Source organism: Dipodomys merriami, unplaced genomic scaffold (genome assembly GCF_024711535.1).
Source record: "Dipodomys merriami isolate MVZ:Mamm:240054 unplaced genomic scaffold, mDipMer1.0.p SCAF_28, whole genome shotgun sequence".
NCBI classification, from domain to species: Eukaryota; Metazoa; Chordata; class Mammalia; order Rodentia; family Heteromyidae; genus Dipodomys; species Dipodomys merriami.
The window spans coordinates 6,153,410-6,293,902 of record NW_027204270.1 but is presented as its reverse complement, the minus strand read 5'-3'; the positions used below and the strand labels follow the sequence as shown (position 1 = coordinate 6,293,902).

Here is a 140,493-nt window from a genome sequence, read left to right as displayed (position 1 = left end):
TGTCTTCCTCAAATTCCTCTCCAACTTTGAATTGGACAAGGTAGTTCCTGAGGTTGCTGTATGTGTGAATGGTGAAGGAATCCCCATTTTGTTCAATCACCTTCTGTGGCTTCAGCAGTTTGGCTATCTTACGAGTAGCAAAGTCAATGCCTGGAATAATTGTTAAATATCCAATCACTTGACATGTGAAAGCTGAGAATTCAAGAGCTGCTCAGTTTCACATGTGATCGCTAGTGTTTCTTTTGCAGCTTCATTGGCACCATGTCCAGCAGATGTCCAGCCAGAGACTGAGGAAAAAGTCTGGTGGCTTTCATAACAGTCATTGGGCTGGCTGTGCCTTAGGCAAGGGGTTTGAAGCTGGCCATGGTGAAGCAGTTCTGGAAACCTCCATAGACGGACAAGGAGACAAGGAAGGCAAGGAGACAGGGCTGAGCCCCCTAACCAGCCACAAGCCTAACGTTGCCCTTTTCTCTCCATATATTTCCATTTTGAGTTAAGAAAGCATTGAGGGCTGGGGATGTAGCTAGTGACAGAACACCTAGCATATGCAGGGTCCTGGATTCCAACCCTAGCAGAGAAAAGAAGGGTAGAAAGAAAAAAAAAGAGGGAAGGAGGGAAAGAGCAGGATGGAAGGAAGGAAGGCTCAATCTTACATTCATGAATATACTACAGTATATTTACAAGTCTTTAATAAGCTTTTTTACAGTTATTCATAGAAACCATGCAATGCTGAGAACATCAGAGGGTTGAAATCCCAGTCCACCCTGAGCTATACCACTAACACTAACCTATTTGGTAGCTGTGTGTGTGTGTGTGTGTGTGTGTGTGTGTGTGTGTGTGTGTGTGTGTGTGTGTGTGTGTGTGTGTGTGTGTGTGTGTGTGTGTGTGTGTGTGTGTGTGTGTGTGTGTGTGTGTGTGTGTGTGTGTACTGAGGTTTGAACTCAGAGCCTGAGTGCTTTTTCATTCAAGGCTGGCACTCTACTTCTTGAGCTACACCTTTACTTCCAGCATTTTCAGACTTATGGAGTTTTCTGCCTGAGCTGGCTTCAAACTAGGATCCTCAGATCTTATCTTCCCAAGTAGCTAGGATTATAGATGTGAACCACTAATACCCAGCATTTTTTTTTTTTTTTGTCAGTTGTGGGGCTTGGACTTAAGGCTTAGGCACTGTTCCTGAGCTTTTATTCACAAAGCTAATACTCTATCACTTGGAGCTACAGCTCCACTTCTGGTTTTCTGGTAGTTAATTGAAGATAGAAGTCTCCTGGAGGGCTGGGAAGGTAGCTCAGTGGTAGAGTGCATGCCTTGCATGCATGAGGCCCTGGGTTCGATTCCTCAGCACCAAATAAACAGAAAAAGCCAGAAGTGGCACTGTGGCTCCAGTGGTAAAGCGCTAGCCTTGAGCTGAAGAGCTGAGGGACAGCGCCCAGACACAGAGTTCAGGTCCCATGACTGGCAAAAAAAAAAAAAAAGTCTCCTGGAGCCAGGCGCTGGTGGCTCACGCCTATAATCCTAGCTACTCAGGAGGCTGAGATCTGAGGATCATGGTTCAAAGCCAGCCTGGGCAGGAAGCTCTGTTAGACTCTTATCTCCAATAAACCACTAGAAAACCTGAGGTGGTGCTGTGGCTCAAGCAGTAGAGCACTTGCCTTGAGCTGAAGAGTGCACAGACAGCACCCAAGCCCAGAGTTCAAGCCCCACGACCAACAACAACAACAAAAAAGTCTCATGGACTTTCCTTCCCAAGTTAATTCAAACTGTGATCCTTAGATCTCACCCTCCTGAGTAGCTAGGATTACAGTCATGAGCCACTAGTGCCTGGCTTCACCCAGCTATTTTTAGTCTACTTTACAATAGGCCTTGTTTTCCTTAATGAATATATGAAGTAGAATAAAATAAATAGTTATTTAGATTTAGTATCTTCTGGAACCAGAACCAAATGTAAGAGCAAGAAGTGAGAGAGAAGACAATGGCTCAATCTTGCATGGCTTTACCATGCACAATGCTCATACCTATAATTCCTCATTCAAGATGCTGAGACAAGAGAATTCGAATTTTGAGGCCAGAGAAAGTATCAAACAGGGGGCTGGGAAGGTGGCTCAGTGGTAGAGCGCTTGCCTTGCAAGCATGAAGCCCTGGGTTCGATTCCTCAGCACCACATAAGCAAAAAGAAAAAAGCCGGAAGTGGCGCTGTGGCTCAGCGCTAGCCTTGAGCTGAAGGTCTGAGGGACAGCGCCCAGGCCCAGAGTTCAGGCCCCATGACCGGCCCCCCCCCCAAAAAAAAAAGAAAAAGAAAGTATCAAACAGGGGTCACAACAGAATATACAGAAAAGCTAGGCCATGTTGTTGATGGGACAAAAGGGTCTGACTTAACTAGAGAAGGTGAAATTTTCCCCACTTGGGAATTAGGGGGCAGAAGCCTTCACAGGCTCAGAGTCCTTAGAAACAACTCTGCAGCTGCAGAACTGTGCATTTCCAATGATTAAGGAGCAAACGTGAAATATCCTCTTTTGCGTTTTTTTTTTTCTCTTGTGCTGAGGCTGACCTCCAGTTCTCACCCAACCTCTACCACAGATCCCCACCTTCAGCCTCCTCCCCTACCTTTTTTTTTTTTTTTTAAATCCGTGGTGAGGCCTGAACTCTGGGCCTGGGCACTGTCCCTCAGCTCCTCAGCTCAAGGCTCTCGCTCTACCATTTGAGCTAAAGCGCCATTTCTGGCATTTTCTGTTTATGTGATGCTGAGGCATCGAACCCTGGGCCTCATGCATGCAAGGCAAGCACTTTACCACTGAGCCACCTTCTCAGCTCCCCTATTTATTTATATTTATTTATTTATTTTTTAAAGAAACATGCCAGACACCCTCACTCTCAATTTCCAGTTGGAAAGCTGAGGCCAGTGTCACTAGATCAGGAGCCTAGGTCCAACCCCTCCGGTCACTTGTCAAAGACCCCTAGGAACAGTGAGTGCCACCCAGGCAAAGTGCCACCCACAAAATAGGTGTTAAAATCCAGAGCAGAACGAGGTTCAAAGGGAAACCAACACAGCACAGGCAAGGGCAGTACATGCCTGGATGGCAGGAAACACATTCCCTCGCCCCTCTGGGAAATGAAGGCACTGATCAGGGCCTCCAGCGGCCCCCACCATGGCCCCCCACCATCCCGAGGCAGCGGCCCAGCCCCACTCCCACGGCTGCATACAAAGCTAATCTGCCTGACCCGGGTCCCCATCACAGCGGCCTGCGGGGGGAGGGGGGCAGCGTGGCTTGGGGCGGCCTGAGGGGGGCAGGGGAAAGGCCCAGGGCCCCCACTCCTGGGCGAGGGAAGCCAGGGGTATCTTAAGATTTCTGACCCCACGGACTCCTGCGGTGAGTCCTGACCTCTCTGGGACAGTCACTTCCCAGAACAAGCCAGTTTGGGGCGACCATGACCCTGGCTCCCTGCTTTTCCTGATGGATCTCTGCCCTCCACCCCCCCCAACCCCCAGTGTCCCCCTCCCCAGGTGGCCTACCCTGTCCCTGATGGCTTAGAGTGAGCCCTGGGGCCAGCTTTGGCAGGGAGAGACAGACTGGGGATGGACAAGGGGGGCAGAGGCTCCGGGATGGGGGTGGGGGTGGGGGAAGGGGGCTTGGGGGCTGAAGAGGGCAGGGAAAGGCAGGATAGACAGCTAGCAGGACAAAGGAATGGACAGGTGGAGGGAGGGAGGGGTTAAGGACTGACCGATGAGAATGGGAAGTGGGGGCTGGACAGAAGGACAGGGGACAAACAAGCCAGGCTGCCTTTCCGCACCCAAGGCCTGCAGCCAGGGCCTGGAGCCCTCTCCAACTTCCCTCTGGTGGCCCAGACCCCTCCTGTCCTACCTAGGGCCAGCATGTAGCCCTCAAAGTTGTCGCTGCTGAGCAGGTTCCAGGTGCCACTGAGGTCGGTGGGCATGGCTGGGGACACGGGCGGACACCCGTGCCTGCGCTCATCTATAAGTGAGGTGGGGGCGGGCACGGTGGGGCTGGGGGGCGGGAAGGGGGGGGAAGTCCTGGACACTGCCTGTCGGAACTTCTCCCTGCTAGTTTCCTTTCCCGTGCTCCTGACTCTGTCCCTGCCCCGCCCTCCCTCCCAGCCCTTGGCAAGCGGCTGGCTTTTCCTTGGGGCGCTCTTCTTCCTCTCCTTTTCCTTTAAACACCGCTAAACCTCAGCTCCCCTGACCCCCACTTTTCCCAGGCCACACTTTTCACACAGCCTACATATAACCACCAATGGATGGCTTTCAAGGTCATGATATTATGTCAGCTGCAAACGACAATATACCTGTATGCTTGACCTCTTAACTCAATAAATTGGCATGTAAATAAATAGATGATTATTTTTCTTGCCCAACAATATTTTGTGTGTGTGTGTGTGTGTGTTGGTCCTAGGGCTTAAACTCAAGGCCTGAGCATTTTTGCTTAAGGCTGGTGCTCTACCACTTGAGCCACAGCTCCAAGTCCCATTTTCGTTTATTAATTTATTTTATTGTTTATTTGTTAATTGGAGATATGGGTCTTACACACTTTACTGCTCAGGCTGGCTTTGAACCATGATCTTCAAATTTCAACCTCCTAAGTAGCTTAGCTTACAGGTATGAGCCACCAGCACTCTCGCTGTCCAGCAATTTTTTTTTTCTTTTGTCTGTCATGGGGCTTGAACTCTGGGCCTGGGTGCTGTCCCTCAGCTCTTCAGCTCAAGGCAAGCGCTCTACCACTTGAGCCACAGCGCCACTTGCAATTTTCTGAGTGGTTAATTGGAGACAAGAGTCTCACAGATGTCCCTGCATAGGCTGGCTTTGAACCATGATCCTCAGATCTCAGTCTCCTGAGTAGCTAAGGCATGAGTCACCAGCGCCTGGCTAATAGTATACATTTTTGTGTCAGTATTGGGGTTTGAACTCAAGGCTTTGCACTTGCTAGGCAGGCACTCAAGTGTTTGCTTTGCTAACTTCCTTCCTTCCTTCCTTCCTTCCTTCCTTCCTTCCTTCCTTCCTTCCTTCCTTCCTTCCTTCCTTCCTTCCTTCCTTCCTTCATTGTGGGGCCTGAGCTCTGGGCCTGGGTGCTGTCCCTCAGCTCTTCAGCTCAAGGAAAGCGCTCTAACACTTGAGCCACAGTGCACTTCCAGCTTTTTCTACTCATGTGGTGCTGAGGAATCAAGCCCAGGGCTTCATAGATGCAAGGCAAGCACTCTACCACTGAACCACTCTCCCAGCCCTAGCTAACCTTTTTCTGAGTGCTTACTATGTATCTTACCATTTGTCAGAAAAATCCTACTTCTCCAGTACTGACTATCTTATCTCCATTTGTCAGAGACAAAGTTGAGGTACAAAGAGGTTAAGTAATTTGTCAAAGATTGCACAACTAGTAGGAAAGTCTGGATTCAAACCCATGTGTCCTGACTCCAAGGGTCATGGGACACTTCTATCTTCCTACTTGGTGTCTTCACTTAGATGTCTTAAAGGCATCCAAAACTTGACAAATCCAAGATGGAAACTATTAGCAAATAATATTCTCCAGCCTCAGGACTGGAAATGTGGCTTAGTAATAGATTGCTTGTCTCACACGCATGAGGCCCTGGGTTCGATTCTTCAGCACCACATCAACAGAAAAAAACCAGCCAGGTGCTGGTGGTTCATGCCTATAATCCTAGCTACACAGGAGGCTGAGATTTGAGGATTGTAGTTCAAAGCCAGCCCAGGCAGGAACGTCTGTGAGACTCTTATCTCCATTAACCACCAGAAAACTGGAAGTGGCTCTGGAGCTCAAATGGTAGAGCACTAGTTTTGAGCTAAAGAGTGCAGGGACAGCACCCAGGCCCAGAGTTCAAGTCCTGTAACTGTAAAAAAAAAAAAAAAAAAAAGAAAGAAAAAAGAAAAAGCCAGAAGTGGCACTGTGGTTCAAAGAGCACTAGCCTTGAACAAAAACAGCTCAGGGATAGCACCTAGGCCCTGAGTTCAAGCCCCAGGACCAGCAAAAGAAAAAAAAATTCTCCAGCTCATTTCATCTCCATAACATCTACATTAATCAGCTGGCTGCTCAAGCCAAGAAACAGGATTTTGCCTTCCAGGTGTGTCCAAATTCAATCCACCAGGAAGTCTGTTGCTTTCATATCTTTTTGTTGTTGTTGGTCATGGGGCTTGAACTCAGGGTCTGGGTGCTGTCCCTGAACTCTACTGCTCAAGGCTAGTACTATCACTTTGAGCCACAACACCACTTCTAGTTTTCTGGTGGTTAATTGGAGACAAGAGTTTCACAGGCTTTCTTGCCCCAGCTGGCTTTGAATCTTGATCCTCAGATCTCAGCCTTCTGAGAAGCTAGGATTATAAGTGTGAGCCACCAGCTAGTTTAGAAGTTTGACAGAAGAATGCTTGGATCACTTAAAAAATCTCGACAAGTGACCTTCTCTCAAGTCTTCCAGTTATATTTCTATTCTCTTTTCTCCAATCACAGCTCTGCTTATATCCTTCAGAGTGGTCACAATCCGGAGCTCTCTCTTTTCCTGGTTTACTGACTGCCTTTTCACACATGGTAGAAAGTTGTTCATGCCACCTAGCATTACAACATCCCTAGGTCTACCTCTGTGCTCTACAGAACACAGCATTTCTCCATCCTAACAGTGCCAGGCCCAGTACTGTGCTGAGCCAGTATTTCTCTACTCCTTTTCCAAAGGAGAAAGGCCTTTTCTTATTGAGAAGCCAGAATGGTAGCACCTTGCCATGATAAGCTGTCATTTAAAATTTTTCTTTTAGTCATGGGGCTTGAACTTGGGACCTGGGTGCTGTGGGTGAGCTCTTTTTGCTCAATATTAGCGCTCTATCACTTGAACTACAGTGCCACTTCTGGTTTTCTGGTGGTTCATCAGAGGTAAGAGTCTCAGAGGCTGGCTTTGAACTGTGATTCTCAGATCTCAGCCTCCTGGAGTAGCTAGGATTAGCCACCAGTGAGCTGTCATTTTTCTTAAGATTTTGATTCCTTTGGTAGAATATGTCTGGTTTAGACACAGCTTGCCAACCTTCCCTTTTTGTTTTTTGTGGTTCTGGTGTTTGAACACAGAGTCTCCTACTTGTTAGGTAGGTTCTTTTTTTTTTTTTTTGGGTCCGGTCGTGGGGCCTGAACTCTGGGCCTGGGCGCTGTCCCTCAGATCTTCAGCTCAAGGCTAGCACTCTACCACTTGAGCTACAGCACAACTTCAGGCTTTTTTCTTTTTGCTTATGTGGTGCTGAGGAATCGAACCCAGGGCCTCATGCATGCAAGGCAAGTGCTCTACCACTGAGCCACCTTCCCAGCCGCTGGGCAGGTTCTTTACTGAATAACACCCCTATTTCATACCTTTTTTTTTTTTTTTTTGGTCGTGGGGCTTGAACTCTGAGCCTGGGCCCTGTCCTTTAGCTCTTCAGCTCAAGGCGAGCACTCTACCACTTGAGCCACAGCACCACTTGCAGTTTTCTAGTGGTTTATTAGAGATAGGAGTCTCACGGTCTTTCCTGCCTGGGCTGGTTTTGAACCAATATCCTCAGATCTCAGCCTCCTGAGTAGCTAGGATTACAGGCGTGAGCCACCAGCGCCCGGCTCATACCTTGTTTTTTTTTTGTTTTTGTCTTTGTGCTGGCACTGGAGCTCAAACTCAGAGCCTTAGTTTTTGTTACTGAAGGCTGGTGCTCCATCTCTTGAGCCACAGCTCCAATTCCAGCTTTTTGGTGGTTAATTAGAGATAAGAGTCTCATGGACTTTCCTTTCCAGGCTGGCTTCCAATTGTAATCCTCAGATCTCAGCCTCCTGAGGAGCTAGGATCATAGGATTGAGCCACTGGTGCCTGGCTCCATAGCTTATTATTTAAAGAACACAGAAGTATGAACTCTGGCCAGATTTCTGGAACATGGGAACAGGACATAGAAAAAAATCAGATTTCCTATCCTTAAAACCTTATTGTTCTAAAACTTGAACTCAAAATGGAAGTCACTAAAGTAGCTAACAATAATTGTAGCCTTTGTGCTGGTTAGTATGGCTTTGGGCCAGTTTGAGCAAAGGCTACCTATTGTGGACAGAAATCAGACTTGACTAGTGGATAGGGAGTTATTTTCTTCTCTACAAGTCAAGTTCTTCTTTATAGACAAGACCAAAAACTAGCTCTCAAGACTTAAGAAGAGGGCTGGGAAGGTGGCTCAGTGGTAGAGTACTTGCCTTGCATGCACGAGACCCTGGGTTTGATTGCACCACATAAGCAGAAAAAGCTGGAGTGGCGCTTTGGCTCAAGTGGTAGAGCACTCTCCTTAAGCTGAAGAGCTGAGAAACAGCGCCCAGGTGCAGAGCTCAGGCCCACGACCACCACCACCTACAACAAAAACCCCAAAAGATATAAGACACCTGTTGGGGCTGGGAAGGCAGCTCAGCAGTAGAGTGCTTACCTGGCATGCATGTGGCTCAAGTGGTAGAGCGCTTGCCTTGAGCTGAAGAGCTGAGGGACAGCACCCAGGCCCAGAGTTCAGGCCCCACAACCAAAAAAACAAAAACAAAAAAACAAAAAAAATTTTTTTTTGTCAGTCGTGGGGCCTGAACTCTGGGCCTGGGTACAGCACCCTCAGCTCTTCAGCTCAAGGCTAGCACTCTTACCACTTGAGCCACAGCACCACTTCTGGCTTTTTCTATGTATGTGGTGCTGAGGAATCGAACCCAGGGCCTCATACGTGCAAGGCAAGCACTCTACCACTGAATCACCTTCCCAGTCCCAGGAATACAGTTTTTAATGATTGGAATCAGCCAGTTGGAGATATGATGGAAGTATTCACAGGGCTACAGGGAAGATACTTGATTTTTTAACAAAGAGCCACCCAGACCCAGTATTTCTTCACTTCTATACACAAACAAGCATTCAACTTGCTCTGTTTCTTCAAGACACTGGTGACAACCCTGTACCTGAAAGGGCACTGGATGTAGGACATGGCAACTAGCAGAGCAGAGGATGGGAAAGAACCTGGGACCTTGATGAACCTGTTGATTCACCCACCCACCAACCCCAATCCTGCCCTACATCTGTGCTTCTGTGAACAAATGTCCTTATTGTTGGAGTTTTCTTTTCTTTGTGGTAGAAAAACATCCTGACCCAGCAAACCTATAAAATCCACATACTCTTTCTTCTTAGGCATCTGACCTGCATTTTATCTATTTGAGGTCAAAATGATAGTTCAGTTCTTAACTTAGCTGTGGATTCAAAGCAAGCTGTATTCTAAGTGACATAAAATACTACTTTGTGACTGTAGTATGGCTGCAAACAGGCCTTTTGCTTTGGTGTAAATTATATTAATTGTGAGGAACCCTGGACTTTAAATATTCTATTTTCAGAGGGGCATGATGGTACATACCTGCAATCCCTGCACTTAGAAGGTTGAGGCCAGCTGGCCTAGGCTACATAACAAGATACTTTCACAAAACAAAAGTCTACCTTGAAGAACCAAAGACAAGACTGTTTCCCATCAGAGCTAAGCACAAACAAAAAGTAAACACTGGGGCCATCAAGATCTCTGTGCCAAACTGTTGAATGTGACCTCCACATTCAGATTTCCCATGATATGCATTTCTTCAGACCCTGAGGCTGACTGAATAATTTTTTTCCTTTTCCTTGCGTGTGTGTGTGTGTGTGTGTGTGTGTGTGTGTGTGTGTGTATAGGGGGAAGGAAGCAGGGGAGGCTGTTTCGCTCACAGCTGATGTTCTGCTATTTGACACACACCTCCACTTCCAGCTTTTGGTTGGTTAATTGGAGATGGACTCTCCCAGACTTTTCTGCCTAGACTATCTTTACACTGCTATTCTCAAACCTCAGTGGTCTGAGGAGCTATTATAGGCATGAGCAACTAGTGCCTGGCTCTGTACTATTTTTGTTGTTGTTGGCTGTGGGGCTTGAACTCAGGGCCTGGGTGCTGTCTCTGAGCTTCTTCCTCAAGGTTAGCACTCTACCACTTTGAGCCATAGGTCCACTTCTGGTTTTCTGGTGGTTAATTGGAAATAAGGAGTCTCACAGGTTTTCCTGCCCAGGCTGGCTTTGAACCGTGATTCTCAATCTTCCTGAGTAGCTAGGATTATAGGCGTGTACTATTGCTTTAATGAACAGACAAGTCTCAAGCATTCCCCACTCTTAAGTATTTATTCATTTTATTTATTAATTTTCTTTTTTTGTCGGTCATGGGACTAAACTCTGGGCCTGGGCGCTGTCCCTCAGCTCTTCAGCTCAAGGCAAGCGCTCTACCATTTGAGCTACAGCGCCACTTCCTAAAAATATTTTTTGTCAGTTGTGGGGCCTGAACTCTGGGCCTGGGCACTGTCCCTCAGCTCTTCAGCTCAAGGCTAGCACTCTACCATTTGAGCCACAGAACAACTACTGGCTTTTTCTGTTTATGTGGTACTGAGGCATGGAACCCAGGGCTTCATGCATGCTAGACAAACACTCCACTACTGAGCCACCTTCCCAGACCAAAATGTTTCCTTCTAGGGCTGGGAAGGTGGCTCAGTGGTAGAGTGCTTGCCTTGCATGCATGAGGCCTTGAGTTCGATTCCTCAGCACCACATAAGCAAAAAACAAAACAAAACAAACAAACAAACAAACAAAAAAACAAAATGTTTCCTTCTTTCTTTCTTTCTTTTTTTTTGGTTAGTTGTGGGGCTTGAACTCTGGGCTTGTGAGCTGTCCCTGAGCTCTGCAGCTGAAGGTGAGCACTCTACCACTTGAGCCACAGTGCCACTTCCTCCGCACTTAAGTATTTATAAATGAAATCACACATACAGGATTTTCTTTAGATGATACCAGCACAAAACCTGACATGGTTATGTATATCTATAGACCTAGCTACTTGAGAGGCAAAGCTCTGAGCCCAGGAGTTCAGGACCAGCCTGGGAAAAATAACAAGACCTTGTCATAAAACAAGACAAGACAAAAAAACCACCTTCAAAACAGCAATGCAGTAAAAGAACACACCTTGATGTGTGTAGTGGGGCAGGGATGAAGGAATGGATACAAGATTAATAAGATGCTGACTGGTGTTGGTGGTTACATAGGGGTTTGTTAATTTTGTGTATGTTTGACATTTCTCATAGTGTTTAGTTTTGATTGTTTGTTTTTTTGCTGGTCATGGGGCCTGAACTCTGGGCCTGGGTGCTGTCCCTCAGCTCTTCAGCTCAAGGTTAGTGCTCTACCACTTTGAGCCACAGTGCCACTTCCAGCTTTTTCTGCTTATGTACTGCTGAGGAATCGAACCCAGGGCCTCATGCTTGCAAGGCAAGCACTCTACCACTGAGCCAGTTTCCCAGCCTTCAGTGTTTAGTTTTGAAAGCCTCATTGGGTGTCTTACCTCTAGCTGGGAAATAGGTCCATGTTAAGTGACTTAGTCATGGCGAGACCCACAAGACTGAGAAGGAGCTGAAAGCCAGATCTGAACCTGAAGTGGGAGGTTCACTGAAAGGCAACATGAAGAGCAGGGCTTGTCTCTGAAGACTTGTCAAATTGGAATATGGGGTCTTTCCCAACACATGCCAGGCCAAAAGCTTATCCGGCCCCACCAAGCCTCCCTGTGCTGTACACGTCACGAATAGCCTCTGCCTTAGTCAGATGCTTCCCCTGATGATGCTTTCCTCACAGAGCACAATGCTGTCATTCCCACCTCCTCATCTAAGGTTGTGAGAGTTAGCAGCAAAACAAACAAAACCAGGCCTCCTTGAATTGCAGATAAAATATTTTTAGTATAAGATCTTTCTGCTGCTTTCCTGGAAGGAAGTCCTTCCTGTTTTCCTGTTTCCTATCCTCTAGGGCTCAGGAAGGGTAAGAGAGAGAAAGAGAGAGCGAGAGAGTGAGAGAGGGCGCATGTGCCAGCCTCTCTCTCTCGCTCTCTCTCTCTCTCTCTCATTCTCTCTCTCTCTCTCTCTGAAGATTTTATGTGTTCTGGAAAGTTCCAGATTGATGCTCAATCGCCAGCAATTTTCTTCTCACTAGACTGTTAGCAGCTTGGTGGCAGAGGCCATGCTTTGCCACTTAGGTGGCTCTTTGCATAGTAAGGGCGCTCCAAGAAACACTTCCGGGTCAAGCAGAAGGGAAGAGGCAGGAAGGCTCAGAAGTTGAGAAGCTAGTTCCAAGTGCCAACTCTCTATCTGGGTGATAATATTTTAAATCTGAGAGGGACCTCAGAGATCATCATGATTTTACAGGATTGGCACAGCCCTAGAAATCCAAGTCTAGAAAGACGCTTCCTAGCCAGACACTGGTGGCTCACGCTTGTAATCCTAGCTACTCAGGAGGCTGAGATCTGAGGATCACGGTTCAAAGCCAGCCCAAGCAAGAAAGTCTGTGAGGTTCTCTCCAATCAACCACCAGAAAACTGGAAGTGGCGCTGTGGCTCAAGTGGTAGAGCACTGACCTTGAGCTGAAGAGCTCAGGCACAGCACCCAGGCCCAGAGTTCAAGCCCCACAACCGACGAAGAAGAAGAAGAGGAGGAGGAAGAGGAAGAAGAAGAAGCTTCCTTCACTCTGAACAAAAAAACTCAGGAAAAGTATTCAAGACCTTGAACTCAGGGCTTGGGTGTGGTCCGTGAGCTTTATCACTTAAAGCTAATGTTCTACCACAGTTCTACTTTTTGCCTTTTGGTGGTTAATTGGAGAAAGAGTCTCACAGACTTTCCTTCCCAGGCTGGCTTCAAACCACAAGCCTCAGGGGCTGGGAAGGTGGCTCAGCGGTAGAGTGAATGCCTTGCAAACCACAAGCCTCAGATCTGAGCCTCCTGAGTAGCCGGGATTACAGGCATGAGCCACCAGTGCCTGGCTTAAGATTATTTTTTCAATAATTTTTTTGTGCATCCTGGGTGAAGATGGCACAGTTTTAGGCCTGTATATAATCTCATTGTACTTCATAACAAAAGTTTGAATTCTGGGGTTTTTCTAATTATATTTTTTATTATCTTTAAGTAGCTATATAAAGGGTTATCTTTCAACAAAACAGTTATAAGTACAATGCACCTTGCTTGATGTCACCCCTTTCATCGTTCTGTTTGTTTGGTTTTGATATGGGGGTTCAGTGTGCTATGCAGGCTGGTCTCCAGTTCCTGAGCTTATGACCCTTCACTGAGCATTCAGAGTAGCTGGGATGATAGGCAGGTGTTGCTGAGCCTGGCTAAAGTTATACTTAGTTCATACCTTGCAGTCTTGTGTAGTGGAGCCATCATATTCTTTATCAAGTAAGATTAGTTTCTAGTAAGATTTATTCTTTTTAATGAGCTTCTAATCTCTTATTTAAAAAACAAAGGGATCAATAAGTCTTTTTGTTTGTGTGTGCCAGTACTAGGACTTGAACTCAGGGCCTCACATTCTTGCTTGGCTTCCTCCACTCAAAGCTGGTGCTCTACTACTTGAGCCACAGCTCCACTTCTGGCTGTTTAGTGAATAACTGAAGTTAAGAGTCTTACCAACTTTTCTTGCCCAGGCTGCCTTTGACTTCAGTCCTCAGATCTCAGCCTCCTGCACAGCTAAGATTATAGGCCATGAATGCCCGGTAATTTGTACATTCTTTGAGGGGAAAAAAAAAGACTTAATAAAACCAATCATTTTAGCAACTTGGTTCAGAAAAAAGCCAAATCTCATTTAATTGCCTACTGATGTTTATCACACTTCAAAGCTTTAGATAATGAAACAGGATCACTTTCCTTCCCTTAGTGACTCCACCAGATAGTTTCAAACTTCTGAGAGAGCAGTCCAAACCTTCCTGTCGCAGGATGGCTATGGCTTGGCTTCTGCAGTGTTTCTCTGCAAAGGGGCCAAGACAATCCCCGCATTTCTGTCCTCACTCTCAGAGCTATACAAATTATGCTTTTCAATGTACTCTTGAACAAGATCTGGGACCAAGTAGCGAATGCTCTGGCCCCTTCGGAGGGCTCTCCGGATCTTCGTGGATGAGATGTCATTGGTGATCCACTCGTTTACCAGGAAGATGTTCCTTTGGTGTTTCCACAACACATCTGACTCATAGATGAATTTCTGAGCATCACTCCCAGCCCGAGTGATACATATGAGGCCATAGTCCGCCACGATTTGTGTGATGTCTTCACTCTTCCACAAATTGGGCACACCAAAGGATTCCAGTAAATCTGCCCCACATAGCAACTTCACCTTTGGCACACCTGGGACAATCAAACAAGCTTCAAGGTTTGCTTTTCTAGTAACCATCTGTGTTTAAATGAGCATGTGAGTGTGTGTGTATGCGTGTATGTGTTGGAAAGGAGGGTTTAATTCTCCAGGATACTTCAAACTAAAGGCCACTACAGGAGAGAAGTGACTATGTTATGCCTTTCATTCTCCCTTTCTTCTTACATAAAACCAGCACAAGGCATTTTCCAGGCCCCATTCCAGGTATGCATTGTGCTCTATATAGCTTTTTTTTTTTTTTTTTTTTTTTTTGTCAGTCGTGGGGCTTGAACTCTGGGCCTGTATGCATTGTGCTCTATATAGTTTTTTTTTTTTTTTGTCAGTCGTGGGGCTTGAACTCTGGGCCTGGGCGTTGTCCCTCAGCTCTTCAACTCAAGGCGAGTGCTCTATCACTTGAGCTACAGCGCCACTTCCCAGGTATGCATTGTGAAATCAAAATAACTAAGCAGGATGCTCAGTTTTTGAATCTGGGCAATTTCTAGTCCATGAGTCCTGGTGGAACATACAAACCTTTTGGTGTAGGCTCTAGGGATTTCTTTTGATTAGAATTCTGCCTTTGTTCTGTCCACTTCCTCTTCCGCCCAGACCTTTCTAGCACAGGTGAATTCTGTTGGTGATCACAATTGCTGGTCTCCAGCTTCTCCTGATGATGTCTACAAAACCACAAAACAACAGCCAATTCCTCTTTCTCACTTGCTCTACCCAAGTACTGTACTATTCCCCCCGAACATGCCCAACAAGGGCCTGACCCAATGAAAAGGCAGGATGATACTAAAAATGTCCCACCACCAGCCAGGATGGCTACTACTAGGAAAAACCCTGCAGCACATTTGGTGGCTGTCATTAGTCTAAGGTATGTGTGCCTCAAAATAATGAGTGTTAACATGAACAGTCTATCATGCGTCATGTCCCACACTAAATCCTTGACAGGTTGTTTGATTGAATCTTCTCAACCTCTTGCATCATTTCTAGTATTAGAGCCACAAATGTGGGGGGGGATTGGGAGGGATGGTTTAGAGTTGCTCTAGCAGAGTCCCTGGAATGCAGGAGGCATTTAATAATAATTTAATTGAAGCCAGGCACTGGTGGCTCACGCCTGTAATCCTAGCTACTCAGGAAGCTACAATCTGAGGATCAGGGCTCAAAGCCAGTCTAGGCAGGAAAGTCCGTGAGACTTATCTCCAATAAACCAGAAAGCCAGAAGTGGCACTGTGGTTCAAGTGGTAAAGTGCTCACCTTGAGCTCAAGAGCTCAGGCACAGTGCCTAGACCCAGAGTTCAAACCCCACGACCTCCACCACCACCACCATCAACAAATAATAATAATAATTTAATAGAGCCCATATCTTGACTGTTGCAGTGATGTTGTTGCCACCTTTCTAGAACTGCTGATCCCCATTGAGAGGAGTTGCCCAATTTGCCCAAAGCTTTTTAGCTTTTTACAGCAGAGCCAGGTTTGAGCCTCTGCAGCTGGTCCAGAGCACACTCTGTGTGTGTGTGTGTGTGTGTGTGTGTGTGTGTGTGTGTGTGTGTGTGTGTGTGTGCATGCATGATGGATGATGGTACTAGAGCTTGAACTCAGGGCTTGAAAGAGAGATGAGACTGTGTCCTGAGAGACCTGGGGCAGAGGCCATCGTCACGCTGACAAGGAATCTCACAGAGCATGTGTACTGCCAGGTCCCACAGCCCACTGTCCAGTTCCATGCCTGGGGTCCCTGCTCCTTACCAGCACAGAGGTGCAGCAGGGGCAGAAGCACGTTCCTGAGCTTCACCACCACTGAGGATCAGGAACGTACACACATCCCACAGCTCTAACACTTATGCCTGAGCACCCAGAGCCCCCATCAAAGTACCCAGAGCGCTTGGTTTCCTCCTTGGCAGCTGAAACTGCCAAGAACTGACACTGTTTTCAGAACACCCTGGAGATCACAGAACTAATTCCATGTTGCTTACTTAACAAGATCACTTTCGAAGGTGTGACAAGGAGATCTGCGGAACCTTCTGGGCCATCCCAGAGCAGTACATCAAGTTCAGGCCTGTTCTTGCACACGCATGGCCTGACCATCTGCCCCTTTCTGCAACCCCTACAGGACAGGCTTCCCTTATTTATTTACTTACTTATTTACTTTTTGAATTGGAGCCTTGTGCTTGCTAGCTAGGCATTCTCTAGCCCATTTTGCTCTCATTCATTTTTGACTGCAGTTTTGTGTTTTGTCCTGAGTGGTGATCCTTATTTATATTTCCCAAGTAGTTGGAATCCTGAGTGTAAACTATGCCCAGCTATGAGACTCAATGACTTTTTTTTTGCCTGGGCTGGTCTTGAACTTCCAATCCTCCAGATCTGAGCCTCTCAAGTAGGTAGGATTACAGGCATGAGCCATTGTACTTGTTTCCTGTACTACAAACACATTTATGCTACACTGAAAGAAGAGAAAGCTCAGGAACATCTGTGTTCAGTTGTTGTGTCCTGCAGGCCTTGGATTCCGCCCTCAGGAAGCTGTGGTAGCTCTTATTCCCACCCTCCTCTCCCAGAAGTGACAAAGTGGATTGTACCGTACCTACCTCAGCACTTTCGCGGTCTCTACCCATTCCTTCTGAAGACTTTCCCATGTGTCTACTTCCACCCAGTTTGAATTCTTGGTGGCAAGCTCAGCCATGATGATCCGGTGGTGGGCAGGGATTAGTCCTTTCTTCTTGTATGCATCGCCAACAGGAGAAATTATTCCTTTGATAACTCTGTATTTTCCTGGATAGAGTTAAGAGTTGCTATTAATTTTATTAGATTTTTTTTTTTTTTGTCAGTTGTAGGGCTTGAACTCTGGGCCTGGGCACTGTCCCTGTGCTCTTAAGCTCAAGGTAAGCACTCTACCACTTGAACCACAGCTCCACTTCTAGTTTTCTGGTGGTTTACTGGAGATAAGAGTCTCACAGACTTTCCTGCCCGGGCTGGCTTTGAACCGTGATCCTTAGATCTTAGCCTCCTGAGTAGCTACGATTACAGGTATGAGCCACCAGCGCCCATCTAACATATTAGATTTTTATTTATTTATTTATATAGTCGGTTGTGGGGCTTGATCTCTGGGCCTGGGTGCTGTCCCTCAGCTCTTCAGCTCAAGGCCAGCACTCTACCCACTTGAGGCACAGTGCCACTTCCGTTTTTCTGGTGGTTTATTGGAGATAAGAGTCTCGCGGACTTTTCCTGCCTGGGCTGGCTTTGAACCGCAATGGTAGAGTGCTAACCTTGAGCTGAAGAGCTGAGGTACAGCGCCCTGGCCCAGAGTTTGGGCTCCACGACCGACAAACAAAAACAATAAGAAAATTCTGTACAGAGGGGTTACAATTACATGGGCAAGATAATGAGTACATTTGTTTTTTGTTTTTTTTTAATTTTTTTTTGGGTCCGGTCGTAGGGCCTGAACTCTGGGCCTGGGCGCTGTCCCTCAGCTCTTCAGCTCAAGGCTAGTGCTCTAGCACTTGAGCCACAGCGCCACTTCCGGCTTTTTCTTTTTGCTTATGTGGGTGCTGAGGAATTGAACCCAGGGCCTTGAGCATGCAAGGCAAGTGCTCTACCACTGAGCCACCTTCCCAGCCCCAAAATGAACTAGCAAGCTTATTTATTTTTTTTGGGGGGGGGCAGGTCCGGTCGTGGGGCCTGAACTCTGGGCCTCGGTGCTGTCCCTCAGCTCTTCAGCTCAAGGCTAGCACTCTACCACTTGAGTCACAACGCCACTTCCGGTTTTTTTTCCTTACGTGGTGCTGAGGAATCAAACCCAGGGCCTTGAGCATGCAAGGCAAGTGCTCTACCACTGAGCCACCTTCCCAGCCCACGAGTACATTTCTTATCAAGCATTGTTGCCTCCTCCTTTGTTTCCCCTTCCCATCCCTTCCCATACCCCTCCCGCCCCCCCCCCCAACAAATAAGTTTTTTTTTTTAAGTACAATACATTATTTTACCTCGTCTTTCTAGCCCTCTAGTTTTTCTTGTTGTGGTTTTTTTTTTCATTGTTGTTTTGTGCCAGACTTGGGACTTGAACTCAGAGCCTGGGTGCTTTCCCTGAGCTTTTGTGCTTAAGGCTAGCACTCTACAACTTGAACCACAGCTCTCCATCTGGCCTTTTGGTGGTTAATTGGAGATAAGAGTCTCATGGATTTCCTGCCTGAGCTGGATTTGAACCTCAATCCTCAGTTCTCAGTCTCCTCAGTAGGATTACAGGCATGAACCACTGACACCCAGCCAGTCCTCTAGTTTCAAGTTGCTTTGGGTTATTGTTCCTACCTGTTCCATTCATGAAGTCCCGGGCCAGTTCAAACAACCTGAGGTGCATGTTGGTGATTGGATTAAAGGAACCACAAGCAAGGAGAACCACATCTGTCTTCTCAGATTTGTCCATGGTGGGAATTTGAAGTCGCTGATCTAAATGGAAAGCTCTGACACCTCCCTTGCTGTCTATAAAGAAAAGAAGTTCAGTTATAGATATGCGGGTATCTTTCCATTGTTCTTCCAAACAGCTAGATAAAATCTTTCTGGCTTCAATGATGATGCTAGGTGAACTGCAAAAATGGCTCCATTTCTCCAGCCCTCCTTTGCAAAGTAGAATTGTACTTCCTAGCAGAAAGAGATAGAATCTCTATATTTTGTGACTTTCTTTGCACAGAAGATCTAACAGAAGTGGCAATGTTGTTATGAGCCTAGTTCTAACAGTTACAACAGTGTTTTTTGTTGCTGTAACAAAAGAGCCAAGACTGGGTTTGTTGTTGTTGCTGTTTGCTTGCTTGCTTGTTTATTATATTGATACTGGTACTGATACTCATGTTCTTTTTTTTTTTTTTTTTTTTGGTTGTGGGGCTTGAACTCAGGGCCTGGGTGCTGTCCTTGAGCCTCTTTGTGCTCAAGGCTAGAGCTCTACCACTTGAGCCACAGCGCCACTTCCAGTTTTTGAGTCGTTCATTGGAGATAAGAGTCTCATGGGGGCGGGGGTTGGGAAGGTGGCTCAGTGGTAGAGCACTTGCCTTCCATGCATGAGGCCCTGAGTTCGATTCCTCAGCACCACATAAGCAAAAAGAAAAAAGCCAGAAGTGGTGCTGTGGCTCAAGTGGTAGAGCGCTAGCCTTGAGCTGAAGAGCTGAGGGACAGCGCCCAGGCTGAGTTCAGGCCCCACGACTAGACCCTCCTCCCCCTCCAAAAAAAGAGTCTCATGGGAACTTTTTTGCCTGGACTGGCTTCAAACCACAGTCCTAAAATATTAGCCTCCTGAGTAGCTAGGATTACCAGTATCCAGCTAGCCTTATGTATTTTGTTTTTGTTTTTGTTGTTGGTCCTTGGTCTTGAACTCTGGACCTGGGCACTGTCCCTCAGATCTTCAGCTCAAGGCTGGAGCAACAGTACCACTTCCCATTTTCTGGTGGTTAACTGGAGTTAAGAGTCCCATGGACTTTCCTGTATGGGCTGGCTTTGAACTGTGATCCTTAGATCTCAGCTAGGATTACAGGCACAAGACACCAGCACCTGGTTAGCCTTATGTTTTTTCACTCAAGGCTGATACTCTGCCACTTGGGCTGTGGCACAAGTGTGTGAGCTACTGCCTCTTGGCTTGGATACTTCGTAAAGTATGGGGATTTTGGAGGTATTTATTTATTTATTTATTTATTTATTTATTTATTTATTTATTTATTTATTTATTGCTGGTCGTGGGGCTTGGACTCTGGGCCTGGGCGCTATCCCTCAGCTCTTCAGTCAAGGGGAGCGCTCTACCACTTGAGCCACAGCACCACTTCCGGTTTTCTGAGTGGTTTATTGAGATAAGAGTCTCAGGGACTTTCCTGCTCTAGCTGGCTTTGAACTGTGAGCCTCAGATCTCAGCCACCTGAGTAGTTATAGGCGTGAGCCACCGGTACCGGGCAATTTTGGAGATCTAAGAGCGTGGTTGTGCTGGCATCCTAGCGATGAGGTTGTTGGCTTCACTACAACACGGCAAAGCAGAAACAGAAGCAGCCATGTGCAGAGGGGCTTAAGCACTCCAGGTGGACTTCCTATGTAACACCTGCTCTCTTCACTAACTCATGTGCTAGGCACTGGCAGCTCACACTTCTCAAGAGGCTGAGATCTGAGGATCATACTTCAACCCCAATCTGGGCAGAAAAGTCTGTGAGATTCCTATCTCCAATGAACTATACCAGAAAACTGGAAGTAGTGCAGTGGCACAAAGTGGTAGAGTGCTAGCCTCAAGCAAAAAGAGCTCAGGGAAGTGCCCAGGCCCTGAGTTTAAGCCCCATAACAAAAAACAAACACACAGTTAACTCATGCTGGGCACCAGTGGCTCATACCTGTAATCCCAGCTCCTCAAGAAAGGCTTAGATTAGTGAATCATGGGTCAAAGCAAACCTGGGCAGGGAAAGTCCATAAAACTCTTTGTGTTTGGTCAGCTGTGGGGCTTGAACTCTGGGCCTAGGTGCTGTCCCTCAGCTCTTCAGCTCAAGGCTAGTGCTCTACCACTTAAGCCATAGCACCACTTCCAGTTTTCTAGTGGTTTATAGGAGGTAAGAGTCTCACTGACTTTCTTGTCTGGCCTGGCTTTGAACCGTGATTCTCAGATCTCAGCTTCCTGAGTAGCTAGGATTGCAGGCATGAGCCACCAGCACCTGGCTCATGAAATTCTTATCTTCATTAATCAGCAACAATCCAGAAATGGAAATGTGGTGCAAATGGCAGTGTACTAGCCTTGAGTGAAAAAGCCAGGCAAGAATGGGGCCCTGAATTCAAGCCCCAGTACCAGCATTAAGAAAAACAAACAACAAAACAAAACAAAACAAAAAAAACAAAAAACCAGAACTAACTCACTCCAAGAGCCCTCCAGACCTAGTTACGCTCCAGAAGGTCACACGTCTTAAAGGTCCCACTGCACTGTAGAAAAAACTTCCAGAACACAACCTTTGGCCACACTCAAACCACAGCCAAACCATAGCAGAGGCTTTGCTCCCATCTGCTCTCTTTGGACTCCTGCCTCTGCCGTGAAAACGTTAGCCTGCTATCAGGAACCCAAAACACAGGAAGGAGAGCATATCCTAGCTGATGCACAGCCAAACATTCCTTACAAGACTGCAGCCCTTGAGGCCAGAACACCGCCAACCTGCTCAGACACAGTAAAGCCAGGCATGACAGCCGAGCCCATCTCAGATCCCATCATCTGACCCTGACTTGCAAGCAAAAATGAATGTGGACTGATGGATGGCCATAGTTCACTCACACAACGATACTGTCATTTCCCAAAAGCAAATCTATACATGTTGACACTTTTGGCCTCGGTATGGTGGTACATGTCTGTAATTCCAGCATTCAAGAAGCTGAGACAAGAGGATCTCAATTTCAAGACTGAGGCTGGAAATATGGCTTAGTGTATGTCTAGCAGGCATGAAGCCCTGGGTTCAATTCCTCAGTACCACATAAACAGAAAACGCCAGAAATGGTGCTGTGGCTCAAGTGGTAGAGTGCTAGCCTTGAGCAAAAGAAGCTCAGGGGACAGTGCTCAGGCCCTGAGTTCAAGCCCCAGGACTTGCAAAAGATAGACAGACAGAAAGAAAGAAAGAAAGAAAGAAAGAAAGAAAGAAAGAAAGAAAGAAAGAAAGAAAGAAAGAAAGAAAGAAAGAAAGAAAGAAAGAAAGAAAGAGAGAGACAGAGAGAGGGAGACAGAGAGAGGGAGGGAGGGAGGGAGGGAGAAAGAGAGGGAGGGAAGAAGGGAGGGAGGAAAGGAGGGAGAGAGAGAAAGAGAAAGAAAGAAAGAAGGAAAGAAAGGAAGGAAGGAAAAGAAAGACTTACACAAGGAGAGTTTGTCTCAAAACAAACAGCATTTTTGCTCTAGCTGAGTAACAGCCTATAGTTTATAAGTTCTATGTTACATTAGTTATCTATTTATCCTTCTTTAATCCTAATGAAGTAACAGAAGACATTTGATTTAGAAATCTGGGGTCTGGGGTCAGGTATGGTGACATATGCTTGTAATTTCCCTTCTCAGAAGGCTGAGCCAGAAGATCTGACGTTCAATACCAGCCTGGGCTACACAGTTGCTTTTCTCAAAATAACAAAACCAGGGTTTTAGGCTATAGTTTAGTGGTAGAAGGCTTTCCTAGCATGTGCTGGGCCTTGGGTTCCAGCCTCAACATCAGAAACAAAATAATTTAAAAATTGTGAGGCTGGGGAGGATTGTTTATTATACATGAGGCTAGGTTTGATCTCAGCACTGTGAGACTTATCTCCAACTAACCACTTGAAAGTGGGAAGCAGAGCTGTGACTCAAGCATCAGAGCACTGGCCTTGAGTGAAAAAGCTAAGGGACAGTTCCGGGTTCAAGCCCTATACCAGCAGAGAAAGAAAGAGAGAGCACTAGCTTCCCTCTGTGCCTCCCCCCACCCCATCCGAGTCCCTAGCCTATTGGATGGTGCTGCTTCACTCTCAGCGTGAGTCTTCTCCAGTCTATTGGCTAAGCCGCATGTCAGTCTTCTGTGGAAATGCCCTCCCAGACACAGCCATAGGTGTACTTTCTAATTCTCTTGGCATCCCTAGATCCAGCCCAGGGCCCAGTGGAACCACCCACCACCGAGAGCGCAGGACCTGAGTCCACATACGTGAGCATGGACTTGTTAGACTTGGCTCACATGACAGTAGTGGCTGAAAAGTTCCATGACACGCTGTCTACGGGCCAAAGTGCCTGGCACACTAGTCGTAAGGCTGGGAGCCTGAAGGTCAGGAAAGCAATGGTGCAGTTAAGTTTAAGGCTCAAAGCCCAAGAACCCAGGGTGGGAGTAGGGAGTGCTGTGTAAGTTCTGAAGGGTGAATGTCAGGCAGGGGCCAGAGGCCTAGCTCAAGGTACCGGTGCTTGTCTTGCAAGTACGAGGTCCTGAGTTCAGTCCTCAGGACAGACAGAAAAAAGAATAAAGGCCAGGGAGCCTGGAATTCTGATATCCAAAGAACTAAAACAGTTGATTTTATTAGTCCTTATAGAGATGACTTTCTTTGGGGGAGGGGTAGTACTAGGGTTTTGAACCCAGGGCTTCACTTTTGCTAGGCAGGTGATCTACCACTTGAGACACTTTACCACTTGAGCTATTCTAGCAACCCCATTTCCTGTTTTGTTGTTGTTTTTCAGTCATGGGGATTGAACTCAGGGCCTGGGTGCTGTCCCTGAGCTCTTTTTACTCAAGGCTAGTGCTCTACAACTTTGAACCATACCTTCATTTATGGCTTTTTTGTAGTTAATTGGAGGAAAGAATCTCACAGACTCCTTTCTGGACTGGCTTTGAATTGCAATCCTCAGATCTCAGCCTCCCGAGTAGGTAGGATTACAGGCATGAGCTCAGTGTTGGTTCAGTGCTTTATTTTTGAGGTAGAGTCTCACTTTATACCTGGACGAGCCTAGACTGCAATCACATTTGACTGTGATCCTAACTGTACTTCCCCTTGCTGTGGGATGGCAGGCGCTTTCCATCACGCTCAGCACTGGTGAAGTCAGCTCACAACTTTCATGCTCTTGCTGGCTTCAGTCCTGAATCCTCTGATCTCACCTCCCAAGTAGCTAAAATTACAAGTTTGAGAGCCACTATGCCTGGATTTCAGTTCTAGTTCTAATTTTTTTTGGTTGGTCATGGGGCTTGAACTCTGGGCCTGGGCACTATCCCTGAGCTCTTCAGCTCCAGGCAAGTGCTCTACCACTTGAGCTACTGCGCCACTTCCAGTTTTTTGGTGGTTAACTGAAGATAAGAGTCTCACAGACTTCCCTGCCTGGGCTGGCTTTGAACCTCAATCCTCCGATCCCAGCTTCCTGAGTAGCTAGGATTACAGGCCTGAGCCACCAGCACCCTGCTTAGTTCTAATTTTTTGTTTGTTTGATAGGATCTCCTATTTTTGCTCAAAGCTGGCCATGGACTGAGACCCTCCTACCTAGTCCTTCTGCACAGCTGGGATTACAGATGCTCACTATCATGCCCAGCTTACAGTTGATATGGAGTCTCACTTTTGCCTGGCCTAGGTAACCTTAAACCACAGTCCTCCTGATCTCCTTCTCCAATTGGGGATTACAAGGCATGAGTCTTTGAATATGACTCTAAGCTTCTTACTTGGTTATATAAGCAAGTTTAGTTTCTGTAAAATGGAAGCAGGGATGTAACCAATCTCTGTCATTCAGAGGTTTTTACTTTGGTGGTGCTAGGTATCAAACCCAGAGGTCTTGTACATGCTAAACATGTACGCTACCACTCAGCTATGCCCAGTCCCCAAGAATTAATTTTGAGTATAATAAGTGGCAAAGTGCTTACTTAGCACAGTGTGAGGCTACAGAGTAGCTGCTGTGGATTGGCTGGAAGGGAAAATATAGACACGAAGCAACAAGAGCCTAGAATTAAACCGTCAGCAGGGATAGAAGCAAGATGTATTTGAAGCCATCTCCAAACAAAACATGGATATTTGTCATCCCAACTACTTGACAGCACAGGAGTTTGAGACCAGCTTGGGCAACATACTAAGAGCCCTTCTTCAGAAAGAAAGCATATACTCATAGGTGTCTATCCTAACCAACAGGATCCAGGATATAAGGACACATGCACTGCTGCTGCACTGTTCACAATAACCAAGACATAGAAACAACCCAGATGCCTCATTACAGATGAATGGATCCAAAAACATTGTGGATACCTATATACAATGGAATATTATACAGCCATTAGAAAGGACAAAATAATGGCATTTGCAGGGAAATGGATGGAAGTGGAACAAATCCTGATGAGCGAGGTAAGCCAAGATCAGAGAGGCAAATGGCACATGGTCTCCCTGATATGTGGATGTTAAATTCAAATTGTAAGGAGATATGACAAAGTAAACAGAACTCGAGAAGCAAAGGACCTCTTCTTAATTTGTCCTATCATTCTAGATGACTCTATGTTCTTGACTTCATATATGGTATATACATGTGCACATCTGAGGGAAGTTAGGAGGAAGGCACAGAATCAGAGGGAAATGGGGAAAAATACAACAGAGGAGCCCATTAGCTGCAATGGACATGGATAAAAGTGAATTTAGCAACTCTAGGGTAGCAATGGGAAGGAGGAAATGAGAGAAAACTAGGGAACAGCTAACACTAAGCAAAAAGAAATGCACACATCACCCATTTTGATTGGGTTTTTTTTTTTAACTGTATTTTTTTTGTCTTTTCTTTTTTGGTACTGGGGATCGAACCCAGGACGTTGCACTTGCTAGGCAAGCGCTTTGCCACTGAGCTACATCCCAGCCCGTTGGTTTTTTTTTTGTTTGGGTTTTTTTTTTTTAAACTGTATTTTTTTTTTTGTCTTTTCTTTTTTGGTACTGGGGATCGAACCCAGGATGTTGCACTTGCTAGGCAAGCGCTTTGCCACTGAGCTACATCCCAGCCCGACATCACCCATTTTGAAAAAATACCTATAGTGTCAAAGTTTGTCCCTGATAATGACAATGTACCTCATGTAGGTTAAAATGTGTTTGTGACTTTAACTGTCACCATCCCACAATACTCTGAAATTTGTGAAATTTATGTAATCACTTAATCTCAATGAAAAATAAAAACAAAGAAAGCACACACATGAAGGCACACACTAGAACAAGGCAGCGAAATACCCAGTGGGAGGGAGGGCCTTCACGAGGACCCATGACATTAAGCATGCTAGATACACTGTTCAGCAGTAACAGTATCTGTCGAGGACCTGAGTTCAAACCCTAGTATCAGAGAAAAAAGGGGGGAAAAAAGATTGAGAAGTTAGGTCAGGATTAAATGTCCCACTTCAGTTAGCGTCCTCAGGATTCCCCAGGTTTCACTTGGGACTTGTGCCCAACCCTCCCAGCCCTACCCCATCTCGTTCCCATAGAAACCACCGGTGGCATTATAGGGTGGTAGTGAACCTAGGAGCCCTGGCTCTGGAGCCCATGCTCCTGCCACGGAGCATGCGCTCTGCTTCTGGGACTGCTGTGGAGGAGTCGGAGTCATCTGGTACCAGGTGCCATGCTACGGGAGAGTGGGGTGGAAGAAAGCTGTGCGTGGGGCCTCATGGGAGCTACCTGTGGTCCTGGAACAAAGTGCTCTAGCCCCTCCCTGATCTCAGGTTTCCCATCATCCCTAGAAGATGGGAGAGGAGGGCACAGCTGATCTCCCAGCATAAAGGATGCTGTCTTTGTCTCTGGTCACCTTCATGACCTGTCTCAAATATCCACTTTTATTAATTCACTGAGATGAATTAGGTTACAGTGAGCTCCTGCCCCCGTGGCCTGTCCTGCCACGGTAGATGACAAGTGGATGCCGAAGTAGCTGGAATCGCTAACAGAACTGTTCTGGACCCTCCTTGCCTGATTCCAGGTATTCCGGGTCAAGGGTTGCCATGATTCACTTCTGTCTGGCTCACACAGCCTACCGATTGCACTGCCAGCTGCCAAGGTCACAGCGTCTCAGGCTGTAAGTATCCCTCCCTTGTGCTGGGTCAAAAAGGAGTCCAGTTCCCCCTGAGGCACTCTTCAAGTTTTACTAAAATGTACTTCTAGCTGGGCACCGGTAGCTCATGCCTATAATCCTAGCTACTGAGGAGGCTGAGATCTGAAGATAACGATTCAAAGCCAGCCCAAGCAGGAAGGTCGGTGAGACTCTTATCGCCAATAAACCACCAGAAAACCAGATGCGGTGCTGGGACTCTCAAGCGGTAGAGCACTAGCCTTGAGCTGAAGAGCTGAGGGACAGCACCCAGGCCCAGGGTTCAAGCCTCATGACAGACAAAAAAAAACCCCAAAATCTAAAATGTACTTCCAATTTTTTTTTTTTTTTTTTTTTTTTTTTTGTCGGTCGTGGGGCTTGAACTCTGGGCCTGGGCACTGTCCCTCAGCTCTTCAGCTCAAGGCGAGCGCTCTAGCACTTGAGCTACAGCGCCACTTCCGGTTTTCTGGTGGTTTATTGGAGATAGGAGTCTCACGATCTCTCCTGCCCGGGCTGGCTTTGAACTGCGATCCTCAGATCTCAGCCTCCTGAGTAGCTAGGATTACAGGCGTGAGCCACCAGCGCCCGGCTTGTACTTCCAATTTTTAAATCCCTGAGCTTTGCAGGTTTTAAAAACCACTGTGATGTAAATGTTAATGTAACATTTTTTAAAAAGATGAATTTACAATTACTGAACTCTATCAAGGAAAATAGTAGTTGTTTGGTTCTCCTTGCCATGATTCCAGATGCTCAGTGCAGACGTGTGTTGATCCCTTGTTAAACAAGGTTTACTGATGCTGGTGCTGGTGGCTCCTATCTGTCATCCTAGAACTCAGGAGGCTGAGATCTGAGGATCACAGTTCAAAGTCAGCCTAGGCAAAAAAGTCTCTGTGTGTGTGTGTGTGTGTGTGTGTGTGTGTGTGTGTGTGTGTGTGTGTGTGTGTGTGTGTGTGTGTGTGTGTGTGTGTGTGTGTGTGTGTGTGTGTGTTTTGTTTTTTGTTTTTTTTGCCAGTCCTGGGGCTTGAACTCAGGGCCTGGGCTAGCACTCTACCACTTGAGCCACAGCACTGCTTCCGGTTTTTTCTGTTTATGTGGTACTGAGGACTCCAACCCAGGGCTTTGTGTATGCTAGGTAAGCACTCTAACACCAAGCCACATTCCCAGCCCTGACTGTGAGATTCTTACCTCCAATTAACTATCAAAAAGCTGTGGCTCAAGTGGTAGAGTGATACCTTTGAGTGAAAAAGCTGAGGGACAGTGCCCAAGCCCCAAGTTCAAGGCCTAGTACCAGCACACATACATACACACACACACACACACACACACACACAAATAATGTGACTGAGCTGACCACTATTTCTTTCAAAATAGTTACTTTAAATGTACCTATTTCTTGTTCCAACAACGCTGGACTGCTTTAACTTCTCTTGGAAGTGTACTCTGAAGTTGAATCTTCTTTTGAGTACCTTCATTTCATTTGGAGGGTAGATTAGTTTTCTACAATCTAAAGTCATTCAGTGATAAACTCCACTAGTAATATAGACAACCAAAGTGGGTAGAGTTTGTGGTGAAGAAAAGAGAAGTGCTATTATTTAATAAAGGACAATTTATAAGTCACTTAAAATCTTCAGTCTAGGCTCCCTCACTTCTAAATGGGGATATTAGGCACAGAGTGCTGCATATAGCCTCTGTTACTTGGGAGGCTGGAGCAGCAAAATTGAGCCCAGGAGTTCAGTCAAGGCCAGCCTAGCCAAGCCTGTCTAACAATGAAAGAAAGGACTGGGAATGTAGCTAGTGATAAAGTGCATGTATAGCAAATGCAAAGTCCTGGATTCAATACTCAGTATCCCCCTAAGAGAAATGAAGGAAGGGAGGTAAGAAGGAAGAAAGGAGTGAAAGGAGGGAAGAAGGGAAGCAAGTAAGGAAGGCAGGAAGTAGGGAGGGAAGGAAGGAGGGAAGAAAGGCAGCAAGGAAGAAGGAGGGAGGGAGAGAGGGAAGAAAGGAAGGAAGGAAGGAAGGAAGGAAGGAAGGAAGGAAGGAAGGAAGGAAAGGAAAAAGGAAAGAAGGAAGGAAGATAGAAGGTAGGTAGGAAGGAAGGGAGGACGGAATGAAGGAAGGAAGGAAGGAAGGAAGGAAGGAAGGAAGGAAGGGGAAAAGAGAATTGGGGCTATTGTCCTTAACTTATAGAATCATGTGAATACTAAGTATATAATGCATATAAAATATGTGATGCTCTTATTCCAATATGAACGTTTATAACTATTGTATGTTTGTCTTTCCTATTTTCTACTTACTTTTACTTTCTCTGTTAGTAACTTCTTTTTGTCAGTCATGGGGTTTGAACTCAGGGTGTGGATGCTGTCCTTGAGCTCTTTTTGCTCAAGGCTAGAACTCTACCACTTTGAGCAATAGCTCCACTTCCAGTTTTGGGGTGGTTAATTAGAAATAAAGAGTTTCACAGATTTTTCTGCCTAGGCTGGCTTTGAACCATGATCCTCATATCCCTACTTCCTCAGTAGCTAGGATTATAGGCCTGAGCTACCAGCACCCAGCTAATAATTTTTTTTTTTTTTTTTTTTTTTTTTTTTTGTCGGTCGTTGGGCTTGAACTCTGGGCCTGGGCGCTGTCCCTCAGCTCTTCAGCTCAAGGCGAGCGCTCTACCACTTGAGCTACAGCGCCACTTCCGGTTTTCTGGTGGTTTATTGGAGATAGGAGTCTCACGGTCTCTCCTGACCGGGCTGGCTTTGAACCGCGATCCTCGGATCTCAGCCTCCTGAGTAGCTAGGATTACAGGCGTGAGCCACCAGCGCCCGGCCCAGCTAATAATTTTTAATGTATTTATCAGTTAGTTCTTTCATAACATTAACTTAGACATGGCAAAGGAACCAGAGTTCTAAAGATCCCTTAGAGACCACTATTGGCAATGCCTGCTCCACAGTAGGAGCAGGAGATGCTCATCTCCAATTAACAACTCAGAAACCAAAAGTGATGCTGTGGCTCAAGTGGTTAGAGCACTAGCCTTGAGCACAAAGAGGCTCAGGAACAGTGTTTAGGCCCTGAGTTCAAGTCCCACAACCATATCAATCAATCAATCAATGGTAAAATAAATGGTACTATTAATCTTCCTATTGAAGTATTATTAGATAATAATTTTATTCTAATGGGATGAACCTGAATTCATCTTGGCTACTTTTAGAGTTTTACCTCTGATTTAATTATCACGAAATGGAAGTGGGGACTATCAGTAGACAAGGCATGTCCACCTGTAACTCTCTGTGTCCCATGCAGCCAGGTGACAGTGATCTTCCTTGGGGTCGTGACTTTGCTTCTCCAGTTCTATATTCTGCTAAGGTAAGTTGTATTCTTTGGATGAGGGACTGAACTCAGAACCTCAGGCTTGCTAGGCGGGGCTCTCCAGCCCAGAAGTAAGGTCTTATAGGCAGCAGCCAGCATGCAGTTCTTACCTGTGGAGGTAGTATGGATGCTCTCTGTGACCTCCAGTACATCTTTCACAACAGCCTGCCCCATTGTCTCTGCTCTTACTGTCAGTGGCAGTCACCAGTTAACAATCTCAATACAGTGAGGATGACGAGGAAGTGGGCAGGTGGAATTTGTTTTGATCAACACTTTCAGTATAAGAAACCAGTAGTGGAGACAGAAAATAAGAGCACCAATGTCTCCATTTATGGATCCCCTAGGGGCCAGTCCCAAGGGTCTAGCATTAACCAACGTCTGGAAGGCAACACAGGCACACTCACCTAGATTATGATTGGATCTTCTTTCAGATTCGATGCCACAAACAGCCAGGTAGTTAATGACACTGTGAGTAAAGGAAGCAAATACAACTTGACCATTTAGAGAAAAAAACTGCAGTCCTAAACCCTTGAAATCTAAAAATGTGAGAATTAAGAATCCACTTAAAAGCCAGGCGCTGGTGTCCCATGCCTATAATCCTAGCTACTCAGGAAGCTGAGATCTGAGGATCACAGTTCAAAGCCAGCCCAGGCAGGAAAGTGTGTGAGACTCTTATCTCCAATTAATTGCCAAACTAGAAGTGGCACTGTGGCTCAAAGTGGTAGAGTACTAGCACTGAGCAAAAGAGCACAGGGACAGCACCCAAGCCCTGAGTTCAAGCCCCACAACCGACCAAAAAAATAAGGGCCAGGTGCCAGTGGCTTATTCCTGTAATCCTAGCTACTCAGGAGGCTAGGATCTGAGGATGATGGTTCAAAGCCAGCCCAGGAAGGAAAATCTGTGAAACTTTTATCTCCATTGATCACCAAAAAGCTGAAAGTAGAGCTGTGGCTCAAGTAGTAGGGAGGCAGCATTGAGTTACTCAGGCTGCGATCTCAGGACTGTGGTTTAAAGCAGGGAAGTCCAGGAGACTCATTTCCAATAACTACCAAAAAGCCAGAAGTAGAGCTGTGGCTCAAGTGGTAGAGCACCAGCCTTGAACAAAAAGCTCAGGAACAGAGTCTAGGTCCTGAGTTCAAGCTCCAGGATTGGCACATGCGAGTATACACACAGACACATACACAAGCACACGCACATACATACATGCATACATACACAAACACATCTCTTTAAGTGATAGGAAAGAAGGGATTGCTGTGGTACTGATTGTAATTAGTTTAATCCAGCCCAGCTAGGTCAGAATTTTCACAAAGTATTCTTTTTAGCCCAATTATCCATAGAATGAACTAGAAAAAGATTTTGTCTAGCAATTTTGACTATTAATACCTGTATTACTAATTTTCTAAATAGAAGTTGCAAAGAGCCAAGAAGAACTTAGCATCAAATTTAGGATTAAAGATGGTGGCTTCTGGTATAGTACTTGTTTAGTGGATTTCTTGGAACAGGTAATGAACTACAATATTAAGAATATTGATTTAGCCGGGCGCTGGTGGCTCACGCCTGTAATCCTAGCTACTCAGGAGGCTGAGATCTGAGGATCGCGGTTCAAAGCCAGCCCAGGCAGGAGAGACCGTGAGACTCCTATCTCCAATAAACCACCAGAAAACCGGAAGTGGCGCTGTAGGTAGAGCGCTCACCTTGAGCTGAAGAGCTGAGGGACAGCGCCCAGGCCCAGAGTTCAAGCCCCACGGCCGACAAAAAAAAAAAAAAAAAAAAAAGAATATTGATTTATAGGCTGAGGTCATCTCGCTACTGCGGTCAACCTCTCCTTTTCAACCTGGTTGGCTTCACACTGCTCAAACACTGTATAGAATGGTTAAGAGATGGATTTGCTCTTCTGTCAGACTGGACCCCAAGGGAAGGGGGGGGGGAGGAACTCACTTTTAAAATACAGATTAAAAATCTGGGCACTGGTGGCTCACACCTGTAATCCTAGCTACTCAAGAGGCTGAGCTCTGAGGATCATGGTTCAAAGCCAGCTCAGGCAGGAGAGTCCATGATACTCTTATCTCCAATTAACTACCAGAAAACCAGAAGTGGCACTGTGGCTCAAAGTGGTAGAGTGCTAACCTTGAGCAAAAAAAAGTTCAGGAACAGCTTCTAGACCCTGAGTTCAAGAACCACAACCGGTAAAATAAAATAAAATAAAATACAGATGAAGCTGGTACTGGTGGTATAATCTTAGCCACTGAGGAAGCTGAAATCTAAGAATCCCAGTTCAAAGCCAGACTGAGTGGAAAAGTCCATGAGACTCTTATCTCTAATTAACTACCAAAAAGCCATAAGTAGAGGTGTGGCTTAGGTGGTAGAGCACCAGCCTTGAGTAAAAATGCAAACAAGAGCTCTGAATTCTGGCCCCAGGCCAGGCAAACATACACAAAAAGTACAGATGAAGTGTGTTTTTAAAATGTTTCTTGGTACTTTCTGTAGTTGTCCTACAATTTGAATATGAAACCTGCTTAAGTTAAATAGAAATGCTTTGTGTCATAAAATTATTTATAGTGTTAAAGTTGTTATTGGTCAGGAGATGATACTCGGTACACAAACTGGGATGTCCACAATTTAGGCCAGCCAGGTCTGATGGCTTATGCCATGATTCCAGTTACTCAGAAGGCAGAGAGAGGAACCACGAGCCAGTGGCTTGCACCTGTAATCCCAGCTGCACAGGAAGCTGAGATCGGAGGATTACGGTTTGAAGCCAACCCAGGCAGAAAAGTCCCCATAAGACTCTTAGCTCCAATTAACCACTCAAAAAACTGGAAGTGGAGCTGTGGCTCAAAGTGGTAGAGCACTAGCCTTGAGCAAAAGAGCTCAGCGACAGCATGCAGGCCCTGAGTTCACGCTCTATGACTGACAAAAGAAAAAGAAGGCAGAGGTAGGGAGGATTAAAGTTCCAGGTCAGGTAAGTTAACAAGACTCCATCTCAGCAAATAAGCTGCAAAGGGTGGTTTATGCCTGTCATTTCCAGCTACGTAGGAGGCTATAAGTAGAAGGATCAGTTCAAGGCTATTTGCGCAAAACTGCAAGACCCTATCTGCAAATAACTAAAGCAAAAAGAACTGAGGGCATGGCTCAAGTGGTAGAGTACCTGTCAATCAAGCACAAGGCCCTGAGTTAAAAAAAAGAAAAGTAACAAGTGACACCTAGTTTAAACAAAAATGATGTTTAGGGGTAGGGTCCAGTTCAGTAGCATACAGAAGGCCCTGGGTTTGATATCTAGCACCAAACTAGCTCAAAAATTTACTATAAGTAAGCAGTTATTAAGTGCCTTAGCCACTCTCACAGGACAAGAGTCTTACAGCTCCACTAGAGAGAACACAGTGTAATAAGGAAGAACGTGGACTTAGAGATTGGTTCAATTATTCACTGTGCAAACAGACTTCTCTGAGCTTCTCTTTCATCATTTATGACGATAGACAGAAATGCTTGCATCATGTTTATGATTACCAGCATTGCTAATAAACACACAACCTGCATCAAAGAAAAGACAGTCTGTTTAAGTTGTGAGTACTTATGTTCCACAATACAAAGCCAAGAAACAGATTACATTTAGGATTCTACTTGAGAACATGCTTCTGAGTGTGGGCCATGGTGGTTTATGCCTGCAATCCCAGCATTTAGGAGGCTGATGTAAGGAGGATTGAAAGTTTGAGGCCAATCTAAGCTACATAGTGAGGCTTGTCTCAAAAAAAAAAAAAAAAGAGGCTGGCTCAGTGGTAGAGTGCCTGCCTTGCATTGGTTCAATTCCTCAGCACCACATAAGCAGAAAAAGCCAGAAGTGGTGCTGTGGCTCAAGTGGTAGAGTGCTAGCCTTGAACTGAAGAGCAGAGGGACAGTGCCTAGGCCTAGAATTCAGGCCCCATGACCAAAAAAGAAGAGCAAAAGCATCCATTTCTGAGCTGGTAAGTTACTACACTAATGCTATTCCAGGTCCCTTTAGGACTCACCGTGCTGCTGACTCGGTTGGAGCCAGTCCCGCGGACACTGAAGGGGATGCTTTGTGTGCTGGGCGTGGGGTCCTTCAGGGAAGGAGTGTGCACTTTGGGCTTCACGGTTTGGGCATCAGACTGTGTATGTTTCTTTTTTTGGTTGGTCATGGGGCTTGAACTCTGGGCCTGAGTGCTGTCCCTGAACTCTTCAGCCCAAGGCTAGTGCTCTACCACTTAAGCCGCAGCACCACTTCCAGTTTTTTGGTGGCTAATTAGAGATAAGAGTCTCACGAACTTTCCTGCCTATGCTGGCTTTGAACCTCGATCCTCAGATCTCAGCTTCCTGAGTAGCTAGGAGTACAGACGTAAGCCACCAGCGCCTGAAGATTTATAGGCTCAGCTTAATCTGAAAGCTTGATTGTAAACAATACACAATTAGTCATCAATATTTATTATCTACTTATCCTAAATACAGAGATACGCAGAAATGGAATTCCTAATTAGATGCATAAAACACTACTCTAGGAAAGTTAAAACATTCTACAAATAGCAAGGGCTGTTGGCTGCTGGTGGCTCACGCCTGTAATCCTAGATACTCAGAACGCTTGAGATCTGAGGATCAGGGTTTGAAGCCAGCCTGGGCAGAAAAGTCCCCGTGAGACTCTTTTTTTTTTCTTTTGTCAGTTCTGGGGCTTGAACTTAGGGCCTGGGCACTGTCCCTGGGCTTCTTTTGTACTCTACCACTTGAACCACAGCACCACTTTTACCTTTTTCGGTTTATGTGGTACTGAAGAATTGAACCCAGGGCTTCATGCATGCTAGGCATGCACTCTACCACAAAGTCACATTCTCAGATCCCCACCCCTCCAGCCCCTATGAGACTCTTATGTCCAATTAACCACCAGAAAACCGGAAGTGGGATTGTGGCTCAAAGTGATAGAATGCTAGCCTTGAGGAAAAGAGTTCAGGGATAGCATCCAGGTCCTGAGTTCAAGCCCCATGACCAACAACAAAAGCTGAGGGTTAGCAGTGGCAGAGGGTATGCTTAGCATGTTCAGGGCTCTGGGGTTGAGCCCACAAAACAATTGCACAAGCAATTTTCCTATCTGTGGGTGAGTTCCACTTCACTAGAATTTTATCTTTTCTCATTTGTTTGGTATTGAGCACCAAACCCATGGTTTTGAGTATAGTAGACAAATGCTCTACCACCGAACTACATTCCTAGGTCTACTATTTTATTTTATTTTGTTTGTATATGCCAGCATGAGGGCTTGAACTCAAGGGTGGGTACTGTCCCTTAGCTTTTTTTGTTTTTTCACTTAAGGGTAGCACTCTATCACATGAGTACAGCTCTACTTCCAGCTTTTTGGTAGCTGAGAAGAGGTAAGAGTCTCCCCAGTCTATCCAGGCTGTCTTTGAACCATTTTCCTCAGACCTAGGCTTCTTAGTAGCTAGAATTAAAGGCATTAAATGCCTGGCAACCATTTTAAAACGCAGATATTAATCAATAGTGGAGCTATTAGTTGGGTTTGTAACATTAAGCAGTATGCCTATCTGTTATACTATCTGTATACTATCTGTTATACCTTCACTTAAATCTCTTTTTTTCTTTTTCTTTTTTTTTTTTTGGTCGGCCGTGGGGCTTGAACTCTGGGCCTGGGCTCTGTCCTTCAGCTCTTCAGCTCAAGGCGAGAGCTCTACCACTTGAGCTACAGCGCCACTTCCGGTTTTCTGGTGGTTTATTGGAGATAGGAGTCTCACGGTCTCTCCTGCCTGGGCTGGCTTTGAACCGCGATCCTCAGATCTCAGCCTCCTGAGTAGCTAGGATTACAGGCGTGAGCCACCAGCGCCCGGCCTTCACTTAAATCTCTGTAGCAAAAACATCTTTCTTTTCAGTGCTGAGGATCAAACCTAAGCCTTGCATTAGTGTCAGGCAAGTATTCAATCACTGAACTACATTTTTTTAGTGCTTGAAATGCTTTCTTTTTGTTGGTTATCGGGCTTGAACTCAGGACTTGGGCGCTATCCATCAAGGCTAGCATTCTACCACTTTGATCCACAGCACTACTTCCGGTTTTCTGGTGATTAATTGGAGATGAGAGTTTCATGGACTTTTCTGCCCAGGCTGGCTTTGAACCATGATCCTCAGATCTCAGCCTCCTGAGTAGCTAGGATTACAGGTGTGAGCCACCAGTGCCCAGCTGACTTTTTTCTTTTTGATTATAGGAAAAATCTACCCCTGAACTTTACTACTTGTCTGTTCTGCTGTCAGTGGACAGCCTAGTATTCACAGGTAAACAAAGCCTAACCTGTCCTTGTCCGATCTTGCCACCCCTTCAAGGGAAGTAACCACTGGACTGTAAACAGCATGATATTGCAATGGAAGCCCTAGCTCTTACCTCAGCAGCTCTAAGAGCTACAGAGTAAGGGAAGGAGAGGGTTCAGATTGTCAGACACCTTGTATTCATATACTGTTTTGTAGAATGGGAACTTCTTTGTACACCTACTTAAAGATAATTTAAAAAAATTTAAATCCCACTTTCTCCCATCTATTTAATGAGGTTCCATTCTCTGTCCTGCAGTGCTTTTTTCAGGCATGGGGCTTATCTGGCTATCCAGGATGAGAAAGAGAGATGCTAAACCAATGATCTGAAGCTCACCCTTGGTTCCTGATGGTCTACTGCCCCAGATACACACCTGAGCAGGCTGAGAGTGTTCAAGCATCACTGCCAGTTGTGGACAAGTGAGACCATCTATTCTATCACCCACACTGCACAGAAATGTGTCAAGACAACAGCCATTTGGAAGAAAATTGTTTTAAGTCTTAATAAGCCCTGGAGAAAAAGGGATCAGCCAACCAAAATCAAGGACTGCCTTCCCAATTAAATTCATCTTTGTGTGTGATGCTGGAATTACTAGTAAATGCTTTCAAGGCTGTAATATTTCTAAATCCTTTTTTTTTTTTTTTTTGTCTGTCATGGGGCCTGAACTCAGAGACTGGGCTCTGTCCCTCAGCTCTTCAGCTCAAGGCTAGTGCCCTACCACTTGAGCCACAGCACCACTTCTGGCTTTTTCTGCTTATGTGGTGCTGAGGAATCGAACCAGGACCTTATGCATGCAAGGGAAGCACTCTGCCATTGAGCCACCTTCCCAGGCCTAATCTTATTTTTAACCCAAGGAAGTTAGTAGTATTTGGTAGAGTGCTATAAAAGTAAGTACTAGAGACTGCCACTGGTGATTCGTGCTTGTAATCCTAGCTATGAGGAGGCTGAGATCTGAGGATTGTGGTTGGAAGTTAGCCTGGGCATAAATGTGAGACTTTTTTTTTTTTTTTTGGTCTGGTCGTGGGGCCTGAACTCTGGGCCTGGGCGCTGTCCCTCAGCTCTTCAGCTCAAGGCTAGCGCTCTACCACTTGAGCCACAGCACCACTTCCGGCTTTTTTCTTTTTTGCTTATGTGGTGCTGAGGAATCGAACCCAGGGCCTCAGGCATGCAAGGCAAGCGCTCTACCACTGAGCCAACTTCCCAGCCCTCTTTTTTTTTTTTTTTTTTGGTCAGTTGTGGGGCTTGAACTCTGGGCTTGAGTGCTGTCTCTGCATTCTTCAGCTCAAGGCGAGCGTTCTACTGCTTAAGCCACAGAACCACTTCTGGTTTTTAGTGGTTTATTGGAGATAAGAGTCTCACGGACTTTTCTGCCTGGGCTGGCTTTGAACCATGATCCTCAGATCTCAGCCTCCTCAGTAGCTAGGATTACAGGCATGAGCCACCGGTGTCCAGCAAGTCTGTGAGATCTTATCTCTAAGTAATCACCAAAAACCCCCACAACAACAAACAAATCTGGAAGTAGAGCTGAGGCTCAAATGGTAGAGTACCAGCCTTGAGCAAAAAAAAAAGCTAAAGGACAGCATCCAGGCCCTGAGTTCAAGCCCCAGACCAGTACACACACACACACACACACACACACACACACACACACACACACACACACACACACACACACACACACACACACACACACACACACACACACACACACACACACACACACACACCACACACACACACACGTAGCTTTCTGAAACTGATTTAATTCCTGAGAGAAATCAAATTAAGGAAGGAAAGGGTTTTTTTTGGTTTATGGTTTCAAAGGTTTTCAGGCTATAGTCACTTTCTCTTTTGTTTCTGGACTATATTGAGATAGAACATTATAGCAGAAGCATATGGTAACGAAAGTTACTTATCTTCAACAATCTGACCACAGTAACCTAGTTCCTCCAACTAGGCCAGCCTCCAAAAGTCTCCCCTCAAAGCTTATTAATTCAGGGATGAGGTTAGAACTCTCATCATCCAAACACCTCTTCAAAGCCCCACCTCTAAGCACTGCAGCACTGGGGGCTCAACAACAACAAAAACACAAACTCATTTTATTGCATTGCTAGAGACTGGAAATTTAAGACCAAAGTTGCTGCCAGTTTCAGGAGCCTGAGGGAGGAGAATCATGACTCTGCAGCCAGCCCAGGCAACAAGTGAGAACTGGAGAAAGAAAGAAAGAAAGAAAGAAAGAAAGAAAGAAAGAAAGAAAGAAAGAAAGAAAGAAAGAAAGAAAGAAAGAAAGAAAGAAAGAAAGAAAGAAAGGAAGGAAGGAAGAAGGGAAGGAAGAAAGAAGGGAAGGAAGAAAGAAGGGAAGGAAGGAAGGAAGGAAGGAAGGAAGGAAGGAAGGAAGGAAGGAAGGAAGGAAAAGAAAAGATAAAAGCAAGACGGTTGCTGGTGGCTCATGCCTGTAATCCTAGCTACTCAGGAGGCTGAGATCTGAGAATTGCGGTTCAAAGCCAGCCTGGGCAAGAAAGTCCGTGAGACTCTTATTTCCAATTAACCACCAGAAAACTGGAAGGGCGCTGTGGCTCAAGTGGTAGAGCACTAGCCTTAAGCTGAAGAGCTGAGGGACAGCACCCAGGCCCAGAGTTCAAGCCCCATAACTGCAAAAAAAAGAAAAAAAAAGAAAAGAAAAAAACAAGTCCAAGATACAGAATGCTATCTCTCATGGGATATTACAGTTAAGGAAGAATATTTACTTGACACATCAATCTATAAACATTCATAGAAGCCTTATGATATATCCAATGATTATTACACACATACCTTCATACCGACAAGGAAACAGAAGGTTAACTTGCTCAGAGGATGTTGATCCTAGAAATGCATGCTTTCCTCTATCATACGTGATTGGTGCAACAATGGCACAAGCCATCTGCTGGCATTTAAAAGTTCAGCTGAGGGCATAGGCCAATTGTACATTAGCCTCACATGCAAGAGGCCCTGGGTTCAATCCCCAGCACTGGATAAATAAATAATGAAAGTTCCAAGTGTTCAGAGTCGTCACTCAAGTTTCATCTGCCTCAGCACTTTCCCTATCTCAGCTCCCATGCCAAGTCCAAGATGACATGTTCTAAACTCCTTCAGCTGTCCAGTAGCAGTCATCTGGTTTCCCAGTTAGGATTCTCAGTTCTGAAGTTACTTTCCTTCGTCTTGCCTCCAGTGACTACCAACTTAACATACCATTCTTCTTTCTCCAATTTCTTTTCTGCATCCCATCTGAAGGCTTGGGTTCTATTTTTGTTACATAGATGGAACTCGCACCAATCTCTTCTACTTATGTCCTACGAATATGTTATCATCACTTATTAAGAACCCAAAGGCACATAAGAACATCCTTAGCACAGAACTGCAAAAAAGATTGTTACTGAAGAAGAGCAGGCACTGACGATGCACAAATGGCAAGGCTTTTCCTTTACATTTTCTAAGATGACACACATTAAACCAGCATAAATGTCTGAAAAGACTAGTCTATCAATCATCAAACTACGGGAAGTACATCGTGAGCAAGTACTTATTTAGAAAATTCTCCTAAGTGGTTAAAAAGCATGTATATTTTCTCATTTGGGGGGGGGGGTGTTGTTTATATTAATCCTGTTTGTCACTGTTGAGGTAGAACAAGGATTCTCATGGGAAGAAGAATTGGACAGGCCAGGCACCAGTGGCTCACAGTCCGTAATCCTAGCCATTGAGGATCCCAGTTCAAAGCTAGTCCAGGCAGAAAAGTCTGTGAGACTTTTGTGTCCAACTAATCACCAAAAAGGCAGAAGTAGAACTGTGGCTGAAGCGGCAGAGCACCAGTCTTGAGTGAAAAAATGAAGGAACAGTGCCAAGGCTGTGAGTTCAAGCCTCAGTATGGCTGCATGTGCATGTGTATGTATGTGTGAGGGCACGCACATGCATATGCACATACACACAGTAGAAGGATAAGGGAGAGAGCATATTCCATATATTGTTGACCGAGAGTGAGGAGATATGCTTTACTTAGTAGTAGGTAAGAGGTTATAAATTAGAGCTCCAGAACCTGCCCATCACTTTTATTTTTGTCCTGGTACTTGGGCTTGAACTCAGATCATGGGCACTGTTCCTTAAACATTTCATTCAAAGCTGGTGGCTCTACCAGTTGAACCACCGCTCTACTTCTGGTTTTTTGCTGGTTAATTTGAGATAAGGTCTCACTGACTTTCCTGTCCTGGATGGCTTCGAACTGCGATTCTCAGATCTCAGCTTCTTGAATAGCTAGGATAACAAGTGGGGGCCACATGGACCTGGTATATCCCACTACTTACTCTAGGTAGAGGGTTGCACCATAGTTTCATCTCCAAAGACAAAGTGGCTACAGATCCATATCTTATGGGAGAAAAAAATTTCTTGAAACACAAGGAATAAACTTTACAAATGTCATTGCCAGACCACCCAGACTACTCCAGCAACCCAATAAAACGCCTGAGTACCTTTGTTTTTGTGGCACTGGAGATCAAACCCAGGGCCTCATGCATCATACGCAAGTGCTTTATCACTGAGCTATATTCCAACCCAAGGTCTGTTCTTTTTCTCTGTCAGGTGACAGAATCCATTCATCAGTCTGCCCCTAACACGCTTTCTTTTTTTTTTTTTTTTTTTTTGTCGGTCGTGGGGTTTGAACTCTGGGCCTGGGCGCTGTCCCTCAGCTCTTCAGCTCAAGGCAAGCGCTCTACCACTTGAGCCACAGCGCCACTTCCGGTTTTCTGGTGGTTTATTGGAGATAGGAGTCTCATGGTCTCTCCTGCCCGGGCTGGCTTTGAACCACGATCCTCAGATCTCAGCCTCCTGAGTAGCTAGGATTACAGGCGTGAGCCACCAGCGCCCGGCCCTAACACGCTTTCTCCTTTTCAATTTCAATTTATATTTAAATTTACATTTAAACTGAATTAAATTAAATTTATATTTAAATTTATACCTGAAAAGCTCACTCTCTCTCCCCTGTTTTATTTATTTATTTTGTTTATTTTTTTGTTGGTCGTGGGGCCTGAACTCTAGGCCTAGGTGCTGTCCCTCAGCTCTTCAGCTCTAAGCTAGTGCCCAACCACTGAGCCACAGCACCACTTCGGGCTTATGTGATGCTGAGGAATCGAACCAAGGGCCTCATCATACAAGGCAAGCACTCTACCACTGAACCATCTTCCCAGCCACCCCCCCATTTTTATTTCTATTATCACTGAGATGGAAGTTTCCTTACATGAAGTACCACTGAGTTGCATTTTACCCAAAACATTGACACACATATTCATATATGAAAATTCAAAATAACTGCATTAACATAAGAGGCACTTTCACTGAATCTGAAACATTTATCAACGTAGGGCTATCACTGGCTAAGAATGTGGTTTCCTAATCAAACTGTACCTCTGGAAAACAATTGGTGATAAGGCAAAACTCGGCAGGAACAATTCATTCTGCAGAGTTTTATAATAATCAAAGTTGGTCAATTGTCCTGAGTAGTTGAAATACAAAGTTGAATGACCAAATCTCTGCACGAATTATGTTGCAGACACCCGGGATGTCCTGTGGACCACCCTGCATTGCCTTTTCAGGAAGATGGTCTCAACTTCTGGTTAACTGTTAAAGTGATGCCAAACAACTAGTTGCCTCTTTCTTGGAGAGTGTGTTGAGAACACCCTGGGCAGGTGTGCTTGTGTTTGTGGCTCTGGAGATCAAACCCAAGGCCTCAAGCATCGTAAACAAGTGACCAACTTGTAGATGTGCCACTGAGCCATGCCCCTCAAGGCTTTTGAATGCGTGCTTCACAGATTTAGAAGTAGTCAGGACGAGAAGGGACCAACCCTTCACAATGGAGGGCTTCTCCCTCCCCACCTCCCAGCCAAGCCCAAGAGTTACTGCTCAAGACGCCTCTAGAAAGGGAAGCAACCCTCATCTCTGCCCCCCAACTCGCCCCCCCCCCCCCAGTGAATTCGAATGTAGCAAAGGTCACGGGGGAAACTGACCGAGGTTTTGGATTCCACAGAAAGACCTAAACATGATCGCCTTGCTTCGGGGACAGTGGCATTGCCTCTGAAGGTCCCAGCCGTTGTCTAGGACACAAAAGGTGGCAAAGTCCTGAAGAACCCGGGTTTCCTGGCGGGTCCGGGATCTTACCACGCTCTCACTGCCAAACGGCCCAGTCCTCCAGGAGCTAGCCGCCACCCGGACGCGGGCGAGGGGAACACCGCGCTCGCATTCTTATTGGTTACTGGAAACCGGAAGTGCCTATGTCCGGCGGAAATACTCCTCCAGCTCGGTCCGCCCGGCCGGAGATCTCAGGTAGGCGGGGTCCCTGGTTCCAATCTCTGGGCGCTACAGGCGAGTGGGAGGCGGGCCGAGAACCCTGGGGTCTAGAGAAGGTTGGTCCGGTTCTGAGGAGAGAAAACCAAAAGGAATTTAGAGGGAGTTGGGCTCCCGGCCACCGCCAGTGGCCACTGAGGCCTAGTTGAACCCGAGCTTCAAGTTCCCTGGCGGAGAATGGGCTTGGAGGCGGTGGCTGGAGCCGGGCCCTATCCCGGTGCCGATGGTCTGATACCAAACCAAACGCTGCTCACCTCCAGGCAGGGAAAGGTGTGCTTTCCGCCTTCCCTTTACGAGGCTTCTGAGTTTGACAGTTTCTTAAGGCATGTCCACTTCCTGGCTCGGTTACAGAAACAAACAAAAAAACATCAAAAAGGCTGCTGGAGAAGCCGTCCAGGGAGTAAACGTCCTTGTCCTCCTAAAGAATTGAAGGGTAACTGTAACCCCTCTTTATAGTATCTTTACAATAAAAAAATACTTAAAAAAGGAAAGAAATAAAAAAGAGTTGACGGGTGTGTTCCAGTTACAGGCTGCTCAAGTGCAAGCTAAACTGGACTGCCCGTTTATAGCAAATAAAACAGCTTGTTAATAGTTTTCACCTCCAGGCGACTTGAATTTCGAGCCTCTTGTAGTCCTGATAGACAACTTCGCTTTCCTCAAACTGATCACACTTGGAACTTCCAGGGTTGGAGTTTTATGCAATTGAGAGCTGTCGGCACTGCAGAATTCTATGTACTAGGAGACAGGTGAGCATGAATGAGGACTTTCCAGGTACATACAGGGTTTGACAGCCATTTCTGTAGTTTAGTTTAAAAAAAAAAAAGTGCACTGCCTCTATTTAATACCAGGTGGTGCCAGCGAGTTAAATCTTTCTAGGATAGCTTCAGGTGACAGCTTTTAAAGTGCCCCTATCTTCTCTATTTATTCAGAATAGCTTTGCCTCTTTTAAGATATGTTGAGGACAGGTGGTGTACTCATTGAGAGTGCTTGATTAGCATATGAGTATGAGACCCTGTGTTCAGTCTTTAACCCTTAAAAATAATTTTTTTGGGGGGGTCCGGTCGTGGGGCCTGAACTCTGGACCTGGGTGCTGTCCCTCAGCTCTTCAGCTCAAGGCTAGTGCTCTACCACTTGAGCCACAGCGCCACTTCCGGCTTTTTTCTTTTTGCTATGTGGTGCTGAGGAATCGAACCCAGGGCCTCAGGCATGCAAGACAAGCGCTCTACCACTGAGCCACCTTCCCAGCCCTTAAAAATAATTTTTTTGGCTGTACTGAACATTGAATTCAGAGCCTCTTGAGCCATGCCATTTTGTTGTTGTTGTTGTTGTTTAAATAGATTTTAAAATCATTGAGCCTTTTTGTACTTGACCCACATTCAAATATTTGTATTAAGTGTTGAGACTAACAGAAGAATTAAACTAAATTTCAGCTCTCAAGAATTTAGTCAGGAGAGAAACATAGACAAACAATGAACTGTGATAAAATCATGGACAAACCTAGCATGTGGTTCAGTAAGATGTGCAAGACTGTAGGTTCTATCCCCAGCGCTACAATAAAATATTATTTTTTGGCCAGTCTTGGGGCTTGAACTCATGGCCTGGGCACTGTCTCTGAACTTCTTTTGCTCAAGGCTAGCACTCTACCACTTGAGCCACAGAGCCACTTCCAGCTTTTTCTGTTTATGTGGTACTGAGGAATGAAACTCAGGACTTCATGCAAGCACCCTATCACTTAAGCCACATCCCCAGCCTCAATAAATTAATTTTTAAAATTGCACAACCCATGGTAAAAATAGATGATAATTGAGAATAAAATATGCAACACAGAAACAATTTTCATTACTCGTTTACCCAATACATTTTTTCTACCCAGGATTGGTAAAGTCCTTCCTCTCAAAGAATGCACCACCTTATGATTGAGAGAAAATTAAAGAAGGCCTAAATGGAGGAAGGTGACACATGAACCTAGACTTTGGATGGATTAGAATTTCTACTAGTTGGAGCTGGGCGCTGGTGGCTCACGCCTATAATCCTAGCTACTCAGGAGGCTGAGATCTGAGGATCGCGGTTCAAAGCCAGCCCGGGCAGGAAAGACCGTGAGACTCCTATCTCCAATAAACCACCAGAAAACCAGAAGTGGCGCTGTAGCTCAAGTGGTAGAGCGCTCGCCTTGAGCTGAAGAGCTGAGGGACAACACTCAGGCCCAGAGTTCAGGCCCCACGACCGACAAAAAAAAAAAAAAAAAAAAAGGAATTTCTACTAGTTGGTAGAAAATGATGGAGGCTCAAAAGAGCAGGGTATTATACATGAGTGTAATCCCAGAAAAGTGGAAATTTTGAATTTGTGGCTAGCCTAGGCTACAAAATGCACTTACAAAAAAAGTGCATGTGTGTATGTGCATGTGTGCACACACACGAGGTGGGGGGAGGAGAGGGGGGAGGGAGAGGGAGATATGAAATGCTGGGAGTAATGGTAGAGGTGTGCTGGACAAGCATGGAGGTCCTGGGGTCAGTCTCCATCAACACAAGAAGAAAAATTGTGCAATGTGTTTTGAACATTCAGTGTGGATAGACTAAGAGAGTAGGGCTGGGAAGGTTGCTCAGTGGTAGAGTGCTTGCCCCTCATGCATGAGGCTCTGGGTTCAATTCTTCAGCACCACATAAGCAGAAAAAGCCAGAAGTGGTGCTATGGCTCAACTGGTAGAGCACTCAACTGGTAGAGCACTAGCCTCGAGCTGAAGAGCTGAGGGACAGTGCCCAGGCCAGAGTTCAGGCCCCACGACAAAAAAAAAAAAAGTAGTTTCTTTTTAGTGCTGATATTTGAGTCTAGCCTTAGGCTTACTCTACTATTGAACTATGCTCCCAGCCCTAAACCTGGAAATTTTAATAATTCCTATGTACTTTTTTTTTGACATTGCTAGAGATTGAACTTAGTGTTTCACGCTTATTAGGCAGGCGCTCTACCACCGGAGCACCCTGACCATTTCTGTATAAATAAGTATATTTGGGTTGGAAGTGGTAGAGCACCAGCCAGTGAGCAAAAATCTCATATACCAAATTCAAGTCCCAGTCGTAAACAATCAATATGTTCATATTTCAAATTTAATGTGGATCAATAGCAAAGACTTGTAATGAAATTATAAGGCATTTCTGTGGAGTGTTGCTGCAATGAGTTGAAACTTTTATATCCAAACTGAGGCTTTATCTGAATAGCTCTTGTTTCTATATCTGGAATTTAGAAAGAACTTTAAGTTAAACTTAATTTTTTTTCTTTGTCAATCATGGGGCTTGAACTCATTGCCTGGGTGCTATCTCTGAGTCTTTTGCTGAAGGAATAGAGCTCTACCACTTTGAGCTACAGCTCTATTTCTGGTTTTCTGGTGGTTAATTAGAGACAAGAGTCTCATGGACTTTCCTGCTCTGGCTGGCTTTAAACCATGATCTTCATATCACAGCCTACCAAATAGCTAGGATTACAGGTATGAGCTACCAGCACCCTGCTAAACTCACTTAATTTAAAATTACATTAATTCATTGACTCTTTTCAAATAACCAAATTAATATGCTATATGTGGCTTATTATTCTATAGAGATTAAAATGGCTTCCAGAGGAAAGACAGAGACAAGCAAATTAAAGCAGAATTTAGAAGAACAGTTGGATAGACTAATGCAGCAATTACAAGATCTGGAGGAATGCAGGTAATAGTATAATTGTGTGTTATTATGATATAAAATGCTTTTTTTCTATCGCTAGATTACAAGTTCCATGGACGCAGGCCCATGTGTAATTTTGCTTTCCTCTGTAGTATTTTTCAGTGTTTTGTCTGTTAGAAGTGTAAATTTAGTGCAGGTTTTGCAGTCGTAAATCCTGGAATGTGGAAGTCTTTCAGGTAATTACTAAGTGCATGTGAACTTGGCAAAAAGCTTAACCTCCTTGAAGTAGAATTAATAACATTACATTGTCGTTATGTGTCTGTGCCAGTCCTGGGATTTGAACTCAGCACCGGGGTTCTGTCCCTGAGCTCTTTTACTCAAGGCTAGCATTCTGCCACTTGGGTCACAGCTTCTGGCTTTTTTTGTTGCTTAATTGGAAATAAGAGTCTCATGACTTTCCTGCTTGGGCTAGCTTTGAATTGTAATCCTCAGATCTCAGCCTTCTGAGTAGCTAGGGTTATAGGCATGAGACACTGATGCCCAGCTACCTATTTGGTCTTTAATATTTAAACAGCCATGCTTGGTATGAACTCTTGGTGTATATTCAAAGACAGACTGGGCTAAGAGTAGTTCAGTAGAAGAATGGGTGCTTAGCATGCTGAGGCCTGGGTTCAGTCCCTAGCACTTGAGAAAAAAAAGAAATTGCTGGTGCCAGTAGCTCACTCCTGTAACCCTGTTTACTCAAGAGGCTGAGATCGGAGGATCATGTTTCCAAGCCAGCCTGGAAAGGAAAATCCATGAGACTCTTATCTCCAATTAAGCATCAAAAAATTGTATAAGTGGAGTTGTGGACCAGTGGTAGAGGCCTAGCCTTGAACATTAAAGCTCAGAGACTCAGGGACAGCACCTGGGTCCTGAGTACAAGCCCCAAGACTGGCACCAAAAAAAAAAAAAAAAAAAAAGAACAAGATTGTTTATTGAATATTTAAGAGCTTTGCTGGAGTGTAAATATTGTAAATGAAGTGGAGGACACCATGCTTGGCCCAGCACAGGTGCTCTGTAAGTGGTCGATCACTAAGTAGCAGCTGTTGTAACTTTGTAAATATTTAATAAGTGGCCTGCTTGGTGAATAAAAATAACCTCCTACTCGGATGGCATGTACTGCATTGCTGTTGTTTTGGAGGACACACAAAATCTTCCCTGCCATTACTGATGATGTTAATAACCACAGCTATTTACCTGTTACTATATGTGCCAAGCACTTTCTTTTATCTTATTTAGTGCTCATAGCAACCCTATTAAATAGGTACCATAATTACCCAAAGCTTTTTAGATAAACTGAGGCTTAGCTGTGTTCAGTATCTTGCCCAAGGTTATTCACTGAGAGTTTAAAGAAAAGCTATTGTGTGGTTTTACTGTGCCTTATTTTGGTAGAAGAAAAATGACTAGGGACTGGTGGTTTCACTCAGTGGAACAACTCGTGTTATTGTTCCTGGTCTTGGTTCAATCATCAACAGTCATGTCTGTTAATCTTAACTACTTCAGAGGCTGAGATCTGTGAATCATAGTTGGAAGCCAGTCTGGGCAGGAAAGTTTGTAAAACTCTTACCAACAATTAACCACCAAAAAGCTGGAAGTGGAGCTGTGCCTCAAGTGATAGAGTGCTAGCCTTGAGCCAAAAGAAGCTTAGGGACAGCACCAGGCTCTACTACTGGCACAAAAGAGAGAAAAAAGTAATACTAAAGGAACCACGTCCAAGTGTTAACAACTATTTGGGCACATCTGTCTTTAGCATTGTGATGTTTTCTTAAGACATTCTCTCATGTGTAAGTACTAAAATAGCTTTTTTTCACTTGGAAATCTTTATTTTTCTGCATGATTGTATTTACTGTACTTCAGAGAAGAGCTTGATGAGGATGAATATGAAGAAACCAAAAAGGAAACTCTGGAGCAGCTAAGTGAATTTAATGATTCACTGAAGAAAATTATGTCTGGAAATATGACTTTGGTAGATGAACTAAGTGGAATGCAGCTGGTAAGCACATTTTCGTTGTTTTTTTTCTTCTGTGAAAGAAAATGTAGCTTTGACGGTATAGCTTAGCAGTAGAGGGCTTGCCTAGTATGTATAAGGCCCAGTGTTCCATTCCCAGCACTGCAAAAGAAAGAACATATATATATATACAGATATATATATATATACATACATATATATATATATATATATATATATAATTTCTTGATTATTGTCTACCTAGTGCATGAAATAGGATATATGTATCTTTCAAATCTTCATTTAGTTATGTATTTGGCTCCAGTGGCATACACAGAAGTAGAAAATGAAAACTGATATTGCAGTTGTTTGATGTCTAAAGATTTATTGGAAAAGATTCATCAGTCTGTTTTTGCAAATCTGATTCTTTGGAATGTTTTTGTTTTTGTCTTCCTGTGTGTCTAGGCTATTCAGGCAGCTATCAGCCAGGCCTTTAAAACTCCAGAGGTCATCAGATTGTTTGCAAAGAAACAACCAGGTCAGCTCCGGACCAGGTTAGCAGAGGTAAAGCTTATTTAAATTGTTCTAATTGTTGTGTGTTTTACTTCTGTAGCTCAAGAATTTGCTTATTGTGATGGTCTACAGTTTTAAAATTGGCCAGTTGATTTTAGAACTACGGCCTGCAATTTTCTGACAAAATTCAAACCATGAGCAATTATAGTTGATAGTAAATGTGGATGTTTAAAGTGTACAGCAGTTTCACTGGTCCCAGAACAATTGTGCTTGGACTCTGGCTTTAATGTTCTAACTGCATCTAGAGCCCTAATCTGAAATTCCATTGAGAATGCATGAGCACCATTCTCTTAGGCATGTTTGGCCTATTGTCTCTAAGAATTTCAAGCACCTTTATGAACCTCTACAGTTTATAGACTTGAATGTAATTAAGGACTAACAAGTTATTTGCAATATGGATAATTCAGTAGTGTAATGAGTAAGAGCATAGATTTGAGCCAAGCACTGGTTGGTTATGTTTTTTTAGTACTATCTACTTGGAAGTTGAGGTTAGGAGGATCACAGATTGACACCAGCCTGGGCACCCCTTTTAAAGCAGTAGCTGCATGCAGTATAGTATACATGCAGTAGAGGACATGCTTAACCAGTGTGAGGTCCTGAGTTCAAACCCCATTACTGCAAAAACAAAACAAGACCAAAAACATGGATTTGACTGGATTTGAATCTCTGCTCTGCATGCTGAGATATGTGACCTTTGGCAAGTTATTCAATCTCTTTGTTCCTCCTTGTTTTGTTTTTTTGTTTTGTTTTGTTTTGTTTTTTTGTCAGTCTTGGGGCTTGAACTCTGGGCCTGGGCACCGTTTGTGAGCTCTTCAGCTCTTTTTCTTTTTCTTTTTCTTTTTTTTTTGCCAGTCATGGGGCCTGAGCTCTGGGCCTGGGCGCTGCCCCTCAGCTCTTCAGCTCAAGGCTAGCACTCTACCACTTGAGCCACAGCGCCGCTTCTGGCTTTTTCTGCTTATGTGGTGCTGAGGAATTGAACCCAGGGCCTCATGCATGCAAGGCAAGCACTCTACCACTGAGCTATCTTCCCAGCCCCATAGATTCTTTTTTTGTTGTTGTTGTTCGTTTGTTTGTTTTGGCCGGTCATGGGGCCTAAACTCTGGGCGTGGGCACTGTCCCTCAGCTCTTCAACTCAATCTTCAACTCAAGGCTAGTGCTCTAGCACTTGAGCCATAGTGCCATTTCTGGATTTTTCTGCTTATGTGGTGCTGAGGAATCGAACCCAGGGCCTCATGCATTCAAGGCAAGCACTCTACCACTGAGCCACCTTCCCAGCCGTTTGTGAGCTCTTCAGCTCAAGGCTAGCGCTCTACCACTTGAGCCGCAGTGCCACTTCTGGTTTTTCTGAGTGGTTTACTGGAGATAAGAGTCTCATAGACTTTCCTGCCTAAGCTGGCTTTAAACTGCAATCCTCAGATCTTAGCCTCCTGAGTAGCTAGGATTACAAGCATGAGCCACCAGCGCCCAGCTCAATTTATCTGTCTTCATTTTTTTATTTTATTTTTTGGTCAGTCATGGGGCTTGAACTCTGGGCTCGGGTGCTGTCCCTACACTTTCAGCTCAAGGCTAGCTCTCTACCACTTGAGCTACAGCACTACTTCCGCTTTTCTGGTGGTTTATTGGAGATAAGAGTTTCATGGACTTTCCTGCCAGGGCTGGATTTAAACCGTGATCCTCAGATTTCAGCCTCCTGAGTAGCTAGGATTACAGGTGTGAGCCACCAGCACCCGGCAAAAGAGCTCTAATTTTTTTTTTTTTTTTTCATCGTGGGACCTGAACTCTGAGCCTGAGCTCTGTCCCTGAGCTCTGCAGCTCAAGGCTAGTGCTCTACCACTTGAGCCACAGCGCCACTTCTGGCTTTTTCTGCTTATGTGGTGCTGAGGAGTCAAACCCAGGGCCTCATGCATGTACTCTACCACTGAGCCACCTTCCCAGCCCCTTGTCTGTCTTTAGAAAGGTGATCATGGTAGACTCTACCTCTTGTAGTTGTTGTGAGGATTTAATGAAGTCATATATGTAAAAGCACTTAAAAGCCAGGTACAGGGCTGGGAAGGTGGCTCAGTGGTAGAGTGCTTGCCTTGCATGCCAGAGGCCCTGGGTTCGATTCCTCAGCACCACATACGCAAAAAGAAAAAAGCCGGAAGTGGCGCTGTGGCTCAAGTGGTAGAGCGCTAGCCTTGAGCTGAAGAGCTGAGGGACAGCACCCAGGCCCAGAGTTCAGGCCCCACGTCCGGACCCAAAAAAAAAAAAAAAAAAAAAAAAAGCCAGGTACAATAGTGTGCCTATAGTTACAGCTACTTGGAAGGCAGAGGCAGAAAGACCACTTGGCCCAGAAGTTTAAGGCTAGGGCTGGGAAGGTGGGTCAGTGGTAGAGCACTTGCCTTGCATGCATGAGGCCCTGGGTTCGATTCCTCAGCACCACATAAGCAAAAAGAAAAAAAGCCAGAAGTGGCACTGTGGCTCAGGTGGTAGAGCTCTCACCTTGAGCTGAAGAGCTGAGGGACAGCGCCCAGGCCCAGAGTTCAGGCCCCACGACTGGACCCAAAAAAAAAAAGAAGAAGTTTAAGGCTAGCCGAGATACCATAGGAGACCCTGTCTCAATAATTAATTAATATGAAAATAAGCTTGGCAATAGTTCAGTAATGGAGCACTTGCCCAGCATGTACAAGGTCCAGAGTTTGATCCCAGCACTGTTATTAATTAATTATTTATTTATATGTGCCAATCCTGGGGTTTGAAGTCAGGGCCTGGGTGCTGTCCCTGAGCTTTTTTGCTCAATGCTCACATTCTACCACTTGAGCCACAACTGCACTTCTGGCCTTTTTGGTACTTAATTAGAGATAAGACTCTCAGACTTTCCTGCCTGGGTTGTCTTCAAACCATGATCCTCAGATTTCAGCCTCTTAAATAGCTAGAATTACCATTGTAAGCATCTGGTACCCAGGATTAAAAAAATTTTTTTAAACATTTAGAATAGTATTAATGCATTGATTATACATTAGTGTTTCTGGTGGAGAGATGTTATTTAACACAACTTTTAGGAATCTAATGCTAATTATCTCATTCAAATGTGTAGACTGTACTGTAATTAGGAAAAAAAAAGTTATAAAGCCAGGTGCTGAGGCTTCTGCCTCTAATCCTAGCTACCCAGGAGGCTGAGTTCTGAGGATTGAGATTCAAAGCCAGCTTCAGCAGAAAAAACATTGACTCTTATCTGTAAATAACCAGCAAAAAACTAGAAGTATAATATGGTTTAACTATAGCGCCACCCTTGATCTAAAAAGCTAAGTGTGAGAGAGTGAAGTCTTGAGTTCAAGCCCTAGTATGGTACAAAAAAAAGTATTAATAATTTCTTGGATTATGGCTTCTTTTCAAAGAAAGCTATTGACCTACTTTCAGTGGAGTTTATAACCAACAGTGATTATGTCCAGCATTATATTTATTAAAATGATACATATTGTTGCTCTCAATGTTCCTTTGGGTTATTTCTATAGTTATACTATTAAATATTATTAATATTATACATGGGTTCTTTAAAAAAGTAGGTCTGAAACACTGAATTTTATGCAGTGTTTTTCCCTTACATATGCCTTGTGTTCATTTATCTATTATAGATGGATAGAGATCTGATGGTAGGAAAACTGGAAAAAGACCTATATACTCAACAGAAAGTGGAGATACTAACGGCTCTCAGGAAACTTGGAGAGAAGGTACTATATTTAATGTATCAGACAAATGAAACAGTTGGTATTTGTTATAAAACTTCTTGAGCTATGATATAGTTTGTAGCCCTCAGATCTTCTTAAGTATGATTCAAGAAGCCACTTGTGACATTTGAACCCTTTTCTAGCTGACTGCAGATGATGAGACCTTCTTGTCAGTAAATGCTAGTGCTGTCCTGAGCCAGTTTGAGAAAGTCTCAACAGACCTTGGTGAGTGCTCTCATGATTGGTTCTTCCCTTTTCCTTCTTTTATAAATTTTACTCAATGTGATATATTTATAATATGCTCATGAAGCAGTAGCTCATTCCTTTCCATTACTGTATAGTATTCCTTTATATAGTATTCTACAGTTTGGTTATATACTTAACATCGATCTATGTTCATGACATTTAAAAAGTAAAAATGGTTGTGAAAAAAATGACCTACTTCAGGCTGGGAAGGTGGCTCAGTGGTAGAGTGCTTGCCTTGCATGCCTGAGGCCCTGGGTTCGATTCCTCAGCACCACATAAGCAAAAAGAAAAAAGCCGGAAGTGGCGCTATGGCTCAAGTGGTAGAGTACTAGCCTTGAGCTGAAGAGCTGAGGGACAGTACCCAGGCCCAGAGTTCAGGCCCCACGACCGGACTCCAAAAAAAAAAAGAAAGAAATGACCTACTTCTATGCCTCCTTTTTTTAAAAAGTGTTATAAAGGTGATGTACAGAAGGGTTATCATCACTTAAGTCAGGTAATGAGTACATTTCTCTCTGGAAGGTGTCACTCCTTACTTTGTTCACTCCTAGTTTTCCCCTCCCATCTCTATCCACAAGTTGTTACAGTTCACTTTTAACATAGTTTCTACTGAGTACCACTGCTTCATTCATTCACCCTATGTCCCTCCATTTTTGGGCTCCCCAAAGGTGGAAAAATGAACCAACAAGACAGAAAAGAAAAAGAAAGCAAAATCCTTGTTTCCATTTTCTGGGTTTCATTTTGATAAATATTACACAATTAGAGACACAGAAGCATTACACCTGTGTGTTTCTCCCTAAGTGTTTCCTCCTTTAGTCTTAGTCTCATGGTGCGTGAGTTTTTTTGTTTTGTTTTGTTTTGTTTTGTTTTGTCAGTCATGGGGCTTGAACTCTAGGCCCTGCACTGTGCCTCAGCTCTTCAGCTCAAGGAAAGAGCTCTACCACTTGAGTCACAGCACCACTTCTGGTTTTCTGGTGGTTCATTGGAGATAAGAGTCTCATGGCCTTTCCTGCCTGGCTGGCTTTGAATCGTGATCCTCAGATCTCAGCCTCTTGAGTAGCTAGGATTACAGGCATGAACCACCAGTGACCCACCTAAACACAGCTTTTTTATTGGTAGTACTGGGGTTTGAATCCAGGCAAACTTGATAGGCAAATGCAGTATCATTTGAACCATACCTTTTTTTGTTTGTTTGTTTGTTTTTATGGAACTGGTGATTGAATCAGAGTCTCATGCAGGCTAAACACATATCACCACCCATCAGCCCCTTGTTCTCATAGATCTAAAAACTGGGCATGTATTGCAGCTTCATAGACAAAGAGCATGGTTGAGATAAACCTTTGAGAGACTCCACAATTACTTTCTTGTGTGTGTTTATATGTGTATGGGCATGTGCCAGTACTGGGGCTTGAACTCAGGGCCTGGCCACTGTCCCTTAAACTTTTTTTTTTTTTGGGTCCGGTCGTGGCGCCTTAAATCTGGGCCTGGGCGCTGTCCCTGAGCTCTTCAGCTCAAGGCTAGCGTTCTACCACTTGAGCCACAGTGCCACTTCGGGCTTTTTTCTTTTTGCTTATGTGGTGCTGAGGAATAGAACCCAGGGTCTCATGCATGCAAGGCAAGTGCTCTACCACTGAGCCACCTTCCTAGCCCCTAATTCTGATTTTTTTTTAATTGCGAAAATACTGTACAGAGGGGTTACAATTACATGGGCAAGATAATGAGTACATTTCTTATCAAGCATTGTAGCTTCCTCCTTTGTTTCCCCTTCCCATCCCTTCTCATCCTCCCCCTACCCCCCTACTAATTCTGATTTTTGTTTCAATATCTATACCTAGAATTAACCTACCTTTACTTAGAATTGTACATGCATTTGAAAAAAAAAACTTACTATGTTTTTTTCCTTAGGCTCTGGAGACAAAGTCCTTGCTCTGGCCAGTTTTGAGATGGAAAAAGCCCAAAAGTAACAAGTGTGGGAGCTGGTACACTGAACACATTCCTCCTGTAAATGGTGGTGTGTTCTGAGGATTCTGAGTCACTGCAAAGAAACAGATACTCTGAAAGCACATTTGCATCCTGGGACTAGGTAACATGGAGACAGACGTACTATGGCTGCTGTTTATGGTCTTCCTCACCTCTCTCTGTGCAGGGCTCCTTGCTGAGTGACTCTAGACCTAAGACTCATTGGACTTGATTCATTATGATTTGTTTGTTCAACAGAGAACATAGACTTCTGCCTCTACTAAAGCTCTTTTGCTTTGGGGAGAGGGGTATAGGTTTGGTTTTAGAGGTCTCTTCCCATTTATTTGGGGAATGATTTTTTTGGAGGGAGGTGGGCAGGAGTGTCTCACTCTGTAGCCTAAAGTGGCTTCAAACTCACTGTGTAGCCCATGCCAGCCTAAACCGGTGACAGTGAAGCCTCAGCCTCCCAAGCACTGGGTTTTGCCCAGGCTTTTTGGTTTTAAGTGCTGATGGGTAATAAAAAGATGTGAGTTATTGATTCTTTTCCATTCATAACTGATTTCTATCAGCAACTTCACTAGCCCTCCTGTTGCTCATAGTTTCAGAGCATCAGTGATGTTAGAAATCATTTTAATACAAACAAGGAACGATTTAGAAAGAGCAAGTGATTTGCTGAAGACACATCAGACAGAGCTGGGGACAAGGACAAGACTCATGGGTCCTTACAGTTTATTACCCCCTGAATTCTCTCTCTCTCTCTCTCCCGCTTGGTACCATTTTTGAAAAATTATGAACTTGTACTTGTGCAAGTTAGTGTCTATGAAAACTGAGGCCTAACCCAGCATTGACTGGGCACTAAGAGACTATTCCCTAGCCTGTGAGCCCTGCCATGAATGGGGCCCTTGTGTCTCTGAATTTCTAACTTGGAACAATGAGATCCCTGTTGAGAATCTCCTGAAGTAACTTAACCTCTTGCGCTGTTTCACTGCGGAAGCAATAGGAAGTGGCAGTTCAGGCCCTCCCAGGATGACCTCCTGCCAGACTCAGAGGGTGGCAACAGTGAGCTGCATCTGTTCTTCAGTTTGTGGAGAAGCATAAAATAAGTTATGAGGAAAAACAAGCTTCTCTCCAGAGTGTTGACATCTCTGTACATGATGTATGTTCAGACCTGTTCCTGTGTATGTACATTGGTTTTTTCCTAGGGTTTGGTCATTCTGTCTTCCAAAATGTGTTTCTCAGTACTCTTTCTTTACACTTTATACAAATTAAAAACATTTTTAATGCTTTGTATATACTTAAATTCTATTAGGTGCTTTGCCAACTGGACAGATTAGGGGACCTGAACTATATTAATGCCTTATTTGGAATAGTTACTGTTCTTGTTTTTTGTTGAGACAGGATCTCTCTATGTGACCCAGGCTGGCCTTAAACTCCTGGGCTTAAGCAATCCTCCTGCTTCAGCCTTCCAAGAGGCTGTAAGTACAGGCACACCACTGTGTCTAGCTGATGGGTTCTTTATATATTTATATATATTAGCTTGTGATAATCAAAAACAAACATAATTTGTGACAAACCAAGAAAAAGCAGCCCGGCGCCGGTGGCTCACACCTGTAATCCTAGCTACTTAGGAGGCTAAGATTTTGAGGATCACAGTTCAAAGCCAGCCAGGGAAGGAAAGTCTACGAGACGCTTTTCTCCAATAAACTACCAGAAAACCAGAAGTGGTGCTATGGCTCAAGTGGTAGAGCGCTAGTCTTGAGCTGAAGAGCTGAAGGACAGCATCAGGCCCAGATTTCAAGCCCCATGACCAACAAAAAAAAAGAACAGAAAGAAGGAAAAAAAAAGCAGATTGCCTGCTATCATCCAGGGCTTTGCAGGTATTTACCATGATTTCATTTTTCTTGATTTTTAACTGGTAATGGAATTTACATGAATGTAAAACGTACTATTAAGTATATAGTTGAATGGCAGTTGGTACATTCACCTGCTGCCTATAGTTCCAAAACATTCCTTTTACCTTCCAACTAAGCAATTATTTCCTTTTCCCAGCCCTCCAGAAATCATAAATTTACTGTTTCTGTATTTGAGCTATATGATATAAATGGAATAATATGATATGTAACCTTGCTGTGTGTCTAACTTCTTCCACTTAGCACAATATTTTCAGAGTTAATCCACATTGTAGCATGTTTCAATACTTGATACTTAGGGAGTTTGTATGTTTTGTTTCATTTTTATTTTTATTTATTTATTTATTTATTTTTTGGATCCAGTCGTGGGCCTGAATTCTGGGCCTGGGCACTGTCCCTCAGCTCTTTAGCTCAAGGCTAGCGCTCTACCACTTGAGCCACAGCGCCACTTCCGGCTTTTTTTTTCTGCTTATGTGGTGCTGAAGAATCGAATCCAGGGCCTCATGCATGCAAGGCAAGCATTCTACCACTGAGCCACCTTCCCAGCCCCCTTGTTTCATTTTTATTTGCACTGGTACTGGGGGTTGAACTCATAGCCTTATACTTGCTCAGCTTTGCTTGCTCAGCTGATGCTCTTCCACTTGAGCTATACCTCCATTCCCATATTTCACTAATTAATGGAAGGTGGAGTCTTGCAGACTATTCTGCCCAGAATGGCTTTGAATCACACTCCTCTAATTTCAGCCTCCTAAGTACTGTGATTACAGATGTGAGCCACCAGCACCCAGCTTTGGTTCCTTTTTATAGCTGGATAATATCCCATTGTATAGTTACTACATTTTATTTATCCATTTATTTGATTAACATTTGGGTTGATTCTACTTTGGGGCTTATTTGAAATTTGTTTGAAGCTGGGCACCAGTGGCTCATGCCTATAATCCTAGCTACTCAGGAGGCTGAGATCTGAGGATCCCAGTTCAAAGCCAACCCAGGCAGGAAAGTCCATGAGACTCTTCATCTCCAGTAAACCACCAGAAAACCAGAAGTGGTGCTGTGGCTCAAGTAATAGAGTGCTCACCTTGAGCTGAAGAGCTCAGGGACAGCACCCAGGCCCAGAGTTCAAGCCCCATGACCAACCAAAAAAAATTTTTTTAATACATCTTTTCAATTCGTATGGGGAATTGCTATTTGTTTTCTAAGCCATAGTAAGATTTTTCCCTATCTCCCTGCTCATGAAGTAAATTTTCCTCAGAAAAATTCAGACTGTTTTGTGTCCTTAAGGGACTTATCTGAATCTAGAGTCCTTAATTGTGGTTGTCTTTAAAATTTCCTAAGACCACTATCAATGGCCAGGTGTGGAGGTACATGCCTGTTATCCTAAGCATTTGGGAGGGGAAGCAAGAGGCTTATGACCTTGAAGCTGAGCTACTTATAACATCAGGCCAGGCACTGGTGGCTCACACTTGTAATCCTAGCTACTCAGGAGGCTGAGATCCGAAGATCACAGTTCAGAGTCAACCTGGGCAAGAAAGGCCATAAGAGTCTTATCTCCAATTACTTACACACACACACACACACACACACACACACACACACACACACACACACACACACACACACACACACACACACACACACACACACACACACACACACACACACACACACACACACACACACACACACACACACACACACACACACACACACACACACACACACACACACGGGGCTAGAAGTAGAGTTGTAGCTTTGGTAGAGCACTAGCTAGCTCAGGGACAGCACCCAGGCCCTGAGTTCAAGCCCCAATACCAGCACAAAAACCAACCAACCAGCATCACAAAACTACAGCATCAGTGAAATGTTTTGTCATCAATCATACCAATATATTCAGTTTACCTTCCTTTATAAGAGTCTAGGTTTGCTGTACCCCACAGGACACTAACAGCTATAGCTGTATGGCCTTCAGTGGTGGGTTATGTTGTCATCATCAGTTGAAGCCTCGTTTTCCTTTCTTTCTAATAGAGATAATACATTCCTCTTTCTTCCTTAATACTGAAAAAATGTTTTGCATTGGTGCTAATCTACCATTTAACAACTCTTCCTGGGGCCATTTGAAATATTTTGTTCCATAAATTTGGTATTCAATCAGAAAAATAAGTTGAAAAGTGAGAAAATTCTATGTAATTACAGTTATTAAATGGCTTTTAAACTGTGTTTCCTGTACATAGTTTGATACTTTTAAAATCTCTTTGGAAACTAGAGGTTAAAATAACACTAAGGCAGCTAACCTTTCAACATTCTTAGGTCAGGCTAATATTTTGGTGAAAATTCCTGCATTTCTCAAAATACTGGGACTGAAGCATAAATAAGCTCGAATAAGCACCCAAATGGATTATTAAATGAAATCTAATCATTTAAAACAATACCAATGTTTCAGTGTTTTGTCTCTATTCTGAGTGTGGGAAAGTAGGTATTCTATCTAGGTGGGTGGTTTTTCAAGAAACTGGGTGATCTGAACAAGTTGTTCCCGGAAAAAGTTGGACTTGTTAACTTTAATTGTTAGACCTTTTACTAGAGAAGACCTTTTACTAGAGGTACGCAGTCAAGGAAAGGTCATCTTTAGCAAAATAGAAGACTCCTGATATTGTTTCTTATTGCACTGAATGATGGATAATTGAAATCACTATAGAATAAACAAACAGACTTATTTTGCCTACAGCCTTTCAATCACCTTCCTCTCCAAGCTTTTTTTAAAAATCCATTACTAAGGGCTGGGAAGTTGGCTCAGTGGTAGAGTGCATGCCTTGCAAGCATGAGGCCCTGGGTTCGATTCCTCAGCACCACATAAACAGAAAAAGCCGGAAGTGGCGCTGTGGCTCCAGTGGTAGAGCGCTAGCCTTGAGCTGAAGAGCTGAGGGACAGCGCCCAGACCAGAGTTCAGGCCCCATGACCAGCAAAAAAAAAAAAATCCATTACTAAATTCAAAGAAGGCTTTTCCTCCCCTTGCAAAATGCTTTTCAACACTAGTATGTAAGTTAAAGCTGTCAGTATTTCCAAAAAGTTGCACCCCACAGTTGCTTCCATTCTGTCTGGTCCTGGAAGTAAAGATTTTTAGAAACTGGAGAAACATCTCATATTTCACCAAATTCTAAAAATCCAAGTTAAAAATATGGCTCTTGGCTGGGAAGGTGGCACAGTGGTAGAGTACTTGCCTTGCATACATAGGCCCTGGGTTCAATTCCTCAGCACCACATAAGCAGAAAAAGCTGGAGGTAGCGCTGTGGACCAAGTGGTGGTAGAGTGCTAGCCTTGAGCTGAAGATCTGAGGGGCAGCGCCCAGGCCCAGAGACCAGGCCCCACTACTGACAAAAGCATATATATATATGGCTCTTATAATGTAGCCCAGGCCCTGAGTTCAAACTCCAGGACTGGCTAAAAAAAATAACCAAAACAAAACAAAAATTATTCCTCTTGGCATGTATACTGCCTTTTTAAACGTTTTTTTAGTTGTGGGGTTTGAACTCTGGCCTGGGTGCTGTCCCTCAGCTCTTCAGCTCAAGGCTAGTGCTCTACCACTTGAGCCACAGCACCACTTCTGGCTTTTTCTGCTTATGTGGTAATGAGGAATCAACCCAGGGCCTCATGCATGCAAGGCAAGCACTCTATCACTGAGTCATCTTCCTAGCCCTATATTGCCTTTTGACATCCTGATTGGCTGTCCTTTTTGAAGTCCTCCTCCACACTCACACTGACTGCAGTGCAGAGAGGCTCTCTTGCTGACAAGCCTCCAACACAAGGGGTCAGCAATGTTCTCAAAGTTTACAGTGGGAAGTCCAGCTGTTCCAGATTCAGGGAAGGTTTGAGCCTGTCATTGGAAACATCCTGATGATTTGTGATTTGCGTAAGAGATTACTACTTCTGGCCCCAGTCAGTTATCTGCCAAGGTAGAGCCTTTGCTTACCATGAGAGAGGTCCTGGATTCAATCCTGAGCTTAGGAAGAAAAAAAAGGCAAAAGTATCTCCCATATTATTATTTTTTTTGGGGGGGGGGTCCGGTTGTGGGGCCTGAACTCTGGGCCTGGGCACTGTCCCTCAGCTCTTCAGCTCAAGGCTAGCACTCTACCACTTGAGCCACAGCGCCACGTCCGGCTTTTTTCTTTTTGCTTATGTGGTGCTGAGGAATCGAACCCAGGGCCTCAGGCATGCAAGGAAAGCACTCTACCACTGAGCCACCTTCCCAGCCCCTATTTTTGTTTGTTTTTCAGATAGGGTCTTGTACTTTTGCTCTGGCAATCCTCAGACCATGATCCTTCTACCTCTACCTTCCAAATAGGATTACAAGTATGAGCCACTTTAACCATGAACTTTGGATACATTCACACACACACACAAATCAGACCAGGCACTAGTGGCTCATGCCTGTAATCCTAGCTACTCAGGAGGCTGAGATCTGAGGATCCTAGTTGAGAGCCATCCTGGGCAGGAAAGTCTGTGAGACTCTTATCTCCAATTAACCACTAGAAAACTGGGAGTGGTGCTGTGGCTCAAAGTGGTAGAGCAAAACAAGCTCAGGGACAGTGTCTAGGCCCCAAGTTCAAGCCCTATGACCAACAACACACACACAAACTGAGTAGAACTTATTTACATATTCTTTCATATTTGTTCATTTGGAGCATGTACAGAAGACTTCCCTCAATCAGCCTCAGCCTTAGAGCATTTCTCTTTACATTGTCTTCCAGAGTGTGAGTAGTTTGTTCCTGGGGCAGAAAATACCAGAATCTATATGCCTTTCTCAGAAGGAAAAGGTGGGCTTTCCTTCCTTGTGGACATGTGCTCACCTGGGTAGGCCTCTGCAGGGAGTCTGACCCAGACTGTGGTGCCCTCTTTCTGCTCCTGTATGCCCTTTCTCACCTCCTTTCACATTACTTGTGCCAGAGCAAGAGATGCATTTTCTCAAGTTAATTTTGTTAAAACCAAATCACTGGACACATTGTGAACATTAGGTCCCTTAGGTGGGAATTAGGTATTGAAGAAAAGAAAACATACTTTGGGAACATATCAACAATTATATATGCCAGGCACCAGTGGCTCACATGTGTAATCCTAGCTGCTCAGGAGGCTGAGATCTGAGGATTGCAGTTTGAACCCAGCCTAGGCAAGAAAACCCATGAAACTCAGAATACCAAAAAGCCAGAAGTAGAACTGTGACTGAAGTGGTAGAGCACTAGCTTTGAGCATGAAAATCTCCAGGACAGTGCCCAGACCCAGAGATCAAGCCCCAGAACCAGCACATAAATGAACAAAAAACACCAATGTAGTTGTGAGGGAAGTTTGTATCTGCCACCTCCTCTGATTTTGATATCTTCCATCAGAAATTTGCTGAGTGCTTATAGATGCAAGAGACATTACCTGACTCTCCCCCCCCCCCCAGTTTCTAAAGTGGATGTAGGACACAGTGCTTCCTTTACTCCCAAAATGAGTCTCTTGAGTGTTTATATCTTTTTTTTCTGCTGGTCCTTGGGCTTGAATTCAGGGCATAGGCGTTGTCCCAAAGCTTTTTGCTCAAGGCTGGCACTCTTACCACTTGAGCCACAGCTCCACTTTTGGCTTTTTTTTGATAATTTATTGGAGATAAGGGTCTCATGCCCTTTTCTGGCCCTGACTGGCTTCAAATGATGATCCTCAGATCTCAGCCACCAGCCTTGGGCTCAGTGTTTATTATCATTAATGACAGCTTTAAATGTAAAAGTATATTACCATAGAGTTGTTGCTTAGCAGTTCGGTAGTTTGAACTCAGGACTTGCTGTACTACCACTGAGCCACGCCTCAATCCCTGGCTATTTTAAGATAGGGTCTGGCTTCCTCTAGGCTCGGTGTAGTTGCTGAGCTCACAGGTGTGCATCACCACCTCCAGCTTCCCTCCATGGAAATGGAATCTGATGAACTTTTATGCCTGGGCTGATTTGAAACTGCAGTCTTCCCAATCTCAGCCTTTCACCAAGTGAGATGACAGATACACAGCTATAGGTTGAGCCTCAACCCATAATCCTCCTGATTTCAGACTCCCAATCAAGCATTAAGGTAGGAGCGCACTGGCACTAGGCTTTTTTTTTTTTTTTTTTTAGCTTTTTGGGGTGTGTGTGTGTGTGTGTGTGTACATGCCAGTCCTGGGGCTTGAACTAAAGGTTTGTGCACTGCCCTGAATGTTTGTGCACAAGGCTCTACCACTTGAGCTACAGGTCCACTTACTGGCTTTTTGATGGTTGAGATGATTCTCGCAGAACTTCCTGCCTAGGCTGGCTTCAAACCATGATCCTCAGATCTTAGTCTCTGTGGATTTCAAGCATGAGCCACTGGCACTCAGATTTTGTGTGTGTGTATTGTCAGCCATGGGGCTTGAACTCTGGGCCTGGGAGCTGTCCCACAGTTCTTCAGCTCAAGGCAAGAGCTCTACCACTTGAGCCACAGCACTGAAAACTTCCGGTTTTCTGGTGGTTTATTAGAGGTAAGAGTCTCACCCATTTTCCTTCCCAGGCTGGCATTGAACCATAATCCTCAGATCTCAGCCTCCAGAGTAGCTAGGATTATAGGCGCGAGCCACGGACAGCCAGTTTATTTTTGTTTTTGAGACAGTCTTGCTACATACTACAAGCTGTCTTTGAACTCTTGACCCTCCTGTTTGAACCTCCTAGGTGCTAGTATTATAAGTGTATACCAATATGTGAGAAATAGAGTTTTGTTTTATAAAGTTGTGTTTTTGGTAGAATTACCTAAGGAAGATGTAACTCAGTGGTAGAGTGCTTGCCTAACACCCACAAGACCCTGGGTTTGATTCCCCAGCACTGTTAGATATAACAGTGAATCTGTAGCATAGTTATCCAGGTCATTAAAAACATTTCAAATGTGAATTTAAATATTATAAAAATGTATGCATAGCTCATGTAATTGTAACCCCTCTGTACAGTATTTTCACAATAAAAAATGTATGCATATTGTAAATAGTATACAATTTGTTCTAAATGACGTTCTTGTATTTTTTAAATTTCAGTTTTAGTTTATATGATGAAGTACATACTCTCATTAATATACTTGTTATTAAGCTGTTTATGAAAGGGTTCCAGCATGTTAGAGGCCCTGTGCTGGATCTCCAGTATGAAATAAATAAATAAATAAATAATAAGCTGTTTTGGAGATAAAATTAGAATATTATGTGTTTATGTATGTGGTTACTATGGTCAAACCAGTATCTCTCATGTGCCAAGCTAAATCGCCAGCCCTAGAGTACTCTATTCCTAGTCCTAATTCTACCACTCTTTGTGTGAGTGTGTGTGTGTGTGTGTGTATGTGTGTGTGTGTGTACATGTGTGTACGTGCGTACCAGCCAGTCAGTACTGGGACTTGACCTCAGGGTTGACTTACACTCTTGCTTAGCTTACACTCTTGCTGAAGGCTAGTTCTTTATCACCTGAGCCACACGTCCACTTCTAGCTTTCTGGCCAAATGGAGATGAAAATCTCATGGACTTTTCTGACTAGGCTAGTTTTGAGCTGGAATAATCAGATCTCAGATTCCTGAGGGAGTAGGGTGGTTACAGAAGTGAACCACTGGCCAATGGTCTAGCTCCACCTACTCCCAGCCCCCCCCACCCCCTCTGGTGGGCCATGGGGCTTAAACTCAGGGCCTGGGTGCTGCTTCTGAGCTCCTTTTCTCAAGGCTAGCACTGTACTACTTTAAGCCACAGCACCACTTCTGGTTTTCTGGAGGTTAATTGGAGATAAGAGTTTCATGGACAGTCTTACCTAGGCTGGTTTTCAACCATGATTCTCATATCCAGCCTTATAAATAGCTAGGATTACAGGTGGGAGCAACCAGCACTCTGCTCCACCACTCTTTTATACCTAGTTTTTGTCCCACTTTGTCATATGGACTTCCCTACATTTATGAAGATATTTTATAAAGAACGGTTGTCAAACCGGCACCAGTGGCTTACTCTTATAATCCTAGCTAGTTGGGAGGCTGAGATGCAGTTCAAAGCCAGCCCAGGCAGGAAAGTCTGTGAGACTCTAATCTCCAATTAACCACCAGAAAACTGGAAGTAGTGCTGTGGCTTAAGTGATAGAGTGCTAGTCTTAAGCTGAAGAGGGACAGCCCCCGGGCCCAGAGTTCAAGACCCACAACCAACAAAAGAAAAAAAAAAAGGTTGTTAAATGCATAAATGGCTTTGGAATATATGAGTTTGTGTAAAAGCAAAATAATTTTATTGAAATATTTAAAATCATAAAATAAGCACTTTAAGGACACTAAACAAAATGGAGACAATTACATTTGGTTTGAGTAAGGGAAGCTTGTGTGTTCATAGTTTAGATCTTTGGAAGAATGGGAAGGGATGGGGCTGGGAAGGTAGCTCAGCGGTAGAGTGCATGCCTTGCAAGTATGAGGCCCTGAGTTTGATTCCTCAGCACCACATAAACAGAAAAAGCTGGAAGTGGCGCTGTGGCTCCAGTGGTAGAGCGCTAGCCTTGAGCTGAAGAGCTGAGGGACAGTGCCCAGACCCAGAGTTCAGGCCCCATGACCAGCAAAAAAAAAAAAAAAGAATGGGAAGGGCAGATCATAAAAGTAACCAGGGGGCTGATAAGGTGGTTCATTGCCTCGCATGCATGAGGCCCTGGGTCTGATTCCTCAGCATCACATAAACAGGAAAAGCCGGAAGTGGTGCTGTGGCTCAAGTGGTAGAGTGCTAGTCTTGAGCTAAAGAGCTCAGGAACAAGCCAGGCGCCAGTGGCTCACTCCTGTAATACTAGCTACACAGGAGGCTGAGATCTGAGGATCATGGTTCAAAGCCAGCCTGGGCAGGAAAGTCCATGAGGCTCTTATCTCCAATAAACCACTAGAAGACCAGAAGTGGCGCTGTGGCTCAAGTGGTAGAGCACTGGCTTTGAGCTGAAGAGGGCAGGGACAGCGCCCAAGCCCAGAGTTCAAGCCCCATGACCGACCAAAAAAAAGAGCTCAGGAACAGCACTCAGTGTTCAGGCCTCATGACCAAAAAACCCCAAACAAAAAACAGGAGTACCTAATGTGGGGAAAAGCTTACAATTCTGTTATTCTTACCTTTTTTTCCCCCTGACAATAAATTACTTTGTTATATTTCCTCTTAGTGATATAAATTGGCCCTAAGAGTCTTATAATAGCCCATGACTTCCTGATGAAAGGATGTAATTGGGTCGGTGGGAACTTATGTGCTAATACTCACCTTGTCTCTGCAGGGTGTCACTGACAACAGAAATGAAAGGCAGCTGAAAACTGGTGCCTTTATCTTCTGCAGACCTCACAACCCCTTTAGCTACTTTTTTTTTTTTTTTTGTCATTCATGGAGCTTGAATTCTGGGCCTGGGCTCTGTCCCTGAGCCCTTCTGCTCAAGGCGAGCGCTCTACCACTTGAGCTACAGCGCCACTTCCAGTTTTCTAGTGGTTTATTGGAGATAGGTGTCTCACGCACGGTCTTTCCTGCCCGGGCTGGCTTTGAACCGGGATCCTCAGATCTCAGCCTCCTGAGTAACTAGGATTACAGGCATGAGCCACTGGTGCCCAGCCCTTTTAGCTACTTCTGTATGCCTCCTCCTCTGAAATGAAATGAAAATGGAAATGGTCAGCTCAAAGCTGTTTTAAAGAATCCTACATGTGCCAGGTGTCAGTGGCTCATACCTGTAATCCTACCTACTCAGGAGGCTGAGATCTGAGGATCACAATTCAAAGCTAGCCCAGGCTGGAAAGTGTGAGATTCTTATCTCCAATTAACTACCAAAAAGCCAGAAGTGGTACTATGGTGTGAATGGTAGAATACTAGCCTTGAGCACAAAAGTTCAAGGACAGTGCCCAGGCCCTGAGTTCAAGCCCCCTACACCAGCACAAAAAGAGTGTCCTAAATATCATCCAGGTCTGGTAATATATTCTGTAATCCTAGCACCCAGGAGGCTGAAGCAAGATAGTGAATTCCAGGTTAGCCTTGTTTACATAGTGACCCCATCTCAAAAAGCAAAAAAAAACCAAAACAAAACAGGAGTGGTAGGGCACCTCTGTGGCCCACCTGCTGACAGGTGGAGGTAGACAAAGGAAGGAAGATCACTGTTTGAGGCCAGCCACAGCAAAGTTAGCATGAGACCCTATCAAACTCAAAGCAAGAATGCTGGTGGCAGCCAGGTGCCAGTGGCTCAGGCCTGTAATCCTAGTTACTCAGGAGGCTGAGATCTCAGGATCATGGTTCAAAGCCAGCCCGGGCAGGAAAGTCTGTGAGACTCTGATCTCAGAGTCTGTGGCTGTGGCTGTGGCTCAAGTGGTAGAGCACCGCCTTGAGCTGAAGAGCTTAGGGACATACCCAGGCCCAGAGTTCAAGTCTCACGACCAACAAAAAATGCTGGTGGCATGACTCAAGTGGCAGAGGACCTGCCTAGTAAGTTGAAGGGCCTATGTTCAATCCTAGTACCACCAAAGAAAAGGGGAGGGAGTCATAGGGTAACCCATATACTTGTTGCCTCTTCCTCACTGTGAGCCTGCCTTTTCTCTCTTAAGAAAGCTTTTCTGCTTATTAGTGAAATAGTGACCCTTTCTGTTCTATTTGTACTCTGCCACCAATTAGTCAGATGAGCAGAATTGCTCCCATACTGAGCACTGAGCCCAGGGCATGAAGAAGCTGACACAACTTTGCTGGCATAAGCTACTTAAGCCCTTTTTAACTCACAGGAAAGGCTCTCCATAGGTTCCATCTATCCCTGGAGCCTGGAGCTATTTCCATCTAACTGCTCATTAAAGTAATTTAAGATATTGCTCAAACCTTTGAATTCTTTAAGTGAATTGCCTCCACTTGAATTCAGCTAAAAATAGTTTACTTTCATTGTACAGGGATGCTCCCAAGTTCCCTGAACTCCATAGCCTTACACCCCAGCAAAAACATTGATCTTCTCAGCAGGGCCCAAGACTAGCTTCTTATTAAAAACTCAGAACTAGCCTGGCACCAGTGGTTTACACCTGTAATCCTAGCTTCTCAGGAGGCTGAGATCTGAGGATTGCTTGGAGAAGAAAGTTCATGAGATTCTCATCTCCAATTAACCACCAGAAAACCCGAAGTGACACTGTGGCTCAACTGGTATAGCACTCACCTTGAGCTGAAGAGCACAGGGACAGCGCCCAGATCCAGAGTTCAAGCACCACGACCGAACAAAAAACAAAACAACAACAACAACAAAAAAAAAAAAACTCAGGACTGCCCAGCATGGTGTTATATCCCAGTAATTCCAGCACTGGGGAAGCTGAGGCAGGAGGATCTTCAGTTTAAGAGTAGCCTGAGGAAAGGAGGGAAGGAGGGAGAGAGGAAGAGAAGGGAGGAAGGAAGGAAATCCAACCTACACTGAAGGATCCTAAGATATCCTTTAAATTCTAAACTGGTAATAACCTGCGGATATGGTAGTAAATGTGTTAAGCCCTGGGACAGGGAACTAGAAAGTGGCTTAATGGTAGATTGCTTGCCTAGCATGCCTAAAGCCCTGGGTTCGATTCCTCAGTAACACAGGAAAAGCTGGAAGTGACACTGTGGCTCAAGTAGTAGAGTGCTAGCCTTGAGCAAAAGCAGCTCAGGCCCTGAGTTTAAACCCCAGGACTGGCAAAAAAAAAAAAAAAAAAAAAAAGCTTTGGGAAAGTTAAAAGTAGATGGTTTAGGAACTAAACTGAAGTGTAAGTGTCTTAGTATGAAAAAATGAATAGACTACCATTTATTTGATTTTTATCAGAATGGAAAATGATCTGCTCCTATTGCTTTGGTACATTGGACTGTAACTCAGAAAATATTTCTCCACCACCTCCCTCCTTGGGATGGGCCATGCTCCCTTGCCTTATGGTTTGGGGTTTGGCCATAAGAGAGTTTGGCCAGCGGAGGGAGTGTGGATTTAACTCCAGGAGGGCCCTTCAGTTGCTTCCAAGGTAGGGTTGGGTGCTGTTGCTCTTCTGCCATCTATTGTATCCTCAGACACTGTTCCTGGGCAAGAGAGACAGGTGGGACAGACTTAGTCCCTATCTGTAGCTACACTGTTCTGCTTCAGCCCCATCCAGCAGTAACAGACAACCCACACCCTAAAGCCAGGGAATTCTCAGCCCTTGAGCAAAAAGCAGAATTGCCAGGTTTTTAGGTATTTTTTTAATATAGTGTTATTGCTGAAATAACTTATTATTACACTATTCTTATAATTCATGTTATAGCCATTGTTGTTGTATGGAACAAAGGACATTATCACCAAGCTATACCTCTCCACCTCTCCTCCATAGTTACCTATATAAATATAATCTGATAAGGTCTCATCCTTGTTTAAACCCTTCTGTAGTTCCCATTACTCCTAGGGCAAAGACCAAAAGTATAGTATGACATATCAAGTTTCCTAGGATGTCTTCCTAGCCTCTTTTGACCAGCTTCCTTGGGGCTTCTTTATCACTCAGCATAACACCCCCTCATCCCCCAGACTTCTCACTCAGTTGTCAGATCTCATTGGGCTCTCTTTTTGTGGTGCTGGTCCCGGGACTTGAACTCAGGGCCTGGGTGCTGCCCCTGAACTGGTTTGTTCAAAGTTAGCTCTTCACCAGTTGAGCCACTGTTCCACTTCCAATTTTTTTTCTTGGTGGTTATTTGGAGATAAGAGGCTCAGAGACTTTCCTGCCTAGGCTGGCTTTGAACTGTGATCCTCAGATCTCAGCCTCCTGAGTAGCTAGGATTATAGGCATGAGCCACTAGCTCCTGGTTCCTCAGAACCTTTGTATATGTTGCTTTCATTGTCTACTTGCTTAGTTAACTCTGGTTCATACATCACGTGCAGGCTCAAATGTTACTTTCCTGGGGAAGCTCTCTAATATGAGGTTAACTTCCCAAAAATAGGGACTCCTAACCCTTGCTGCTTCAGCTTTCAGCACTTAACCATGATTGTATAAACTCATCAGCGCCCATCATATGCATAATGACAGCTGCTTTATCTCCTGCCTAGCACAGTGCCATGAGCCTGAGAAGCACTAAGGAATATGCCTTGGGTGAGTGAGGGACTAAAGAGATTGGATATGCTTGGATACATGTGATGCTGGCAAAGAACAGAAAGGCCTTGTGAGAATGGAGTATCTGGTGGGTGAGTGCTAGAAGAAGGTCAGGAAAAGGCAGCTGCAAAGGAAGCACAGTATCATTTACTCACAGCTCCAGGGTAGTTATAATTAAAAAAAAAAGTCAGATGTTTCAGTGTGACCGAATTAGAAATGAACTCCATGATAATGGGAGGAAATGTCATTAGCTGCATGGAGGTTGGTAATGTGCAAAGGCTGGACTGTGACAGAACTTACGATGTTCAGATAAATGACAACAGTCACCGCATTTGAAAATATGCTCCCTTTTGGCTCTTTAAAAATGGCAGCACAGAGCCGGGCGCTGGTGGCTCACGCCTGTAATCCTAGCTACTCAGGAGGCTGAGATCTGAGGATCACGGTTCAAAGCCAGCCCGGGCAGGAAAGACTGTGAGACTCCTATCTCCAATAATCACCAGAAAACCGGAGGTGGCGCTGTAGCTCAAGTGGTAGAGCGCTCGCCTTGAGCTGAAGAGCTGAGGGACAGCGCCCAGACCCAGAGTTCAAGCCCCATGACCGACAAAAAAAAAAAAAAAATGGCAGCACAGCTTATCTGTGATACTCTTACAGGTATCATGATATATACAGAGAAAGTAAAACCTACTAAGATTAGCATGAAGTTTGCACTCTGAATTGAAAATCTCACGATAGGGCTGGGGAGGTGACATGGTGGTAAAGTGCTTGCCTAGCATGCATGAAGCTGGAAGTGGTGCTGTGGCTCAAGTGAAAGAATGCCAGCCTTGAGCAAAAGAAGCTCGTGTTCTGAGTTCAAGCCCCAGGACTGGCTAAATAAATAAAGAAATCTCACGATAGGGGCACTGTGACACCTACCTGGAGTAGTTCCAGTTACTCAGGAAGCTGATGCAGGAATTCAAGGCCAGCCCAGGCAATATAGCAAAACCCCTTCCCTGAAAAACAAAACAAAACAAAACCTCATGAAAGTTCTACTTCTTTCTTTAATATGCTTCCACAGAAAAGAGCCTGTTAACGTAATTTTTAAATTTTTTTGAACTGGTACTGGGCTTGAACTGGGCTTCTTGCTATAACTTTGCCTTTGCTTTTTTTTTTTTTTAATGGGGTCTAGTCATGGGGCCTGAACTCTGGGCCTGGGCGCTGAACTTCAGCTCTTCAGCTCAAGGCTAGCGCTCTACCACTTGAGCCACAGCGCTACTTCCGGCTTTTTTCTTTTTGCTTATGTGGTGCTGAGGAATCGAACCCAGGGCCTCATGCATGCAAGGCAAGCACTCTACCGCTGAGCCACCTTCCCAGCCCCTAGCTTCGCTTTTTTAATACTCAAGGCTTGTACTCTACCACTTGAGCCATAACTCCATTTCCAGCTTTTCGGAAGATAAGAATATCATGGCCGGGCACGGGGTGGCTCACGCCCATAATCCTAGCTACTCAGGAGGCTGAGATCTGAGGATCGAGGTTCAAAGCCAGCCCTGGCAGGAAAGCCCATGAAACTCTTAGCTCCAATAAACCACCAGGAAACCGGAAGTGGTGCTGTAGTTCAAGTGGTAGAGCACTAGCCTTGAGTTGAAGAGCTGAAGGACAACGCTCAGGCCCAGAGTTCAAGCCCCACGACCGACAAAAAAAAAAAAAAAAAAAAAAAAAAAAAAAAAAAAAATATATATATATATATATATATATATATATATATATATATATATATATTTCCTGCCTGAGCTGACACTGAGCTGCAATCCTCAGATCTCAGTCTCTTGAGTAGCTAGGATTACAGATGTGAGCCACTGGTACCCAGTGTATTTGTTTGTTTGTTTTCTTTTCTTTTCTTTTTTGCCCATCCTTGGGCTTGAACTCAGGCTTAGGTGCTGTCCTGAGCCTCTTTGTGCTCAAGGATAGTGCTCTACCACTTAAGCCACAGTGCCACTTCCGCTTTTTCTAAGTAGTTTATTAGAGATGAGTCTTACAGACTTTTCTGCCCCAGCTGGCTTTGAACCATGACCCTCAGATCTCAGCCTCCTGAGTAGCTAGGATCACAGGCGTGAGCCACCAGCACCTGGCTGTTTATTTGTATTAAGTAGTTGTACAAAGGGAATTCAATTCCAGAAGTCAAGTTATGAGTTCAATGCATCTTGATCAATATAACCCCTTCCATCTTTCTCCTCTATCTTTCCCCCTTCCATTGCTATTCTCAAAACCTTTTTTTCTTTTAAGGGAAAAAAAGTAATAGAAAAAAATGTTAAAATTTATTTTGCTAGTAAGTATCTTGGTCTGTTTCTTTTGGCTCCCTAGCTTATGCTAATTAAAATGATTTCAACAAAGGATCTTAAGAGTGCAGCTTCCTTTTTCTTTTTTTAACTGCCTAGGTTGGCTCTCATGTTCATTGCTTAAATAATTAATAATCATTGCTATCTGTTCCACATCGTGTGGGAGAAGAGTGAGTAATCTCAGCTCCCCGGACATTTGCACCATGCCCATCCCCTTTGCATAAGCTTTCATGTGAGGCCTTCATTAGCTAGCACCAGGGTGTAGATTTGCCCTCCTCAGCCTTCAGTGTTTATTAACTATGAAAAAGAGCCCCCTCTGGTTCATCAGCTGGGGGCAAATGCTGCTGTTGGAAAGTAATTTCCTGGAAGAATAGTAATGAAGAAATGAGGTAGAGAGTGTGGAGAAGCAAAACCACAAAGTTCACTTACAATGAGCAATCTCTGCTGGATACAATGCAAAATCTCTTAGACGGCAGCCTTACAAATAGCAGAGGATGTCAGGAAAACCCTAACAGAACATAGAAATGTGAAGTGGGGGCTGTAGTCTTGAAAACTACTACCATCTTATAGCAAGCATAAGGATATTTACTAGCAACAGGCTTTGTGGCCCTTTGTGAAACAGTGAACAGCTGAGCAGTCAGTGTGCACCTAGCTAGGGTCTGAAAGGAACTGCTGGTCAACAAAGGGCTTCTCATTCTCATCTAAATGTACTGATAGTGTGTAAACATGGTAGCATCTGCAGGTATGAGAGGCAGTGATACATGCTGGGAGTCATGGCTGTTTTTACCCTCACCCCCAAAGGACATAGGCTATTTGCTTTTAGGGATGGTCCTTATTTTTTTTTTTTTAGACTTTAATTTGATAATAACCAGTAGGATAAAAGGTGAACAGACTACTGTGTCTAAAGGTTAGGTGTAAGGCTAGGTATTTGTATGTAAAATCTGAGGTCTACTAGGCAGTTAGAATGCCTGAACCTGCACTGACAATACACTTTGACATAGCCTGTGGGCCTATCAAAATATTCAGCCACAGAGAGGTATCATTATTTCTTTATGTTGTTTGCAAGCCCTTATAGTGGGGTTGTGTGATGTTGGGCAGATCTACTCATCAGATGCTGTGGAGACCAACACTCCGGGGGCAGGCTGGCAGCCAGCCAGATGTTCACAGCTGCATATACCCCACTCATGACACCAAGTATGTATATTCACTGATCTACAAAATGCTTTCATCATTGTGTTTAATAATTCCTTATTATCTCCAAAGGAAAAGTAGATGAGGAGTATTGCCAAGGCACAATTTGATGCCATGTGCCTGCAGCACTGTGTGCTATGTATCTGACCTCCAAACCACTGTCCTCGGGAAAGTTAAAGCCATACCAAATATGAACCAGAGACAAAGGGATTGAGGCAAGAGATCATTGTTTTGCTTTCAGTGTTTCTAATATTGGAAATTAGTCATGTTAAAAATTGTGTTTTTGTTGGTTGTGGTAGTGCACACACGTAATCCTAGCACTTGGGAGGCAGAGAGGATCAAGAGGATCATGATTCAAGACCAGTCTGGACAATATACCCAGCTCAACTCCCAACCCTACTTCCCGCCCCCCCGCCCCTTTTCTTCCCCTGGTCGTGGCTTGAACTCTGGGCCTTGATGCTGTCCCAAAGCTCTTCAGCTTAAGGTGAGTGCTCTACCACTTGAGCCACAGCACCCCTTATTGTTTTCTAATGGTTTATTGGAGATAAGAATCTTACAGACTTTCCTGTCCTGTCTGGCTTTGAACTGCAATCCTCAGATCTTAGCCCCTTGAGTAGCTAGGATTACAGGTGTGAGCCACCAGCACCCAGCTTATAAAGACTCTGTGTGTGTGTGTGTGTGTGTGTGTGTGTGTGTGTGTGTATGTGTGTGTGCAAGCACGCGTGCATGTTTTGTTGGTTGTGGGGCTTGAACTCTGGGCCTGGGCGCTGTCCCTCAGCTCTTCAGCACTACCACTTGAGCCACAGTGCTACTTCCAGCTTTTTCTGTTTATGTAGTGCTGAGGAATCGAACCCAGGGTCTTATGCACACGAGGCAAGCACTCTACCACTGAACCACCTTCCCAGCCCTGTTTGTTTTTTTTAAGTAAGTTTAGATGGCCTAGTGGGTCACTCCTGAAATCCTAACTACTAGGGAGGCTCTGATATGGAGAATCCCAGTTCCAGGTCACCCTGGGCAGAAAAGTTCTTATTGATTCTATCTCCCAAATAACCAACAAAATATCCAGCTAGAGGTATGGATGGGGAAAAAAAAAGTTTATTGTACTCATGCAAGTAGGAGGGCAAGAAATGATGGGGTGAGTGAAAGCAGATGGGACCGAGGTAAAAAGAAAGTTTGTTGAAACAGGTCAGGAGGGCTTCTCAACTGGGGTTTTCACTACATAGCTAGTAAGCGAAATGATGACAAGACCACACTTAAAGCTACATGTCCTTTGAAAAGAAGGCAAGTGTTAAAAAGCGTTTCTTTGCATTTTGCCTAAAATGGGCTGTTTCTCCCTGTAATCTGCAGACAGTGTCAGACTACCCTAGACTTCCTCTAATTATAGACCCCTGACCTCACCCCTAAAAACGCTCCCTCTTACCACGGGATACGAAATTCTACGCTATCAGGGTTCCACCCATGCCAGGTTAGGCCCCAAATACAAGAATGGGCCTGTTTCTGAGGTAGCCACGTTCCCAGCTTAACAGGAAGGCCCCGCCCCTCAGTGTTCGGCAACCTCTTCCATTTCAGATTTTTCCGGGGTTCTGGGTAAGCTGGCCTCACCGGATCTCGCCGCCTAGCCCGTAGTATGTAAAGGTGACCATTATTTTGCCGGATCACTGCTCCGGCTAGGGACAGACACCGCAGCTTAACCGCGGCGCCCGCTCCATCCTTGCCCCGCCTTCTCCTCCAAGCTCCGGTCAGCTTCCCCAGCCGACCCGGCCCGCCCCTCCCCTGCCCACCAGGCCCGCTCCGCTCGGACTTTGCCTCTAACCTACAGCCTGGATCTACCCGCCCACCGCTTGGCCCCGCCCTCTAACCCTTAGTCCCGCCTCCCTACCCAATAATCAAACCCGCGCTCCAGTCAGACCCAGCCTATAGCTATAAGCACCGCCCTATGTACTGAGTCAACCAATGTGAGGCCGGGCTTTCCCTCAGGCTCCGCCCACCATCCCCGCCCTCCGCTGCCTGTCTTCCTCGGGGCGTTGCCACTGCCGCGCCTCCGCTGCCCGCGCGGAGGCAGATGCCGCCCCCTCCGCCGGTCCCTCCCCCGGCGGCCTGGCGCCTCCCTCTCTCCCTCCCTGGCGCGGTGACTCACGGAGGCGGAGGCTGAGGCGGCCGCTCCCGCTGCTGCCGCTGCTGCTGCCGCTGCTGCTGCTGCTGCCCCCGTCGCCGCCGCTGTTGCGGCTGCTTCGGCTTGGCGCGTCCCGGAACAGGCCGTCGCGCGCCGCGCTCCGGACCCGCAGCCCCCGCCGGCCCGGCCGGGTCGGGCGGCCCAGGTAAGCGCGAGGCCGGTCGGCGCCCGCAGCGCAGGGCTTGCGCCGCGCCGGAGCCCGGGGAAGCCGCCGGCCCTTTGTCTCCCGGGGAGGGGCCGCGGAGGGCACCCCTGACCCCCCTCGAACCCCCCCGGCCCGGCCCCGATGGCATGGCGCCCTTGGCCTGGGCCAGGCCTCCGCGCCCCACCCGCGCCTCCGCGTCGCGCCGCAGACCCCCCTGGTGCCTCCCTCACCTCCCGCCCAGGGGTCGTCTCCACAGGTGTCCCCGCCACCCTCCCTGCTGCGGAGCCGGCGGCGCCCGCGAGGTTGTCAGCGCCTGTCCACCCGCGCGGTCCGAGGCGCCCCTGCCTTCCCTCACCTGAGCCCCGCTCCCAGCATCCCGACTCTCCATGTTTTCTCAGCGAAATGCTTCCAAGGTCTCTGCCACCCGCTGCCCTTCCAGGGTCCCAAGTTTGATTGATTCCACTTCTCCATGCTTTGGTACACCTAGGAGGCGCGTGGCTCTCCTTCCTTGAGGACTTGTCAAATTAAACATTCGGAACCCCGAACTGCACTTCTCCCCACCTTTTCATCATACCCACACAAACTCTTTCAAAACCAAGACCTGAGATCTAGACCCCCACCTTTTTGTGTGTGTGCGCGCGCGCGCGCGCGCGCCAGTACTGGCTGGGACTTGAACTCAAAGCCTGGGCACTTTTCCTTAGCTTTTCACTCAAGCCTGGCACTCAATCACTTTAGCCACAGTTCCTTGGTGGTTACTTGGAAATAAGAGTTTCATGGACTTTCCTGCCCAGGCTGGCATCTTCAATCCTCAGATCTCAGACTCCTGAGTAGCCAGGATTGCAGGCATGAGCCACAGACGCCCAGCTGACACCCAACTTCTTTAGGTCCCACAGCTCTCCCTCTCCCCTGTGTCAAACTTGTCTGTGCAGTACCTCCGTGAGGCCCAGGGGGATGGTGTTGGCCACAAATCAAGAGTTTTATGAATAATAAGACATGTGGCTTACAGCACCTCCTATCTGAGAATCTAACTATGGCCTAGCTGTTAATTATTTTGCCTTCTGTCACTCACAGATCTTAAGGAAGTGTGCCTGATCTGCCACTGGGTAAATTGAGGCACTGGCTATGTGGGTAAGGGAGCTGGAGGCAAGTCAGAGTTTCTCTTTGGGTTTTGTTCCAAGGCTCTTAACTCCCTGCTACAACCCCTGGCTCTTGTTCCTGGCTCTGGAGGCTAAGTGATAACTGATCTCTTGTGCCATTAAAGTGCCAACGCTTCCTCAGATTTAAAACAGGACTTTGAATCATAAATAAAAGTGCTGGCTGTTAAGTGCCAGTGTGTCATTCGTGGCTTCCTGGTGGAGTTAGTGGTCCTTGTAGACACAGTCACTTCTGCTGGATGGAGATTTCATTCATCTAGTACTGAGTGCTTTCCATGTACCCAGACATTCCATGCTCCAGGGCTTCAGAGGTGAAGGCACAATCTCTGCACTCCTGGAGATGGCATTCTAAGGAGGAAGGAGGATGGATGATAAAAGAACGAATGAGCTGATTAAGTAGACAAAATGATCTCATTAGTGATAGATACCTGATATGAAGGTGGTGGTTAAGGACCAGAATGTTAAGCATCTGTGTGTTAAAACAACAACAACAAAAAAAGATTTTGTAGGCTATTTAGATTTTGTCCTAAGTACAGTTAATGCACTGGAGTATTTTGAGCAGAGAGCTATAAAAGCTGTTTTGTGTGTGTGTGTGTGTGTGTGTGTGTGTGTGTGTGTGTGTGTGTGTTTGTCAGTCATAGGGCTTGAACTCTGGGCCTGAGCGCTGTTTTGTTTTGTTTTGGGTCCGGTCGTGGGGCCTGAACTCAGGGCCTGGGCGCTGTCCCTCAGCTCTCTAGCACTCTACCACTTGAGTGATACCACTTCTGGCTTTTTTTCTTTTTGCTTATGTGGTGCTGGGGAATCGAACCCAGGGCCTCAGGCATGCAAGGCAAGTGCTCTACCACTGAGCCACCTTCCCAGCCCCTGGGCCTGAGTGCTGTACCCCCACTCTTCAGCTCAAGGCTAGCTAGCGCTCTACCACTTGAGCCACAGCACTGCTTCCAGTTTTTTGGTGGTTTTTTGGAGATAAGAGTTTCACAGTTTTTCCTGCCCGAGCTGGCTTTGAACCGCAATCCTCAGATCTCAGCCTCCTGAGTAGCTAGGCTTATAGGCTTGAGCCATGGGCGCCCTGCTGCTGATCTGTTTTCTTTCTTTCTTTCTTTCTTTTTTTTTTTTTGGTCCGGTCGTGGGGCCTAAACTCTGGGCCTGGACGCTGTCCCTCAGCTCTTCAGCTCAAGGCTAGCACTCTACCACTTGAGCCACAGCGCCACTTCTGGCCTTTTTCTTTTTGCTTATGTGGGGCTGAGGAATCGAACCCAGGGCCTCGAGCATGCAAAGTAAGCCCTCTACCACTGAGCCACCTTCCCAGCCCCTCTGTTTTCTTTTATTAATTTATTTTTGTTGGTATTGAGGTTTGAATAACTCAGGATTTAACACTTTATACTCAGATGCTCTCCCGTTTGAACCAGGTCCCTAGTCCTTTCCTCTTTTCCTTTCCTTTGCTTTCTTTTTCTTTTTCTTTTTTTTTCTTTCTTTCTTTCTTTCTTTCTTTCTTTCTGTTTTTTTTTTTTCTGGTCGTGGGGCTTGAACTCTGGGCCTGAGCGCTGTCCCTCAGCTCTTCAGCTCAAGGCTAGTGCTCTACCACTTGAGTTACAAGCCACTTCCGGTTTTCTGGTGGTTTATTGGAGATAAGAGTTTCATGGACTTTCCTGCCGGGGCTGGCTTTGAACTGGGATCCTCAGATATCAGCCTGCTGAATAGCTAGGATTATAGGCGTGAGCCACGGGCGCCGGGCTTCTTTTCCTTTTTCTTTTCTCCCTTACTTTCTTCTCCTCTTCCTCCTCCTCCTCCTCTTTCTCTTCTTCCTCTTCCTCTTCCTCCTCCTCCTCTTTTCTTCCTCCTTTTCTTCCTTCTTTTGAGACAGCCTTTCTATGTACCCCAGATTGGCTTTTAACTTGTGATCCTCCTTCCTGAGCCTCTAGGAGTTTTGGCATTATACATGTACTACCACCACATCCAGCCTAACCTCATTTTTACAAAGCAGTTTTTTTTTTTTTTTTTTTTTGGTCCGGCCATGGGGCCTGAACTCTGGGCCTGGGCACTGTCCCTCAGCTCTTCAGCTCAAGGCTAGCACTCTACCACTTGAGCCACAGCGCCACTTCCGGCTTTTTTTTTTCTGCTTATGTGGTGCTGAGGAATCGAACCCAGGGCCTCATGCATGCAAGGCAAGTGCTCTACCACTGAGCCAACTTCCCAGCCTTACAAAGTAGTTTTGATTGCTGTGTGGAGGCAGGATTGTGAGGAGCAAAGGTAGAGTCAGGGATGCCAGTTGACTGACTGTTGTAGCTGCCCAGCAAGAGATGATGGTGGCCTGTGGTGGTATAAGAGAGGAAATAGAGCCAATCTGTCCTCCCTAGGAGACCTTGGGAGTTGGAAAACAAAACTTTGGGGAACACAGGCTGAGTTTGTTGTCTAATAGAAAATCTCTAGACCTGACCGTATTTTAGTTTAGTTCAGCAAACCTTGTTCTGAATCTGTTATGAATTAGGTACTATGTTAGATTCTGGAAATGGGACACAAGTAGGTGGATTTCATGGTTTCACTTGGAGTAGTCTCTATGTTAAAACAATATGCTCATAGAAACAGTCATTTTCCCTTTGATAGAAGAGACAGTGTGAGACAGATGCCGGTGGCTCCCTCCTGTAATTCTAGCTACTCAGGAGGCTGAGATCAGAGGATCACAGTTTGAAGCCAGCCGAAGCAGGAAAGTCCGTGAGAGTGTTATCTCCAATTAAACACCAGAAAAACCAGAAGTAAAGCTGTGGCTCAAAGTGGTAGAGTGTTAGCCTTGAGCAAAAGAGCTCAGGGACAGTGTCCAGGCCCTAAGTTCAGGCCCTATGACCAACAAGCTAAAAAAAAAAAAAAAAAGAGGGCATGTAGGTTTAAAACCCAATTATGGAGAACACACTGGGCTTCTCCCCTGCATCCAGCTGTATTACTTAAATGAGAGCATTATTGTTCTGCCTGTCTTCTAAGATATTTCACAAAGGAATTGGAGGGGCTGAGGGTGTAGCTCACTAGCAGAGCTTAGCAAGTGAGAGGGCCAGGGTTCAGTCTTCAGTACACCAAAAAAGGAACTGAGACTGTATTTATTATAAGTGGGAGAATTGAGTGGCCATGAGCTTGAGCTGTTAAACTTGATCTCCATGTGCTCCAAATCTATGCTGTCAGAATAATGAAAGGACCTTGCAGGTTACATAGTCCAGACTCTTGTGGTTGGGCAGTGGTGGCCCCTAGAGGCCCCTTTGGCGTAGAAGTTTCTACCTTTTCCTGTGGTGTTGGTACTTTCCACCTCTTCCAACTCCATATGTATGTGCTCAATTTTAATGTCTGAGGTCAGATCTTCCTTGGATTTAAGAGTCTAGATGCATACCTTGTACAAAGTGTAAACCAATCAAATAATAGTTGACTATCTTGAATGTCTTATGGTACCTAGAACTAGAACTCAGGAATCCTGACCCTAAGCCTGTCTTTTTTTTTTTTTTTTGGGTCCGGTTGTGGGGCCTGAACTCTTGGCCTGGGCGCTGTCCCTCAGCTCTTCAGCTCAAGGCTAGCTCTCTACCACTTGAGCCACAGTGCCACTTCCGGCTTTTTTCTTTTTGCTTAGGTGGTGCTGAGGAATCGAACCCAGAACCTCAGGCATGCAAGGCAAGCGCTCTACCACTGAGCCACCTTCCCAGCCCCTAAGCCTGTCTTTTCATTGGACTGTTCTAACTTGCTGACACCTCTCCAGGTGCAGTGTATGATGCAGTTGGGAGCCCAGCAGTGCGTGGCTTGCATGCTCACAGGAGAGGGAAGCCCTTCGTTGATGGGGCTGCCCTCCTCCAGCCCTGCCCCCAGGGAACAGCTGCTGAGGGTGCTGAGCAAGTTGTTATTCGACACTTAGCAAATATGAAGTGTAGCTCTTAATTAGAGCATGGACTTTGTGCCAAGACTATCTGGGTTTGGATGTTGGTTCTGCCATCATGGGCAGTGTAATCTTCAGCAAGTAATTTAGCCTTTTTATGCCGGAGTTTCCCCATGTGTAAAATGATAATACTTCCCTCAGAGTGTCGTTGGGAGGATTAAATTAAGTAATACCTATTAGATGCTCAGAAGAGCACGTAGCACTGTGTATGTGTATGTGAGTAGTTGGCCTATTTTTATTAATGTTATAATAATATGTTATTATTGATCTGTTTTTACTTTCAATCAAAATTGAAGTCCTTAGAGAAGAGTTTTGTCTTTTTTCCCCCTGATTTTATAGTTCACTACCTAAGCTTAGTAGGCACTCAGTAAATAATTAAATTGACTCATCTACTTAGAACCTATCAGGTACCAGCCACTGTTGGAGGTCTTGAGGATACAGCCAAGAATAAGATTCATGGTCTAAAGATTATCTTGTGTGTATATTGGGGGGGGTGGGGTTTACAGGGCTACACCCCAGCTCCAATCTTCTAATACTGGTATAGTGACTCTTCAGCAACCTGGGAGTTTTGGTGCTGTTCATATGTGCATCAGGGGCATGCTTATACATATATGTTGGGGTTTCTAACATATTAAGATTGAGTAAGTAGCTTTCTTGCCTCCCTTCCTCCAGTCTCCTGTCAAATACCAGCAGACCCCTTGTAAAGTGTCATCCCATACTGTCACTGCTGAGTACTTCCTCTGGTTCCTTGCTAGGAACACTGGTATCTAGAAAGCGTAGGCCCTCCTGGGTCTGGGATGAGTAGAATTTTCAGTTCAGAGAAAATGTGTTTCAGATACAGGGGAACAACTTGCAGGAACCCAGAACTGGTCTCTCAGGCCTGGTACAGTGGCTGACCTTGGATCTTCCCTCAGGCATGCCATTGTCCATTATTGCGTATGATGCCACGTGCCTCACCAACCACCAGAGGCCAATAGGAGTTAGTGGGACTCTAATAGAACTTCTGTTTTACAAGACATTTTCAGAGGCTGGGCATTTCATTGGCAGAGTTCAAAATGCCTCTTAGTAACATGACATCTGTGGTCTTGTAAAGCCTAAATACAGAGTGGCTAGCTAGCATTTTTCTCATGTAACTGGTTTTCTTATTATGAGAATGATATGTGCTCATTTAGGCAATAAGAAAATGGATGGTAATGGCACTTACAAATAATGTCTCATTTGATTCTGAGATGTGCAGTTGTTACCATTTTATGTATTCAGAACCTGCTAGAAACTCTCATCAAAAAATAGCCAGCTTCACTGGGAGCCAGTGGCTCACACCTGTAATCCTAGCTACTCAAGAGGCTGAGAACTAAGAATTATAGTTGGGAGCCAGCCCAGGTAGGAAAATATGTGAGACTCTTACCTCCAATGTACTTCCAAGAAGTCAAAAATGGAGCTGTAGTTCAATTGGTAGAGCACCAGCCTTGAGCAAAAAAGCTAAGGTACAGCATCCAGCCCCAGAGTTCAGGTCTCATTACCAGTCTCATTACCCAGATTCAAACCCAGGAAGTATCATTCTCAAACAAAGCTCTGAGCACCACATTATATATTGTTTCTCAGCAGAAACTTCAGAGAAAGGAAAAAAAAAACTTACCTTTTCAGTCCAGCATAGATGACATTCTTATGTGGCCAGGCTTGGCCTACTGGCTGCCATAAAGGATTTGAATCTTTTTATTTTCCCTTGTCTTTTCTGGCCAGTTAACCTCTCATTACCTCACTTTCCCTGACTGTGAATGGGGTTGATGATACTTGTGTCTTCATAGTTCCCAAGGGCATTATGATATTTGAGCCAAAGTGCTTTTGAACTTCTTTTATGAAAGAGAATTGGGCACCAACTGTTGTTATACTTAGTTATTAAAGACATGTTATGCCCTGGCCACAAAGCTTTACTGAAAAGGTGAAGACAGTGGTCCCCAGAGGGTAAAGTATCCTTTTGTGGCAGGCCAAAACACATTGTTTTCCACCTTTTGAAGTTTCTGCAGGATTGAGGGTCACAAGTGCATCTGTGTTTTTCATGGAGGTGCTGTGTTGTATAAGCTGCTGTAGGCAGATGTGTGGTGTGTATCATAACGTGATGAGCACCACTGATGGCTGAGTCATGTAGCAAAGGGGCCGTGTTTATAGCCAAGCACAGAGATACCAAGAGTGGGAGTTGTCTTCCATTCATCCTTCCTTCCTTCTCTCCTCTCTTCTAATGACTCATTGTTTCACTTAATAAATATTCAGGAGATGATTGTGTATATCTCAGTGGTAGAGCACTTGCCTACTATGTTGTAGGCACTGAGTTTTACCCAGTCAACTCAGCACTGAAAAAATTTAGTGAGATCTTATTATAAATAGATCACCGTTGTAGGTACTAGATAGACATACTTAGGTAGGTGGGTAAAAATAATTCTCTTTATAACCAATCAGCTGCTTCTAATTACTCAGTTCAAAGTCAGCTTGGACAGAAAAGTCTGAGATTTTTTTTTTTCCAGTCCTGGGCTTTGAACTCAGAGCATGGGTAATGTTTCTGAGCTTCTTTTTGCTCAAGGCTAGCACTCTACTACTTCTTGCGCCATAGCACCACTTCTATCTTTTTACCTGTTTATGTGTTGTTACTGAGGAATTGAGCCCAGGGCTTCATACATGCTAGGCAATTACTCTACCATCACGCCACATTTCCAGCCTATCCATGAGGCTCTGTTTTGTTTTGCTTTGCTAATACTAGGGCTTGAACTCAGGGCCTGGGCAATGTCCCTGAGCTTCATTTGCTCAAGGCTAGCACTCTACTACTCGAACCACAGCACCACTTCTGGCTTTTTCTGTTTATGTGGTACTACTGAGGAATCTAACCCAGGACTTCATGCATGCTAGACCAGCATTCTACCTCTAGGCCATATTCCCAGCCCCTTGTGAGACTCTTATCTCCAGTAAACTACCCCCAAAAAGCTGGAAGTAGAGCTCTGGCTCAAGTGGTAGAGTGCTAGTCTGGAGCAAAACAAGCTCAGAGGCAGTGCATAGACCCAGAGTTCAAGCCCTCAGTCTGACACCCACACAAGAAATTCTCTATACATACTACAATCTAGAGCCACAGGCTTTTCTTGTAGTAGGGCATGTGGATGAAAATGTGTTGTAGAGGGTTTTGTTTTGTGCTGGTACTGGGGCTTGAATTCAGGGCCTCGGTGCTATCCCTTAGCTTTTTCACTCAAGGATAGCACTGTACCAGCTTGAGCCACAGCCTTCCACTTCTGGCTCTTTTGGTGGTTAATTGGAGATAAGAGACTCACAGACTTCCTGGCCAGAGTATTTGGAGAGTCATATGGCTTCAAGATGTACACGTTGGCCCCAGGAGTTACCTGTCCTAGGTGGACATTAAGGTGGAGGACCGTGTCAGCTTCCCAAAAGAGTAGGGAAAGAGCTAACTGATTAGGACCCTTCTATGTCATAGGTGATGGAGGCTGCCCTGGCATGAGCATCTTTAGCCACCACTAGCTAAAGCTATGTTTAGTAATAAATTTCATTCCCATGTAAGTTCTTACTCCTTTGTGCGTTCTTTTAAGAATGATCACAGGGCTGGGAAGGTGGCTCAGTGGTAGAGTGCTTGCCTTGCATGCATGAGGCCCTGGGTTCGATTCCTCAGCACCACATAAGCAGAAAAAGCCAGAAGTGGTGCTGTGGCTCAAGTAGTAGAGTGCTTGCTTTGAGCTTAAGAGCTGAGGGACAGCGCCCAGTCCCAGAGTTCAGGCCCCACGACTGGACCCCCCCCCAAAAAAAATGATCACAGGTCTTTTTCCAAAGGTTTTGACTGGGGGACTGGCTGTTGAAGTTTTGTTACCAACCTGGTGCCTTTCTTATGTAATACTCTGACCTTGTCTCTTCCTGCCTGTCAGATTGCCCTCTGCCAACGTGGGAAACAAGAATATGTTGGCAGGCAACACTGGTGTGCCCTTAGTTCCTGAATGAACTGATGAGTGTAGACACCGAGTCCTCATACCCCTATTCTGGGTCTGTATGCAGAGCAGGGTGCGAGCCGATTCTTCTTCCCCAGGGTTTCCTGGAAGCAGACCACCAGTTCTCTCCAGAGACCAAGGTCAGGGTAGCCTGGCATTTCATGAGGAAGTATATGGTATTTTCTCTCCCTTCAGCCAGGGCTGGGGTGGAGAGGGCAAAGGGTTAACAGAGAGGCTGCCCACATTTGGAGGGAGAAGATGGTGCCAAGAGAGTGTGGCAAGGCTTTGGGTGATTTTGTTTTCACTCAGCCCCTGTCCTGTACTATGTTCCTGGTGCTAATTGACTCCCATATCAGTCTGGGGCGGAATCCTGTGTTTGATTAGGAAATGGCTGGTGTTGAGGACTCCAGGTCACTCAGTTCGCCCAGGCTCCTTCAAGTGTGCTGAGAGCTGAAGTGATGCCACTGCAGCCAGGGAATGTGACCCACTTCCATCTCCTCTCCCACGTGGAGGGCTTTGAGACCAGTTCCAATTAAGCTTTTTTTCAGGCCTACATATTGCCCAAGTATCCAACCCACATATTTCCTGCTGCTGGAATCCTGTGGTCCACATCTCTGAACTGAATAACAAACTCAGGGCAAATGAAGTTGCCACCTGTCATTTGCCACCTTGAGTTCTGCCAACGGGGTTTCCCACAGAGATCATGGTCCCTGTGGATTAAACCCCTCTTACTATATGGGCCCCTACGCCAAGTCTTCCTGCTAAATCTTCAGGCAAATTATGGACCAGTTTCCAGGGAGATGGAAAACTGAGGCCTCACAGCCTCCTGCCCCAAGCAACCCTGTTTCCCAGAAACCCATCTTGCCCTCCCCGCTAGCTGAATACTCTGCTGCTGCAGGACTGTGCAATAAAACTTGCTTGCACCCCCAGGTTTCTTCCAGCAGAGAGTATTTAAATGATTTTACACTTGTAATGTTGTGGTTTTCTTTTGTATATGATTGTGGGGTGCTGCTGTTTAGACAGGATGGTCTGAGTACAGTAAGGACAATTTGGGGATTTTAAGTTGGTAAAGTGGCAAGAAGTTCTGAGCCCCTGAATGATGATGCCATTTTGTTTGTAAAAGAAGGGAGCAAAAAGCCAGGCACCAACAACTCACACCTGTAATCCTAGCTACTCAAGCGGCTGAGAACTGAAGATCATGATTCAAAGCTAACCTGAGCAGGAAAGTCCATGAGACTCTTATCTTCAATAAACTACCCAGAAAAAAAACACAAACTATTCAGAAGTGACTCCATGCTCAAGTGGTAGAGCACTAGCCTTGAGCACAAAGAGGCTCAGAGACAGCGTCTAGCCCCTGAGTTTAAGCCCAGGGACAGTGCTCAGGGTCTGAGTTCAGCTCCAGGACTGGCACAAAACAAAAAGTGTGGGGGGATGACAAAAGATGGTAATTGCCACGGGGTGCTGGTGGCTCACACCTGTCATCCTAGCTACTCAGGAGGCTGAGATCTGAGGATCTCACTTCAAAGCCAGCTTAGGCAGGAAAGTCCATGAGACTGTTATTTCCACTTAACCACCAGAGAACCAGAAGTGGCGCTGTGGCTCAAAGTGGTAAAGTGCTAGCTTTAAGCAAGAAAAGGCTCAAGGACAGCATCCAGACCCTGAATTTAAGCCCCACAACTGCCAAGGTCGCCTCTGGCTTGGCCGTGTGAACCTATTCCTGACAGCATGTGTGTTCCAATGGAATTTCAGCCTGAGGAGGGGCCCCATTTGTCAGTACTGTTAACATTGCTTGCAGCCTCAGGGATATGGCCTTCCTCTGGGGTTGCAGGATGATGGGGGTTCTAGTGATTTTTAAGCGGGCTTTCAGGTATGGCAGTAGGATATCCCTCTAGTCCTGCCTGCCATTCTGCTTCCTTCCAAAGGAAGCCTTCTGGAGATTGTGGCAGGACTCGGTGGAGGACAGAGATAGCTAGAACCAGCACAAAGCTCAGACTCTCCCTCCCTTTTAGGGAGGAGCTGCTGCTGCCGCCACCTGAGAGATCTCAGGCACCTGTCTCCTTTTCCTCTATTTTGAGGGGCGATTGTCCACTTAAGCCTCTTCAGAGAGGAGACTTCTTAAAGCCCTTGAGCCAGGGGGGTGAATACTGAAGTACTCACATCAGACAGTGCCCTGGACCCTCAGGACCACCCAGATGAAGAGTTCTTTTATTCTGATCTTTTGACCCCATGTCATTCCTTTAAAGAAATCCTTCTCTTTTTTTGAGTAGTTAATAGACAGTACAGAATTCAAAAGGCTATATATGGTAAAAACGAAATCTGCCTTCCTCCCTGTATTCACAGGCACTCAGTAACCCTTTCCTCAAAGTGACAAATGTTAACCAAGGGCATATCTTTTTTTTCCCCCCTGGGCTAGGAATCGAACTCTAGGCACGGGCTGTGCCAATGAGCTACACCCCCTAGTCTTACAAAATCTCAAGGGCGGGGGGGGGGGAGGGGGGAGGCTGGGAAGGGATGTGAAGGGTAAACAAAAGGAGGAGGCTGCAATGCTTGGTAAGAAATGTACACATTATCCTGCCCATGTAATTGTAACCCCTCTGTACAGTATGTTCACAAATAAAATAAAAAAAAAATCTCAAGGGCTGGGATTACCAGTCAGTATCACATGCCTGACCATGTGACTCACTGTCATGGCTCCATAGTATTCTATTGATTGCTTATATCTTACTTATTCATTTATTTGTTTTGTTTTCTCCTACTGGTGAACATTTATGTTTTCTATGTTTTACTGCTATTTTTATTTTTATTTTTTGCCTGTCTCGAGGCTTGAACTCAGGGCCTGGGAATTGTCCCTGAACCTCTTTTGCTCAAGGCTAGCACTCTACCACTTGAGCCACAGCACCACTCCGGCTTTTCCTGTTTATGTGGTACTGAGGAATGGAACCCAGGGCTTCATGCATGCGAGGGCAAGCAGTCTACCACTAAGCCACATTCCCAGATCTATTGTATTACTATTATAGGAACAAAGGTACAAACGTTTAAAATTTTGGTATTGCCAAATTACCTTCTAGAATGGTGACATTTCATGTGCCTATAACATAGGTTGAAAATACTTATTTCCCCCGATATCTTGGCCAAAAGTTGTCAATTTTATTTTGGTTGTTGCTAATCTGATAGGTGAATCTAACAGTTTTAAATTTTTGTTGTTGTTGTTAAGGGGCTTAAACTCAAGGACTGGGTGCTTCCTTGAGCCTTTTCTTGCTCAAGGCTAGCACTCTACCACTTGAGCCACAGCTCCACTTCCAGTTTTCTGGTGGTTAATTGGAGATAAAAGTCACATGGCCTTTCCTGCCCAAGGTAGTTTCCAGCTGTGATATTCTGTTCGCAGCCTGCTGAATAGCGAGGATTATAGCCTTGAGCTGCCTTAAGCTCTCACTTTTGCCCAGGCCATCTTGGACTGCTATGTTTCTACTTACTCCTTTCCAACAGCTGGGATGATAGGTGGGAGCTACTGAACTTGGTTTGGTTCTCTGTAGATGAGGTCTCATTACATAGCCCATGCTGGCCTCAAACTCACTATTCTGTGACTCAGCCTTTCAAGTACTGGGATTACAGGTGAATCATCACCATATCCGGTTCATTGCCTGTCCTTTTTGTTTTTGTTGTTTTTGGGTGGTAGTACTTGGGGATTTGAACTAAAGGCATGCTAGGCTGGCATGACACTACTAACCCATGCCACCAGCACTTTTTTTGTCCATCATGGGGCTTGAACTTGGGGCCTGGGTGTTGTCCTTGAACTTTTCTGCTCAAGGCTAGTGTTCAACCACTTTGAACCATAGTGACACTTCCGGTTTTCTGGTGGTTAATTAGAGATAAGGGTCTCACGGACTTTCCTGCCTGGGCTACTTTTGAGCTGTGATCCTCAGATCTCAGCCTCCTGAGTAACTAGGATTACAGGCATGAGTCACCAGGGCCTGGTGTTCAGCACTATTTTTTACTAGTTTTTTTAGGATAGGGTCTTGCTTCATACCCAGATACACATCTAAGCTGGGATCTCAGGTGTGGACCACTATGTCCAGCTTCCCTTTGTGGAGACAGGGTCTCACAGACTTTTCTGCCTGTGTGGCTTGGCACCAGCCCCGCATGTAGCTTGGGATGATAGGCATGCACCCTGTCCCCAGCTATGGGTTGAGAAGAGCTTTCACAAACCTCAAGCCTCCCATTCTCAACTTCCTAAGTAGCTAGGATTAAATGTGTGTGCCACTGGTGCCTGGCTTCATTTCGTTTTCTTTTCTTTCTTTCTTTCTTTTTTTTGACTGGTCCTGGGGCTTGAACTCAGGGCCTGGGTGCTGTCTCTGAGCTGCTTTTGCTCAAGGCTAGCACTCTACCACTTGAGCCACGCACCACTTCTAGCCTTTGCTGTTTATGTGGTGCTGAGGAATCGAACTCAGGGCCTTACCACTGAGCCAGCTTCCTAGCCTGTTCATTTTGTTTCTTTAAGAGCAACGTATGAGCATTTTATTACATTCTTTGCCCATTTTCCTTCTTGGGTTGACAGTCTTTCTTACTGATCTACAGGTGTTTTTCATATACTAAGAAAGTTTGCCCATTTTATATTATATATGTATTATATAAGTTTTCCCCAATTTGTGATTATGGTTCTTTTGGTTATATTATTTTTCCATGAAGAGGGTTTTTTTTTGTTTGTTTGTTTTGTTTTGTTTTGTCAGTCATGGGGCTTGAATTCTGGGCCTGGGCGCTGTCCCTAAGCTCTTCAGCTCAAGGCTAGAGCTCTACCACTTGAGCAATAGCACCACTTCCAGTTTTCTGGTAGTTTATTGGAAATAAGAGTCTCACAGACTTTCCTGCCCAGGATGGCTTTGAACTGTGATCCTCAGATCTCAGCCTCCAGAATAGCTAAGGATTAGAGGTATGAGCTGGCCCCAATACTGCCTTTCAAGAGCATGCCCCTAATGACCTAACTTCTACCAGGCCCTACCTCTTGAAAGTTCTACTTTCCCCAAGTACCTCAAGCCTTTAGTGCATTGGTCTTTGGGGCAAACTTTAGAACACTGATAATGTCAGCTATGATAGTTTTCAAAAATAATTTTTTTTTCTTTTTTTTTTTTTGGGTCCAGTCGTTGGGCCTGAACTCTGGGCGTGGCCGCTGTCCCTCAGCTCTTCAGCTCAAGGCTAGCGCTCTACCACTTGAGCCACAGCGACACTTCTGGCTTTTTTCTTTTTGCTTATGTGGTGCTGAGGAATCGAACCCAGGGCCTCGAGCATGCAAGGCAAGTGCTCTACCACTGAGCCACCTTCCCAGCCCTCAAAAATAATTTTAATCTTGTTTAAAATTAACCTAATTATGAATAACAGTTGGACAAGTCTAAATTGTGAGAATTCTTTTTTTTTTTTTTTGGGTCCGGTTGTGGGGCCTGAACTCTGGGCCTGGGTGCTGTCCCTCAGCTTTTCAGCTCAAAGCAAGCATTCTGCCACTTGAGCCACAGCACCACTTCTGGCTTTTTCTGTTTATGTGGTGCTGAGGAATCGAACCCAGGGCCTCATGCATGCAAGACAAGCGCTCTACCACTGAGCCACCTTCCCATCCCCAATTGTGAGAAATTCTAAAGACAATGATTCTGGACTCTTAAAAAAATGTTAATGTTGTGATAAGTAAAGAAAAGCTGGGCGGGGCTCCGGTGGCTCATACCTCTAATCCTAGAAACTCGAGGCTGAGATCTGAGGATGGCAGTTTTTTTTTTTTTTTTTTTTTTTTTTTTGCTGGTCATGGGCATTAACTCTGGGCCTGGGCACTGTCCCTCAGCTCTTTAGCTCAAGGCTAGCGCTCTACCACTGGAGCCACAGCGCCACTTCTGGCTTTTTCTGTTTATGTGGTGCTGAGGAATCGAACCCAGGGTGAGGATGGCAGTTTTAAGCCAGCCCAGGAAGCAAAGTCAGTGAAACTCTTATCCCCAATAAACCAGAAAACCGGAAGTGGTGCTGTGGCTCAAGTGGTAGAGCGCTCGCCTTGAGCTGAAGAGCTTAGGGACAGCACCCAGGCCCAGAATTCAAGCCCCACAACCGACAAAAAGAAGGAAGGAAGGAAAGAAAGAAAGAAGGAAAGAGAGAGAGAGAGAGAGAGAGAGAGAGAGAGAGAGAGAGAGAGAGAGAGAGAGAGAAGCTGGGAACCATTCCAGACTGAGAAGGTTAAAGAGCATGGGAGCCCAGTGAGATTTTGAAATCCTTGAATGAATCTTGGTTAAAAACTAGCACAGGCCAAACTAAGGGGAGGGGAATTAGGGAAATTTTGATATGGACTCTACAGCAACAATATGCCTGGGTCAGTGTGAACTTCCTTGTGTGGATAATGGGATTGTGGTTGTATGAGGGAAAGGCCTTAGATGTGATGAGACATTTAGCAAATGTCTATAGCATACTTTCAGCTGGGTCAGGAAAAGGAGCAGGGTGTATATGAGGGAGTAGCTCTTTGGAGGAGTGTATGCTTTAGATGTTTAAAGCTCTGAGTTGTTCTGGGTTTACTCTCCAGCACCACAAGCACACACACACACACACACACACACACACACACACACACACACACACACACACACACACACACACACACACACACACACACACACACACAGAACACCCCACCCCCACCCCATCCCCCACAAACACAACTCAGGCATAAGGTAAATGCAACAACATATTAAATGTGGCGACTCTAGGTTGCTGGGTATTGGATGTCATTATATTTGTTCTTGTACTTTTTCTATAGTTTGAGGGATATTTTAAGATACAAAGGTGAACTGGAGCCATGGCTCTGTGGTGGAGCCAGACTTAGCAGGCCTAGTGAGCAGGAGATGCTGAAGTTCAAAAACCTCAATATTATTAAAAAGAAAATAAGCCGGGCGCTGGTGGCTCATGCCTATAATCCTAGCTACTCAGGAGGCTGAGATCTGAGGATCGCGGTTCAAAGCCAGCCCAGGCAGGAGAGACCATGAGACTCCTATCTCCAATAAACCACCAGAAAACCGGAAGTGGCGCTGTGGCTCAAGTGGTAGAGCGTTCACCTTGAGCTGAAGAGCTGAGGGTCAGCACCCAGGTGCAGAGTTCAAACCCTGCAAATGAGAAAAGATCTGGGTGCCAGTGGCTTGCGCTTCTAATCCTAGCTACTCAGGAGGGTTTGAGGTCAGCCCCCAGCAGAAAAGTTGTTGACACTCCATCTTCAAAATAACCAGCAAAAAGTTGAGCTGAAGGTGTGATTCAAGCAGTAGAACACCAGCGGAGAAAGCAAGCCAAGTAAGTGTGATGCCCAGAGTTCAAATTTCAACACCAGCCAAACAAAACACAACAACAACAACAAAAACTTTGTTCCATGTGGAACTTACTTTGGCTCAGGTCCCAGGCCTTTAACCCCACTCCTTGGGTGACTGTCTGGACTTCTGTTTATTGCCCCTTTTGCAGCATGTACACTCATCTGTGGCCCTTTTTCTAGGAACTTCTGCTTTATTTAAATTTTGGACTATGGAAGTTTTTGTGATAAAGTAACTTTTGATAGACTTGAATGACTTGAATGCTTTGATGTCAATGTTTTTTTTAATCATTATTCACTTTTTTTTATTCCTTCATTTACATTTTATTTTATTTTATTTTATTTTTTTAATTGTATTTTATTTTATTTGGGAACATACTGTACAGAGGGGCTACAATTACATGGGCAGGATAATGCATACATTTCTTACCAAGCATTGCAGCCTCCTCCTTTGTTTACCCTTCACTTCCCTTCCCCGCCTCCCCCCTCCCCCCTATTCACTTTTTTATGGATAGTCTACAAAGATCATTTTGCCAATTTCTTTTTTCAATTGCAGCCAGGCACCAGTGGCATATGCCTGTAATCCTGCCTACTCAGGAGTCTGAGATCTGATGATTGCAGTTTGAATCCAGCCCAGGCAGAAAAGTCTGTGAGACTCTTATCTCAATTAAACACCAAAAAAAAAAAAAAAAAAAAGCCAACAGTGGAACTTTGGCTCAAGTGGTAGAATTCTAGCCTTGAGCAGAAAAGCTCAGGGATAGAGCTCAGGCCCTGAGTTCAAGCCCTAGGACTGGCACAAGAAAACAAAACAACAACAAAACATTATATTCTGTGTTCTGAGTATGTTTAAAAGTAAATTTAGTTCTCTTAGAACTCAGAAATACCATTAAACTAATGTATAACCTCTCCCTGAACTTTGGGATAAGCCTTTTCCTCTCAATTGCAAGTGTTATGCAGTAGGGCAGGTCCTGTCTGCATTCTGTGGACACAGGCTCCTAAGGACTTCTGGCATTAATTTGTGAATTGTGACTATCTTGGGCGAGTCACTGGTTTGAAACCAGGAACCTTTGCCAGGGATACATTTTACAGGCCAGCCTTGGAGGGAGTTTCTGATCCCTTTTGTGGTTTGGTATCTTTGGGAATGAAGGATGTCATAATAGATGGGTGGTGGGGATTTGGCTCCTGGGCTGGATTACTGGTGTGTGTCCAGTTCTGGGTGTTTATGCTTGCATCCACTGGCAAAGCAGACAGTGCTTTGGAGCCCTCACATTGGCTCCAAGATCGATCGATCAATCTTTCTTTTTTGTTTTTTTTTTTTTGTCGTGGGGCCTGAACTCTGGGCCTGGGTGCTGTCCCTCAGCTCTTCAGCTAGCGCTCTGCCACCTGAACCACAGCGCCACTTCCAGCTTTTTCTGCTTATGTGGTGTTGAGGAATCAAACCCAGGGCCTCATGCATGTGAGGCAAGAGCTCTACCACTGAGCCACCTTCCCAGCCCTCTTTCTTCTTCCTTCTTTCCTTGTTTCTTTCTTTCCTTCCTTCCTTCCTTCCTTCCTTCCTTTCCTTCCTTTTTTTCTCTTTTTTTTTTTTTTGCCTTTTTTTCTTTTTGTAGTGATACCAGGGTTTGAATTTATATTCCATGTATCATTTCCCCTCAGACTTGATTGTTTTTTTTTCTTTAATTTCAGATAGAATTCTCTTTTTTTTTTTGTCGGTTGTGGGGCTTGAACTCTGGGCCTGGGCGCTGTCCCTCAGCTCTTCAGCTCAAGGCGAGCACTCTACCACTTGAACTACAGCGCCACTTCCAGTTTTCTGGTGGTTTATTGGAGATAGGAGTCTCACGGTCTCTCCTGCCCGGGCTGGCTTTGAACCGCGATCCTCAGATCTCAGCCTCCTGAGTAGCTAGGATTACAGGCGTGAGCCACCAGCGCCCGGCTAATTTCAGATAGAATTCTATGCTTTTGTAGGACTGGCTTTGGACTAGGATTTTTTTTCCCATTTCTGCCTTCTAAGTGTCTGGGATTATAGGTCTATACCACCATACTTGTCCCAGGTTCATCTCTGTCATCTCCTGAGCTTTTCCTTAGTGGGCCTGGCTTGGAGCTTTTTTCCAAGGGTCCATGTTTGGCTCTTACTTATCAGATAATGTTTTCCCATTTCCTTAGAACTTGTGCCTTCTGGTCTTCCATCTTCTCAGCTGCAGCCTCTCGATCTCTGTGCCTTTGGGCTGAAGGGGGCCATCTAGGGTGTTTTCTTGATACTATTTCCCTAGCAAGTTAATGGGATAAACAAATGGGAGATTCTGAAGGTGCCTTTCTTTAGAACATTGTGTATTTCTATTATTAGCTTGTTAAACATTGAGGGAGGAAGGAAACTGAGTCCCCAGCAGCCTGCTAGTGGGAGGTTTCCTCCTCCTTTGGATTCTGTGAAGTGATGCAGAAGCATTTACCCAGCCAACCGCTATGTGCTGTCATAAATTTTGAAGTCTGCAACATACTTATGGATGGCTGTGGCATAGATAGACCTATGTCTTTGTTTCTTTTCTTTTCTTTTTTCATTTTTTGTTGGTCATGGGATTTAAACTCTGGGCCTGGATGTTGTCCCTAAGCTCTTTAGCTCAAGGCAAGCGCTCTACCACTTGAGCCACAGTACCACTTCCAGTTTTCTGGTGGTTTATTGGAGATAAGAGTCTCACAGACTTTCCTTCCTGGGCTGGCTTTGAACTGTGATCCTCAGATCTCAGCCTCCTGAGTAACTAGGATTACAGGCGTAAGCCACCAGCGCCCAGATATCTATGTCTTTTTGTAAACTAGCATATCCCTGTTTGTCCAGAACCTATTAGACAAAGGCAGTGAACCTCCACCTTTCTTCAGTTTCATTACAAGAAGGGAACTAAAGGACATGGCTCTCAGGCCAAGACTGCCACCTCTAGGGGCACAACCCAATTGAGTAGCCTACCTAATTGATTTACTTGCTAATGTTTTAGGAAGCTGTAGAGTTCTCAGGGCCATAGGATTCAGAGGGGTGCATCAAACTCAGTTCAGTCAGCTAGTGTATTTCATCTAGTTGTAGGATTGACGTTAATGAAGGGGAAGCGATGCAGAGAGGGTGGAGGCCAAGGGAGAAGAGCTGGGGAGGGCGGTGGTTCTTAAGTTGGCCAGCCTGTCCTGGGATGGTCTGGGGCAACCCCGAGGCCCTGTGAGGGCAGGACTGGCTGTGTCCAGGCCTGCCTCTGAGATGAGACAAAGCTTGCTGAGCACTACTGAAGATGTCTATGGCTGAGGAATGGGCCATGTGCAACTCCTGGAGAAAGTGGAATGGCCTTCTGATAAATATATAGCACCGTGGCTTTTCTTCTTCCCCTTTACAAAACTCATCAACTTCCCAACTTAATTAGAATTTTAAATTGTGGCCCTGCAAGAGTTGACATAGTTGTGGACAGTGAGGTTGCTGGAGCTCCAGTGGGTTGAAATTTCCATTTTGGTCTCCTTCTCTGGAAGTGGCCCAAGCTCTGTAGAACTTCCTGGCCAGGCTCTTTCCCAGGGATTGTTGGGCCTGGAAATGGATCCTTCCAACCTAAAGTTGATGACCAAATGCAAATCAACTTTCCCATGAGGAAGAATAATAAAGGGCTGGGGCTGATTGTGATACATTGTGTACATGTGTGGAAATGTCACCAAGAAACCCCCTTATGTGAATGAAACACACTAATAAAAACATTAAAAAGAGAAACAAAATTCCCTTGAGGGCTTAGTGCTGATGTAGGTCATAGGAGAGAAAAGGGGTCCTTTTGCCTACAGCTCTCATGGAAGCTTCCTGCCAACACAGCCCTCATGAACACTCATCTGGTTTATGGACCTTTTTCCAGGCTGCTAAACCCCTCAGGAGTTGAGGTTTCACTTATAAATACTTCCGGCTGTGGACTCTGTATTACTGACCCCTCTGGAACCTTCTACAGGCTGATAGTCCTGAGTCAGACTGAATTAGAGGAAGATCCTAGCCGGATTCTGTAGGCGTGCTGGTTCCTGACTTCAGGTCTCAGACCCTGACTTGGCTAAGCTTCAGGACTCCAGCTGTTCTGAGAAGAAAACAGAATCACTTTTTAAATTAAGCCCTGATGCTTTCCTTTCTTTCCTTCTATCCCTTTCCCCTATTGTGCAGAGATAAAACCTCCATAGCTCTTGGTCAGAATTGTGGAGCGTAAGGATGCTACTCAGAATCCAGAGGGACTGAGCAGCCAAGGAGACTTCCCTTCCTGTCTGCATTGTTCTCTGCTTACCCACAGAGCAGCTTGCTGAGTGCTCCTGCTTAGCTAGAGAAGGTGGTTTTCACCCAAGGCAGGTCTAGCAGAGACCGGGAGATCTGGGGAACTTTTTAAAAATACAGATTTAATTTTATGCTTAACTGATACATAAAAATAAAATCATGCATATTAATAGAGTACCACATGATGCACTGATACATGCACCCAGAACATGGCATTTTTGTAGTTTTTTTTTTCCCCAGTGTTTTGGGGTTTTTTTAGTTTGTTTGCTTGAATATCTCTCTTTATAAAAACAACTCTATTGAAAAATCAAAAGCATGAGCTAAGTGCTAGTGCCTCACACCTGTAATTCTAGCTATTTAGGAAGCTGAGATCTGGAGGATCCAGGGTCAAGGCTGCCTGACAGAAACCCTTGAGACTCCATTTCCAAAATAATCAGTACAAGTGGGCATTGATGGCTTACACCTATATTCTTAGCTACGCAGTGGGCTAAGATCAGAGGATAGTGGTTGGAAGCCAGCCTGGGCAGAAAAGTCCATGAGATCCTTCTCTCCAGTTACCCAGTAAAAGCCAGAAGTGGAGGTGTGGCTCAAGTGGGAGATAGAACACCAGCTTTGAGTGCAAAAGCCAAGTGAGAGCACAAGTCCCTGAGTTCAGGCCCTAGTAGCAACAACAAAACAGCAAAACACAGGTCTGGAAGCATGACTAAAGTGTTAGAGCGCTAGCCTAATCATGGCAAGTTCAAATCCTGTTGCCCGAGAAAAGACAAAACTTTGAGCCACGAGCAGGGAGTCACATCTATAATCCTAGCTACACAGGAGGCTGAGATTATTGAGCTTTCGTGCTCAAGGTTAATGCTTTACCACTGGAGCCACAGTGTCACTTCTGGCCTTTTGGTGGTTAATTGAAGATAAGAGTCTCATGGACATTCCTACCTGGGCTGGCTTTGAACTGTGATCCTCAGATCTCAGCCTCCTGAATAACTAGGATTACAGATGTGAGCTACCAGTTTCTGGCTAAAAATAAAAGCTTTTTAATTAAAAATGAAAATTTACAGCAAGCCCATTCTTTTCAACTTGGCTTTGGTACTAGACCTAACAGACCAAACTAGAAATCAAACTGGTACCATTCACGTTGAAGTTCCGCTGCACCAAAGCAAAACTGAGCTGTGGATCTGAACTTCTAAGAAATCAGAATGACAGAGGAAATAGCCACATTTCTGAAACAAGACAGTTTCAACTACATGATCATGAAGTTTCCTCTGTCTCAACCCAAAGTAACCTTATATTAGCAATCAGTTAAATTTTTATTGTTCTGTCTCCCAGTCACTGCCTTACAAGGAAAGGCACTTTGAGATGACTTTCACTCTTTGTTTCTACTTTCTTCAGCCTTTCTCTGTCTATAAAATCAACCTCTCTAGAGGCTGAGTCTGTCAGTCTTTGTTCTATCTTATGGAATGTATTGTTGCCCAATTCTAGAATTGAAAATAAAGCCTATTATGATCTCTCCACAACAGTGTCATTTCGTCCTTTCATAGATGAGAGCATCCTTGGTGGGGAGCATTCCCCCTGGCTCCTCAAACCTGCTCCTTCATTTCATCTGACACAGAGCCGCTGCTGTGGCTGCGATGCTCTTTCATCCTATAGAGCCTGGGACCTTCAAGCTTTCAGGTGTCACAGGAATACTGGAGTCCTAACTGGGTGTGGTGGCACACACGGAGGCTGGGGAATTGTGAATTTGAGGCCAGCTGGGGCGACATAATGAGACCTATGTCAAAGAAAACAACAAACAAAACTAGAGACCTGAAAAAAAAAATCCCGCTCCCTCTGTTTTGAGTTCTACAGGAATTACATGTAATGAGGCCTGTGAAGGCCTCTGCCTGCCTGCAGCAGTGTCCAGTCTGGTTATAGAAAGAAATTCTCGGGCTGGGAAGGTGGCTCAGTGGTAGAGCGCTTGCCTTGCATGCCTGAGGCCCTGGGTTCGATTCCTTAGCACCACATAGGCAAAAAGAAAAAAGCCGAAAGTGGTGCTGTGGCTCAAGTGGTAGAGCGCTAGCCTTGAGCTGAAGAGCTGAGGGACAGCGCCCAGGCCCACAGTTCAGGCCCCACAACTGGACCCCCCCCCCAAAAAAAAGAAAGAAATTCTCAGACACAGTCCAGGTACAGTATTAGAGCAGTGACAAAGCAGTTCAGACAGGTGTGGAGACCCAGGTGGTAGCATGGATCTGAGGACAGTTGGTAGTAAAGGAGTTCATGACTCAGGTAGAAGAAGAATGTTCCAGACCAAGGGAACTACTATCAACAAACAAGCCAAGTTTGGTGATGTATGTAATTCATGCATTCAGGAGGTTATATACAGGTAGGAGGATTATGAGCCGAGGCTGGCCTAGACAAAATGTACAAGACCCTATCTGAAAAATAAAGCTAAAGAGCTAGAGTCAAGTGGTAAAGCTCTTGAGACTTTGTGTTCAAACTCCAGTGCTGCCAAGAAATAAAAAGTCTCCCATGGACTAGGGGTTGTAGCTCAGTGGCAGAGTTTATATGCATGAGAACAGAGATCTCCTAGTATACATGAGGCCCTTGGTTTGGTCCCCAGCACTGAAAGAAAAAAAAATACCTTTGAACATTGCCAGATATTTCCTGACCAAATGTTTCCTGGGTGGCAAAATTGCCTCCACTGAGGTCCTGGCTGTAGAGGGAACACAGTGGTGAGCTTGGATCTGGCCACCTGCCCCTGCTCTGGGCTTCCTGTCCAGCCTTAGTCCTGGGGAAGCTGCCTGCAGGCAGGTCCTGAAACTCATTTGATTTGTGTAATGCCTTCCCCTGAGCCAGGGGTCACCCGAGGGCCTTTATCAGTGTGTGCTGCACTTGGAACAGAATGAATAGCATTACTGTGAATGAGACAGGCAGGTGGTTCTGAGGTACACAGGTAAGCATCTAGAGTTCCCTAATCATTGCCATTCCTGAGAGATGGGCTAATCCCCAGATGGGCCTCCCGCTTGCCTTTTACTGGAGGAGGTCAACTGAGGCTAATGGGGTGATCTAGGTATACATGAACCTTCAGAGGGTTCCTGCAAGTCTCCCTCCCACCCCTTTTTTGGGGGGAGGGGGGAAGTTCTGGGGTTGGAACTTAGGGCCTCGTGCAGACATTCTATCACTTGAGGGATGCCTATAGCCCTTCCAAATAACTTTTTGATGTTTTCTCGGCTTTTTTTTCCTTAGTACTGGAGCCTGAACTTTTGTTTGTTTTTTGTTTTTGTCCGGTCGTGGGGCCTGAACTCTGGGCCTGGGCACTGTCCCTCAACTCTTCAGCTCAAGGCTAGCGCTCTACCACTTGAGCCACAGTGCCACTTCCGGCTTTTTTCTTTTTGCTTATGTGGTGCTGGGGAATCGAACCCAGGGCCTCAGGCATGCAAGGCAAGTGCTCTACCACTGAGCCACCTTCCCAGCCCTGGAGCCTGAACTTAGAGCCTCAAGCTCACCAAGCTTTCTTGCTCACGGCTGGCACTTATGCCTCCAGTCTGGCTTTTTGCTGGTTTTGTTTTGTGTCAGTAATTGCACTTGAACTCAGGGCCTTAGCTTTTTTTGCTCAAGGCTGATGCTCTATCATTTGAGCTACAGCTCCATTTCTAGCTTTTGGATAATTAATTGGATATAAGAATCTCATGGAGCCAGGTGCCCAGTGGCTCACACCTGTAATCCTAGCTTCTCAGGAGACTGAGATCTGAGGATTGAGGTTCAAAGCCAGCCTGGACAGGAAAGTCCCTGAGACTCTTTTTTTTTTTTTTGGGCCCGGTCGTGAGGCCTGAACTCTGGGCCTGGGCGTTGTCCCTCAGCTCTTCAGCTCAAGGCTAGTGCTCTACCACTTGAGCCACAGCGCCACTTCCGGCTTTTTGCTTTTTGCTTATGTGGTGCTGAGGAATCGAACCCAGGGCCTCTGGCTTGCAAGGCAAGCACTGTACCACTGAGCCACCTTCCCAGCCCTCCCTGAGACTCTTTTTTTTTTTTTTTTTTTTTTTGTTGGTCGTGGGGCTTGAACTCTGGGCCTGGGCGCTGTCCTTCAGCTCTTCAGCTCAAGGCGAGCGCTCTACCACTTGAGCTACAGCGCCACTTCCGGTTTTCTGGTGGTTTATTGGAGATAGGAGTCTCATGGTCTCTCCTGCCCGGGCTGGCTTTGAACCGCGATCCTCAGATCTCAGCCTCCTGAGTAGCTAGGATTACAGGCGTGAGCCACCAGCGCCCGGCTCCCTGAGACTCTTATCTCCAATGATCCACCAGAAAACTGGAAGTGGTGCTGTGGCTCAAGTGGTAGAGCGCTAGCCTTGAGCTAAAGAGCTGAGGGACAGTGCCCAAGCCCAGAGTTCAACCCCCATGACCGACAAAAAACAAAAAAGAATCTCATGGACTTTCCTGCCCTGGGCTGGCTTCCAACGGCAATCCTCACATCTTAGCCTCCTGAGTAGCTAGGAATACAGGTGTAAACCACTGGTGCCTGGCTCTTCCTAGATGTTAATTTTGTTTTAAAAATCAATGGAGCCGGGCGCTGGTGGCTCACACCTGTAATCCTAGCTACTCAGGAGGCTGAGGTCTGAGGATCCCCATTCAAAGCCAGCCAGGGCAGGAGAGACCAGGAGACTCCTATCTCCAGTAAAACACCAGAAAACCGGAAGTGGCACTGTTGCTCAAGTGGTAGAGTGCTTGCCTTGAGCTGAAGAGCTGAGGGACAGCACCTAGGCCCAGAGTTCAAGCCCCATGACCGACCAAAAAAAAAAAAATCAATGGAAAAGCTGTAGTTATATAGTGGACACTCATATCATGTCCTTCATTAGGTTCACTGGCTAATTCTTTGCCAGATATACTGCTGTCTCTGTCACACACACACACACACACACGCATACACACACATGTGATCACACACAGGCACATATGTGTACATTTTTCCTGAATCATTTCAGTTGCAAGTATGGAGACTCCTAAATACTTGAACCTGTGTCTCCTAAGAACCAGTACACTTCCCAGTATAACCATATAATCACACCCAGCACATAAAGCATTGATATATAGACTCATCCCAAGTTTGTCACTATGATATTTTCCCTCACCACCCAGTACTGTCTTTGGCTTCCCTCTACCACCCTGGGCCACATCCAGGACTTCACTGTATCTACTTACTTGACCGCGTGCCTAATATTCCAATATCTGATTAGAAGTAATTGGACTCTGACTTCCTGTCCTGAAGGCAGATTTTCATACTAATTTCAGTTCACCTGGATGTTGTTTCTCTCAGTTTCTGAGCCATCTGATAGGATGCAGGCAAAGCATCCTATGGCCTTGGGCTCCTCTGAGCCTCAGTTGTCTCATCAATAAAATGGGAATCATTCCTACCAGTCAGGCTTGTGAGGGCTAAAATTAAACAAGACAATGTGCTGAGCTTACTGCCTCTATGCGTGGCATTTAGAAAATGCCACAGCCACAATAATAATTATCATTGTTCTGCAACATCACCTGGCTTCACCTAGCAGGAAGGAGCTGGGATCAGGTTTGAAACTAGGATTTCATCCTCAAGACAAATTCCAATCCTGGGCTCATGCTCTAAGAATGGGGCTGTGCCCTGCCAACTGCCTGATTCTCTGGTGCTGTCGTCAGGAGGTCTGTGTGGCACACACTCACTGCCATCCAGAATGCCAAGGACCACTCTGGATTGAGAAAGCTACAGTGTTAGTTAAGATGGCTGCTCCCGAGGCTGAGAATCCAGGACATTGTTGCAGTTTAATTACTCAGAACAGAGCAGGTGGGAATTCTCTCTGGCATCTCATTTTGTATGTCACTGGAAGACTTGAGGTGTCACCTGATGTGGACTTCTGACAGGAGCTACGTGTCAGCCTTCAGCCCTCCTCCTTTGCCTTGGCTCTGACCACAAGATTATTGCTTAACGTCCTGGAAAGCAATAAGCAGAGTTGTTATGAGGCCTCAGTGACCGAGTTCAAATTCTGCTCCAGTTTGGAATAGCTAGGTGATCCCATGAAAGTCACAAAACCTCTGCACCTTGTGTCCTCATTATGCAGACTGAACAGTTTGTTTATTTGCCTATACCAGGCTTAAACTCAAAGGCCTCACACTCAACTGGTTTGCTTACTCCATGTTGGTGCTCTACCATATCAGCCATGCCTCCCTCCAGCCTAACTTTTTTGCTAGGCTAAATTGCTAATTGGAATACTTTTCTTTCTAGACTGCTTTCAGATTTTGACCCTCCAGGTATCAGCCTCCTGAGTAGCTAGCATTATAGACATGAGCAACCAGTGCCCAGCTAGATTATTTTGATTGTGACAACTAAAGAGGATATGCTGCTGGCATCTGGTAGGTAGAGGCCTGAGATGCTGCTGACCATAAGACAATGCTCAGCCCCACAACAAGGTGTAACATCCATAACGTTGAGGATGATATGCCCCGCTACAAAGTATCCTCAATGACTCAGGTGACTTGAACGCAGAACTGAGGTCCTTCCTTCCTCAGTTCTTCACCCCTTTCATTCCTTGAGCCATTTGGGAGCTAAATGGGTAAACTTGGGGAAAGAAGGGAGTAAATGAAGGCTTTGAACTCTTACTGTGTGCTTGTTTCCTGTGGTCTTCTCATCTTACCATTAGTAACTAGTATTTGTTACCAACCACTGAGTGTTGCTTTTGTTACTTCATCTACTTTTTACCACTGCTCTTGAGGCAGTACCATGCTTATAGCTGGGAGAGGCTGGAGCTGGAGGTAGACCTCAATGGTAGAATACTTGCCTAGTGTGCTCAGGGCCCTGTATTCCTAGATCCTAAGCAGGAGAAAAAGAAAACAAACAAACAAAACCCTCTAATTATTCCCCTAAATTGCTCTATTTGCATCTTCCTCTTCTTAGTTGAGATCAGAACACAGATCTTCTGTTGTTTTTTTTGTTTCTTGTTTGTTTTTTTGTTTTTTGGGGGGTCCCGTCTGGGGCCTGAACTCTGGGCCTGGGCGCTGTCCCTCAGCTCTTCAGCTCAAGGCTAGTGCTTTACCACTTGAGCCATAGCACCACTTCCAGCTTTTTTTGTTTATGTGGTGCTGAGGAATCGAACCCAGGGCCTCATGCATGCAAGGTAAGCACTCTACCACTGAGCCACCTTCCCAGCCCCAAGACCTGTTGTTTAACCAGACAACCTGGGAGCCTCCACCACATGCCCTTGATCTCCCCTCCTTCTCCCCCACCCCTCCTTTGGGCAAGGCAGCAAGCCAGCGTGTACATGTGTCCCAGCTGACTGCCACATACCTGACCAGCAGCTTCACCTGGATTCCCACCATTACCTCTGCTCTCTCCCCGTGACCACTTTTCGGTTTCTGCAGTCAGGGTGGCCCTGCTAGCCCAAGTAAGACCAAGCATTCCAGAGCATCTAGCTCCACAGTGGCTGCCTTGTTCGTGAAGGTCACATAGAGGTCACAGAGGCCTCCATGGCCCTGTTCCATATTTTCCCACCACATTCTAGAACCTCTGCCCAGCTCTGCTTCCCAGCGTACCCTCTCACTGTCTTCACCCTCCAACCCTCCTGGTCTCCCCACCTTGCTGGTTTTATCATAATACCTGCCCTTCCCCTCACTACCTGTTATTTATCCATTACTCCTTTTTTCTTTACCGTCTGACCTGCCCTCTGACTAGAATGCACAGAGAACGCATTTTAACTGTTCACTGACAAGCAGCACATAGTAAGTATTCCATAAGTTTATTGATGGGATGATTGGACACATTTCCCCGAGGCCACATTGGTGTCTGGCAGGATGCTGCCTTACAACAGCGCGCTCTGGTGCCCCCTCCCCTGGTGTCTGGTATTCGCTGCAGAGCTCTGCACTGCCTGGTGTGAAGTATTCTCATTTCGTAGAATTCCAGCCTCTGTTTATGTGACTGCTTGGTGTTGGTTTCTGTGTTCTTTTGTGTGTTTCCTTTTTTTGACTTAGCATGATCTGTACCATATTTCTGGGTATCACACAGTAAGAGGCGGAATAGAGAAGAAAGACTATGGCTCACTTCAGTGCCACCTGGCTCAGGCCGGTCACGGGAGATGGGCACATGAGCATGTGTGACCACCATGCAAGATGGAACTAGTGCTCTGCTCCCTCCCCATCTTCCTCGGGGTTCTTTGGGTAGCAGACTGTGCCTGCAACTCAAGATCCTGGTTTATATATACCTCCAGGTTATATGCTAGAGGCAGCTGATCTGTCTCCCTTTTAGTTCCTGTCCTGTGGTTGGAGAGAGGGCTGCCCATGCTGCCCAGACCCCAGGCCTCCTTCACTGAGCAGGTTCCCTCCTTCCCCCAAGCCACTGGCCAGCAGGAGGGCCTGGGCAGCACTCATTGAGGCCTTCCCTGGATCCTCAGAGGCTGAGGAAATTGTCTGGTACAGCTCTCCAGGTGATCCTGCCTTGAAATCTAGTCACCGTAGCCACTGCCGCAGCAATATGAAACACACAGAGACAAAGAGAGTGAGTGATCAGTGATCACCCTATTGAGGCCTAGCCAAGTCAGCCATGCCTTTCCTAACCCACTCTGCTCTGTGTGGGCCTTTTCTGTACTCCTACCCGTCTCGGCCTTTGTGATACGATTCCCGCAGCATCTTCAGCCCTCTTTCTTCCTTGATGTCTTTGTGGAGACCACCCACAGTATCTATCTTGCAGAGCCCCTCCATTACTGTCAGCCGATCCCATGTAGAGGAGGCAAATAGGAGTAAGGTTCAAGCCAGTCATAGGAGACCACCATGCAGTTCAGGAGCCAGGCAAGTACAAAGGCCAATAAGACTGTACCTCAGTCCTGCCCTTTGAGGTGATAGGCGGCTCTCTGAGTTCCTGGAAGGCACTCACAGTGGAAGAAGAGGAAGCTGGGATGCCAGATCTGTCTGTTGGAGCCAAGGGTTATGCTGCCTAAGCATCCCTGACTGTTGGGGCTGGGTGTGGGGAGGGGGCTCCTTAGTACTCACTGGGTTAATGTTTAATAAGTGCTGTGATGATGGAATTGGGGGGGTGCACAGGCAAGCATGGCTGGCCTCTCGTCCTTCATGTTCCCTTCTTGGAAATCAATCTCTCACCTCCCTGGAATCGGCTCTCAACTGGAGTCCTTCTCCTCACTTTGTCCTTCAGCTGCACTCAGGTGTCATACGGAGCCAAGCAAGTCTCACTTCACTCTGCTCACTCACCCCCTGACCAGGGCCTGATGTCTCATGGCAGCCTGGACCTTCCACAGTTGATATCCTGGCCCCAGACCAACCCTTGCCCTTTTGCGTTCCTGCTAGAGCCTAGGTCCTTCCTATGTGCTCACTGTTGTGCATGAGGTGTTGTGTAAGAGGTGCCTACTGCTGTTCAATCCCTCACCCCCCTTCTGCCAAAAGCCCTGTTCCATCCCTGAACTATCAGGAGACCCCGGTATTGATCCCTAATTTGATTCTGGCTTCAGAATGCTTTGCGATTCTCACCGTAGCACCTGCTTACTCTCATCATCCTTCTGCTTCTGAGCCTATGTGGACTTCTCAGTCCTAGCTGCCTGGCTTATTTTCCACCATCACTGGACCAGGCAGCCTCTCTCACAACCATGGCTGTCGTCCTGGCTCTCAGCAGCGCATACACTAGGCTCCTTGCACATCCATCCAGTGTGTTAAAGTGTTGGAGATGTGTTGTCGTGGGGTTGACTGGTATTGTATGCCCTTATCACAAGTGGATCTAGTATATTCTTTCTTGTTGGGTGAATGTCTGTGCCCTGCCCCTTCCTCTTCTCCTCAAGTCAACTCCTATTCATCCATTAAGGGCCAGCTCAGTGACTGTACCCCCACCCCCTGTCATTGGTAACTTAGTCCTTACCCTGTATTCACCCTCTTGCTCTCCCTCCTGTCTCTGAGCTCAGGGATAGCACATGAAACAGCATGTGGTTTTATGGTTGACACTCAGAATGCTCGTGTTTTAACCTGACATACCTTATTTGTGCGGCCTTCTCTGGGTGTAATGTGGTTTCCTCAATCATTTGGTCATCTCTGGAGGCAGGCTCTGCATCATAGCCTCCTTCTGTATCTCTATTCCCCAGTCCTGGTGCAGTGTGTACCTAGAATGGTTTGACAAATCTTCTTTTTTTTTTTTTTTTTTGGTCCGGTTGTGGGGCCTGAACTCTGGGCCTGAGCACTGTCCCTCAGCTCTTCAGCTCAAGGCTAGTGCTGTACCACTTGAGCCACAGCGCCACTTCCGGCTTTTTTCTTTTTGCTTATGTGGTGCTGAGGAATCGAACCCAGTGCCTCAGGCATGCAAGGCAAGCGCTCTACCACTGAGCCAACTTCCCAGCCCCTTGACAAATCTTCTTGAGTCAAGATAGTGTGTACCTCAGCTGTAGGGCCCTTGGCAGTCACTTCGACCTCTGTTTTGCATTCTAGATCAGCTGTGTAATTTGTAGGATCCACTGTAGGGCTTTTTGCTCAAAAGTCATTAAGAATGGGGCTGGGAAGGTGGCTCAGTGGTAGAGTGCTTGCCTTGCATGCATGAGGCCCTGGGTTTGATTCCTCAGCAGTACATAAGCAGAAAAAGCTGGAAGTGGCATTGTGGCTTAAGTAGTAGAGCGCTTACCTTGAGCTGAATTGCTGAGGGACAGTGCCCAGGCCCAGAGTTCAGGCCCTACAACCAACAACAACAACAAGAAGAATTTCAGAGTCGGGTTGGGGCGGTGGGGATATAGCTTGCCTAGTGTGTCTGAGGCCTCTGGCTTTGATCTCCAGTATTTAAAAAAATATAAAAGAAGTAGAAGAGAAGAAGGAAGGAAAGGAAGCAAGCAAGCTAGGTAGCTCACAGTCAGGAAATCCACAAATGCCTTGTATGTGGTACCAGCAAAGAAGAAAGCCAAATATGGGGTCAAGTGCCACGTCCCAGCCTTCAGCCCATAAAGCTATCTGCCTCTCATTTCATGTCCTCCGGGGAGACTGGCCAGCAACAGGCATTTCTTTTACGAATGGTGAAGCAAAGAGCAGAGAAGGGTGATGGGTCTCTGACTGGCCTCAGGCTGCACAGCCAGTCAGTGGTAGCTGACCGGAGGCAGAGCCAGCTCCCGGTGCACACTCACGGACTGACCTGTGCCAGGCCCAGGTATCTTGAGCCTCAGTTTTATTTCTGACCTAATTCTAAAATGACAGCTGGGACAGTTGACTGGTCACCCCTGGTCAGTCTGTTCTTCTGACCCCTTCCCTTAATGTCCTGCATGCACAGCTCTCCTCTGCTCCTTGGAAGAGCCTGACCCTATAGCCGGAAGAGACAATTAGCCGTCGTCGTAACTGAAGAAATTAAAGTCCTTTAGAAGTATGCAAAGACACTCTTTTCATCTCTTTTTGAAGGAATGTGGAGACTTGGGTTGACGTTCCTGGGGTTCCTTGGTATTTTGATGCTTTGATACCTGCAGGACTAACAGAGCAATTAGTTGCTATAAATAGTTGGTTCCTGTAGGGCTTGCCTGATGGTAGAGGCGGGTGGCAGGGTGGATGGTGGCTCTTCATTCCCAGAGCCATCCTCTGGATGGAAGGACACACACAGCAGAGGGTCTGAGGCTTAGAGAGATGCTGGATTTTAGAAGAGGCCTTTGAAGTCCCACTTCCTCTGGAAAACATATCTTTCTCAGCCCTTAGACACACACAGCTTTCTGTGCAAAAGTCACTGGTGCCAGTGGCTCCCACTTGTAATCCTAACCACACAGGAGGCTTAAATCTGAGAATCACAGTCACAGTTAACCTGGACAGGAAAGTCTGTGATACTCTTTAGCTCCAATTAACCACCAAAAGGCTGGAAATGGAACTGTGGCTCAAGTGGTAGAGTGCTATCCTTGAGCATAAAATCTCAGAGACAGCATCTAGGCCCTGAGTTCAAGCGCTAGGATCAGCATCAAAAAACAGAAGGTCATTGAGGACAGTAGAGGAGGGTTTTCCAAGCTATCCCAGCTCTTATGCTGTCCACAAAACCCATTTCTTAGTGATGTCCTCAAGCCTCTTACGGTAAGCCCGCATGCTGAGAGGCTGCCCATGAGTCAGGTGCTCTGAGAGGTAGGTTCAGAGGTGGTCTCAGGAGGTTTGTGCACTGCGGGGCAGCCAACAGGGCTCCTACTCCCACCCCTCAGCCGGCTGTGCTTCTCTGTAGTAGCCTGCCGGGTGAGAGGGCTATGTGGGGAGGCATTAGCAAAGAAAGCAGTGTTCTTCCATTCCTGGAAGAAGGGTGTTGAGTAGCACTTCGGCTACTGCAGCTAGGCTGGCTGGCGTGTGAGTAAGTGTCACTGTACTTTTGGGTATGTATAACATGTGTCTGTGCCGGTTGAGGTTGGCCCAGGTGGACAGATGCTCCGTTGGCGCACATGTGTGATTGGTGGGTGGGGCATCATCTCTTGCAGGTGTGAGACTCATCCCTCAGCTGTTGCACTGAGTCAGTCATTCTGGTCCATGATGTCTCTAGACTGGTGACTAACCCAGGGGAGAGGTGTGTGGTGTCAAGCAGGCCGACCTGCTTCAGCCGGGAATGACAGGTCTGTGTGCTGCAGTCAGCACTTGGTCCTGGAGGTGTTGGAGCAGGTCCCCTGGGCTTGCCTGATACACAGGTATTTCTGGACTCTGGCAGAGTCCCCGGCCATGAGCTTCCCGCCAGGAGTCTGGTTCCTCCAGCACGGGGCGTGTACATGGGCCTCCGGGGCCTTCCCACTCCTCCCATAACCCATGTTCTGTTTCCACAGGGCGCCACCTTCCTATTTCTTCCTGGCCGCAGCCTTGCCCTCACAGTTCAGCACTTGTTTGCCTGAAGTCAATTTCCAGAAGCAGGTAAGGACCTGAGGGAAAGGTGCCTGCTGTGTAGTCATGGGACAGTGTTGGGTAGAGGCAGGGCTGACCAGCAGCTTAACTCCCCAAGTTTCCTTTCTCCATTTCCCTTACCATACATTTCCTCGAATGTAGGGGGTCTTTTTCCCCCCTTGATGGTCCTGGGCACTGAACCCAGGGCCCGTGCAGAGTCAGCACCGGCTGTTCCACTGAGCTGCTCCCCTCTAATGTGTGGGTTCTTTTCTTTTTTCTTTTTTTTTTTGGGGGTCCAGTTGTGGGGCCTGAACTCTAGGCCTGGGCGCTGTCCCTCAGCTCTTCAGCTCAAGGCTAGCGCTCTACCACTTGAGCCACAGCACCACTTCTGGCTTTTTTTCTTTTTGCTTATGTGGTGCTGAGGAATCGAACCCAGGGCCTCAGGCATGCAAGGCAAGCACTCTACCACTGAGCCACCTTCCCAGCCCCTAATGTGTGGGTTCTTAAGGTAAATGTGGGGCTGCCCTTTCTTCAGGCTAAGATTTGTATACATTCTGGGTTAATATTTTATATAAACTCTACTAGTCACACAATTAGATGATATATTTTTGTCTGATAGAAACTTGGTGAAAATGTGTATATCCTTTTATGTGTAAGCATTTGATGTATTTTATTGTTGTTGTTGTAGTGCTAAGGGTGGAACCCAGTGTCTTACCTATGCTAGACAAAAGCTCCAATGCTGAGCTGTACCCTCAGTCCTCATGATATATATATATATATATATATATATATATATAGTGTGTGTGTGTGTGTTGTGTGCACGCGTGCCAGTTCTGGGGCTTGAACTCAAGCCTGGGCACTGTCCGTGAGCTTTTGTACTCAGGTCTACCACTTGAATCACAGCTCCATTTCCAGCTTTTTTTGGTGGAGACTTGAGTTGAAGTTCCTGGGATTCCTTGCTATTTTGATGCTTTGATACCTGCAGGAATAACAGAGCAATTAATTGCTTTGTGGGTTCCTGTAGGGTTTACCTGATGGTGAAGGAAGGTAGGAATCTCACAGACTTTCCTGCTCAGGCTGGCTTTGAACTGCACTTCTCAGATCTCAGTCTCCTGAATAGCTAGTATTACAGATGTGAACTACTGGCACTTGGCTCTTATGGTGTATTTTTTTTTGGGGGGGGGTCCGGTTGTGGGGCCTGAACTCTGGGCCTGGGCGCTGTCCCTCAGCTCTTCAGCTCAAGGCTAGTGCTCTACCACTTGAGCCACAGCGCCACTTCCGGCTTTTTTCTTTTTGCTTATGTGGTGCTAAGGAATCGAACCCAGGGCCTCAGGCATGCAAGGCAAGCGCTCTACCACTGAGCCACCTTCCCAGCCCCTTATGGTGTATTTTATTTTTATTTTTTTATTTTTTATTTTTTATTTTTTTATTTTATCTTCTTTTTTTTTTATTTATTTTTTTTTTTCGTTTTTTTTTTTTTTTGGTCCGGTCATGGGCCTGAACTCTGGGCCTGGGCGCTGTCCCTCAGCTCTTCAGCTCAAGGCTAGCGCTCTACCACTTGAGCCACAGTGCCACTTCCGGCTTTTTTCCTTTTTGCTTATGTGGTGCTGGGGAATCAAACCCAGGGCCTCATGCATGCAAGGCAAGCACTCTACCACTGAGCCACCTTCCCAGCCCCTTATGGTGTATTTTTAAATGTACAAAACAAGAGACAATTTCTATGACCCAGAATTCACAAGTGCCTGTGTACCTAAAGGATTCATCCATGTGGTCTGTCCTGGCCTAGGTTATATGGTATTTTCTTAGCAGGTGCAAGACCCCTATGTGTATAGATATTCTACTTTATGTAATTGTGGGTATACAAACAGCATTAGTTCCCATTTATAAATTAAAAAAATAAGTTGCAGATAACTGATTGTATTCAGAGCCACTTGAGCCCATCAAAGGGGAAGCTAGCTTTCCAAGCTCTTACCAGAATCAGTTGCATTTCCAAGATGGGAAACCCAGAAGATAGCCCAAGCCACCCAGCCTCTGATGGCTGCGTGTCACATTCTTTTTTTTTTTTGGTCGGTTGTGGGGCTTGAACTCTGGGCCTGGTGCTGTCCATCAGCTCTTCAGCTCAAGGCTAGCACTCTACCACTTGAGCTACAACGCCACTTCTGGTTTTCTGGAGGTTCATTGGAGGTAAGAGTCTCACAGATTTTCCTGCCCCTGCTGGCTTTGAACCACGATCCTCAGGTCTCAGCCTCCCAAGTGGCTAGGATTACAGGCATGAGCCACTGGCACCAGGCTGCATGTCACATTCTTGTCTTGTTCTCTAGGTACCAACTTCTAAGGTGAGATCAGTGTCTTAAAAGCTGAAGATCATGTGGTAGTCAATATTAGGTTCATGTAGAGGCAGGGTGGCATCCGTGCAGACATCTGGGGTATCTCCCAGAGCATGCAGGGGCCTCTCAGAGTTGCAGCTCCACAGTTGTTCTCTCTGTGAATCTTTTTTCTTTTTTCTTTTCTTTTTTTTTTTTTTTTTTTGGTCAGTCGTGGGGTCTGAACTCTGGACCTGAGTGCTGTCCCTCAGCTCTTCAGCTCAAGACTAGCGCTCTACCACTTGAGCCACAGCACCACTTCCAGTTTTTTCTGTTTATGGGTGCTAAGGAATGGAATCCAGGGCCTCATGCATGCATGGCAAGCACTCTACCACCGAGCTACCTTCCTAGCCCTCTTGGCTCATCTTTGACTAATGCTGAGAATTTTTCTTAGGATTTGGAAGGAAGGTGCTGCCCTATAGATGATAGGGATAGCCAAGACCACAATTGGGAAGCATCGTTATTTTTGATTCTTAAATTTGGATGAATAATTAGCATCTAAATTAGTAGCAGAGCTTATGTAATTTACACATGTTTTAATGGAGACCAGTTCTCTTTTACTACAGGGAGAAATAAGAATTCTCAATTTCAAGTTAATGTGATGCTTGTCACAATTGTGATGAAAATTTAATAGTACATTTGCTTGGCTAGGCAACAAACTTCAACATGCTGTGATATGCTTGTAGTATACCCTTGGCTGCGATGCCTGTGTTGTTTGAGTTGATTATGATTTACCCTTTTCAATTATTAATTCTCGTCACATTGACATCCTTATTGCAGATTAGGACAGAATCGTGTCAATGCATCACGGCATTGCTAGAGCATTTAAGCTGGTGTGTGAAGGGTATAAACATGCACTTCCGGTCATGTTCTGCCCCAGATCCAGCCCTAGGCAGGAAGAATCAGCTGAAAGCAAGAGCTTGAAAATGCTAGGTGACCAGAATTTGTAGAAATGTCAAACGAGGAGTTTCCTGAAGGAGGAACAAACAGCTCTGCCAGGGAAGTATGTTGAAGTGATCAGCTCCAAAAACCCAGTCAGCTCTGGCTGACAACTCAAGCTATGGCTGCGAGCAGCCATCAACCCTTCAAAATCAATATGAGGTGTCCTGGGAACTAGGCTGCCACAGGCAAGGGGATGAGATGACAAGCCATTCCCCAGGAGAGGGTAGGATTGTTTGTAACGTGGGCCCTGTGTGAAATGATTCCATGATGTAGAAGAGATGTCCTAGTCTCACCCTCGCGTGCTTCCAGCAACAAGAAAGAGGTCCCATGGACAGGACAGCACAAACCAGACCACTCCTTGCCCGGATAGAGCTGGCTTTTGGAATGAATGGAGCCAGGCTGACTGGATGTGATTTGTAACAGTGGTTTAGAATAAAGGCAGCCCCAGCAAGGCGCCTGTTTCCCATACTAGCTATGGGGTGATAAGAACACCCTGCAACTCAAGCGGTCTTGGGTGGGGCGACACCTAGTGGCCAGTCTCTTGCATCCCTTCATGTCTTTCACAGGCGTATACTAGCCCTTGGGCTCAGGACAGAATTGGAAGGTTTTTGCTCCTGGGATCCCTGCTTCACAGTTTCAAGGCTTGGAGGAACATGTCTGAAGTCCTCTGGAGAATATAGTAGCTCAGGCAACCAAGTATGTTGGAAGTTAGAGTTCTTTGGAAAAGCTAAATTTGTTCATAAGCGATTGGGTTTATCTACCTTTCTCTTCTAGCGCCTCCTTGTGAGGGTCTGGGTGTCTCTGGTGCCTCACTACAGGTCAGCCCTATGGCATCAGGACACAGCTGCTAGCCTTCAGAGCTGCTTGCAGAAGCTACCCTCCAACAATACATTTGGTTCTGAATTGTAAACATCATAAAGAAGAGGAAGCTTAGATACTGTAGGCTGTTGCCCTGTTCCATTCAACTAACTGGGCAGTGTTGACTACGCTTCCTGCCAGGTTCCAGGCTCCAGGATGATGGGGGAAGTAAAGTGGATACAGCCCAGGTCTTCTAGCAAGGCATGGGAGAGATGATAAGCAGGTACTCAGAAAACTGGGACACTGTGACCGGCCTATAGACCAGGAAGACTGGGGTGGGGCACAGAATCAGGTTCTATTTTGCTGTCAGAAGCTTCTCTGGAGAGGAAAGCTCAAGTGGAGTTTGATCAGAAGCCAATTCCAGGCTCAGAGGATTCTGTGTGTGGGGACATCCAAGAGGAGGAGTAGGGAGAGGCCGACTAGATCAGGAACATGGGTAAAGTGTGTATTATCTGGTAGGATTAGGCAGGGAGTGATGTCATCTCTTCTGGTATTTATTCGGTAGCTTAAACTCAGGGCCTTGTGTTCTTGCTTGGCTTTTCCCACCCAATCCTTGAACCACACCTGTAGTCTAGCATTTTACTGGTTAATTGGAGATAGAGTCTTGAGAACTTTTCTGCATGTTCTGGCTTTGAACTGAGATTTTCAGCTCTTAACTTCCTGAATAGCTAGGACTACAGGCATAAGACACCAGTGTCCAGTTGGCCCTCTTCTGATCTTTTTAAATGGTTCTGTCTATTAATTAGGGGAAAGGAGAGGAGAGGTAGTGAAGGTGATGAGGAAGTGGTGAGGGCCATCAGGGAGGAGATAAGGTCACATGATCCACGCCCAAGATATGGCTCACTCTTTGTGTGTTTGTGTAGGATCCCACCTCAGATCAACAGTGTTATGTGGGCGCAGAAGAGAATGGCGTGACTGGAGAAGTATTACCTTAGAACCACACTTTTCTGCTCAGCCTTTTGGGAAGTAAGGGCTGTCTGAAGGCTGGCATGTTCCCCCAAGACAACGTTTGAGGCAGTTGTTATTTGCAGACAGTAGAGGAAAAGGGCCTGGAGTCTGGGCATTTAAAGGTGTGAAGGAAGGATCTGGAATAAGCCCCAGGCTGCATAATGTGCACAGCCATAATGTAGCCCTACTTGGCCCATTATTTTTTTTTTTTTATTTTAATAGAGAAGCAACTTTATTGAGAAGGTTCCTACACTGACCAGCCAGGGCCACAGCACAGGCTCGGGAGCTGGTACTGCGATCTTGGCCCATTATTTTTGTTGTTGGTGGTGGTGGTCGTGGGGCTTGAACTCTGGGCCTGGGCGCTGTCCCTCAGTTCTTCAGCTCAAGGCAGGAGCTCTACCACTTGAGTCACAGTGCCACTTAGGATTTTCTGGTGGTTTCTTGGAGATAAAGAGTCTCATGGACTTTTCCTGCCCAGGGCTGGCTTTGAACTGTGATTCTCAGATCTCAGCTCCTGAGTAGCTAGGATTACAGGCATGAGCCACCAGCACCCAGCTCTTGGCCCAATTTTTTAGGACCAGTAAGGAATTAGCTTTTGGGGGATGAGCATTGACAACTGTCGACAGGGAGGCGGCTGCTGCCCAGGCCCAGGCTCTGGCACAGAGTGCCGTCCTGTCTGGGTGAAACCCTGGTCTAGGGCTTGCAGGCCTTTGAGGGCAGCCCATATCAGGAGTGAGGAGTGTTGGCCTGTCAGCCCTGTTCCTAGTTCCTTGTGCAGCTCCTTGGCTCCAGGACTGATGAGGTTCCACCCCCCCCACACACACACACACCAGCTGCTGCTGTGTTATTTCTGACTCATCCAGGAGTTACAAGTGTGTAACCCAAGCCCCTCCACACTCGCCTCTCTCCTCCAGCTCCTCCTGGAGGAGGCCCTGGGGTTCTCTCCCAGTGCCTAGCTGCACGTCAGGCCTGAAACACCTGGAAACAACTGCAGGCCTTCACAGCTGCCCTGTGACAGGTGGGGTGGGTTTGTGAGCACAGGGGCAAGCCAACTCTGTCAGTGCCTCTGCCTCTCTACCCTGGGGCCTCCTCTCCCCCTTGAAGGACTTCTTGGAGCCCAGCCCAGGAGCTGGCCTCTTGAACTCAGCAGGGGCTTCTGTACAGAGAGCTGTCTCTAGGTCTGGGGGCTGGGCACTGATCTCAGCCAAATGCCCAAGCCAGCCACCTGAGATCATACTACTGCAGATGTGCCAGTTGCTTGCTTTTCATGTGCTCTGCATTTTCTGCAGCCCTGGTAGGAGTCTTGCTGTGGGGAAGCTGGAAGCTAGAGCTGGCCTGAAGTCTGGTCTGCTCTCTCCCCAACTTAACAGCCTTATGCACAGAAGTGGCAGGCTTGCCCAGCGGCTTCCTCCAGCCCCTGCCCAGGAATAAGCTGCTGAGCGAAACGGGTTCATTGGAGTGGATAGGGCAAGAGCGGGACTGGGCAGCTCACCATCGCCTCCATAAGTGAGACGGCAGGTGGGAAGGGCCTACGTGGGAAAGATGTGCATCGCCTATAGCATCAATACATGAGTATGTCTCACTCTGACCACCTTTCTCCCCAGTGCTGCCCCGTCCTCTGCAGGAGTCCCCGGAGCTGGGCAGGGGGATGAACCGTGAGGGAGCACCCGGGAAGAGTCCGGAGGAGATGTACATTCAGCAGAAAGTCCGTGTGCTGCTCATGCTGAGGAAGATGGGGTCAAACGTGAGTGTGTGGTGGGGAACAGCCTCCCGGGGAGGGTACCTGCTGCCCTGAATCGGAAGGGATGCCATGCCGCAGCCACCTATGGGGTGGCTACACTGGTCTGGGAAGGAATTGTGGGCCTATGGCTTAGCTCTGTGTGCAGTTCAGCACCCACCCCGCCCCCCAGGGAGAGAGCACAGCCTGCCCACTTCCGAGGCACCACGGAGGGTAGTCTTCCCACCCCCGTGACATGTTTGGGCCCAGGAGGGTGAAGGCCCTGAAGGCCCTGACCTTCCTGCTTCCCCTCCACCAGCCCCTCATAGTGTGTTCTCCCAGGGGGGCATGTGCAGGGCAGCTGGGCAAGGCAGGCACTGAGGAGAACAGCAGACAAGCAGGTATGGCCAACTTTAGAAAAGAGAAGGGATTTGGAATTTCCCGTTGACCATCATCTCTCTGAGCAAGACCCACATCTTCCCACTGGCTCAGTACCAAGACTAGACACCGATCTCAGACACTGTCCAAGTGGCAAGGCCTGTAGGCCCAGGGAACAGGTGTCTAGTGAGGAGAGAGTGCTCACGCTGGGACTGAAGGGCCCACAGAGCCAAAGGAAATGCACTCAGTGGGGGCAGGCAGGCCTGGGCCAGGGCCTTCCAGGGAGCAGGTGTGTGCTGCCCCTTACCATAGTGCTCTCACCCTGCAGCTAACGGCCAGTGAGGAGGAGTTCCTGCGCACCTACGCCGGGGTGGTCAGCAGCCAGCTCAGCCAACTGCCTCAGCACTCTATCGACCAGGGTGAGTTCAGGGCCATGGCCCAGAGATCCCAGTGGTTCTGTGGAAAGCTAGATGGTGATCCAGGGAGTTGGGGTGGACAAGGAAGGGCTTTATCCCCCTCGTGTCCCCACATAGAGGCTCCTACCCAGTGTTATCTCCTTCCACAGGCGTTGGGAATCAAGGACCCAACAAGGCAGAAGATGGGTCCCTTTGTAGGCCTGGAAGAGGCAAGAAATGGAGCTGTCTGGGAGCCTTGTAGCTTCAGAGGGTCTAGTTGCTACATTTCCTTAACTTCCAGTCTGACCCCTGCCACCTAGCACCTTGTTCAGGAACATTGAAACTGCCCTGTATACAAGCACAGCACTGTCACTGTTGCCTGGGCACAGGCCATGAAACTGGAATGGCCCTGGATGTGGCCAGGAGTGTTGCCCCAGAGGGCCTAGATGTCTGTGTGCCCAAAGGGAGTTCTGTCATTCACGGTCATAAGTATCATTTGAGTGTATATTGCATGACATTGCATGACAGTCACTGTGTCAAGTGATTGATACCCATCACTTCATTTAAGTATAGATAGTGACTAGTGGATTACTTCCAGTGAGCAGCAAGGAAGCAGTTTGGAAGCAATCTCTCTTTGCCCTTCATCATGCAACCAGTTACTGGAGAGCCGGGATGCAAGTCTAGTCCATCTCCAGAGCAGCTCCTCACGGCCTGTCCTCATCATCCCAGATGAGACTAGCCAGTAGTTCTGTGTCCCTCAGTCACTTATGAGGCTTTCTCTCTAGATGGCTTATCCCACACTGTGCCTGACATTCTAACCCACAACTCCACTTTCTGCTTTCTGCTTTGTTGAGATTATTGGTCATAATAATGGACATCCACAACCTGTCCAGACAGGATCGACTCCTAGAGCAGCGTGCTAAGAGCTACATTTGCCATGTTGTGATGCTGCTAGGGAGAACAGAAGATCTGGCACACCAGGCTGCTGTCCTGGTTATTCTGGATGTCTCGTCTTCTCTACCTGGCTGGCACAGAGGCTGGTTCCCAAGCACTGATGTTGGGTGTGACCCATCCTGTGTACCCAGCTCAGCAGAAACCTTCCAGACCACTCCAGTGGCTCACATGGCAGCCTGGGACGATGCTTACCGTGCCTAGCCTGCCCAGACATGCCTACTCAGGCATACTATATGCTAAGCAACAATACGGCCAAGCTGTGTACAGTCAGCTCCACCCTCTCAGGGTCTCTCTTTTTTTTTGGTGTGTGGGGGGGTGTTCCGGCCGTGGGGCCTGAACTCTGGGCCTGGGTGCTGTCCCTCAGCTCTTCAGCTCAAGGCTAGCACTCTACCACTTGAGCCACAGCGCCGGGTTTTTTTCTTTTTGCTTATGTGGTGCTGAGGAATTGAACCCAGGGCCTCATGCATGCAAGGCAAGCGCTCTACCACTGAGTCACCTTCCCAGCCCTCAGGGTCTCTTGAGCTAGGCACGTTCTCCTCCAGGGCTAGTGTGGGTTTCCAGTATGGGCCCTCTCTTCAGGTCTACCTGAAAACCTAAGCCTTGCAAGTCCCTAGGGGCTCACCTTCTTTCCCTGGTGGTTATGAGGCCCTGAATTTCCCTGTTTGAGCTGGTGTGGTAAGAACACCCCTTGTGGGTTGCCCTTGTGGGATGCTTTTAATGGAAAAAAATCGAAGTAAATTGTAGGACTGGATATCAGAGTAGGCATATACCACATATGCCCTGCTACATACACTCACTCCTATGTTTGTATAGAAACAAAAAGGCTTATGCCTGTAATCCTAGCTACTTGGGAGGCTGAGATCAGGAGTATCACAGTTCAAGGCTAGATTGTGGGGGAGGGGGATCTCTGTCTTAAAATAATAAAAAGCCAGGAATGGCAGTGCATGCCTGTCATCCTCGCTTCACAGAAGCATAAAGAGCAGGATCGTGGTACAGGCTAGCCCAGGCAATATGCAAGACCCTATTCAAAAATTAACAAAAGGTTCCAGTAGCTGGGTACCAGTGGCTCATTCCTATAACCTTAGCTACTCAGGAGGCAGAGAGCAAAAGATTGTTGTTCAAAGCCAATCTAGGAAAAAATGTGAGGCTACCCATTCAGTCAATTGATAGGTGGTGTGGTGGTCTTTGTCATCCTAGCCAAGTGAGAAGTGTAACCAGGCAGATCACATACATGTGAAACCCTTCTCGAGAAATAATGAAGGCAAAAAAGGGCTAGGAGGTGTGGCTCAAGTGGTAGAGTGTCTGCATAGCAAGTACAGGCCCTGAGTTCAAGCCCCAGTACTGCCAAAAAGAAGGAGCTGATAGAGAGCCAGGCATAGTGATTCACTCCTGTGATCCCTGCCATGTGAGAAGCAAAGATGGGAGGATCATAGTTTGAAACCAGCTTGGATGGAAAAAAAAAAATTGAGACCCTTTCTCAAAAAACAAGCTGGGCGGTGCCAGTGGCACACGTCTGTAATCCTAGCTATTCAGGAGGCTGAGATCTGAGGATCCCAGTTCAAAGCCAGCCTGGGCAGTAAAGTCCCTGAGACTCTTATCTCCAGTTAGCCACCATAAAACTGGAAATGGCATTGTGGCTCAAGTGGTAGAGCACTTGCCTTGAGCTGAAGAGCTGAGGGACAGCGCCCAGGCCCAGCTCAAGCCCCATGACTGACAAAAAAAAAAAAAAAAAAAAAAAAAATCTGGGTACGGTGGTTCACATCTGTAATCCTAGCTAAACAGGAAGTACAGTTGGATCCTGCAAGAAACTCTATTTGAAAAACACCTAAAACAAAAAGAAAAATGCTTAGGGTATGGCTTCAGTGGTAGAACACCTCGTTCGTTACCTAGTTAGTAAGTATTGGGCATTGAGTTCAAATGCTACATAGGAGAGCGGGGAGGGAGAATAAAGAAAGAAAAGCTGAAGCAGTACATACCAGATGGTTAATATAAAGAAAAGTTTTTGATCTTTTGGTTGTACTGGGATGGTTTGAACTCATACTAGCCTCATACTGGCTTCTATGCTTTAGTTAAAAGTCTGAATGGGACTATTTGCACAAAGAAAAAAAAAAAAAAGGAAACCAATTACTGATGCCTCACACCTGTAATCCTAACTACTCAGGAGGCTGAGATCTGAGGATCACTGTTCAAAGTCAGCCTCAGCAGGAAAGTCTGTGAGACTCTTCCTTCTAATTAACCACCAGAAAACCGGAAGTGGCGCTATGTCTCAAAGTAGTAGAGTACTAGCTTTGAGCAAAACTCAGGGACTGTGCCCAGGCCCTGAATTCAAATGACCCACCAAAAAGAAAGTCCATGTAGGGGTGCTTGCCAGTCGCATATCCTTCTGAATGGAAGTAAACTTTGCCTTGCTGGGGAAAAAACGTCCAGATAGGGACATATAGAATTTTAACACCTTGTACAACTCCTTAACAATAGCAATTGCTCTGTCAATGGAGAGGTGGCAGGTTAGAATTCTAGCAGAGAGCCATTTAGCTTCAAGGCATAGTCCTAAATATAAGCTCCTGCCTTAGATGTACAACCCCAGAAGGAGGGACTAAACTGAATGTGTAGTTGTGCTTGTTTGCGGTTATCTTCATCACAAAATAACAGAAGACAAGTAAAACTTTTCAAGGCACAGGTAAAGCTTTTCTAGGCACAGCCACTCCTTCCTCTCCCCCAACCCACAGACCTGGGGATTCTGAGGGCCTCCTGCAAATCATAGTTAACCCAGGTAGCCAAAGCTTGGTACCCCCATTACATAGGCAAGGGAAGGGACCAAGCAAGGTTTGATCAGCCCCATGTCCTGGAGCAGAGCGGTATGGTAAGGGGGCCTGGCCAGAGTGCCTCCTGTCCACTAGGTGGTACTGTCCCTCAACAGATGACAGAGTTCTGCGCTAGGCTTCCCTGAGCGGATAAAGATTTTGTAATTCCCCTGGGGCTCCTCTAGACAGAGGGTCAGGGCAGCCCACCCATGGGACAGCACTCAGCATTGTTGCTTGGATTCCAGCCATGTTTAGGAGTACGTACTTACACACATATACACATACCAAGGTTAGAGGAGTGTGTATTTGAGCAGCAGCCTCGCCATGTCTGCTGGGTACAAGTAGGTGTTGGATGTGCCTAAGACATAGGCCTACACCTTTGGGGTGATTCTGGCAGGTGAATGGTGGGCCCTCCCACTTCTTGGTCCACCGGGCCTCTGCTGGGCAGAGACCACTGTGTGACACCTTTTCTTTGCCTCCCTGTCCTCCTTGGCCCCCTCCCTTCTTTCTTTGTCTTTCAAGTGTATCCACTCCTTTCTTCTTTTTTGGGGGGTGGGGGTGGGGGCGGTCCTGGGGCTTGAACTCTGGGCCTGGGCGCTATCCCTCAGCTCTATCAGCTCAAGGCTAGCACTCTACCACTTCAGCCACAACACCACTTCCAGTGTCCACTCCTTTCTGTCTCTGTGTTTCCTTCAGCTTCTAGGAGTCCAGCCCTAGACCCCCACCTCTTGCAACTTTGATCAGGCCTTCCTGTCTCACATGGATACCTTGGCTATTAACTGTCATACTGTCTCGGTTTCTCCATTGAGCTTGGGATGTGGCTTCTTTCCAACCTTATGTCAGTGGGGCTGGCTGGGCTCCGCTAGGTACTGGGCATGGGTGGATACAACAGTGGATAGGAGGGGCTGGGAAGGTGGCTCAGTGGTAGAGCGCTTGCCTTGCATGCATGAGGCCCTGGGTTCAATTCCTCAGCACCACATAAGCAAAAAGAAAAAAGCCAGAAGTGGCGCTGTGGCTCAAGTGGTAGAGTGCTAGCCTTGAGCTGAAGAGCTGAGGGACAGCACCCAGGCCCTGAGTTCAGGCCCCACGACTGGACCCAAAAAAAAAAAAAAAAAAACAGTGGATAGGAGATAATGGTCTAGAAAAGCAGGGAGTTCTGTGCGCACTATCTCCTGGTCCCACAGTGACCAAGCAGACTTGGAAGCCAGGCAGGACCTAGCTTTGAACCAAAGGAGATCAATACTTGTCTGGGCAGGTTGCCTTTCTGAGAAGGGCAGGCTGCAGGGGGGCGGGGTGGGGGGAGCTGCAGCTTTGAGAAGCGGGCTGCAGAGTGCCAAGCCCGTTTCTTTCTCATTGGTGCTGTTCCTCCTGAGCATGCGCGTGTATCGATTGCCTTTCCTGGCTATGCTATGAAGTGATACATGGTCATTGCAGAAAATGGGGGAGAGGAAGAAGCCATGGAAAAAGTATAACAGATTAAACCCTGCTTTCTAGCTATAGCTGTTACTTATTACTTTTTCTTCAATTCCCAAATATATACCTGCAGGCCATACCCCTGATAAAATTATGCTTGCATTTGTGTCACAAAATTGGGACTGTACAGGATTTATTTTAGCATGTATTTCTTATTTAGGGCAATTATACTGTGTTCCGAAACAGAAAACATTTTAGTGATGGTATTATATGCAGCCAACTGACTGCCATAATTCACTGGTCACTCTTTGCCTGTTGCATCTCTGCTTCTCATCTCTGTTATTAATCACACTAATGGAAGCATTCATTAAGTTTCATTTTTGTGCCAAGTTTCTTGCCTAGTAACACATGAAGGTTATCCTGGTAAGTCTTCACCGTAGCCCTATGAAGTGCTGTCTTGGGCCCCACTGTCAGGAAAATTGGCCCAAAGAACCTATAACACATAGCCATAAAGCTAGCCAGCATGGGTTCCATACCTACACCTACTGCTGTTGTATATAAATCCTCATTATTTCAAGGTAGATTCAGGAATGGTTTACAGGACTACTTTTGTTGTTGTTGTTTTGTTTTGTTTTTGGTGCCAGTCATGGGGCTTAAACTCAGGACCTAGGCACTGTACCTAAGCTTTTTTGTTCTAGTCCTGTACCATTTGAGCTGGAGCTCTACTTCCAGCTATTTGGTAGTTTATTGGAGATAAGAGTCTCCTGGACTTTCCTGCCTAGGCTGGCTTTGAACCATAGTCCTTAGTCTCAGCCTCATGAATAGCTGGGATTCCAGGCATGAACCACCAGTGCCTGGCTGCACTGTGCTTTTTTTTGTTTGTTTGTTTTTTGTGCTGGTCCTGGGGCTTGAACCAAGGGCCTAGGTGCTGTCTTGAGCCTTTGTGCTCAAGACTAGTGTTCTACCACTTGAACTACAGCTACACTTCCAGCTTTTTGGTAATGAATTGGAGATAAGTGTTACACAAACTTTCCTGGCTGGGCTGGCTTTGAATCATGATCCTCAGATCTTAGCCTCCTGAGAAGCTAGGGTTACAGACATGAGCCACTCCACTATGCATTTTTTAAAATGTTATTAATTTACTTCATTGTTATTATAGAGGTAATGTACAGAGGGATTACAATTACATGAGTCAGGTAATGAGTACATTTCCTGTTCCCTCATTCTCTCCCAGTCCCTCCCTCCAGTCCCCACCCACAAGTTGTATAGTTCACATTCATCAATGTCCTCCACTATGCATTTTAAAGTAGCATAGGGAAGTGGCGCTGTAGCTCAAGTGGTAGAGCGCTCGCCTTGAGCTGAAGAGCTGAGGGACAGCGCCCAGACCCAGAGTTCAGGCCCCACAACCGGAACAAAAAAAAAAAAAAAAAAAAAGTAGCATAGTATTTAGGCCTTGTTTTGTTGGTTCCAGGGCTTGAACTCAAGGCCTTGTACTTGCTTGGCTGGGTTGCTTGCTTATAGCTATTGCTCTACCATTTAAGCCATACCTCCATCCCTGCATTTTACTGGTTAACTGGAGATGGAGTCTCTCACTTCACAGCCCAAGCTGGCCTCAAATCACAGTCCAATAGGTCTGTTTCCTGAGTGACTAGGATTACAGGAGTGAGCCACTGGTGCTTATCACTTTCTGCTGCCCTTTTGTTCTGGGATCAGGCCCCTGGTGATATCTTTCAAAGGCCACTCTGCTTCTTCTTTTTTTTTTTTTTTTTGGTCCCATTGTGGAGCCTGATCTCTGGGCCTGGGCGCTGTCCCTCAGCTCTTCAGCTCAAGGCTAGCGCTCTACCACTTGAGCCACAGCACCACTTCTGGCTTTTTTTCTTTTTGCTTATGTGGTGCTGAGGAATTGAACTCAGGCCCTCATGCATGCAAGGCAAGCACTCTACCACTGAGCCACCTTCCCAACCCCCAAAGGCCACTCTGTAGCCAGCCAGTTGCTTACACAATCATTGTCTGTTTCCTTCCTTCCTTCCTTCCTTCCTTCCTTCCTTCCTTCCTTCCTTCCTTCCTTCCTTCCTTCCTTCCTTCCCTGCTTTCACTCTGGGCTTGGGCTCTATCCCTGAGCTCTTCAGCTCAAGGTGATTGCTCTACCACTTGAGCCACAGCACCACTTCTGGTTTTCTGATGGTTAATTGGAGATAAGAGTCTCATGGAACTTCCTGCCCAGGCTGGCTTTGAACCACAATCCTCAGATCTCAGCCTCCTGAGTAGCAGGATTAACAGGCGTGAGCCACAGGCACCCAGCTTGTCTGTTTTGTTTCTGAGACCATCTTACTATGTTGGCCAGGCTGGCTTCAAACTGTGTGTAGCCAGGTTGACATTGGACTCAGAATTTTCCTGCATTCACAGTGCTGAGATTTATAGGTGTATGTCATCAGGGCTGGGAAGGTGGCTCAGTGGTAGAGTGCTTGCCTTGCACACATGAGGCCCTGGGTTCGATTCCTCAGCACCACATAAGCAAAAAGAAAAAAAAGCCGGAAGTGGCGCTGTGGCTCAAGTGGTAGAGCACTAGCCTTGAGCTGAAGAGCTGAAGAGCTGAAGAGCCAGGAGTTCAGGCCCCACGAACAGACCCAAAAACAAACAAACCAAAATGTGTGTGTGTGTGTGTGTGTGTGTGTGTGTGTGTGTGTGTGTGTGTATGTGTGTGTGTGTGTGTGTGTGTCATCATGCACAGTGCCTACAGGATTATTTGTGTGTGTGGAGCCTTGGATGAGCCTTTGTCCCATGTCCTGGAGCTAAAAGGTACTCTCTTAGACATGGTTCACTTTGTCAAGGAAGCCTCTTGTTGTTTTTCTGCCCAGAGACCTCTGTCTGGTCTGCCTCTGCTGAAGGACCTCTCTGGTCCTTGCCCCTGGGAGCGGTACACTGGCTCCCCAGGTCTGTCAAAGCCTTCATCTGCTCACATGCTCTCTAAGGAACTTCTGGGGAAAACCTTCCCACTGTGGTCACTGGACTGTCTTGGTCTCCCTGGCTTTCCTCTATAGAAGCCAGCGCTGCTGGGCATGCTCTCAGAGAGCCCAAAATAGGGCCCTTGGTCTCAGGAACCTGGAAGCTGTGGTATGGACAAGCCAGGAGGAACCAGGGCTTCTGGAAAGTGGCCCCCTCGTTCTACACTTCCTGGGTGACCCAGCTATGTTCATTACCCTGCTTGAACTTTGCAGTGCTCTGTGGGTGGAGGCGGTAGCCTGAACTTGCTCTGGAATTCTCCCAGGCTGTTTTCCAGACTGTTTTTTTACTCTGAGTCCTCTGTCATTCTCCTTGGGTCATCTAGTACCTCCACTGTCTCCCAGACCTCCATGAGAATCTTACCTTCCTGGAAAAAGTCTTCCTGATGCTCGGTGTGAGAGTTCTGTGGTGTCTGTTCTGTGCTCAGCTGTGCACATTCCAACCCAGCTTCTGGCTCAGAGTGGTACTTGTTCCATTAAATGCAGACCGAGCCTCATGGAGGCCAAGTTGCTCAGAGCGGCAACTCTGCAGGCAATGGGCTGACTGGGCCCCTTCCTCCCTGCCTTGGGTCCCGGCCCCTACACAACACAAATCGTCTGCTGCTGCTCTGGATCTCCTCTCCCCAGAGTGCCTTGGAGGCTTCTCCCACAGGCCCTAAGCAGAAACAGACTAGAGCTGAAATTACTGTCAGACCCAGGGAGAATTCCTGTTATGGGATGGGAAGCTAATCTTTTTCTAACTTTAATCAACACTTAGATGAGAATTACCTGTAACCTAATAACAAAAGTAAGGCAGAAATACCTATACATTGAAACAAGAAATCAACCTAGGGCTGGGAAGGTGGCTCAGTGGTAGAGCGCTTGCCTTGTATGCATAAGGCCCTGGGTTCGATTCCTCAGCACCACATAAGCAAAAAAAAAAAAAGCTGGAAGTGGCACTGTGGCTCAAGTGGTAGAGCGCTAGCCTTGAGCTGAAGAGCTGAGGGACAGCGCCCAGGCCCAGAGTTCAGGCTCCATGATCGGACCAAAAAAAAAAAAAAAAAAGAAATCAACCTAGATGTGGTATATAACTTAGGTCACTAAAAAAAAAAAAAAAAAAAAGAGCTGGGCACTGGTGGCTCACGCCTGTAATCCTAGCTATTCAAGAGGCTGAGATCTGAGGATCATAGTTCAAAGCCAGCCCAGGCAGGAAACTCAGTGAAACTCTTACCTGCTCAAAAAAGCCAGAAGTGGCGCTGTGGCTCAAGTGTTAGAGCACTCGCCTTGAGCAAAAGAAGCTCAAGGACAGTGCTCAGGACCAGAGTTCAAGCCCCAGAACCAGCAAACTAATTAATTAATTAATAATGGGAAATGAAGGCTCCTAAGCCCTGCCATGGCCCCAGTGAGTGATGGTACCTGCCAGGTAGCCCTGAGAATTCACACTTTAAACATTCACACTTTAAACACAGTGGGGCATAGTAGCATCTGTCTGTAGGACCAGCTAATCAGGAGGCTGAGATAGGAGGATTTCCTGAGCTTAGGAGCTCCAAATCAATCTGGACAGTATCAGGAGACCCTGTAGCTGAGCACTGGTGGCTCACGCCTGTAATCCTAGCTACTCAGGAGGCTGAGATCTGAGGATCGTGGTTCAAAGCCAGCCCAGGCAGGAAAGTCCATGAGACACTTATCTCCAATAAACCACTCAGAAAACCGGAAGTAGCACTGTGGCTCAACTGGTAAAGTGCTAGCCTTGAGCTGAGGGATATTGCCTAGGCCCAGAGTTCAAGCCCCAAGACTGACAAAAACAAAAAACAAAAAAACCCCAGAAGACCCTATGTCACATATATACAAACATACACACACACACACAAGAGAACACAATCTCCCAAGGTGATTCTGATATCCAGAACTTAACATTTGAAATAAGCCAGGACTTATAGGTTAGGTGCTAGGTGATGCTCTACCACTTGAGCTACACCCACAGCCTTGCTTTTTGTTGGTTATTTTGTAAATGTAGGATAATTTTTCTTCCCTAGCTGACCTCAAGTTATGACTGACCAGTTCTCAGCCTCCTGGGCGAGGCTGAGAGCAGCCACTGGTGTGGCTCTGGCGTGAGCCACTGGTGTCCAGCTCTACATCCTCTTTCTTTTGTGGCAAGTCAGTTTTCTATTCAAGGAGAGCTTATGTTTGAGATAAGCTCATTAAAATGAGGACAATGAGCATGTAGAGGTGGTGTGTGTGTGTGTGTGTGTGTGTGTGTGTGTGTGTGTGTGTGTGTGTGTGTGTGTCTGTCTGTCTGTCTGTCTGTCTGTCTGTCTGTCTGTCTGTCTGGGAGATTATGAATGAATAAGAGGGGCTTAGGAGGAACATTTAGATTAGAGCAAGGCAGGTAAAGCCTGCTGTGGCTCTACAGGTGTTACCTATGGTACTTTATGCTGAACAATCATCAGTTGCCACGTGCTCTTTATTACCTTCTGCAGGTGATAAACTGAGGTTAGATGAACAGGAACTTCCCCAAGTCAGGGTCCAGCCCAGGCTCAAGTTCCAGCCATTAGGTCTTGGTGATGGAATGCACTGAGGTAGACCAGGCCTGGAAGAGGCCTCTGTTGCTCTCTGGACCAGTCCATGAGGCCCAAAGGCCACTGCTGGGCACCCATGGGTGACAGCTCCGCCGGGTTGCCTCAGCCTTGCTTCTCATGGTTTCATAAATACCTTCATGTCAGCCGTGGAGCCCAGTGGGTGCCATTAAGCTTGGTGCTGCTCCCACTGCCAAGATCTTGGTGAATCAGTGGCTACTGTTCCCATAGCAACTAGAGTGTCATGCTGCCTCTAGGTGAAAACTATCCCCTGGGAACTTTGGGGCATCAGCTGAGATGTACAGAACACCCAGCTTGTTGCCCTGGGTTGCTAAAAACAGCGCATGCCACCCAGGGGGAGTTGGTGTGCCTGGGAGGAGGCCCCAGCCTCGTTCCCCTTGCAGGGTTTCCCTTCGAGAACCATCTGGAACCTGTTTTTCCAGGCAACATTTCCCCAGAGCTTGTAGCCTGGGCGTGCAACCTTGGGTAGCCAGATACTAGGTGGCATTCAAACAAGATAACGAGCTTGTGCGAGAGGAGCTGCTGCAGCCAACCAAACTCAAGGGCTTGGAGAAGGGGTGAAAGTGCCGAGAGCAGGACTGCCGTGCACATTTGGAACATGCGGTTCTTTGATCCAGCATGGCCTCGCCAGGCTGCTATGCACACTTAGAATGGTCTGTAGGCCTGGCATTTTCTAGGTGATTTGGAAGTTCTCGGCCAGTTTACTCCCTGTGCTGATGGTGACTCACAGAGGGCCCTCCTCAGCCCTGGGAATTTGGAATCTGCAGGTGTGTGTTTTTGAGCTTTCCAAGTCATCATTGTTATGCCGGCCAGGTGTAAGGCCCCACAAGCGTGCAGGAGGTCCATGCCACCAAGCGCCCCTCACTGGAACAGTCCTGTGAAGCTGTAGCCAACCAAGGGCATGCATGGGGCAGTGTTCATTGTCTTTTGGGATGGCAGAGCAAGGCTCTCTGTCCTCAGGACACAGGGTTATCATGTGACATCGGCTTGGGAGAACTCCTGGCTCCAAATCGTGTGTAAGCATCCATTGTGGCCTATACCACTCCTGCAAGTCCCCTTTCTCCAGTGACATTGCTTGAGGGCTGTGCCCTATCAGGTTCTCTCTGGGGCTGCAGCCTTCAGGAACTGTAGCCTCCCATCCCGTGTGTGTGTGTGTGTGTGTGTGTGTGTGTGTGTGTGTGTGTGTGTGTGTGTGTGTGTGTGTGTGTGTGTGTGTGTGTGTGTGTGTGTGTGTGTGTGTGTGTGTGTGTGTGTGTGTTGGCACTAGGGCTTGATTAGAGCCTCTAGCTTTTTTGCTCAAAGTTAGTGCTCTACCATTTGAGTCACACTTCTACTCCTGGCTTTTTGATGGTTAATTGGAGATGAGTCTCCTGGACTTCCCTGCCTAGGCTAGCTTCACAGCTCAATCCTCAGATCTCAACCTTCTTTTATTGTTGGTGGGTGGGGCTTGAATTCATGGCCTGGGTGCTGTCCCTGAGCTTCTTTGTGCTCAAGGCTAGTGCTCTACACTTGAGCCATAGTATCATTTCCGGTTTTTGAGTGGTTCATTGGAGATAGGAGTCTCATGGGAACTTTTCTGCCTGGGCTGGCTTCAAACCATGATCCTCAGATCTCAGCTTCCTGAGTAGCTAGGATTGCAGGCATGAGTCACGAGAGCCCAACAGCTCTCAACCTTTCGAGAAGCTAAGATTACTAGTGTGACTCACTGGTGCTGGCTTCCTTACTTTGGCTTTTTGGTGGTAATTGTAGATAAATGTTTCACACACTTGCCTGCCTGGGCTGACTTTAAACTGTATTCCTCAGATCTCTGCTTCCTGAGTAGCTAGGATTTCAGGTGTGAGCCACTGTGCCCAGCGGGCTATCCTTTTTCCTAGTGTGCATATTAGGAGACAGTGTAGCTCTGATCTCCCTGGAATCTCCTGGGAAGAGTAGAGGGCTCCCAGACTTCCCAGCCAGGCAGTGGATGTCCTGGCTGCGTGCACTGACTTGCGGGGCTGTCGCAGCTCCATGGTCTTCTTTTGTGGTGCTTTGCATCCCTCACACTCAGCTCAACCTGAGCCTGCATGGCCAGTAGGAACATGCTCTGACCGCGCAGGAAGCACATCGAGCTAGCTGGAGGATTCGTGAAAAGACTTTTGAGGGCTGGGAAGGTGGCTCAGTGGTAGAGTGCTTGCCTTGCACGCATGAGGCCCTGGGTTCGATTCCTCAGAAAAAAAAAAAAAAAAAGAAGGAAATGGAAAGGAAGAAGAGAAGAATAAAAGGGAAGAAGAGAAGGGAAAGAAAAGAAAAGGAGTGATCTCCACAAACTGGGGGACTTTGTCTAAACCATACTGCCCTTGCCCTGAGTTGGTCTGGCCAAGTGTGAATGCTGGCCTGAGCCAGACATTGGTTCTAACACGGCTGGTGTGAATTCATCCCCAGCTCACCAACAGACCAGTGACCCCATTGTCTGGCTCCCGCCTCCAGCTAGAGGCCAGCTTCCCTGTTTCTATGCTTCTGCATATTTGTCATTTTTCTCTCCCCAGTCATTTGCCTGGCTCCATTAAAAGAGCAAAGCTGGCATGGGGAGTGGGCTAGGAGGGCAGCGTGGGGCGCGCTCCCTGAGCTCAGGGAGCTGGCTCCTCCCAGCACTGCTTTCCAAGTGCACAGCATTGCTGAAGGGAAAGCAGAAGGTGAGTGCAGAGAGTAAGGCCCCTCCCAGGAGGCCTGGCAAGACTTACTGTTATACGTGACTAGGGCTGATCAGTTTCCCTTCTAAGAGAAAAGGCCAAGTACTACATAAAGGTGAAGGTATGGGTTCTGGAGCCTCTCGGTCTCATTCTCTCTCTGCCTCTTGATTCACTAAGCTGCTTCTTCCTTCTGAGCTTAGACTTCTTCAAGGTGTCCACATGCCATTTGTTTAGCTGTTTATTGCCAAATTGTCTTGACACTCTTGTCAAAAATTAATTGACTGCCAGGCATCAGTGGCTCATGCCTATAATCCTAGCCACTCAGGAAGCTAAGATCTAAGAACTGAGATTCAGAGATTCTTATCTCCAATTAAAAGTTGGTAGCCAGGCTTGATATAATCCTAGCTACTCAGGAGGCTGAGATCTGAGGATCACGGTTCAAAGCCAGCAAAGCAGGAAAGACCATGAGATTCTTATCTCTAATTAACCACCCGAAAATCAGAAGTGGTGTTGTGGCTCAAGTGGTAGAGCACTTGCCTTGAGCTGAAGAGCTGAGGGACAGCACCCAGGCCCAGAGTTCAAGCCCCAGGACTGACTAAAAAAAAAAAAAAGCCTAAAAAAGTTTGTGTGACTCTTCTCCAATGATCTGCACTTTCAGCTTTTTTTTTGGGGGGGGGTAGTTCGGTAGAGATGAGAGTCTCACAGACTTTCCTGCCCCAGGTGGCTTCAAACCATGATCTTCAGATCTCAGCCTCCTGAGTGAGTAGCTAGGATTACAGGCATGAACCTTGGTACCTAGCTAGATTTTTTTCTTAGTCATAAAGGAATGTTGAATTTTGTTAGATGGTTTTTCTGTAGCTATTAAGGTAAATATGATTGTTTTTACCCTTTCTTCCAATGATAGATCATATTAAATTAATTTACTTTAAGATATTAATCCATAGCTGGGTGCCGGTAGCTCACGCCTGTAATCCTAGCTACTCAGGAGGCTGAGATCTGAGGATCGAAGTTCAAAGCCAGCCCGGCAGGAAAGTCCGTGAGACTCTTATCTCCAATAAACCACTAGAAAACTGGAAGTGGCGCTGTGGCTCAAGCGGTAAAGTGCTTGCCTTGAGCTGAATAGTGCAGGGACAGCACTCAAGCCCAGAGTTCAAGCACCATGACCAACAACAACAACAACAAAAGATATTAATCCAGGGCTGGGAAAATGCGGCTTAGCAGTAAAGTGCTTGCCAAGCATGCATGAAGCCCTGGGTTTGATTCCTCAGCACCACATAAACAGAAAGTCGGAAGTGAAGTGGTGCTGTGGTTCAAGTGGTAGAGTGCTAGCCTTGAGCAAAAGAAGCTCAGGGACAGTGCCCAGGCCTTAGTTCAAGCCTCAGGACTGACACACTCTCTCTCTCTCTCTCTCTCTCTCTCTCTCTCTCTCTATAGAGAGAGAGAGAGAGAGAGAGAGAGAGAGAGAGAGAGAGATTTATATATCTATATATTATATCTATATATATGGATATATAAATATATATCTATATCTATATATACACACACACACACACACACAATCTTGTCTTCCTAAGATAAATCTCAACTTGGTCAGAGTATGGAATCCCTTTTTATATGTTACTATATTTAGTTTGCTAAGTTGAGCTGCTTTTTTTTTTTGTCGGTCACGGGGCTTGAACTCTGGGCCTGGGCACCATCCCTCAGCTCTTCAGCTCAAGGCTAGTGCTCTACCACTTGAGCCACAGCGCCATTATTGGTTTTCTGGTGGTTTATTGGAGATAAGAGTCTCACAGACTTTCCTGCCTAGGCTGGCTTTGAACTGTGATTTTCAGATCTCAGCCTCCTGAGTCACTAGGGTGACAGGCCTGAGCCACCAGCACATAATAAGTTGAACATTTTTTGTCTCTACATTTAGGAAAGATTCTGGTCTTAGGTTTTTCCTTTTTTTTTTTTTTTCATGGTGGTTCATTGCAGATAAGAGTCTCACAGGCTTTCCTCCCTGGGTTAACTTTGAACCGAGATCCTCAGATCTCAGCCTCCCAAGTACTAGGATGACAGGCGTGAGCTACTGGCGCCTGGCTCTGGTGTTCTTGTAGTGTGTTAGAGAATGTGGGCAGGAAGAACTGAGGCTCTTGCCCTATTGTGCTTCTGCTGGGAAGGGGCAAGTATAAGCTCTGAACACCAGTTAGATGGTTGGCAGGTAACTAGTGGAGAGAACAGAACATCATCTTGGAATGGGCTATTGGCCTGGAGGCAGAAGAGGGGCTGCAGTGCTTCTGGGACGGCCGAGAGAAACCCAAGGGCTCTGCCATCTGTTGGTCTTCAGAGGAGGCCAGCTCCAAGGCTAGAGTTGTGATAACTAATTCAGTTAACTTATGCTCTCTTTTTGGAAACAGACCCAAATTTCATAGAGAAGAGGAAAAATTATCATCCTCAACTTGAGGCTTATCAAGTTCATGGCCAGGCTGTCATGGCATGAGTATCTGGCTGTTCAGTGGTAAGGTTAGGTCAGAGAATACTCTGGAGGAGCTGCCTCCTCTTTGGCCTCAAAGGAAGGAGAGTCCTTGTGGAGAGGCCTGGAAAACAACACGTCCCTTAGGAAAGGACACAGGAGAGGCCACAGCTCTGCAGATGCTTTTTGTAGCTGCAGCAGTGCATTAAGAGACCCATGGCTTCCCAGCTTGTTGAGACAACCAGCTGGCCTGGGGGAAGGCTAGAGAGTCTTGTTCAACTTACCCGAGCCCCCAGATGACCTTGAGAAGGTTACTTCATTTGTGCCCTTAGAGCACCGGGCTGGCTCCAGATCCTAGAGCTCTAGCTTCTATTCCTCCTGCAGACTCACCATTCCCTCCTGGGGAGCCAGTGCTATTTTCGTGCCTGCAGCCCACGGCAGAGGCCCAGGGTCCCTGCAAGCCCACGAGGCAGGCAAGGAAGGAAGCGAGTAGGCTGCCGCCATTCACTGCCTCAGCAGTGTCTTCAGCCGCCACCTCCCCTGCAGTCTCACTCCAACTCCTTCCCTCCCCTCCAGCCGGGAGGCAGCACTCAGAGTCAGCGTCTGTTAGGTAATGCTCAGCTGCCATGCGGGGTATGATGTAATCCGGAGTCTGTGGTTGCTAGGACAGTTCTGCTTTCAGTGATACTGCGTGGTCCCAGGACTAGGGTGAGAACTGCATGTTCCCGAGAAGATGGGAAGGATTCGTAGGGCTTCCCAGACAAGGAGCCTCATCCTAAGACGCAAGATTGTTTGAGCTCTTCTCTAGAACCCATGTTTCTTTTCAGGAATAGAGGTGGAGCGCAGGGTGGGTGGTGACAGGTTGGTTCTCTTAGCAACACATTGGTGCTGCGGTGCCCAATGAAGGAGCGTCTTCGTGATGTCACATCCTGGCACTGGGCCCTCCTTCTGCAGAACCTCCTTAGGTGTCCCATTGCCTCTGTGTGGTGTGGCAATCCAGAGGAGAGACTTTCTAGAGGTATGGACATGGTGGGGTCCACATGCCAGAGACACCAGCACACACGCCTCACACCAGTCTACCTTTGAGTGGCCTTTCCTGTACCTGCTGTTCCAATCCACCCCTCCAGGGGGAACTCCTCCACTAACATAGATGAGCAGTATCAGAAAGGCCACAAACAACCCATTATCGTTTGGGGAGAGCTCGAAATCATTGTTTAGAAAAGGGGGAGAGAGCAGAGGGACAGGGAAACAGTGGGATCTGCAGGTCACTGCAACTTGCTGTAGCTGACTTCTCCTCAGGCAGGTTAGTATTTCCAGCTCTCTCCTTGTCTTATGAAAAGCAAGACAAAGGAAGTGATTTCGTGAGTGCTTGGACCAGACTCTCAGGATTAAGAAAAATAATAAGGATTGTGGATATCTTCTGTCTCTAGTGAGCCAGGCAGACAGCAGGCTGGAAACTTCCCAAGCTCCTTTGAACAGGTGTTGGCTTCGGGCAAAGGATAGCAGTTGCAAAGATGATTGGCTATTAAACATCACAGTGAAGCCAGGTGTTAGTGGCTCACTCCTGTAATCCTAGCTACTCAGGAGGCTGAAATCTGAGGACTGCAGTTTGAAGCCAGCCCAGTCAGCAAAGTTCATGAGACTCTTTCCTCCAATTAGTGGAGCTGTGTTCAAGTGGAAGAACACTAACCTGGAGCCAAAAAAAAAAAAAAAAAAAAAAAAGCTCAGTTCAAGGCCCTAAGTTCAAATCCCAGGACCAGTACAAGTGTACACTCTCTCTCTCTCTCTCTCTCTCTCTCTCTCTCTCTCTCTCTCTCTCTCTCTCTCTCTCTCTCTCTCTCTCTCTCTCTCTCTGTAATGGTTAAGATCCTGCAAAGGGACCAAACTCCTACTCCCCACCCCAGTGCCATACATACAGTTCTGCTTGGCTCTGCTTTAGAACTAAAGACCCTTGTTGTGGCCGACCTCTTAACAGGGTAGCCTTAGACAGGTTTCATCTACTGCCCTGCAGCCCTGCAGCTCTGCTTTGGCATTGTTGGTCATATCTCCTGGCTAGGTTACAGGGGAAACCAGAGGGTATTCCTTGTAAGCAAAGCACACCGCTACCTAGAAAACAACCATATTAGGCCAGAAGCCAGGGGGAGATGGGAAGGGGGGAGGATTCGTGCTCCAACAGGACCGAATCCCTTGTCTGACCCAATTGTGGCCAACACCAAAAGCCTACCAGCAATTCTTGTCCCTTGGTTTGCAGGTGCGGAGGATGTGGTGATGGCGTTTTCCAGGTCGGAGACAGAGGACCGGAGGCAGTAGCTCCAAGCCCATTGGAACACCCTGGAAGCTGTCAAGGGCCAAAAGATCTATGTGGCTCCTTGGCTGACTGAGTGGCAACAGACCACCTTCCCCCTTCCTGTGTTCCCCACCCCAGATCCCCTGCCCCACAGCCACTCAGTGGGGCTGGCATCAAGGGAGATGCTGGTGATGCATTTAGGATTGGCTTAAAGGGATGGACTCATGATTGGCTGCAAGAAGAAACCTTTTTATTTTTAAATCTTGACCAACGGAAACCTTTTATTTTTATTTCTGACTCTTTATTTAAAAAAAAAAAATGCGCCTCGGTATCTGGCTTCCCAGGAAGTGCTCCGAGCTCTGGTGCTTTATTTAGGTCATTTTTTAGGAATGTGAAGAGGCCCGATTGGCTGTTTTAACTGGAAAAGGAATATGATTGGCTGGCTAGTGGGACACGGTCTTTTCTTTGATTGGCTGCAGGTGTTCTGCTGATATCAACAGCTTCTCTATTCTGAATGCAGAAAACAGGGTTTGGGACTTGGTGGTTATATTTGACTTGAAAGAAGAAAAAAAAGAGAGAGAAACCAAATGAGCTTTGCAATATTTATTACGCAAAGAGCTTGCTGCTGCCTTCACGTGTTGCGTTAGTGTTAGAATTGGATAGGCATTCAGTATGTGTATTTGGTTTCCCATTGGCTCATCCCTGACTCCCGTTGCCATGGCATCACCTCCTTCTGCTGCTAATGTAGGGCCTGGGGGTCCACCTGGAGATGGCATGTGCTTTAGTGACCTCACCTGCCTCCAGCCCATGGACCCTAGGGATGCTGAGCTTGGTCCACAGCTGGAAAACACAGTCCTCATGGAGCTTTGTGTTGCCCTGAACCAGCAGCCCTGAGCTTAGCGGTGATCATGAGGCAGGATGTATGTGCATCAGCTCTGTGAGTTGGCAGCCAGCCCGTTTTCCCTCGGTGAGAATGGAATTGCGTAGACACTATTGGGCCCTCTGCAGCCAGCCCGTGCTGAGAGAGTGCCAGCCGGGCAGCTCTGTCCTCTGCTGTCCCTGTGTCGCACTCCCAGGCCTCTGCCTGGAGCTCCTTCTGGAAAGAAGAGCTGCTGCCCCTACTTGTAAAATCCCACAAGACTCTAGAGGTCATAGCAGGGGTCTCCCCAGGAGCCTGGAGCCCGCACAAAAGCCCAGCTTATCTCCCATAAAGCCCAGGAGACCTTGGCTCCAAATGCCAATACAACCTAGCCAACTAGGCTCCCCCAAAATCTGCTGCAGGGACAATGAGGCCTGGGCAGCAGATGAGTTCTCTTATCTGATCCCATTGTAGTTTATTCATGTCCACCAGGATGCCTGTCTGGGCCTCAGTGAGCAGGTCTCACCAGGCTGCCAGCCCTAGAATCATGTTTCAGCAACTCCTGAGGGGGGTGGGAGGCGGGGGTAGTTTACTAGCATTGGTGCAGGAGTCTCAACCCCACTCACCCCTGCTTCTTCACTGGGAATTGAAGGAAACGTAGGAAGTGGCAGAAGTCCCTTTCTTGGACTGGCTGTCTGGTGGCCGGGAGACACTTGGAGCATCGTTCCTCTCCTCAGGGCTTGGGGCTTCTTGTGTCATGGGTGTGTAGGAGCCCAGTGCCATCATGGCCCAGGAGTGCGTGGCACCTCATTGTCAGTGGATGGCTTCCACCATCTTCAGCCTTGTTCCAGAAGGAGGATTTGAGCATTGGGGTTGGGATCCAAGTCTTCCACTATACATGGACTCCTGGTTATGTTAGCTGACATTAGCCTGCCAAGGCCATTGATCCCCAAAGAACAAGGCCAGTGGGCAGGGAGGAGGGCTGCAAGGGCTTGGGAGACCTTCCCTCAGGAGGAACACACTTCACATTCACTCACTGCCAGCTCAGTGGCCAGCTGGGAAACGCTGGGTGTTTCAGATTCCTCTTCCCCCAGGTTGTAACGTCTGGAATCAGGTTTCTGGCTGTCCTCACTCTTCATACCTGCAGCTCCCATCAAGGGCCTGAGCTCCGGGCAATGGTGTGTGCTCTGCCCCAGCTTGTTCGTGTCTTGACTGCAGCCTCGCGCTTACATCAGTGACAGCCCTGGCCTGGCTCATCTAAAGAAGAAAAGTCCAAGTATTGCTGTCGCTTTATATTTCAACTAAAATATATATCTTTGGGGGGGCTGGGAGAAGGACAACAATAAAGAGTTTTCAGGAGCTCCAGTTGCGCAATCGGTTAGTGTGCGGTACTTAGAAGAGTTTTCATAGCGTGGTGAGTAGGCTGAGCTGCTTTCTCCCTTGGAGTTGGTGCCCTGGGGTAGTCACACGGGGGCCTCCCTAGGAAGGAACCAGGAGAAGGGGACAGGCAGCTCAAGCTGATGTCTGTGGCCAGGGCCAGACTCAGACTCTGCCCAACTCATCGTCCTTAGGGGAAGAAGTCTTCTGATGTTGGAAGAGTCTGAATATTATCCCCATTGACTGAGGTCACTGATCTCCAGGGGCACTTTCCTATTTCCCACTGAGCAGTCCCTCAGTGTGGGGGGATCCTGCCAGTCTACACCCCACATCCATATAGCTGGTTTCAGAGGCCCAAACATCTCCATCTGTCCAGCCATCCCAGAAGTAGAGAATGTGACAATATTCACTGTGCATTCATTCAGCTTTGGAAGCAACAATCATGTATCAGGGAATTTTCTTTTAGAAGCATTTTCTGAAAGTTTTCATTTCTACCCTTCATAATACCATGTTGGCTCTTCTTTGTTCTTGTTTTCATGAACTCTGCTTTTATTCTCTTCAAAAAAATTTCTCTGGGTCCTAGCCACTGGGAAGTTTTCAGGGTATGGGGTTGGATGGCACAATAACATCATTAAATCTTGTTGAGCTGGATGGAGGCCAAGCCTCTTAAAGGGGTGAGACAAGAATTACTTGAGCTCAAGAATTCAGGGACAGAGCTGGGAAGGTGGCTCAGTGGTAGGGCGCTTGTCTTGCATGCCTGAGGCCCTGGCTTCGATCCTTCAGCACCACATAAGCGAAAAGAAAAAAAAAAGCTGGAAGTGGCGCTGTGGCTCAAGTGGTAGAGCGCTAGCCTTGAGCTGAAGAGCTGAGGGACAGCATCCAGGCCCAGAGTTCAGACCCCAAGACCGGACCCAAAAAAAAAAAAAAAAAAAAAAGAATTCAGGGACAAACTATGCGACATGAGAGTCCTGTCTAAAAAGACCTCAGTATTGGAAGACATCCCAGGTGGTTCAGTAGTTCATGGAGCAGTCAGAAACATGCATCCCCTCTGAAACATCTCTGAAAGAGATTTCTAGCCTTTGCTTGAATACCTGCTAGGGCTGGGCACTCACTGCCCCACAGATGAGCCCATTCGCCTTTCAGGTAACAGGTTCATCCCCGTACTGAGTTGGTCTGCCTTTCTAACTTCCAGAAGAAGATTGTAGTTGCTGCAAGAAAAATAGATAAAGGCAACTGTGTTAGCCAGAAACTTACATAGATATGGGTGTTCAAGGGGCCCGTGCTGATTAAACTCTGTGTAGACCACACACACACATACACACACATCACCAGTGTTCAGAGCCACACTGTCAGGCTTGCAGTTAACCGGCTCAGAGGGAGGGGCTGGCTGGCCGTGGTCCCATCTGCCCAGTCCCTCACAGAGCTTAGACAGCAGGGAGGGAGGGGTCCAACCCATTGTGTCTGGAGTGGGAAGCATGCCATGAAAGATCTGTCAGGGACACTGTCAGGTGAAGCAAAAGACACTGAAGGCAGCTTTGGCACTTCCAGGGTCCCTCAGCCCATGTGGTGGCACCTTTCTGGGTCTTCCTTCCTGAGCACAGGTGCATACGGGGTTGACCGTGACCCTGCTGAGGCGGATGTAGTGCCAGCTGGGTCTAAGAGAGGCCTGGACTGAGCTGGGTGGAGCAGAGCATCCTGTCTTTTGTGGGTGTTTTCCAGGTCTGGGGCAGGGTTTGGGGGGGGGGCAGGGAAGGTGATTCCGAATGAATGAAGTGCTTCTTCTCTGTACAGGTCAACTGCACCTGTGAGCATCCAGCCTGCTCCCAGCCTCTCAAGAGAGCCTTTGTCTAGGGAAACCGATCCTGTCCCTTGCACCTGGTCGGGTTGGTGGGAACAGGAGCCAGCTTCCTGAATGGGCAGCTCTAGGGGGCCCCAGGGGACCTCAGCACCACCCTCAGCCCCTCCTCTGTGGACAGGTCCTTTATCTGGGTTCTCGAGGAGGCCGCCTTCCTCACCCCTTCCTGGAGGATGAACTAGGTCCAGTCTCACCTGGGACCCATTCAGAAAATGATCGCATCTCTTGGCACTGTCCGTTGAAAGAATCTGATTTTCTTTTTTTTTTTTTTTGGTCCGGTCATGGGGCCTAAACTCTGGGCCTGGGCGCTGCCCCTCAGCTCTTCAGCTCAAGGCTAGCACTCTACCACTTGAGCCATAGCACCACTTCCGGCTTTTTTCTTTTTGCTTATGTGGTGCTGGGGAATCGAACCCAGGGCCTCAGGCATGCAAGGCAAGCGCTCTACCACTGAGCCACCTTCCCAGCCCGAGAATCTGATTTTCTTAGGGACAGCTGGGTGGGGAGAGGGGGCAGGGGAGGGAGGGGGAAGGTAGCAGCAGTTCATCCTGATTCCAAGGAAGGCCTCCACACAGGACAGTGGACTCAAGCCTTTTGCTGTCAGCCAGTGTTTTGTCCTCACTTTTCACCCATCGTGTGCTTCCCAGAGGGTCACCAGTGCCCATCCTGCTGGGCAGGGAAGTCAGGAGAGCTGACTTCCTGCCTGCCTGCCCTGCCCAGGCCTCCTCTCGAGGACCCCAGGGAAGGAAAAGTGTGCATAACAGATAGCTACCCATTTACACACTACATACCAGTAGGAGCCCTGGCCTGCCCTGCATAGCCCCAGACGATAACTTCAGTCCTAGAGCCTCTAAGAGCTTCCACTTCTTGGCTTTGTCCATGCTGCTTCTGTGGAAGAATTTCCACAAACACCGTTCGGACAGGTACTCTGCTTTAACTATACCTGCTAGATTCCGTGCATGGGAAACCTAGTTCCCCTCATTCTTGTCAGTGGTATTTAGAGGAGAAGATTGAGGAGTTCATTAGGGTGAGATGAGGGCAAGAAGGTAGGGCCCCATGATGGCACTAGTGGCTTTGTAAGAATGGAAAGACAGAGATGGGGCATGATTCAAGTGGTAGGGTATCTGCCTGGCAAGTGTGAGGCTCTGAGTCCCAATTCTAGTGCCACCCAAAAGAGGCTTGCTCCGTCTCCCCATGTGCTGTCTTCTGCTTGGTTATAATGCAGCAAGAAGGCCCTTACCAGATGCTAGCACCATGCTCCTGAACTTCACACTTCCAGAAGCACGAGCCAGATAAATTTCTATTCATGATGAATTACCCAGTCTCAGGGTTTTTGTTACAGCAATATAAAGTGAAGTAAGACAGTAGGCCCCAGGTCTGGTTTGGCTTTTTACCTGTACTGGGCTTGAAGCTGGGACTTAGGGCCTTCCCTTACCTTTTTTTTTTTTTTTTTTGCCCAGGGTGAACACTTTAAAATTGAGCCATAGCTCTACTTCCGGCTTTGAGTGGTTAATTGGACATAAAAATCTCCCAGACTTTCCTGCCAGGCTGGCTTTGAACCATGAACACCAGATCTCAGCTTCCTGGGTGGCAAGGATTAGAGGTGTGAGCCCCCAGC

At 46.5% G+C, this 140,493-nt stretch overlaps 4 protein-coding genes across 9 annotated transcripts in view; 2 read left to right on the top strand and 2 right to left on the bottom strand.

Annotated features, from left to right (window-relative positions):
* The window catches only part of Rbp7 (retinol binding protein 7), a 5,905-nt gene extending 1,941 nt beyond the window's left edge, over positions 1–3,964 (bottom strand). Inside the window, exons 1-2 of the mRNA XM_070037318.1 lie at positions 3,858–3,964; positions 1–150 (exon numbers count right to left, since the gene is read on the bottom strand). The exon at positions 1–150 is cut by the window's left edge and continues 29 nt beyond it. Of these exons, the coding sequence (XP_069893419.1) occupies positions 1–150; positions 3,858–3,930 (223 nt within the window). The 5' untranslated portion in view covers positions 3,931–3,964. The remainder of the gene's footprint in view (positions 151–3,857) is intronic.
* Positions 3,965–12,960: 8,996 nt separating this feature from the next.
* Nmnat1 (nicotinamide nucleotide adenylyltransferase 1) lies at positions 12,961–42,576 on the bottom strand. Its single transcript, XM_070037314.1, has 6 exons — positions 42,369–42,576; positions 30,428–30,489; positions 18,470–18,640; positions 16,756–16,939; positions 14,705–14,847; positions 12,961–14,169 (listed from the first exon to the last, which is right to left on the bottom strand). The coding sequence occupies exons 3-6, from the start codon at positions 18,582–18,584 to the stop codon at positions 13,769–13,771; spliced, it is 843 nt and encodes a 280-aa protein (XP_069893415.1). The 5' UTR covers positions 18,585–18,640; positions 30,428–30,489; positions 42,369–42,576; the 3' UTR covers positions 12,961–13,768.
* A 48-nt stretch (positions 42,577–42,624) lies between these two features.
* Positions 42,625–55,368, top strand: Lzic (leucine zipper and CTNNBIP1 domain containing). 3 transcript variants are annotated; one of them, XM_070037317.1, is made up of 8 exons: positions 42,642–42,684; positions 43,390–43,451; positions 46,295–46,403; positions 48,258–48,393; positions 48,814–48,912; positions 52,536–52,631; positions 52,772–52,853; positions 54,777–55,368. In XM_070037317.1, the coding sequence occupies exons 3-8, from the start codon at positions 46,303–46,305 to the stop codon at positions 54,833–54,835; spliced, it is 573 nt and encodes a 190-aa protein (XP_069893418.1). In that variant the 5' UTR covers positions 42,642–42,684; positions 43,390–43,451; positions 46,295–46,302; the 3' UTR covers positions 54,836–55,368. The 3 variants fall into 3 exon arrangements, with proteins under 3 accessions (XP_069893416.1, XP_069893418.1, XP_069893417.1); XM_070037315.1 differs by lacking the exon at positions 43,390–43,451 and having other exon boundaries at positions 42,625–42,684; XM_070037316.1 differs by lacking the exon at positions 42,642–42,684 and having other exon boundaries at positions 42,723–43,451.
* A 19,738-nt stretch (positions 55,369–75,106) lies between these two features.
* On the top strand, positions 75,107–135,077 carry Ctnnbip1 (catenin beta interacting protein 1). 4 transcript variants are annotated; one of them, XM_070037311.1, is made up of 5 exons: positions 75,107–75,626; positions 108,978–109,062; positions 115,748–115,887; positions 116,567–116,657; positions 116,804–116,910. In XM_070037311.1, exons 3-5 carry the CDS (start codon positions 115,792–115,794, stop codon positions 116,893–116,895), a joined length of 279 nt encoding a protein of 92 aa, XP_069893412.1. In that variant the 5' UTR covers positions 75,107–75,626; positions 108,978–109,062; positions 115,748–115,791; the 3' UTR covers positions 116,896–116,910. The 4 variants fall into 4 exon arrangements, with proteins under 4 accessions (XP_069893412.1, XP_069893409.1, XP_069893410.1 ...); XM_070037308.1 differs by lacking the exons at positions 75,107–75,626; positions 108,978–109,062 and adding an exon at positions 112,914–113,033; XM_070037309.1 differs by lacking the exons at positions 75,107–75,626; positions 108,978–109,062; positions 116,804–116,910 and adding exons at positions 112,929–113,033; positions 134,752–135,077.
* The last annotated feature ends 5,416 nt before the right edge of the window (positions 135,078–140,493 follow it).

What these genes read in the sequence shown, in the direction of transcription:
- Nmnat1 (XM_070037314.1), bottom strand. Translation starts at nt 18,584, where the DNA reads ATGGACAAATCTGAGAAGACAGATGTGGTTCTCCTTGCTTGTGGTTCC. An exon ending in GGACTTCATGAATGGAACAG is followed by an intron (nt 16,940 to 18,469) that starts GTAGGAACAATA and finishes AACTCTATCCAG; the next exon opens with GAAAATACAGAGTTATCAAA. An exon ending in GAGACCGCGAAAGTGCTGAG is followed by an intron (nt 14,848 to 16,755) that starts GTAGGTACGGTA and finishes GTGGTTTTGTAG; the next exon opens with ACATCATCAGGAGAAGCTGG.
- Lzic (XM_070037315.1), top strand. Translation starts at nt 42,633, where the DNA reads ATGTCCGGCGGAAATACTCCTCCAGCTCGGTCCGCCCGGCCGGAGATC. An exon ending in CGCCCGGCCGGAGATCTCAG is followed by an intron (nt 42,685 to 46,294) that starts GTAGGCGGGGTC and finishes ATTATTCTATAG; the next exon opens with AGATTAAAATGGCTTCCAGA. An exon ending in GAAAGTCTCAACAGACCTTG is followed by an intron (nt 52,854 to 54,776) that starts GTGAGTGCTCTC and finishes TTTTTTCCTTAG; the next exon opens with GCTCTGGAGACAAAGTCCTT.
- Ctnnbip1 (XM_070037308.1), top strand. An exon ending in TGAGGAAGATGGGGTCAAAC is followed by an intron (nt 115,888 to 116,566) that starts GTGAGTGTGTGG and finishes CTCACCCTGCAG; the next exon opens with CTAACGGCCAGTGAGGAGGA. An exon ending in TCAGCACTCTATCGACCAGG is followed by an intron (nt 116,658 to 116,803) that starts GTGAGTTCAGGG and finishes CTCCTTCCACAG; the next exon opens with GCGTTGGGAATCAAGGACCC.